The sequence below is a fragment of the Schistocerca americana genome, chromosome 1 (assembly GCF_021461395.2).
Source record: "Schistocerca americana isolate TAMUIC-IGC-003095 chromosome 1, iqSchAmer2.1, whole genome shotgun sequence".
NCBI lineage: Eukaryota > Metazoa > Arthropoda > Insecta > Orthoptera > Acrididae > Schistocerca > Schistocerca americana.
The window spans coordinates 382,661,406-382,805,584 of NC_060119.1; positions in this window are offsets into that span (position 1 = coordinate 382,661,406).

The window sequence follows — 144,179 nt, forward strand, 5'->3', positions numbered from 1 at the left end:
CATTTTTGAACGTATTCCGTTAGTCTAAAAGAATTTCGACACTGCATTAATAAGAACCAGAAAAGTTAAGAAAGTAAGAAGATGGTTTTAATGCTTAGATGCTCTACGAACTCTACCACCACTTGAGTACAACGCACAGAACGTTCATACAACTACGCGAAACAGTCAAAAAAGACCTCCTTTCGGCTGTCGTTCAACTCGCGCGTCGTGTTGGCTTGAATGTTGGTTATGTCGTCAGGGCAATGATCCTTCATGCGAATTTCTGCACTTTGTCAATTTTTGGTATGTTCGTATTGTTAATAACAAACCTTGTCCCCCGCAACTATTTCTTCCATAAAAGAATTGTCCGCGTTTTGCATTTCAATCAAATCGAGACAGGCGTCCACACGTCGTTGATTCCGGTCGAGAGTCAATGTGTCCGGTACAAACTTTGTTCAAACTTTGCTCTTCTAGAAATCACTGTGGAGAATGCGTTTTAAAACTTGATGTTTCTCCATTGCAATTTATGACTCAGCAATGTTGAGACATTACGTGTGCGCCTCCAGTACTTAACATACCCTCCTCACAACTGAGTAGTCGAATGAAGCTCTGTTGTTTATCGTTGTTAGTTCAAGCTGCATTTTTAGACGGACGCATACAGTAATTCGTACCTAACTTCGTTAATTATCTCTCTCCACACACACACACACACACACACACACACACACAAACACTACATCATAAGTTATGTTATCGAATAGCAGAAGTTGTCAAGCAGATATAATTTCAATATGTTGTCCCAGTTAATTTAAGTACCTATTAAATTCCTTAAACTACTGGGAAGGTCAGTTGTCATCAAACTTCAACGCTCAGGATCAATACTGACATTGTGGCTCGACATCTTGGGCCGTATATGTACCGATCTTATTATTAATTGGTAACCTACATAAGTTAGTATGTTAAGGCCTCTGAATAGACTAGTCACAGTAAGGGGGTGGTAAGTCGCCACCGCCTCCCCCCCCCCCCCCCCCAAGTACCGATCGCTAAAAGTCGGCGCCATTCGGAACACTTAGTGTACGACTGTTCTCTGCTCCCTCTCTCAGCGACCCAAAAGATGGGTCACTAATTGACAGACGAAGTGTTGTGTTGTTTTTGTGAGCAGGCGATCAACTGATTAATAACATAATTGTAGTTATATTTAAATGCATTGCGCAATATGAGACACTGTCACAAATGTTTACTAAATGTTTTGGACGTCATTTTTCTTCTATTCATTGCGTTCCATTACAACAGCCTTAATTTGTTTCCATATTCCTTGCTAAAAGCCGGCCGCTTTGGCCGAGCGGTTCTAGGCGCTTCAGTCTGGAACCGCGCTGCTGTTACGGTCACAGGTTCGAATCCTGCCTCGGGCATGGATGTGTGTGATGTCCTTAGGTTAGTTAGGTTTAAGTAGTTCTAAGTTCTAGGGGACTGATGACCTTTGATGTTAAGTCCCATAGTGCTTCGAGCCAGAAGATGGGGCATTCCCGAATCCACGTTATTTTAGTTTGAAATTTATACCATGGCATGTTATCTGTAGCAAGCACACACGCTCGTGATTTGCCATACTTGAAGGCAAGCAACAAAACATTTCGCCTCTCGCATCTTCTTAACCCGCAGCGGCCGCGTTACTGACCTCTCTGCGCCTGACGGAAGCGGCCAACTTTACTTAGCCCACCCGCCGAAATCACGAACGCCAATTAAAATTATGCACCTCTTAAAATATTACTGTCGCTGCAAGTATTTTTGGTTGTTGGTCGACAGGAAAACTACACTCTGAAGAACGTGTTAACTTTAGTTGACGCCTTGGATTCATCTCTTAGTTGCTAAGTGAATATTACTATAAAATACAACTGAGATGTGAGGGCCACAACAACGCTTGAATGGATAAGCATATTACCCCCAGGTTTCAGTTTGACGACCACTCGGGTTGGTGGCCAAAGATTTTTTTTTTTTTCTGTGCCACATGGAGCCTGAAGTCTGCTTACAGTATTGTATTTATGAATGGTGCTTTTGGTTTCGAACTGAAATTTTTTTGTTACTGTTGGTTTCGAAATGTAATTGTTTCCTTCATAAGACCGTGCACAACTATTTTAAGATCTATCTAAAAGAAGTTCTAGAGTGGACGTCACCTACTATACCCATTACACACTTTTGTGACGGAACACTTTTTTCCTCAACGACGAGATACCCCAGAGTGTAATGCTATGTGACATTCGTGAATTAAATACAAAAAAGTATTACATTCTAATCTCTGAAAATCTGTTATTTTCCGTAACGCAAAAGCTGCAGAGCTTAGATGTTTAAAAAGATCTGTAACACTTGACTCCGATTTATTGATTTACCTTCATATATTACATCTAGCGATGTAAATATACTGTTTCAAATTATTTAACTGCAACAGGCACGGTTTTAAACAATTTTATTACATGGTTATTTGGTTTCTTAAATGGACGAAACTCGCACGACCGATGTGTCCTGGTGGCAATGAAACAGTATTAGAAGCAGAAACAGTCATTAGTGAAGTGCAGAGCTAGAATTCAGTACAATACAATAATCTGCCAACGTTGGGGTAACTTTTCGATTCCACGTCTGCAGAAATCATGTGGTTTTGAGGCAAAGGACTCGTCGAACCATGTTCGTAGCGCATTTTCATCCCCAAAATAAAGTCCTGGATGGTTGTTCGACAGAGCGTGGATAAGGTGAAAATCTGAAGGTCGAGTGAATAAGGCTGGTATTGAATGACTTCCAAAAGCAACTCCTGTAAAGTGTTTTTTGCCAGTCTGTCAGAATGCAGACGGGCATTACCGTGGAGTAGCATCACTCCACACGGTCTTTATGGTCGTTGTTCTTGTTGACAGTTGATACCAGTAGTATGGTTACGCCTCGAGGAAGCAATTCGTAGTGCAGCACACCGTCGCTGTTTCACCAGATGCATAACGTTATCTTTTGTGGATGCTCGCAGGTCTTTGTATGGGCGTTGCTGCTTTGTTTGGTTTCCTTTTCCTTAGGTTAGCATAAAGACGCTATTTCTTGTTGCCAATAACGATACAAAATAGGAATCGTCAGCGTTGGTCACGAGCCAACTGATGAGGAGAAAGCAGAGATGGATATACGGCCACGGAAAGTCATCGAGTAAAACAGAAGTGATTTCAGGCGTTCCCCAAGGTAGTGTTATAGGCCCTTTGCTGTTCCTTATCGATATAAACGATTTGGGAGACAATCTGAGCAGCCACCTTCGGTTGTTTGCAGATGACGCTGTCGTTTATCGACTAATAAAGTCATCTGGAGATCAAAACAAATTGCAAAACGATTTAGAAAAGATATCTGAATGGTGCGAAAATTGGCAGTTGACGCTAAATAACAAAAAGTGTGAGGTCATCCACATTAATGCTAAGAGGAACTCGTTAAACTTCTGTTACACGATTAATCAGTCTAATCTAAAAGCGGTGAATTCAACTAAATACCTAGGTATTACAATTACGAACAACTTAAATTGGAAGGAACACACAGAAAATGTTGTGGAGAACCCCAACCAAAGACTGCGTTTTATTGGCAGGACACTTAGAAAATGTAACAGACCTACTAAGGAGACTGCCTACACTCCTCTTTTATAATACTGCTGCGCGGTGTGGGATCCTTACCAGATAGGACTGACGGAGTACACAGAAAAAGTTCCAATAAAGGCAGCACTTTTTGTATTATCGCGAAATATGGGAGAGAGTGTCACAGAAATGATACAGGATTTGCGCTGTACATCACTAAAAGAAAGGCGTTTTTCGTTGCGACGGAATCGTCTCACGAAATTCCAATCACCAACTTTCTCCTCCGAATGTGAAAATATTTTGTTGACACCGACCTACATAGGGAGGAACGATTACCACGATAAAATTACTGAAAGATAAGCAGTTCATTCTTTCCGCGCGCTATACGAGATTGGAATAATAGACAATTGTGAAGGTGGTTCGATGAACCCTCTGCCAGGCACTTAAATTTGATTGACAAATAGATGTAGACCCGCTACTTCTGTGATTTTGACTTACAGCATGCGGTGCCCATACATCCGCCTTCTGAACCTTCCCCTCTGGTTGCAAATACACTCCTGGAAATTAAAATAAGAACACCGTGAATGCATTGTCCCAGGAAGGGGAAACTTTATTGACACATTCCTGGGGTCAGATACATCACATGATCACACTGACAGAACCACAGGCACATAGACACAGGCAACAGAGCATGCACAATGTCGGCACTAGTACAGTGTATATCCACCTTTCGCAGCAATGCAGGCTGCTATTCTCCCATGGAGACGATCGTAGAGATGCTGGATGTAGTTCTGTGGAACGGCTTGCCAGGCCATTTCCACCTGGCGCCTCAGTTGGACCAGCGTTCGTGCTGGACGTGCAGACCGCGTGAGACGACGCTTCATCCAGTCCCAAACATGCTCAATGGGGGACAGATCCGGAGATCTTGCTGGCCAGGGTAGTTGACTTACACCTTCTAGAGCACGTTGGGTGGCACGGGATACATGCGGACGTGCATTGTCCTGTTCGAACAGCAAGTTCCCTTGCCGGTCTAGGAATGGTAGAACGGTGGGTTCGATGACGGTTTGGATGTACCGTGCACTATTCAGTGTCCCCTCGACGATCACCAGTGGTGTACGGCCAGTGTAGGAGATCGCTCCCCACACCATGATGCCGGGTGTTGGCCCTGTGTGCCTCGGTCGTATGCAGTCCTGATTGTGGCGCTCACCTGCACGGCGCCAAACACGCATACGACCATCATTGGCACCAAGGCAGAAGCGACTCTCATCGCTGAAGACGACACGTCTCCATTCGTCCCTCCATTCACGCCTGTCGCGACACCACTGGAGGCGGGCTGCACGATGTTGGGGCGTGAGCGGAAGACGGCCTAACGGTGTGCGGGACCGTAGCCCAGCTTCATGGAGACGGTTGCGAATGGTCCTCGCCGATACCCCAGGAGCAACAGTGTCCCTAATTTGCTGGGAAGTGGCGGTTCGGTCCCCTACGGCACTGCGTAGGATCCTACGGTCTTGGCGTGCATCCGTGCGTCGCTGCGGTCCGGTCCCAGGTCGACGGGCACGTGCACCTTCCGCCGACCACTGGCGACGACATCGATGTACTGTGGAGACCTCACGCCCCACGTGTTGAGCAATTCGGCGGTACGTCCACCCGGCCTCCCGCATGCCCACTATACGCCCTCGCTCAAAGTCCGTCAACTGCACATACGGTTCACGTCCACGCTGTCGCGGCATGCTACCAGTGTTAAAGACTGCGATGGAGCTCCGTATGCCACGGCAAACTGGCTGACACTGACGGCGGCGGTGCACAAATGCTGCGCAGCTAGCGCCATTCGACGGCCAACACCGCGGTTCCTGGTGTGTCCGCTGTGCCGTGCGTGTGATCATTGCTTGTACAGCCCTCTCGCAGTGTCCGGAGCAAGTATGGTGGGTCTGACACACCGGTGTCAATGTGTTCTTTTTTCCATTTCCAAGAGTGTATATCACGATGGTAGATGATCACAGTTTATCGCATTTGCCAGCGATGTGGATCATTGTGGATTAATGCATTGAAACGATCTTCGTCAAACCCCGAAATTCTTCCTGAACGTGGAGAGTCACGAATGTCAAAACGCACATTTTTAAAACGAGAAAACAATTTTTTGCTTGCTCTGCACACTAACATAATCCTCATCAAGGCTGCCTCAGCTGCTGTCACCCCTCTGTTTATCTCAAATAGAAGAATATGTTGGAAATGTTCCGATTTCTCAACTTGGCACTCCATTTTCTAACGTCCACAGCTCCACGAGTTATCTCCAAGTCACAAAATGATAATAGGTAAACTCAAATAGCAACAGTGAACTACAGGTAAAAATTACAATCGATAAATAAACCCGCAGTAAACAGAATACCAACAAGTAAAACAAAAATGCTTTGATCCGAAGCACCAGCCTAGTAGTTGCCAAGCCATCTGCAGCGATGCGGCAGCGTGACGTAGGCGCAAAAACAGAAGTTAGATTATTGCGACAAGCTCTGTCACTATGCACTGACGTCACGGCTACGTTAGAGCGTCAGTCAGTGCCAGGTATGTCCACAATCGATTAAATGTATGACTTCGTCACAGTCTACCACAAGAAAGAAACAGAGGCAGTCACAAACAGAAGTTAAAAGTAAAATTAAAGCAATAACAGCGCTAGGTCGCATAATTTAGTTTTTGACCTAGATTTCGGCACTACGATGAGTGCCTTCATCAGAAGTAAAACATTCAAGGTGGCCTGTAACATAAGTAAAAAAAATTATGGGAAATTTTTTATGTATGTCTAAATACTGATTAACAGTACAAGAAAGAAACAGTACTTACACGTCACGTACAAAATAAATATCAAGCGGTAAAGCTTTATTCACAAAAGTTTTGAAATAGAACACGTGGAAAGCAAGCCGTTATGGGCTGCTCACACATGTGCACAGGTAGTATCAGAGTCTGATGCTACCTGTGGCTCGACATGTGTGAGCAGCCCATAGTGGCTTGCCTTCCATGCATTCTTTTTCAGAGACTAAAGCTTTATCGCTTGATATTTATTTTGTACGTGCCATGTAATTACTGTTTCTTTCTTGTACTGTTAGTCAATACTTACACACACATAAAAAATTTTCCCATAGCTTTTGTACTTATGTTACAGGCCAGTTTGAATGTTTTACTTCTCATGAAGGCACTCATAGTAGAGCCGAAACCTGGCTCAAAAGACTTAATTTTTGCTATCGAGGGCTGTTATTGCTTTAATTTTACTTTTGTAAACGGTCCCTGACCAGGCAGCCATGTTTAAAACTTTCAGAAGTTGAAAGATGTAGTTTTTAAGCTCGGCCCCTGCATCAGCGATCACGTCGTGGTCTGCAGAGGCATCTAAGCTGACTCATATACTTTTGCCCTTCGCCTACTGTCTCACCTATAACTGTCAGAGACGCAGAAGTTCGTGAAGGTATTATTGGAGCTGTCAATACAACAGGTGTACCGCTATCACTGTTAGAATGCAATTACTGGCGATGTGCCTTCCGGACGTTACGACATAATTATGAGCCACCTACACTTCTTGCACTTGAAGGAGGCTTTCTAGATGCTGAATACCAACCTGTGCGGGTTGCTGTTATGCAGAAGATCCAGGAGTCGCAGCCGCTCACATTAATTGTAGGTAGCTGAATAGACGTTACCTATCACGGTGCAGTTAATTTCATAATAATCGCTCCTAATCCAATATGTTTCAAGCAGTATTCGTCCCGGAGAGTAAAAGAAAACTTCCCAGTATTGTGGTGTTACTGTCACCGACGTTATCGATGAGACAGACACTAAAAAGTTCTTTGATATTGCACAAGATAACAGACAGCGCTAGAAATATGCTGGCTTTCGTCAACGTCTTACACCAACGATATCCGCGTGTCGCCACAACAGACTGCCCAGCGCACAGCATCAGTCTAGCGCCACCAGACAGACCCAGAAGAACAGTCGCAGAAATTGAGAAACAAAAGCAGAAAACCGATTGCAAGCATCCCCTGTTCGGACATGAAGCAGAAAGACCTAGGCACCGAAGGAGCTTCATGCACACGACATGAGCAATTCCGTCAGCACCTGGAACTCGTCGAACAGAGCTATGGCAAGATTCATTATCTGAAAGGGATAGGAATAACATCAGAGAAGAACCTGCCGCGTGCTTTCATCTGTTGAATGCAACATGGAAGGCTCTAAATCGACGGAGGACAGGAGTGTCAAGATGCAAGGTGAGCCTCAGGAAGCGCGGCTACACGACTGCAGAGTGTGGCGATCTACAGGACACACCACATCTCCTGGTCTGCAGAAACCTGCCAGATGCTTGCACCACAGAAGTTCTTTATGCAGCAAGTGAAAAGGCCATTAAATCCGAGGAATTATTGCGGTCCATTTAATACACACATCAAAAAAAGTTTTGCATCACATCGGTTCCCAGAGTTCCCGAACCTGTACAGAAAATTGGAACAGAGATCAATATAAACATCATTTCAGTCCTTTTCATTGCTCATGGAAACCACACATTGCATGTTGTATCACAATACAGCGAGACCTTCAGTGTGGTTGTCTAGATTGCTGTACACACCGCATGCCTGTATTCGCCGTGGCATGCTATCCACAAGTTCATCAAGGCACTGTTGGTCCAGATTGTCCCACTCCTCAACGGCGATTCGGCGTAGATCTCTCAGAGTGGTTAGTGGGTCACGTCGTCCATAAACAACCTTTTTCAATCTATCCCAGGCGTGTTCGATGGGGTTTATGTCTGGGAGAACATGTTGGCCACTCTAGTCGAGCGATGTCGTTATCCTGAAGGATGTCATTCACAAGATGAGCACGATGGGGCGCGAAGTGTCGTTCATGAAGACGAATGCCTCGCCACTATGCTGTCGATATGGTTGCGGTATCGGTCGGCGGATGGCATTCATGTATCGTACAGCCGCTACGGCGCCTTCCATGACCACCAGCGGCGTACGTCGGCCCCACATAATGCCACCCCAAAACAGCAGGGAACGTCCACCTTGCTGCACTCGTTGAACAGTGTGTCTAAGGTGTTCAGCCTGACGGCGTTGCCTCCAAACACGTCTCTGACGATTGTCTGGTTGAAGGCATATGCGACACTCATCGGTGAAAAGAACGTGGTGCCAATTCTGAGTGGTCGATTCGGCATGTTGTTGGGTCCACCTGTATCGCGCTACATGGTGTCGTGGTGGCAAAGTTGGACCTCGCCGTGGCCGTCGGGAGTGGAGTTGCGCATCATGCAGACTACTGCGCGCAGTTTGAGTCGTAACACGACGTCCTGTGACTGCACTAAAATCATTATTCAACATGTTGGCGTTGCTGTCAGGTTTCCTCCGAGCCTTAATCCAAAGATAGCGGTCATCCACTGCAATAGTAGCACTTGGGCGACCTGAGCGAGGCATGTCATCGACAATTACTGTCTCTCTGTATCTCCTCCACGTCCGAACAACATCGCTTTGGTTCACTCCGTGATGCCTGCACACTTCCGTTCTTGAGAGTCCCCCCTGGCACAAAGTAAGATGCGGGTCGAACTGCGGTATTGACCGTCTAGGCATGGTTGAACTACAGACAACATGAGCCGTGTACCTCCTTCTGGTGGAATGACTGGAACTGATCGGCTGTCGGACCCCCTCCGTCTAATAGGCGCTGCTCATGCATGGTTGTTTATATCTGTGGGTGGGTTTAGTGACGTCTCTGAAAAGTCAAAGTGACTGTTTCTGTGCTACAATATCCACAGTCAACGACTATCTTCAGGAGTTCTGGGAACCGGGGTGATGCAAAATATTTTTGATGTGTATAGAAAACCATATTTTGTGTTGCTATATTATGTTATTCCTTTCAGTACCATGTATTACTATACTGTACTTTTAATAATGATGCTGCATTTTAATTATTTTACACATCGAAATCATGATCACGTAAAATAAATAAATAAATTACTAATTATCTCGTAAATAACTGCCTCATTGTGTGATTGTGCTGCTAGCTCAGAATCTGGGTCAGTTTCTTGCACAGATCGTAAATTTTTTCTCACCTAGCTTGCTGTTCATTTTGTATTATTGCGGTTGACTTGGGCGCACGACAACAAAACTTAATACTGTGTTAGCTGAAGCAATAATGACGGAACAGGTGTGGGCTCGCAATTGTTGAACAATAAAGGTACTGTACAAAACAATGTTACTTGCGGTTGGTGCACTTTATACACAGCGCTGCTGCTCGAGGGTTAAGGCAAATCGGGGTTGGCAGCAGTGGAATCGTTCTGCAGTCCGCGTCAAACACCGATTCTCTAAATTTAATCAGTAAATCCTCGTGACAAGAACGTCGTTTCCCTTCAGGGATTCCCATTTGTGTTCACGTAGCATGTAGCATCTCCGTAATACCGGCAACAGATATTTTATTATCTTGCAATTTAATATGTGGCTCCTTGCTGTGTTAAGAGACGACTCTCAAAATGTCGTACAAAACATTTTATTAACTGGACAAAGTCACAATAACGTTTGTCCCGAAACAAAAAACTGGAAGATCGTTCGTGATCACTTGAAATAACAAACACAAAGTTACTAGCGTGATACCAGATCCGCGGGAAGCGTCATCCAGTGTGGCTGCCGGGTTGCGTCCGTGAGGGGATGCGCCGCTTGGAGCAGCGTAGGCGCGCCGACCGTGTGAAGCACGGCACAGCGTCCTGACTTATCTCGGTGACTTGCGTTTCGTAGAATAAAACGCGGAACTGCGACAACAACTGAACTGCACTGTACTGTACTGTAACTGCAAGTCTGACGTTAACTGAAAGTCGAACTGAAATCAACGTTCCCGCAACTGGCCTGCTGGAGTCTCTGCCTGGCCAGCTGGCGGAACTATCTTTGAGACCATGTGATGTGCCGACGGCGTTTCTTCTTTGATAACAGCGCCGCCAGTTTGTGGTGCGCGCGCTGCTCGGAAGCGTAGCTGGCGTCTCATGCTGGAGCCTGGAACGAACGGCGTATAAACATACCGCTCCTATAAAGCGCGATGTCGTGACATTTGATGCCCGTCCTGTATGAGAAAACAATCGCCGGAGAGAAGAAAGTGGCGGGCGTCGGATAGGCAACCCGCATGACGAAGACGTCGGATTGGCAGCGAGGATACACGACCTATGGCCGATACTTACACGACTGGCCATTAAAATTGCTACACGACGAAGATGACGTGCTACAGACGCCAAATTTAACCGACAGGAAGAAGATGCTGTGATATGCAAATGATTAGCTTTGCAGAGCAATCACGCTAGGTTGGCGCCGGTGGCGACACCTACAACGTGCTGACATGAGGAAAGTTTCCAACCGATTTCTCATACACAAACAGCAGTTGACCGGCGTTGCCTGGTGAAACGTTGTTGTGATGCCTCGTGTAAGGAGGAGAAATGCGTACCATCACGTTTCCGACTTTGATAAAGGTCGGATTGTAGCCTATTGCGATTGCGGTTTATCGTATCGCGACATTGCTGCTCGCGTTGGTCAAGATCCAATGACTGTTAGCAGAATATGGAATCGGTGGGTTCATGAGGGTAATACGGAACGCCGTGCTGGATCCCAACGGCCTCGTATCACTAGCAGTCGAGATGACAGGCATCTTATCCGCATGACTGTAACGGATCGTGTAGCCATGTCTCGATCCCTGAGTCAACAAATGGGGACGTTTGTAAGACGACAACAACAATCTGCACGAACAGTTCGACGACGTTTGCAGCAGCATGGACTACCGGCTCGGAGACCATGGCTGCGGTTGCGCTTGACGCTGCATCACAGACAGGAGCGCCTGCGATGGTGTACTCAACGACCAACGTGGGTGCACGAATGACAAAACGTCATTTTTTCGGATGAATCCAGGTTCTGTTTACAGCATCATGAAGGTCGCATCCGTGTTTGGCGACATCGCGGTGAACGCACATTGGATGCGTGTATTCGTTATCGCCATACTGGCGTATCAACCGACGTGGTGGTATGGGGTGCCATTGGTTACACGTCTCTGTAACCTCTTGTTCTCATTGACGGCACTTTGAACAGTGGACGTTACATTTCAGATGTGTTACCACCCGTTGCTCTACCCTTGATTCGATCGCTGCGAAACTCTACATTTCAGCAGGATAATGCACGACGTCATGTTGCAGGTCTTGTACGGGCCTTTCTGGATACAGAAAATGTTCGACTGCTGCCCTGGCCAGCACATTCTCAAGATATATCACCAATTGAAAACGTCTGGTCAATGGTGGCCGAGCAACTGGCTCATCACAATACGCCAGTCACTACTCTTGGTGAACTGTGGTATCGTGATGAAGCTGCATGGGCAGCTGTACCTGTACACACCATCCAAGCTCTGTTTGACTCAATGCCCAGGCGTATCAAGGCCGTTATTACAGCCAGAGGTGGTTGTTCTGGGTACTGATTTCTTAGGATCTATGCACCCAAATTGCGTGAAAATCACATGTTAGTTTTAGTATAATATATTTGTCCAATGAATACCCGTTTATCATCTGCATTTCTTCTTGGTTTAGCAATTTTAATGGGCAGTAGTGTAATACATTGGGCTGCAAGGCTTTGAATTGCTACGCTGTCTTCCTTTAATCCGATCTGGTGTGGATCCCAAACACTCGAACAGTACTGAAGAACGCGCCGCACTAGTATTCTAAACGCGGTTTTCTTTATCTTTATAGATGAGTTACACTTTCACAAAATTCTCCCAATAAAACGAAGTTCACTATTCACCTTCCCTATTACTAGCCTGACGTTCTCGTTTCATTTCGTATCGCTTTGCAACTTTACACCTAGATATTTGATCGTGGTGACTGTGTTATGTGTTTCTTACTCATCTGCAATAACATACATTTTTCTCTATTTAGAGCAAGCTGCCATTGTAGAAATTATGTTTATGTCATCCTGTATCCTCCTACAATCACTCCTTCCTGCAGACCACAGCCATAAATTCTGCTCATCCTGTACGTCAGATCATTTAGGTAAATAGGGAATAAGAGCTGTCCTATCACAGTTTCCTAGGGCTCTCCTGACGATATTCTTGTTTCTGATTAACAATCATCGTCGTGGTGAACATACTGGGTTCTGTTACTTGAGAAGTCTTCGAACGCCTAACGTGTCTGAGAACCTAATCCATACGCTCGTGTCTTCGTCAACAATTTGCAATGGGGCACCGTGACAAATGTTTCACAGACAACTTGGAATTGGACTTGGCCCGTTGCCCTTAATCCATGGTTCGCAGAACGTCATGTGAGAAAATGGTAAGATGAGTTTCGCATGAGCGACTGGTCGCCATATTTCACTCTTTGAACATAAACTCGGCCAAAAGTTTGAAACAGTGTGAAACAAGACTCATACGACCAAATGACTTTCTTCCATTGCTCCACAGTCCAGGCGTTGTAGCTTCGGCACAACTTTTTCCTGTTAATGGCATTTTCATCACTGGTGAGTGGTTTTAGAACTCCAGCTCACCCTGAATTTCCCTGCCTCTGGAGCTCCCTTCTCGCTGTTTTGGTGCTGACACGGTTTGCCAGTGTGACATTCAGTTCTTCAGTGGTTTTCGCAGCTATCATCTTAAATACTACAGCTACTTCTACTGCTACAGAATTACAATGAAACGTTTAACAGTTATTCAACTACTAATATTACTTTTAGCACTAAAGAATCTATTCCGCTATTTTAAATTTATTTTGGTGCGTTTAACCTGTAGATGGTTGTTTCCGCTACTGGATCCGCCCACATAATGCCCTGGTCAACAGCCATTGTCCGCCGTATTCCTTGCGCGTCGGGCATCACATCAACAGCGTTTCAAATATAACAAGCAATTCCATCAATCATTGTTACGTCTTGAAGTCCACGCTTCCACGATCACTGGCGCCAGCACAACGTAAATTATTGAGAAGCTATTTTATGCGGTGGGCGCCGACTTCAGTGGTCTTCTCTCCATCCGTAGGGTACGTTGTATAGTCGGGACGGTAGCTTGCTGGCGCGTGGTTGAGTACCTGTATTGTCCTCCTCGACTTTCCTGTATACTCCGGCTGCAGTATCGCGTAAGATGCGTCAGGTCGAGTCGCTCAATACGAGGTAGTTAACAGACTATTTTTTTCCCTTCCCTGTGGACTATGCTGCTCATTTCCTATCAGCTGGTTATACGGAATGTTTTGTTACGCCTTCAACTCACCTCCAGTGCGTGAGAGAGTCAACTGTTAACTTTGTTTGTCACGTGCTGTTTCTCATGTGCAATGTCTTAAAATAAACTCTGGTCTGTAAATTCGGTATGTAGAGATGAACTCCTTGTTCCCATTATCACAATTAATTTCAACAAGAACCACACCCACGAATCACTTGTCAGGGCCAAAACATTTCCATACGTTTCCATTACGCGCAGTTTATCAAATACATCGGAGTCGTAGGGGCGCGATCTACATATCGAGCGGGTTCATTCGATTCAGATAAAATGTACTGTTTACGATTAACCTATCCCAGTGCCAGTTTGCAACACACTTCGTGTGGTTGCACTGGAATGGTAATCATTTGCATATCAAAGCATGTACACATTAGCCCATTTGACGTTTATTGAAAGCCACTTTAATGTTGCAAATGTAATCACGATCCGTGTGCTTTCTAGAATGAGAGCGTACTCTAATATGAAATTTCCTGGCAGATCAAAACTATCTGCCGGACCGAGACTCGAGTGCGGGACCTTTGCCTCTTTCGGGTAAGTGCTCCACCATCTGAACTATTCAAGCACGACTCACGATCCGTTCTCACAGCTTCAGTTCTGACAGTACCTCGCCTCCTACCTTCCAAACTTCACAGAAGCTCTCCTGAAGACCTAACAGAAATAGCACTCTTGGAAGAATGGATGTTGCGGAGTCATGGTTTAGCTACGGCCTGGGGAATGTTTCCAGAATGAGATTTTCACTCTGCAGCGGAGTGTGTGCTGATATGAAACTTCCTGGCAGATCAAAACTGTGTGACGAACCGAGACTCGAACGCCGGACCTTTGCCTTTCGCGGGCTAGTGCTCCACCGTGTGGGGTACCCAAGGACAACTCATGACCCGTACTCACAGCAAGTTTGGAAGGTAGGAGACGAGGTACTGGCGGAATTAAAGCTGTGAGGACGGGTCATGAGTCATGCTTGGGTAGCTCAGATGGTGGAGCACTTGCCAGCGAAAGGCAAAGGTCCCGCGTTCGAGTCTTGGTCCGGCACACAGTTTTGATCTACCAGGAAATTTCAGTGTACCTTTTGCCGATCCGCTTCAATAGTCGAACGCCTTAACAAGCAGTTTCCGGGATTCGTGGATTCGAGTAGATCGAATCTGCCTTGCGGATTCACGACGAGTGCTGGTGAGGTGGCCGGCCTGTGTGTGCTGTTTAAGTGGGTTCAACATGCTGCTAGGTAAATACCGGGCTGATACTCATGCCCCTCATCAGATACACTATACGCGAACATTTAGACAAAATGCTCACACTGGAACGTAACATATACTCTAGATGCTGACGGATGGGGTACACTAGATTCAGTCTTGGAGGAGGGGAGTGGGCGGTGGTTAGTGGTGATGTCTGGAAGGTCGTCCGGCCACTAACATTGTGATAACCCGTAGACCAATGCCGACCCCATAGAACAAACGCGAAAAGGCGAAGGGAAAGAAGAGCACTTCCTGTCTCACACAAAGTGGTGGCTTGCACAGTTTGCTAAAGCCACTGTGAATCAAGACAGAGGAATTATAGACATTTGCTGCCAGTGGGCATAGATTTATATCAATAGGGCAAGGTTAAAATCTGGGATTTGGACGCAGGTTTCCGCTTACTAGACAGATGCGCTGACCACTACGCTAAGCAGACAAAGTGGTCACCACAACCTCATGAACTACCCTACCACGCCTCCTGTGAGACCCACATTCTCAACTTACACACCTCCTCATTATCCTGAGCCGGCCGGAGTGGTCGAGCGGTTCTAGGCGCTACAGTCTGGAACTGCGCGACCACTACGGTCGCAGGTTCGAATCCTGCCTCGGGCATGGATGTGTGTGATGTCCTTAGGTTAGTTACAAACTCTAGGGATTGAGCGATGAGAGGATACGGAACAAAGAAGGTCTAACGAATGTACGTCCTGAAGTGCATGGTTTCTATGCTAGAGGCCGTTTATTCAGTCATACATTGTTACAGAGACTGCGATCTAATACGCGCTGTACCATTCAGCCATAGTCACAGTAAGTGCTGAGAATGGTTAACATGTGCTTTAACTCATGCATGTAGGCTCAGTAGCATGTTCTGTCTCGCACGTTGATATCGGTCAGGCTGCATCCAAACAGTGTTAAAGGCGGCGGGAAAATACGCTGCTCCAATGTCTCCACATCTGGAATGGGCTCTGCATACACGATATTTCTGATGTGGCCCCATAACCAGGAATCGCACGGGTTGAGGTCCGGTGAAAGTGCAGGCCATGCAACTGGACCCCGTCGTCCGATCCATCGAACAGGGAAGACACGATTGAGGTGAGTCCAGACGTTAACGGTGAAGTGGGCTGGAGCACCATCATGTAGCAGCCATAAGACCCATTGAGTCGTCAATGGCACTTCTTCCGACAGGGAAGGCAAAGTCACCCGCACGAAACGCCGATAGTTCCAGCCTGTAAGGCGAGGTGGAAGGAAGACTGGTCCGAAAATACGGTCGCCAACTGTCGCCCCCCTCCCTCACATATTCCAGCTGCACCGATGCTGCTGATCCACTGTCACGGTACCATTGGGGTTCTGCATACTACCTCACAGATGACTGCTATCAAAGCTGAAGATACCACACAGCGCAAAGGCCTCATCTGTGGTCCGAGCGGAGTGGCCGAGCGGTTCTAGGTGCTACAGTCTGGAGCCGCGTGACCGCTACGGTCGCAGGTTCGAATACTGCCTCGGGCATGGATGTGTGTGATGTCCATAGGTTAGTTAGGCTTAAGTAGTTCTACGTTCTAGGGGACTGATGACCTCAGAAGTTAAGTCCCATAGTGCTCAGGGCCTTTTGACCCATTTGAACCTCATCTGTGAGTAGGATGGATGACACAAATCCCGAATCGTGGTTTTCTGGTGAAGAAACCAGTGACAAAACTGCTCTCGATGTGGAAAGTCTGTAGCTAGTAAGTCCTGCAAATAAAGTGATAAAGGTAGTAACAGTTGTCATGGAGAATGTTGCACACGGTCATCTGGCTTACCCTATACTGCCGGCCGAAGTGCCCGTGCCGTTCTAGGCGCTGCAGTCTGGAACCGCGAGACCGCTACGGTCGCATGTTCGAATCCTGCCTCGGGCATGTAGGTGTGTGATGTCCTTAGGTTAGTTAGGTTTAACTAGTTCTAAGTTCTAGGGGACTAATGACCTCAGAAGTTGAGTCCCATAGTGCTCAGAGCCATTTGAACCATTTTTTATCCTGTACTGGCGGTCCAGCTGCCTGGTACTGACACGGCGGTCGCCTTCACATTGTTAATCACATTTTCCTGCAAGTCCCGTTTCCGAACATTTAGGGTTACCCTTCATGATTCCCTGCTTCCTGAAACGGCCCTGTGTCAGACAAACGGCGAAACACCGTTGCAAACATTAAATTCTGTGGTTTTTGTCGACGGGGATAGATTTCCTGATAAATCTCGGTGCCCGCCGCCTCTTGCTATTTAACTTTCCGTAAGTAAACACCGTGTCGGCAAACTCTGGATTCCACTACAACGTGAGTCAGCAAGAGAAGTGATTCGGACACAACATTGCCAATTACTATGGCAGGAGAGGGCACTATGGCATGACGTATTAGGAATAGTACTACCCCCTTGGAGGAAACCCTGCATGCTGTAGTTGTGGCTGCATGGTACAGCTAGTTCAAAAATGGCTCTGAGCACTATGGGACTTAACTGCTGAGGTCATCAGTCCCATAGAACTTAGGACTATTTAAACCTAACTAACCTAAGGACATCACACACATCCATGCCCGAGGCAGGATTCGAACCTGCGACCGTAGCGGTCGCGCGGTTCCAAACTGTAGCGCCTAGAACCGCTCGGCCACCCCGGCCGGCGGTACAGCTAGTATTACACAGCAGTCTCTGTAACAAAGTATGACTGAATAAAAGGCCCCTAGATGGAAACCATACAGTTCCGGACATCATAGGCTTTTTTTGTTCCGTATCCTCTCATCGATCAATATCTAGAGTTTTTATATGGTGGAAAAAATCACTCTGTATATGTGATGTGACGGACGTGTTCAAAAGAATGGACACAATGTATATAATTACGGCGATGGCTGCTGATGGCAGATGCACACCAAGCTCGAATCCTTACAGGAATTGGCGATATGCCACGAGTAATGATGCTAATTAACAGGACCGCTACATCGGAAGTGGGTAGTGTAAGTTGACAATTTAGGTCTGACAGGAGGCTTGCTAGGGTAGTGCGTGCGGTTGTGGTGACCACTGTGTCTGGATGGCAAGGTGGTCACTGCATCTGCCAAGTAGGGCACTTGGGTTCAAATCCCGCTTCGGCAAAAATTTTGAACTTGCCCCATTGATGTAAAACAATGCCCAATGGCGGCTAGTGTCTTTAATTCCCTTCGGTCTAGCTGTGGCTGACTGGACTGTTTTTCCTGGGCCTCGCTGCATTTCAGAGCTAACTGAGACCAGCACTTGAGAGGGCGGAGTGGAACGTCAGCACAGTATGACTCTAGTCGCAGGGCATTAGCGTGTTGTCAGACGGCGCAGATAAGACGCGTCCTGGCTGGAGAAGCGGCCGTTAACCCGTTGCGCATTTGCTGGGCCCCGCTGCTCGGTGGATCGATGGCCGCCGCCAGTGCGCGGGTGGAGGGTGGGCTCAGCGCCGTCACGTCACGTGCCACGGACCTCGCCCGCACCCCGCCGCCCCGCCCCCGCCTCCACCGCCGCCCCCACTGCGCTGCATTATGGATGGCCCACGCCGCCCCCGCGCCGCCTCCGAGCCACTCGCATCGCCGCCGACACCGCCGCCTGTTTACTATTTTACGTCACTGCCCGTCCGCAACCCCTCTTTCCGCTATCCCCAACAGAAGCGAGGCAGCACTCGCCGTGGAGGAGACGCGGGAAATAGACAGAACTATTTGATTCTAGAAAGACAGTCCCTAGTGCGTCGAACACATTAGCAAATATTTTAATGAAACAGAATAAAAACAGAATTTTGCAGAAATAAAAACTCTTATACTGGCACATGTACACTGAAGAGCCAAAGAAACTGGTACACTTGCCTAATATCATGTACGGCCCTCCCCCCCCCCCCCCCACCATTCCTCCCCCTCCCCTCCCCCCCCCCCCCCGCCCCCCACAGCACGCAGAAGTGCCGCAACACGACGTGGCATGGATTCTACTAATGTCTGAAGTAGTACTAGAGGGAATTGACACCATGAATCCTGGAGGGCTGTCCATAAATCCGTACTGTATGAGGAGGTGGAAGTCTCTTCTGAACAGGACGTTAGAAGGCATCCCAGATGTTCATATCTGGGGAGTTTGACGGCCAGCGGAAGTGTTTAAATTCAGTAGAGTGTTCCTGGAGCCACTCTGCAGCAATTATGGACGTGTGGGATGTCACATTGTCCTCCTGGAATTGGCCAAGTAGGTCGGAATGTACAATGGACATGAATGGATGCAGGTGATCAGACAGGATGCTTATGTACGTGTCACCAGTAAGAGTCGTATCTAGATGTATCAGGGGTTCCATACCACTGCAACTAAACACGCACCACACCATTACAGAGCCTCCACCAGCTTGAACAGTCCCCTGCTGAGATGCAGAGTCCATGGATTCTTGAGGCTGTCTCCATAGCCGTACACGTCCATCCGCTCGACACAATTTGAAGCGAGACTCGCCCGACATATTTCCAGTTATCAACAGTCCAATGTCGGTGCTGACGTTCCCAGGCGAGGCGTAAAGCTTTGTATCGTGCAGTTCAAATGGTTCAAATGGCTCTGAGCACTATGCGACTTAACTTCTGATGTCATCAGTCGCCTAGAACTTAGAACTAATTAAACCTAACTAACCTAAGGACATCACACACATCTGTGCCCGAGGCAGGATTCGAACCTGAGACCGTAGCGGTCGCTCGGTTCCAGACTGTAGCGCCTAGAACCGCACGGCCACTACGGACGGCTATCGTGCAGTCATCAAGGGTTAACGATTGGGGCTTCGGGTGCGAAAGCGTACATCGATGACGTTTCGTTGAATGTTTCGCACGTTGACACTTGTTGATGGCCCAGCACTGAAATCTGCAGCAACTTTGGAAGGGATGCCCTTCTGTTATGTTGAACGATTTTCTTCAGTCATCGTTGGTCCCGTTCTTGCAGGATGTTTTTCTGGCTGCAGCGATGTCGGAGATTTGATGTTTTACGGTATTCCTGATATTCACGGCACACCCGTGAAATGGCTTTACAGGAAAATCTCCAATTCATCGCTACCTCGGAGATACTGTGTCCCATCGCTCGTGCGCCCACTATAACACCACGTTCAAACTCACTTAAATCTTGATAACTGCCGTTGTAGCAGCAGTAACCGATCTAAAAACTGCGCTAGAAAGTTGTTGTGTTATATTGGCGTTACTGACCGCAGCTCCGTATTCTGCCTGTTTACATATCCCTGTATTTGAATGCGTATGCCTATACCACTTTCTTTGGCGCTTCAGTGTAAAACAGCAAGGGTTATGATGAGGATAGGGTACTATGTTTTAAGAGTATATTAAAAGAGGTTGTCTGGGATGAGGCGCACAAAGAAAGAGGTGCTAATGTCAAATTCAGTTTATTCCATAGCAAATTTCTGTCCGTTTTTGAAAGTTGGTTTCCTAAAAAATTATCCACTACATTCATTAAATAAAGAACAAAGCCATTGATAGCGAGGGGAATTAGATTCTCATGTGAGGTGAATAGGGAAATTTATATGAAGATCAGAATAAGTCAAGATCGAGCATTAATTCCATACTACAAAAATATTGTAATATTTTAAGGAGCCTGATTGAAATGTCAACAAGTATGTTCGTCCTGACAGTAATTAATAAAGTTGATAGTACTATTAAAACTATATGGATTTTTCGCGAATGGGAGACAGGACAGCCAGTCAGTGTACAGGACGCCATAACAGTTGAACTAAATGACTGTGTTGTGACTGATGATTCATAAGTATGAGCACCTTTTAAGAACTAATTTCTAAATATAATAGAATTGAATGGTTCAGTTGAAAGAAAATACATTAAAAATATCGCTCCAAAAGATTTTAAGCACCTAGAACTAGCACGAAAATGCTTTACTGAAATTTACGGAATTATAAAAATTCTACAAAAACCAATGCTCTTGTGGTGTTGGTGGAATTTCAAACAGAATTCTTAAAAGTTGTTACACCTTAATAAGTAAAGTCCTTAGTGCTGTATGTAATGCATCACTGGCACATGGAATTTTTCCAGACAGGTTGAAATATGCAATTGTTAAACCTGTTCACGAGAACGACTTAAACAAGTAACTCAAAACTTCCTTAATGACATATTTTTCCAAAGTATTCAAAAAAGCAATGTGTCAAGAGTAGTCTAATAGTACAAAAAATTTAGTTAGTGTATCACAGTTTGGAATCTAGAAGGGCTGCTCGACTGAGAATGCTACTTATACATCCACTCATCAAATAGTGCAAGACTTAAACAAAAAAACATCGCCAGTTAATATTTTTTTGCTTGTTTCCAAGGCGTCTGAGTGTATAGATTAGGTTACTCTCTCAGAAAAAATCAAGTTTGCCGGCCGATGTGGCCGAGCGGTTCTAGGCGCTTCAGTCTGGAACCGCGCGACCGCTACGGTCGCAGGTTCGAATCCTGCCTCGGGCATGGATGTGTGTCATGTCGTTAGGTTAGTTAGGTTTAAGTAGTTCCAAGTTATAGGGGACTGACGACCTCAGATGTTAAGTCCCATAGTGCTCAGAGTCATTTGAACCATTTGAAACTCAAGTTTTATGGAACTGAAGACTTTACACACAGCTCGTTTGAATCATACTGAAAAAATGTAAAAGTTATGCTGAATAATTCTGACCGGGAAGGGTAGAAAATTTTAATGATGGAAGAAGTCATAAATAGAGTCCTACAGAGTTCAATTTAAGATCTACTCCTATTCCTAATGTACATGAATGTTCTTTCGCTTGACAATCAAAATGAAGAACCGCTTCTTTTGCAGATAGTACTAGTGTTATGAAAGTAACAGAAGATATTGTAAATGATGTTTTCCTAAGAATTAAAAGTGATTCTTAGTGTTCCGACGTATCGACGAGCGCCGGCACGAAGACGAAGATCGGAAGAGCAAAGAAGGCGGTGAGGCGTCAGCCAATAGCCCGCTGACAAGGACCGCACCACGACAGAGCGCCCTCCAGCCGAAGAGAATGTATACGCCGCTCCTGTCAGCCTCGGCCGGATAATCATTATTGGCTCAGTACTAGGAGAGCACTACGATAGAACTTGACGTGAAGATCCACATCAATTGTTTACATGGGCCTTTGTATACAGCGAAGGACTTTCATCGTTTGCATGTCGCCCATCACTTGCGGCAGGTTGTTGTAACTCCAAAGTTAAGTACAGTCAGTCTTTATTACTGTAGTAAAAATTATGAATGTGATTTGCTTGAACTGTTGTATAGCATTCCGAGAACGCAACGTCCCTTTAGGCACCCTATACGAGGCCAGTGGGCAGGACCCATCACTCAGAAAATGGAATCTCCTTAAAATTTTGAAAAAGAAGAGCCACACTATATTCAGATCTGCACAACAACAATTGATGTAACACATGGGCAGGAGTCAGTTAACTTGACAGAATGATCTAAATTTCTGAGTCTACATACTGATGAAAACAAATTACTGAGCTTCTTAAACAGTTAAGTTCAGCTAATTTTACTCTTCGCCTAACTGCTAATGTTAGGAAGAATAGAACAAACCTCCTGCCATATTACACATATTTCCACTGACTTATGTTTTATGGAATAATTTTCCGCGATGACTCACCACTTAGAAAAAAAATACTGATTGCACAAAAGTGGGCAATAGGAATACTATGGGTGCTCAGCCTTGGTCGTCATGTAGGTACGTCTCCAAGAAACCACGCACTTTTAACTGAGCCATCACAATACATATATTCGGTAATGAAATTCGCTATAAACAGTCCATCACAATTTGAGATGAACAGCGTGATCTGTACCTACAACATTAGTTGTCACCAAGAGCTGTTGCATAGCGATTTGCTTCACGGATCCAGTTATATGGCTCCCTCCGTGTATAGCGTTTTTACGACTATGACGTGTGGGGCCTGAAGATGGCATCAATGTAATGCCTAAACTGCTAGCATATAAGAAGTTCATAAAATAAATTTCTACAATACATACGGCTGTTGGTAAATTATTGTATCAAGAAATACATGCCAGCCGTTGTCCCACAGTCCATAATGGAAATAAAGAACATTTTTTACAGTTGGCACACCCACGTCAGTGTCATGAACTGGTAATTTTTCAGGCCAACGGTTTGTTTCCCGTGGGGAGGAACCTAATCTAAAAAAAGCCCCATGTGCACGCCACAAGTACTGTGCTACCCATGTAGCCGCTTCCTGTGTGTGTGCACCCCTGATCTATTGAGGGGCGTCCTACAGCCTTCCACCCCATAGCGTAGGTCGAGGTATCTGCAACTATTTTCGTCACAGAATCGAGGTAGCCTCTGGTTTAGATTCTTCACTCTACTCCAGACCAGAGGACCCCGGTCCACCCCGGGTACGATGCTGCAGATCGTCAGCTTGGCTTCCACTCCTCGAGAGATGGAGGCCGCCTTCTCTAATTTAGCCAGTCGCCGAAAGGACCCAAATATTTCCTTGGAACCCCGACGACAGGCATTGTTGGTGCCGACATGTGCAACAATCTGCAGCTGGCTGCACCCCGCACTCCCAATAGCCGCCGGAAGAGCCTCTTCCACATCCCGGACAAGGCCCCCCGGCAAGCACACCAAGTGAACGTTGGACCTCTTCCCCACCCTAGCCGCTTTGTTCCTGAGGGGCTCTATGACTCGCCTAACATTGGAGCTTCCAATAACTAACAAACCCCTACCCCCCATGTGCCTGCCCGGACCTTGAATGACTCGACGAAAGCTTCTAAATCTTTTCCTGGTGTTTGGGAAAGGGAGTCTAGCAATTGTCCAATCTTCTCCGGATCAGGCTCTACTCCTTGTGCAAACAATTGAGGTCATTGAGTGCAAGAGGTACTCTGAGATTAAAAGAGGGGACTTATGGCGGGCCACATTTTCGAACGTCAGAAGACTGATAACTCAAGGAAAAAAAGTGCGTGGAGATAGACAGCTGGAAATCTGCTCAACCGGTTCATCTTCATCAGTTTCCGCTGAGGTTTCATACACCAGCGATTTCATTTAAGTCCACAGGAATAACACATATGAATTAGATCTACTGACTGTGTTGAGTGTGGAACAGGACATTCTCTTTCAACCCTGTTCTAGTGAATTATTGTTCAGTTATTTACGGAAATTAATTGAAAAGTGGTAGGGTACCTCTTAAGAGATTAGCTCCAACAGCTGTGACAGCACATCCCAAATGAACAGCAGGTAACGCGCACGATTCGAACGAGTGGCAGTAAAAAAGATTCTATTATTTGATGCTATCCAGTTCCAATCTACAAGCTGACAAAGAATTGTGACATGTAAGTAAATACTGGGTCAAGGGCCAAAAATCTGATTTGGAGATAATTAACAAAATGTGTGTAGCGGTTATATAAAAGCAGTATAAAAGTTGGGAATCGCGACACAAACACAAAAACTATACAGGTTTCATGTCCTATATTTGTTTGTATTCTATGCCAGCAATTTTAGGAACAAAATGATACAAAATTTGAAGAAAATGAAACTTGTGTACGCTATGGCTTTAACATAAATAACGATACGAGTGCCATCATACCCATTTTCACTCATTTCACAAAGTTCTCGTAAAATCACTTACTCTCTTCCTTCACAAATGGAATCATTCTACCTAAACCACTTCTCTTTTCTCCCGACAACCGAGTTTCACAGTGTAGTGTTCCCAGCTGCACCTGTGGAACATCAGAAGGCTTCACGTTCCTCTTTAAGATATTATGTATTGAACTCTTCAATTGCATTTGGAGTTGACCCTTAGGCGTTCAGCAGTCAGTCTGAACCACTGTGCTTCTGTGAGGTGCATATTGGTAAAATTATATTTTTTCAGCAGCTGAGTTAAAGTGTTAAAAATCTTTTCCTTGTGTAACACTGTTAATATTACTGTGCACATAGATTCAGTGATGAGGCTAATTAAATCTTTCGGAACTTCAGAGACAGTTAACCTCTTTCGTTTCTCAATGTGAGCAAATTTACGATCGGAAGGCATATTTTTTGCTTCCAACAAAAATTTGTTTTCCATTTGAGTAAAGTAATCCTTTTCTATTGAGGTAAGCAAATACATGATCCCATGTAAATAGTTGATCATAACTTCATAGTAATAACGATGAAAAGAAATGAAATGATCGTACGGCATTGTTGGCCGCGAGGCCCCATTCGGGGGAGTTCGGCCGCTGTATTGCAAGTCCTCTTTAGGTGACGCCACACGCGCGACTTGCGAGTCAATGATGATGAAAATGATGATGAAGCACACGCAACACCCAGTTCCCTGCTGGGAATCGAACCCGTGCCTCTTCGTGGTAGGCTGTAACGGTACCGCTACGCTACGATGATTTTTTGATAAGAAATTAGTTCGATAATAATTGAAATGCCTTAAACTACTGTACCATTAATTACCTTGATTCAAAGCTTTGTAATAAATGTTAATAAGAAGTCAACTTGGGAACCTCTTTAGCTTTACCATAGTATAGTCTTTCCGAGTGTACGGAATTCCCTTCCTTCACTGTCTAGTTTCTTCCTTACACTTTGAGCGCTACCTTCACCTCTCATCCTCCGTTTTGGTGCAGTTTTGCTTTCCATTTTGCTATATTGTATGTTAATTTCATGTGATAATTACTTCAGCAATGTCCTGTTGCTGCAAAAAAAAAAAAAAAAAAAAAATCACAGAGCTACTTCAATTGTCAGGAATTCACACAAGTGGACGCCAAGACACTAACAGAGAGTTGGCGCATGACTCTTTATTTGAACATCTATGTTGGTCCAAGACAAGAGTGCCAACTTTAGACAACTGCAAACACTTTTTCCCGATGTCTAGACGCTTATGTCAGAATATATGTTATTGGCCTTTGATTTTAACGAAATAACTGAAATTTTCCTTTTTTGGCATTTGACCCGATGTTTACTCACATGCAACAATTATTACCAATGAGCTGAGTGATGTAGGTAGTATGGACGTTTATTACTCCATGCATTTCTGTCCTTGTAACGCGACCATTTTGTTTTACTATGTAAGGAGTATTGAGTCTAGGCTAATCGCGTACCCAAAGTCGTGTCACAACAAACAATTCAAGCACATGTAGTACGAGTAGTGTAACTTCACGTCCATATTGTTGGAATGAAATGATTCAGTGAAATCATATACTTAAGCAACAGGGACGTAGGTGAAATAAACGATTTGTAATAAGTACTGTAACCACTGCATTTATGTAATACATAACGTGATACTGTCACAGAAAAGTTTTCACACACACGCACACACATTCATGCACACAACGTTTTTTTTTTTTTTTTTTGTATGAAAGCAATATTGCAAATTATTGTGCAGCTAGTACAACACTGTGTAACGACTGGGATGACTTTGAAATACATAATGCTACCAACTATTTCATGAAGCGAAAATGCGATCTTTTAAAATTAAATTTTAGTGCAAAAGGCATTAACGAACTTCAATGAAGTTACTAAATACCATCATTTCATTTCAATGAAACAGTTAAATCAGTCAGTAAACTCTGATTTACCCTTTCTCCACTAGCAACAGTTTATTTTTAAAGCTAATATCGTACAAGAAATATCAAAAGAGGCAGTTTACAAATTTTGTTGCACCTAGTTTTACTGCTGGACACAAGCATTGTCTATATGGCCGAAAAGAAACGTATATAAAAGCATACTATCTTCGCCATACTTTCAACGTATTGGCATCCTATTTACAGCGCACCACAGGTCTTTCGCTGAGCACTTCCACATTGCATATTACTGCCGTCCACAGACGCTGAGAACTGCTGACGAACTATAATATATCTTCGATCAACAACAAATAATGTTGCGGAGATATCCGCTACAATGTACGTCGATGACGTGTTGGGAGTGGAATATCTGTGACTTGACCAGAGACTTCAGTTCGTTCCTATAATTCTTACCTGTATAAATATCCGCCCAATAAAGTGTAAGTCTACCTTACCATGCCGTAAGTCATTTTTATCGAATCCGCACTGTATTCGACTCCCAGAATGTATTTGAGCAACCTCGTGAGACTATTTCTCCGGTGTTAATAAATTATTTACAAATAAGTATTGTCTTTCATGCCATTAATTCTGTTATTTCCATATCATTTAAATCATGTCGATAAAGATATCTCTGTAACTGATATAGCTGTCAAAAGAGACTACATGTCATTTGGTGAAGATGAAAACACAGTTACGATATATTTAATGGTCCAGGAAATACCTCAAGTGAACATCTAAGCGGAATCACCCAGTATATACAAGATGTTTCAAACAGGACTTTCTATCTGTACCTTACAAAGTAATAAGTGAAAGTAATAATTATATAAACAGATAAACGTAAGAAACCTTACTGTTTCTGCTTTCCAGAGGTTTACATACGGAATCATATTTGTTTAAATAGATAATTATTTCCGCTTATCAAGTAGCTGATGCATTTTCGCTGTGTACAAATCATTTTAAATCAAATTTTTGTCAGTATTAGTTACGTAACCAGAAACGTTCAAGTTTTATGGCTGCATGCAACACGTTGCACACAACTGCCTGTGTTGTCATGGATGTTCTGATGGTGGAATGTTCATTTGAGTGAGGTGTTTAAACGCAAGATCATTTTCCTGAATGCAAAATTTAGTGCGCATTCTACAACAATTGCAGGAAGGTGAGAAGCTGTTGGTGTCATGGAGCAACAAGCTTCCTCAATGTGCTGTTTCAATTAATCTGGAGTTTTGGGTTCAGTGATATAAACACGATTCTCTAAGATATCGTAAGAAACAAAGAAATGTACTGGTATGCATTTGCTTGAGATGATTTTACTCTATAATTGACATGCATTATAGTATGTATATTATACATAGCATGTGTAGTTTGTACAGTAAGTGTATGCGGAAGTGTGCTTTGCATGGGTACTTGATTAGCAGTAATAGTTAAAGTTGTATTCAAGTAGTAAAGAGTGGTTATACCGTGGGACTGTGTGTGCGCTGCTGGGACAGCGCTATCTAGTGGCCGGTTGTGAACCACTAGAATCGCAGCAGGTAAACCTGCGAGGAGTAGGGCAGTGTGATGCCGACGGTTGTTAGTCGAGCAGCGGTCATATACCAAATAGTTTTATCTTGTGACTTCGGTTTTACATATCTTGTGGAAAAGAATGACCATGAGAGCAGTTGTTTTTTTATTTTTTGTGACAATGATTTTACATCAGCTGATCTGCCTCATGTTCTGTTATATCCAAATGGTTTATAAATGTTAATCTACATTCTGGTATGTGGTACTGTACTAATGGTAATGTATATAGCATTACTCGTGTAAGTCCTCCCTCAAACCTGTCATGTTATCTCTTCACAGATCCGATGATGGCACCTTTAGTGTGTTGAAACCGGTTATCCAGTAAACAGTATTTAAACGATCTTGGCTTTTGAATTATTTCTACAACAGAGTGATCGCCCCACTACGCACTGTGTGTTCACTGAAAAATCTACTGGTGTTAAATCGGAGAACCAGGCGGGCAGTTCTTGAAGAACAGGGGTGTCCTAATCTTCTTCCAGGAAATCTGTTGTTCAGTTCTTGCATAACATAACGCGCAGAATGGTCTGGATGACCATCGTGCTGCGTAGACATTCTACCTCTAATGCCTCGACTAACGTTTTCAAGGACAACACCTAAATTGAGGACAACTCACCATTCAGAGTAACTCTGATGTAGTGTGGATCGGCGATTTTATCTACATGGATTTCACATCACGCACTAATGTCTCACCTCTTATGACGACCGATATACTGCATTCATATAGGACTTTCTGTGGCCCGGTAACGCGCATTGTGACGGATCACTGTACCATAATTTATGAACGTGAATTCATCAGAGAATGTAACTGCGTAAGGCACCCAGAATGAAATTATTCACAGCCCATTTGAAGAAAGTACTTCTCTAAACGAAAACTGCAGCAGCTTCTGGTAAGCTGATATGAGGATCACGATGTGTTGCACCTGAAACAAACGCTTCCTCATCTTCCCTTCATGCTAGTATTCGTCTGTTACTGCTGCACTTTCTCAAAATATTTTTCGAAGATATTTTTCAGCACGTTAAAACATAACGGGTGATGGGGTTCTTCGAAAAAGATGTCTCGACCGCTGCTTCATTAGTATCGTGTCGGTATTCGCAGCATGTCAACGTACTCGCTGGACGGGTATTTCACTTTTATTCCCCATCAATATCCGTGGCAGAGTGAAGATCGGCTGTTTGTCCTTTCCACCTGCCTTGTATACGGCAGCGTGAGACTGTATTCTACAGTCTAACCGAACGTAACTTCAAACAATTCGTCGAGGAAGCATGTCGCTCCGTGTCACTAGCAACCTTACATCTGGTCTGCAGGTTTTTTAGAGGTTCAAATGGCTCTGAGCACTATGGGACTTAACATCTGAGGTCATCAGTCCCCCAGAACTTAGAACTACTTAAACCTAACTAACCTAATAACCTAAGGACAGCACACACATCCATGCCCGAGGCAGGATTCGAACCTGCGACCATAGCGGTCGCGCGGTTCCAGACTGAAGTGCCTAGAACCGCTCGGCCGCATCGGCCGGCTCTTTTAGAGGGAGCAGTGAGTTACACACTAACGAAAATGGGCACACGTTTGAAAATTCACATAAAAGAACATTTCGCCATCAGAACAGCCTGTTGTGTACAATAAGCTGCATGCAGCCCTAAAATATTCTGTTTTTAGCTCCGTGTCTAAATTTGACAGAAATTTGATCTGAATTGATTTTTACATTGTTGATATAAATACAACAGCTACACAAAAGAAAAAAGCTTAAAAAGTTATAACTTGTTGCTGCAGCTCTCTGGAAAATAACTAAGTAAACTACACTCATAACTCTGCAGAAACAGTAACGTATCTTACATATATCTGTCTAAGCAAATATTCATTTACTTATTATTTTGTAAGTTACAGAGGAAAGCACCTCATCTTCCGTTAGGTCACTGAGACTGATCCTTCAGATCCATCTTATACTGGGTGATTCAGCTGGTCCTATCTATGGGTCTTATGCAACCCACAATGCCTTCAAAGCGACATGAAAGATTTTTATACTATTTCGCTCGCTACATGTAAAATATTAGCACTACAGAAAAAGGAAATGGAAACTTTTGTGGGCAATGAAATGTAGTTAAATTTTGTACTGGGATTCGTTTTCGCTAGAAGCTGCATTTTGGAATTATTTAAGCAAAATGTACAAAAGTGACCTCCAGAATAACGCGAGAACCTTGGCCTTCAGCAAAAATATATCCCAGTACCAAATTTAACTGCATTAAATTTCCTACAAAAAAGGTCCTGTTCATTTTTTCTGTAGAACTAAAGGTTTGTGCGTAGCGAGCAAGAGGATAAGAAAAATCTATCATGGGTTTTGAAGGCATTGCGAGTGGCATAAAACCTTTTGGCTGGGGCAGCTGAAGCACATTGTATACGTTTTGCATTGCTACTCGCTACCTGTTTGCGAAGGTGGCAGTTCTCTCGGAAGGAAGCTGGTTCATTTAGTCTCGATATTAAATTGATGTTTGTGCACCTGTGCTCTTCCTGTACCACTTTCCTAACATTTAATCCAGTATGGGTAACTGAGATGAGTGATTGTGAGCTTCATAAGCGTGGCCGGTATCTGTTGTCTGCTGTAGCAGTTTTGCCGTTAATGATATTTTAGGCGGAGAGCCAGAGAGGTTTAACATGGTCACCAGCGCACATGTCTGAGCCGGTACTCACAGATAAGAGTGCAGTGGTCATCTATGGTGGCTACTCCCACTACGTGGGAAAGCGAAAGCGCTTAACGCGCGTCCGGTATAGTCGTTTTGCCTTTAGACTAGGCAACAACAAAAATGGTTCAAATGGCTCTGAGCACTATGGGACTCAACTGCTGTGGTCATAAGTCCCCTAGAACTTAGAACTACTTAAACCTAACTAACCTAAGGACATCACACACATCCATGCCCGAGGCAGGATCCGAACCTGCGACCGTAGCGGTCGTGCGGTTCCAGACTGTAGCGCCTTTAACCGCTCGGCCATTCCGGCCGGCTAGGCAACAACAGACGTCTTTTCTAATACTCTGCGGATGGAGGTATCTGAATGCACGTAATTTGTAATGTTCATTATTAACAACCCTTATTTCATCATTTTGGATATTAGGGGTAAATATTTCTAGTTATGGTAGGAGTGATTTTCGAAGTGGATTTACCTTTATTATTGCGGTTTTACTAGTGAGTCCTTTGCACTTTGTCTTTTGGCGAGTTAGCTGCCTCGTGGAGCTCAATAAATAAACACACGCTCGCACGCACACACACACATACACACACACACACACACACACACACACACACACACACACAGTCACCCACCTACCAGCCCACCCACAACCACATATACACACAAAGTATTCTCAAACCAAAGAACAACATTACCCATCATTCTTCATTAAAATTATTATTGTTTCAGTAATTTCTAAAAATGAACAAGTAACTCACATATGGATCAACAATTTGTAGTGAAGGAAATAACCGTACAGTTTCACTTCTTATATAGCTAGTTGATTATCGATAGTGTCCAGTCTTCTGATACCTTGTTTGTTTTTCCAGATATTCTCGAAAGACAATTGTAGATCACTGAGAAATTTCGGTTCTGGCCGTTTCAGTAATTATGCTGCGATGGAATCTTCACCACTTGCTTTTGAGATTTGATAGCTTCATGAATTTCTAGCTCTATTGATTGGAAATCTTCAACATTTTCTGCTATTGGTAATATTGGCTCTACTGGATTTTACCTAACTGGGGAGGGATAATGATTTGAAACAAATTTTCCATTTACAATTTCCTTGATATTCCTATGGATATGGCAATAAAGCTGAAATTCCCCTAGATTTGGATTTGCAAACGTCAAATTTTTAGCCTTTCTTGGCAGTTTGCCAAAATGTGTGAAACCAGTTTTAACTGGAACATTTTGCACATATTAATGGCCCTGTTACCATTTCTGTTTGTTCTTGAGTGTGCTGCTTATTCGCCTACAATATTCTCAAATTTCATTTCCTTTCCAACTTGTCTGTTAAAGTCGCAATAAGTATTTTAATATTGTTCTTAGGTCTCTTGGAGATTTTAGATGCTAAAGATCCCAAAACTGATTTACTTTCTGCAAACTTCATACACTGTCTTCATTTATATATGCATTTCAATTTATGAAGGTGTAGCTTCTATTTTTATAACCTTGCTGCTAACTCAGACGTTCTTTCTGATTCTGACTTAAAATCTGTAATACTATGTACGACTTATTATTATTAATTATGATAGTGGCAAGCAAAATATATATAAAAAAAAGAGTACGTCTTTTGTGTCGAGAAGCTGCAGAAGATGTTTCCTAGTACCTATTATTGGACAGAACACACAATGAAGTTGGTGAATATTCATTCACTCGTTTATTGCATAATTAAAAATCTTGTTACCTAGTTCTTTGAAACAGGTCGTAGATTTTACAATTTCGTCATGTAATAACAACCAAAGAGGAAAAAAAGAAAGAAAATTAAGCAAAATTTAAACTGCAAATTAATGAAATGGAGAAAAAAGAACTTAGTAATGTAGAAGATAAGGAAAGTATACGTAAGATGGTTGCTCGTGACCGTCAACTGTCGGAAAGGAAACTCTCAGAACTGCACTGGACCTTCACCTTTCGATATGACAATACACATTTGTTGTGGAACTAGGTTCTATATTAAGGGTAATTATTTGCTCCTACAGGTACAGAGTTGTGTTTTGTATTGTTAATATCCTAAATGAATTACAAATTTTAAGTGACTCTTGGACAGCAACAGCCAATCACATTATGCAGTTATAAACAAGCTGTGCCAAATGCTCTTAATTATCTATAATTTTAAATTTACCTTTAGGCAACAACAGCCGGCCGCTGTTTAGAGACTGCTACGAAACACATTTAAAAAAATAATTATTGTAATAGTTCTTGCCGTTAGTTATTTATGGGATTCATCAGGAAGTTAGGTTTTGGTATTTGGTCATCGATTTATGCATCTCTAACCAGCGTTTTCCTTATTCGTAAGTTTCTACGTAGCTGAGTTTGTACGTCCTATCTCTCATACGGTTCTACGTATTTGTCTAGTTTTGTAGCTGCCTTTGCGTTCTGTGTTACCTTGTGTTAGCGTGGGGCTGCTTCATCTTGTATTTCTCTTTTAGTTGTAATGTTTCATTTTCTTCATCACTGCGCTGTCATTTAGTGCCAGGGTTACGTTTACTCTTGAGTACGCCTCTACACAGCCTCTGTATTGTGTATTCTTCTTGTAATATTCTTGAAATAGTGTCCACTGTTCCGTCTAGGTCTGCCCAGTTGTGCCATGAGTAATGTGTGTGTCTCTGTGTGTGTGTGTGTGTGTGTATGTGTGTATGTGTTTGTGGAGGGGGGGGGAGGGGGGGGGGGGAGAAAAAGATAGACAGAGAGAGAGAGAGAGAGAGGGCAGGTGTGGCAGAGAGGGTATGAATGATCCCCGGACAGGCAGCGCCAGGTGTCTCTCTATTGGCCGCACTCTGTAGTAATTACTGCGCCTCCTCTGTCGTCAGTTTCCGCAGCCGCCAGCGCCGCTCTGCTTGTCCTGAGTGCAGCAGGGCTACCAACTGCCGACTGTCTCTTGTCTCTTCATCATCGCTGATACTCGGTCCCTCTCCAGGATGAAAAGTAACAACAGCTACTTCTACGTTAACACATTCACTGCTCCAGTCCCATATATACACTGTTTCAATGCTCCAGGAGAGTATACACGACTTGCTATGAAAAATGTTTACAGCGGTTCCCCACTGCAATTGTAAAGACTCATGCAACATCTTCTATCCTGCCAGCGAATCGGAGGTGATTGTTGCACAGGTGTACGATCTAATTGTTGGAATATCGGGAATTACGTGACTTACTGAATGCTGAATTCTCTTTAGAGATCATCGACATCGTAACATTACCTTGTTTGCGCGCTGTGCTTTCCGTGTTATCGAATAGAATGACACGACGTTACCGACCGTTTACAGAAGATGAACTGCTGAGCCTTCCAAATCAAAGTGGCGACGACGACTTCATCATGCTCAGTCGAACTGTATGTTGTTGGACAGATAACGACGCTAATGAGTCTGACACCACAAATATTCAAAAATTAGAGAAACAGCAAACACTGAATGAGTAAATGCGGCTCCAGATTTTCAAGTTACCAAAGCTTCTTGCTCCGATGCGAAGAAGAGCCGAGCACATACCTGACGACCTGCTAAAAACACAAAACAGAAGTTTCTAGATAGAAAGATTCTGACACGTATCCCATAGTGTATAATTTCGGTAACAATCACTTCGGTTACAGAATCGTCGATTTACATGATTCATCTGCTGTATATGACTTTTTCCAATTGTTTCTTTGCCAGGAAATTGTTAACTGTATAGCTGAGTAATTTAATTTACAGTGCCAACATCTTTGCAACGACGCCAGTAAAAAACCAAGACCGCGACGTTGGAAAAACAGTATTTGAATTTACTGTTTTTTGCCGTAAATCTTCTGATGGTTCAAGCGAGAAAAAAAATGAAATAAACAGTTTTAGACCAACGATTCGTTAATGTCTACTCCAATGTTTGCGGAAATCATGCCAAGAGATAGGTACCTTCTGTTACTAAGAATGTTACGATTTGTTGATAACAAATTAGGCAAATTGTGGATCATCTAAGGAAAGCAATTCCATATGCTTTCCGTCCTTTTAAATATTTGTGCACTGACGAAAGTTTATTTCTTTACAAAGGCCGTATCTTCCTTCAGACAGTACATTCCACCCGAACGCCATAAATTAGTCGTAAAGTTTTTTTGTTGTTTTGTTGTGTGAGTGTGAAACTGGATATATTCCTGACTTAGTTATTTCTATAGGTGCAGCAACGGACGTAAAAAAGGAAACTCATTTAGGTGTAACTGTTGGTATACCTCGAAGCATTGTTATAGTTTTACTGGAACATTACCTTTGTAGAGGGCCGGCCGCGGTGGCCGTGCGGTTCTGGCGCTGCAGTCCGGAACCGCGGGACTGCTACGGTCGCAGGTTCGAATCCTGCCTCGGGCATGGGTGTGTGTGATGTCCTTAGGTTAGTTAGGTTTAAGTAGTTCTAAGTTCTAGGGGACTTATGACCTAAGATGTTGAGTCCCATAGTGCTCAGAGCCATTTTGAACTTTTGTAGAGGCCATATACTAAATGTTGACACTTGGTTCACTAGCCCGCTATTATTTTCTTATCTGCATGAGACAGTGACTGTTGCTTGTGGAACTGTAAGGAAAACCATAAAAAGTTGCTGCTCTCAAGTGGTAGGACAAGTGGGAGCTGAGGTTGCTTTCAACTCTTCATAAAACCGAAATTATAACGATTGACCAAATTGACGGAAGCACAAACGAAGCAATAAGAACACTTGCTTGCACCGTAAGCAAAACTGAAAACTATGGGGGCTGTCGACCAGGTCGACATGATACTAAAATCAGTAGGATGTAAACGCAAAATGGTATAAAAAAGTAATTTTTCATCTTGTGGACCTATCTTGCTGACCGTGCATGTGTCATACAAAAATCAAACGGAAAGAAATATTTCGATATCTGGTTTTTAGCAGAAATTCATTAAGGAGATGCTAGAGATCCAACACAGAGGGTCACCGTGCAGGGAACTCGGCTGACTATGGTAACGCCTCACGCCCAACCGAGCACCAATTTGGCTCGCTAACCCCAGGAACACCAAAGAAGAAGTTCGCCTACAGAAAGTGTATTGCATATGCAAAATAAGACAAAGTTACTGACAGCAGATGAATTTGTATAAAATGTAATGCACCTTAATGTTTGAAGTTTTGTTCCGGAATATACCACACATTGAAGTTCAACTAATGCAATAACTTATTTATCCTTTTCTCGTAATAAAGTACTTAAAAAAGTAGATACATCTGTATAGCGATTAAAAATGAACCAATTTAACAGGATAATACTGCATCTTGCGTCTTAATTTTCTTCTCAATGGTAACGACAGACTTCTACAGTCGTATATAACTTGAAAATTACGTGCTCGGGGTACGCGGCCGCTAAGAGTAATGCGCGATGAAACAGTTAAGTTACTATTTGAGATGACGCTATATTTATATTAAGATTACGAAGTCCTTCTGCATAAGAAATCCGCACAGCAAATGACTGACGAACATCTCCTCATTCCAAAGGCAAACTGTGTGTTCGGTTATGCCATGTTCGCGTGGTACAGTAGGAAATATTAATAAAGGATGCAAATTACTTGAATACGTCTGCAATCAGTACTAGCTTTTGCGAATAATCCGATGTAGATGGCCTAACATATACTAGCATATTTTTTATTTATTACGTTAGTGACACGTCCCCACTATTGCTGTTATTTGAGCCCAAAACTGAGAACTAATGCAATACAATTCATTGTCATTAACAACAAGACCTGTGCTGAAATGGAGCTGCTCTCGACGACGAACCCATTACTGGCAAATCACTTCAGGCAAATACCGGGATGCCGTCCGGTGTGGCCGAGCGGTTCTAGGCGCTTCAGTCTGGAACTGCGAGACCGCTATGGTCGCAGGTTCGAATTCTGCCCCGGGCATGGATGTGTGTGATGTCCTTAGGTTAGTTAGGTTTAAGTAGTTCTAAGTTCTAGGGGACTGATGACCTCAGAAGTTAAGTCCCATAGTGCTCAGAGTCAAACACCAGGATAGTTCCTCTGAAAGAGCACGGCCGATTTCCATCCCCATCCTTCCGTAATCTGAGCTGGTGCTCCGTCTCTAATGACCTCGTTGTCGACGGGACGTTAAACACTAATCTCCTCCTTCTCCTCCTCTCATTACAGGCCCATATCCAGAATCAATAGTTTTCATTTCGATTTAGATTTAATTTCAGATTTTTGTAATACATTCGATTTTAGTTGTTAGAATTTATTTTGCCATGTAATTAACATAATGTTCCCTCTCTCTTTCTCAATTGTATGACTGTAGTGACAGCTGTTCGGTGTATCTTAATTATTTCACCAGATCTGAGTTTCGAATCTTATGACGCAGAAGCCGAAACATGACAATAAATAAAAAATATTACTGGCGATGAAAAAGTTTCCGTTCGAAGGCCGTACAGTGCAGAATAGGTATGCCAATCAGGCAAAATTGCCCTGAGCACCGAGGCAAACATCCCACCGACGCTCCAGGTTGAAGATAGCCATTTAGTAATAAACCTCATCCTGCTGCGTGAAGGAGTCCCTAACTGCGTGCTGCACACCACCAGCCGACAGCAATCGTCGGCCCTTCAGGGCCTTTTTCCAGGGACCGAAGGCGTGATAATCACATCTCTATAGGGCAGTTGCTCCAGTGCCTCTCACTTGAGTTGGAGTAAGTTCTGCATTAGATTTGTGATATGGGGATGTGTGTTATCATGTATGTTATCATGAGGCAGCGGCACACCTTTTCGCACCACCTTTCATCACCTGCAACAGTGCCCTCAAGCAGCATGTTGCCTTCAGTCTTGAATCGCATGAGGTTCTTCAGGCAAATAGCCATGGATAACGCTGACCTTATAGATCGCCCAGCACAGAACTTGGCACACCATTCCACAATGATGGTTTTCGACAGATATGCTGCCCCACACTCATTCTTTATTCTCCGATGGATGTCTACCGGTGTTTGCCCTTTGGCAGCCAAGAAAAGAATAACAGCACGTTGGTCCCGTTTGGACGCATCTGTCAATAACGTGGCCATAGATCACGTTTCCACATTTACCGCGCACACGTCGGAAAGACACGAATGCCACACTAGTCACTAGCCTACATCCCTGTACTTATACACCCGCATTTGAGTCGTGCTACGTTGACAGTTGGCATTACCAGAAACACCGACAGTCAGGATGATTGAAAAGAATTACGAAAAATGCCTGTAAGAAACACAGGTGAACCAAAACTTTATGAGCAGCGCCCGACGCTAGACTGATTGCCAACTGGCAGAGATGCAGGCACATGACATTGCAAAGTGGAGCAGAGCCGAACAGGGAGTAATGATGATCCGGCTGCAAATGGGAAAACCCACTGTCTTTGAAAAAACGGCACATTGTTATGGCCCAGTTCCTGCGAACGAAAAATCTAGGAAACGGAGATGGTGGTCGGCTATTCACGTACTACTGTCGTGGGCATATATGCGAAACGATCGAAAGACGGGGAAACCAAGTGTTGATATCCGCGCCTCATCAAAGAACGTGGAGATCGAAGGCATGACTGCTCTGTGAAGCAGGACAGACGGCTATCAGTGACAGATCTGACGACACAGAACAGTTCTGGTGGACACACACACCTATTTCGGAGTACACCTTTCAGCCCACATTGCTGACCATGGAGCTCCACAGTAAGTGACTTCCCATGTTGACCCAACGACATCGTCAGTTAGATTGCAGCGGGCACGGCGTCATGGAGTCTGGATCCTGGATCAATGGAAATGTTATGGGGTAGAATAAAGACATGCAAGTCACCGAAGTGGCGTCCAGTTGGAAGACTTACATCAGATCATTCAAGCACACGAAATTTTTATTGTAATGGAGTAGAGACACTTTGTCGAACTAATCAAGTTTCTTCCTACCACAAGTCAATGGGCGTGTTTGACTTCGCCGCCATCTAGGCGAATGGCTGCTGGAAAAGTGCGCCGTGTATCAAACGCGTGTCGGTGGGGACAGTGTTATGCCCTGAGAGCTATTCACCTGCACTCCCCTTCGAGCTTTGGTGCTAACCGAAGGAACCGTGACAGTTGTGGACTACGTGATCATTATTACGAACCACCTGCATCCTGTTATTCTTGCTGTCTTCATCAACAGCGATGGCATGCTCTATCGGGATTACTTTAGGTATGTTTTTAGTTTATTTTAAATGGCACTATTCGAATCCACACTAGTAACGCAGATTCCCAAATATAGAACAACTGATAACAATTTCAGACAAATTGGATAATTTATTCAATTATCTCAAATTGATCAAATCAATAACGATTTGATCCATCTATGGCCTTGCAAGGCTTGACGTTGATTGATACAAAAGTTGGATGTCCTTCTCAGATATGGTGCCAAATTCTGTCCAACACGGCACGTTCGATAGTCAAAACACCGGGCTGGTTGCAGGGCCCCGCCCATAATGCTCCAAACGTTTTCAATTGCTGAGAGATCCGGCGACCTTGCTCGTCAAGGTAGCGTTTGTGCAAACACGAAGACAAGCAGTGGAAACCTTTGCCGCGAACATGAAGACAAGGTATAGGAACTCTTACCGTGAGCGGGTGGAAAGTATCTTGCTGAAATGTTAGCCCACGATGGCTTGGCATGAAGGGCAACAAAATGAGGCATAGAATATCGACGTACCGCTGTGCGGTAAAGGTGCCACACATGAAAACGAAACGGGTTCTGCTATGGAAACTCAATGACTGGAGCAAAACTGCCTCCAGTGTTGAGTACCCATTCGCACTGAGGCCCGATGTTCAGCGAAGACGCGTATGGACACACTCTAGAGAGCTGTTGGATGCAAACCTCACTGTCACCAACCTTATGACCCGCCAGCCAGGGCTGATGGTCTGGGGTGCCATTTCTTATTAAAGCAGGACCCTTTGCTTGTCATCTGCGGCACCCTTACAGCACAGCGGTACGTCGACGATATTCTACGTCTCCTTTTGTTGCCCTTCATGGCAAGCCGTCCTGGGCTAACATTTCAATAAGGTAATGTCCACCTGCACACACTAAGAGTTCCTACAGCCTGTCTTCATGCTAGCAAAATCCTACCTTGACCAGCAAGGTTGCTGGATGTCTCCCCAATTGAGAACCTTTGGTGCATTATGGGTTGGGCCTTCCAAAAAGCTCGGGCTTTTGACGATCTAACCGGCCGATCGGACATATTTGGTACGATATCCCACAGGAGGAGGTCCAAAAAGTCTATCAATCAATAACAAGTGGGTTATTGACTTGCTGAATTCTTGAATTTCTTTCTCTTGAATAAATCATCCAATTTTTCTGATATTATAATCATTTGTTCAGTTTTCTTAGAGTCTATCTGCCTTGCAGTGGCCAGGATTGCAGGTCCACGGCTTCATACGTCGATTGAGGTATTTTTAGCTTTATAAACAACAAACAAAACCTCTGAATGATGTTGGTTTATTTTTAACATTAACATAAATAATGATTTTGATGTATAGAATACTTCAGGTAGTACAGCTATACTGTTGAGCGTGAGGCAAGCTAAACTTAAAAACTACAGAACATTTGTACTACCACAAGCTCTCTGTACCCATCAGAAACGACTACAATTGGAGCATCAGGCAACACAGAGACAGAAAAAATAAACAAAAAATCCCCATATAAATTTTTTGAGTAGTACACAGAGATGCTTTGTCGATAAAGAGATCAACCAACGACTTACATGAACACACAGACAGGCTCACAAGCACGATCAGAAAACACCGACTGACATTCCATGGACACGTACATACAATGAACAACAACAGACTCACAAAGAGGATTTTTGATATAATAAACTGTTCAGTTAAAAAAACCAATTGGTTTCAAGAAATAGAAGATGACCTAAAACAAGGAGGGATCAGTATTGAAATGGTAAATGAAACCGATAAATTCAGAAACAAAATTACGAACACGAAATCGGAAGTAAAAAAAAGGAAGAAAACAGACTAAATTTGGACAGAGCAAAGGAAACAGGAACACAGCCAAAGAACGAAGGTTTTTTGAGAAGAGGAAAAGAAGCAGGGAACAGAAAAAAAGAATAATCATGTAACATTCAAGTTAATCACTGTTATGGACGCGAAACTGTGTAACAACAATAAACAATAACACGAGGTCGACGAACTTGAATACTTTGCTGTCCCCTTGAATCAGTATTGCCACCTACACCCTAGGCAAAAGCGACGCAGCATCGTACTGGAGGCATAGGCACATCTATGGCTGTCACCACCCCGTCAGATCACAAATAAGAGAACACTTAACTTTCTAAAACTTCCCTGGCGCTGTAGGCTGGTGCAACATCCTTATTGGGGGTGGTGGAGGACCAGCAGTCGCGAGAAACGGCTCTGCTGCACCAGACGCTTCACACAATCACGTGAATGGCAGCGCACGTTTGTCAAGCCGCCCAATAGTATACCAAACAAAATTTGAACGAAAGTTCGGTGGAAAACTCCACAATTCACGCGCTAGTATGACTGACCACTTTGAAAAAGAGTGGAACAAACTGTCGTCTCTGCAAGTCATGCCTCAGCTTTGATAGCCAAAATTCAACGGCCTTTCCCAAGCTTCTACAACGAGAACCAAGAAAGTTATTCTGATTATACGATTGCACATGACCACTCAATCAACTACGCATTCACAGATCACAGGGATAACAGTCATTAACTTATGGATAAGGGGTAACCTAGGATGCCGATATGAAACAAAAGGAAATAAAACAAAAAAGCATCGGTTCCCTACGACGTCCTTTTCCCAGGCCGGGCTATGTGTTAAGCAAATAGCAATAATCATTCTACTGAATCAGGTCAAGCCACGTTAATCATTAAAAATAACACTTTCATGGAAAGTAGCTGAGTCAAATGTTTTTTCAGGAGGAATAGTTGCAATGTTAGGAGTTGGTGGTGCATAAGGTTTATTTCGTGCGCTGGTACTCCACTTGCTAAGGGTTTATTTAGCGATTGTCAATTTTTTCTTTTTGAAGTTCAAACTCTAAACCTGTGCTTGAGTTTACATAACTAAATTTTTCAACGACGAATGTGATTATAATTTGTTGAGCGATGGTATAATAGAGGAAACCCTTGCTAGTTGCATTAAATTTCCGTTTTAGAGTTTTCTACTGTTTTTGCGCAATATTACTGGTGATCGAGGCAGATGGCTTAACTTTTTGACTAAAGAATGTTGTCGGACCCATTAACTAAATACTTGTTTAGGTAATACCAAACACACTTTTCGTAAAAACTTGCAATATGCCAACTAAACCCAGGTGTGGGATTGGCATGACTCTAGCGAGGAGTTGGCATAAATTAATGTGGATAGGAGTACTTACACAGAACAGAGCAATTTTCGAAGAAAAACATTTTATTTTATCAAAACTTGAAGTAACTTCCTATTCAAAGAATAAATTCGTTAAAAAATAACTTCTTCGTGAAGAAATAACACTTGAACAAAAATAAATTCAGCTTAAATATGTAAACAACGGTACAGTAAATCATTCAAGAAAAATAAATTATGTTTATTATTGTAGCTATTCAAATGGGATTAGCTCAGCTCGTAAAACAACCAGAATGTAGGATATGTGTGCTCGTTTTTTCTAAACGTGGTTTCAATCTCCATACAATTTCACTTTGGTCATATCAAATTAAATCATACTCGTCTGGCTATCTTTAGTTTTCCCTGTTTGACAATGGAGGACACGCGAATCCCATTGTCATCCGTTTCGACAATCTTCCCGATACTGGCAGGTATGGAACCTCACGAAACAATGTGATTTAGATGGTATTCAGGATGATCAAGATGCCCTTGAGTTTATGGGGGATTCTTTGTTGGTCTTGTTTGATGTGACCTGTTGGCATCTTTTCGACGTTCTCCAGGGTCCGTGGGAACTGTCGAATAAGAATCACCGCCAGCTTGGCAGGAGGCTGAGGATGAAAATTCTTCGCCATGGAGAGGTTCTTCAGCCTCTGAACTGTCGTTAAGGAAGGCCAAGCTGTCGTTACTTTCAACATAGCTAATGTCTAACCTACCATACCATCATCAGAAACATATAGAAAAAAATTCAGATTTTCTGGGCATTTTTTGTTCTCCGACTTGCCAACCATATCGCAGGTGTCACCCCATTTTCTTCTTATTTGCCCTTTCAGGCGGACTCTGCAGGGCGCAACAAAATTAGAGGATCGCTGTTTCGAAACCCTGTAATTGTCTCCCATTCCGCTGCATAAGTTTGAAATTTGGCCCAAAGACGCCTACAACTATCCTATGCAATGTTGCATAAGTATGGCGCTCTGCGACGTAACGTTCGGGCTCAGCGAAGACAGAACAAAAGTTCATGTGAGCTTTAAGGTGGGTTAATTATGTCACTTTGGCACCAAATTTTACCACAGTTCTGCCCAAAGCCACAACCGCAACACTCAGCGTTGAAATCACGCGGTATTACACTATCATGTGTGCGAATAAAATAGCAAAAGGCCCCTCTAACACCTCCCCCTCCCTCCTCTCCCTGTTCGACAACGCCATCGGTGGCACCCACGCAGCTTTTTGGGGTATGTTAAAAATGTACCTGTCGGAAACTTCGACACCAATAAGTCACGCGGCTGCTCTAGTGCCTGGAGGTCGGCAAACTGCACCGTTGGGTGTCGAATAGGTTGCCTAACAATCAGGGTTTAGAGCAGTCACGAACCCGAATATGTTTCGAAGTTTCTGACGGGTAAATTTTTAACGTGCCCTACAAAGCTAAGTTGTCGAAATGGGAAACTTAGAGGGACCCTTTGCGATGTTATTCAAGCATATCGTAATGAAGCACCCCTGTCCCCTTCCTCCCCCCAGTGGTCACGCCACAGGAAACACGAACCAGAAGCCCTGAAAAAGCATTCAACAACTTTGCTACTTCAGAGAAAGTTCAGATTAGGTGGAATGTGTTTGAACGGTACTTAGTGGTTCCAGCTTGTATACCAAAGCAAAAACCGCGTTCGTAGTACACTGCAAAGAGGTCAGATCACGTTCATTGGGCCTTCAGCCGCACACGGTCCTTAGAGTAGGGTCGAATCACCAGGCGGTGGTAGTAGAGCTGAACGCTGTCAAGAACATCGTCCTGTTGCTCATCGCAGTGTGGAAATCAACATCCCAAGGGAGGGGGTAGTTACATTGAGGCTATTTATTAAATACCGTGAGGCCTTTCCGTGTCGATTCTGGGCGTTGGTGTGTCTGAAATGTTTTCCTCGGCCACTTATAAGACACATGGATGATTTCAACTTTAGGTTTTGACCATCCACCGCACGAGCATCAAAAGAAGGGGTACAATGTATGTACGATGGGGTGGGACGACATTCCCATCGTGTGAATTCTGTTGAGCAGCATTTTGGTGAAATTTGGTGCCATTAACCCACCCAAAAGCTCACATGAACTTTCGTTCTGTCCTCCCTTTTCGGATTTGTCGACACACTGCTGTTTGAAGCATCCTGAGCCCAAGGATGACGTAGCATGGCGCCACTACAGAGGAAGGTTGTAGGCAACTCTGGGCCAAATTTCAAACTTAATGTGCCATAATGGGAGACAATTACGGTGTTTCCTTTAATTTTGTTGTGTTGTGTATCTTTAACATGACTGTTGTTAGGATAGCAATAAATCTTTGTTTCCAGTCATAGTTGAATTGCTGTCGCGGCCTGGCTTTGGGGAAAAGAGCGGATTTCTTCTGAGATGATGTGTATTTATTTATTTCTATGTAAATTGTATTTTTAGTGAACAGTAGTGGAAGGTTTATTTGACAAAGATGTGGGGCAAGTTGTCTTAGCTACGCCCTCTGACACCATACCTAACTATGCCAGCTAGCCCTGTGGGGATACCAGAGACGAAATGTACACCGATATCAGTAGCACCCGTTTCGATCAACTGGCTCCACAGAAGAACAAAAATTTGGATCAAAAAATTTACTCACTAGTCGGACTAAAACTACAGTATATATTAAATGTAGTCGCAGTTGCGAAGAATGACAACCATCAGCCGTAGAATGGAATGACAATGAAAATTTGTGGCGGACTGCGACTCGAACCCGGATTTCCTGCTAGTCGCGAGCGGTCTCCTTACCATTTGGCTATCTGCGCACGACTCACGGCCACACCCAAACTTCCATATGTCGTCAACCATGCGTCTACTACCTGGCCGGACGTCTCTGGGCCGAAATATCGTGGTAGAATGTCTACGGGATCTGGCTGCATACCGGAAAATTGTTAGAAGAATGTATTAAAACCTTTTTATTTCCACGAGATATACAGGGTATCCATAAAAGAATGTCGCACTTATAAATTTTAACAGTATCAACTCCAGGCATTGTAGAGTACTGGTTCAAGCTTATAATTAAAGAGTAGCTAAAGCAGTTTTAGATAATCACATGCGCTTGTACTGTTTTGTTGCTTTTCTGCTTGCAGCGCCACATACGAAAAAGGGTGACTCCTGAGGGTGAAACAGATTGTGTTCTGCAGTTTGCTGATAGTGAATCTGTAACATGCATTTCGTTTAAAGTTTGATTGTGATCTCCCATGTAAATAGTAAGTGGGTATGTTGAGCGTACTAGGAGATTATTTAATGAGCAAACCCTCCCCGCCCGCCAAAATAAATATAAAAATTAAATCAATACAAATAAATATAAAAATTGACTCATAACATGAATTGCAGATAATGAAATTCGTTATCATTATTTGTGGCACAACTTCCTTTGTTTGTTTGACAGTCGGTGTGTCTTAATGAGTACCTTTTCCACAACCACAAATTGTCGTACTCGCGCCCCTTTATCCGCTCGTGCTTTGCGCTTCTCGCGTGCACGTCGGATATTTCGTAGGGCTTCCTCCACGACGGTCCCATGTCGTTGCCGTGTTCTTGGAGGAAACTCCACTAACTGTCCGGCGGGTCCCGGTTCTTCAGTACCGTAATTGGAGCTAACAGAGTGGTGCTGTGGGGTATCTCATTAATTACTTCCTGGAAATCTTTGTTGAAGATGTCCCATGTGGCGTGCTTCTTACTCCAGTACAATCTACAAAGGTTTCGTAAATCCTTCATTGTCCCTTCAGAGGGATTAGAACTGGGGTGGAAGCGGGATATGAAAACTGGTTTAATTCCATGACTTTCAAGTGTTCTCTTCCATACCTCCGACCTGTACTGTGGCCCATTGTCTGACAAAATATACTCTACTGGCCCTACCTGTGCCAGGAAATCTCTACGTAGCGCCGTGCTCACCGTTGTCCCGGTTGCTCTTTTCAATGGTGTCAGGGTGACGTACATAGACGTTAATTCTAAGACCACCATGATGTATCTATAACCCCTTTGTGTGGTTGGTAACGGACCCATCAAGTCCGTCGCCGCTGTTTGTCTTAATTTCTCCGGAATAATGGGGTACGGAGGCGGCTGCATGGCTACAGTACTTGTTTTTGCCTTCTGACACTTCTTATATACCGCGAGAACCTTGCGTATTCGTCTCTCCATGTTTTTGAAGTGACAGAGGCTTATTAGTTTCAAGAAGCACTTCCTGGGTCCGAAGTGAGCATAACTGAGATGTGTACACCAGATGAGCTTGTTTATTACTTCCTCTGGCACACACACGACCCACAACGTCTCACCCGGGTTTCTTCTGTAAAACAGGACCCGCTTTCTTAACAGATGCTGCCTAAGCCTGGATTGCGTTCTATCTTTCCACTTTTCTTTTATTCCTCTCAGCACAGGATCTTTGTCTTGTTCTCGACCAATATCACTGTGATATAATTTTCAAATGCCACTTTTCGTAGATAGAACAAGGAGAAATGTTCTTGTTCCAGTTCTTCAGCATGATAATCGCTTACCCCAGAGGGGAACGGAATAGTGCATCCGCTATTACATTTGTGGGTCCCGGTACGTAGACTATTGTGAAATTGAATTCCTGGAGGACAGTAACCCATCTCGCAAACCTGCCATGCGTTAATTTGGCCGTAAGTAAGAACTCCAGAGCTCTATGGTCGGTATAGACATGTGTCTTACGTCCGAATAAAACGTACTTGAACTTCTGGAACCCCCACACTATCGCGAGGGCCTCCAGTTTGGTTACTGAGTAGTTCCTTTCGCCGACTCCCGAACGCGATCGTTTTGTGTATCTTTATTCCATCTTCTTCATATTCTTGGAAGACCGTTACACCTAGTCCGGTTTTCGCGCTATCCGTGGCCATACAGAAGCCATGCGCCAGATCAGGATTTGACAGAATCGGAGCCTTTACCAGAGCTGATTTTAGCGTACTGAATTCGCTTTCTGCATCATTGTCCCATATCCACGCCGCATTGTTTCCGGTTAATTGACACAGTCGTGGTGTCGCCAATGCCTCTAAATATATGAATTTTTTGTAAAAATTCACGACGCCGAGAAAGCCTCTCAGCTGTTTCCTTGTGGTAGGCGTTGCAAATTCTGTGATTGCCCTCATCTGCTCTGGGTCTGGCATAATTCCTTCCCCTGAGATGACATGACCCAAAAAATGTACTTGTCTTCCTCCAAAACATGACTTTTTTATATTTACCGTCAGCCCACGTTTTCTTAATTTGGAGATCACTTCTCCTAGAAGATTGTTGTGAGATTCCCATGTCTTTTCCGCAATGAGGATATCATCAACGTAACATGTTATTCTATCCCTTAACCCCTCATCCAAAATTGTTCCTAATCCTCTTATAAATGCTGCAGACGAAATATTCAGGCCAAAGGGGAGTCTCTTAAATTGAGGGGCATCTACAAAATGCAATGAACGCCGTGTATTTTCTGGAGCAGCTCACCGAGCCTCTAGGGTCTGTCGGTTTCCTATACAATGATCGTACTGATCTGCCGGGAATCTAACACAACTGGAGTTTTCCCGTTCCTTTTGTCTACGATCCTGAGGGAGCTGCTATATTGTGACTTTGCTGGCTCTGTCACATCCTCCCTCTGAATCCGCTGGAGTTCGATAAAAACACGATCTCGGTACGACCACGGAATAGGGTACGGCGGTACTCGAAACGGTTTGTGCCTCTTTACGTCAAATTTATATTGATAGCCCTTTATGGAGCCCGTCTTGGGGAGAAAAACTTCAATATTCCTTCTTAGCACATTGTCTAACCCTTCTTTGCCTGCGTCTCTTATGACCTTTATGCCCTGCAATTTCTCGCTTCTTTCCTTATGTATTTCCACTAACTGTGCTTCTTTCGAAGTACTATCTCGATTGTCCTGTCCGCCGTCGGCTTCACCTGTTGACTCCTCCTGGTTTGGAAACTGTAGTCTGAGACAGCTCTTTTGTACCTGCCCCGGGATTGCCTGTTCATCGAAACGAAGATGGATTTTGTCTCCTAATGTGACTTCTCCTCGACCCAAATCGATTATGGCTTTGTTAGTTGATAGGAAATCCACACCAATGATAATATCGGTGGGCAGTTTCGGAATGACAAAAGATTAGCAGTCAACTGATGTCCCTGACATACGAATTCTAAACGTGTCTGTTGAGATATTTCTATGCTCTTTCCAAGTAATGCACCCCTCACCTTCGTCTTTTGTGTGGCAAGAGTCGGTGGGTTCAGCACATTCTTACATGTCTTAAATACCTCTTCTGAGATCGATGAAAGCTGGCCTCCACTATCAGTTATAGCGGCCACCGTTAAGTCACCTATTTTCATTTTGACTATTGGGTATATTTCTTTATTTTATTGCTCTTCCTTTTCTTCGAGGAGTAACTCGGTGACATCCTCGTATTCGATAATGTTTATGTTACTGACTAGTTCCGAGGTTTCGGACGTTTTGCAACTCCTGCCCGCGCTCTGGTCTAGTCATTCGTAATCCTGCCCGTTAAAGGTGGGATGGACCAGGCTTCGGAGGGCGGACTTCGACCTCTTCCTAATTGTTATTTTGGTAACCATTATTCCTGTTCCTTCCCGATTGCTGATTACCGCTCCAGGTCCTTTATGATTTACTATGCTGCACCGGAGAGTGTCGCTCTTCTTACGTGTACCTTCTTTTCGAGTTGCCATTACTCTTATATTGATTGTGGCCATTGTAGTTCGGTGCTGGCCTACTATCCCACTGGGGTCCATTATTGCGACGGTTGTTATTTTGTTCACGCTGTCGGCGTTTCTCCCGCGCCTGTTCCTCTTGAAATGCGAATTCCAGTTTGCGCAAAATACCCTTAAATACCTCAGTATAGCTACCACAACGACCGGCAAGTGATTGTTGATACGAGATGGGAAGCTTCATGTAGCATAATCTGATGATTTCCGCACCGCTACATGGATTGTCTAGGTACTGGTTCCTTTTTGTCATATTTTCAAAAAATTTGACCGGACTCCGGCACCCTGCTCCTTCCATATCTCTGGACATCATAATTTCTTGTTTGATCCTTTCTTGGGTTTCTTTAGACCAATACTTGCCCAAGAAGGCATTCTTGAATTCTTCGAACGAGACGCTCGTCTTCGCTACATTTCTCATGTATTCAGCGGTCGCGCCCTCCATATGGGAGCAAACAAAATCCAGGTGGTACATCAATAGCCAGTGTGGGGGCAAAGATAACTCGAATTGTCCCATAAAAGTTTCTGGATGCAAGCTATTACCTTCGTCCTTCTAGTGATGGAACTTTCTGACTGATACAAATTGCTTCTAGTCAAACCGGTCATCATTCCAGTTATCATTTCGCCCGTTCTTACGATTCGTATGAACTTCGGGACGTGGACTAATTCGTTCCGACACGCTATCGTCATCTCTCCCCCTCTGTATATTCGACAGTTGTTCGGGACATCTAATCAGCTGACAGCAATTGTGCTCACTGGACTGCTGCGTGCTGTCCGTGTTTACCTCGGTCGTTGCCTCAGAGCTGTGAATCAAGGCGTGGCTCCTGTTGCTTATAGTGTCAACTTTGTCACACTATGAAGCGGTTATCTGTGTTCCGGCAAGTGACGGCTCAGTCGACGCAGTAATTAGACCCTTCTCCTTCCTGATATCTCTGTAATGAGACGTTTTACCTCGTCCTCTAAATTTCTTTTTCATATCGCCAACTCCTCTTTCAACATCTCGTTAGGCCCTATGTCCGTTTGCTCTTGTTGCTTTTCTTCGACACGTTTTATCCGGCTTTGTAGCCTTGATAACATGACCTTTCCTACTTTTGCCGTGCTTTGCGTGGAGTCCCGAGTTTCTCTCGCCATTTTCCTTACGCCTTTCGCAATTAATTTGGGTTCAATTGCCGTTCGTTTGATGATGGCAATCTCTTTCTCTATTTTGTCACCGAGATTCTTTACCTCCTCTTTTACTTCCCTATGAACTTCTGTGAGCCTATAGTTCAGCTCCGAACTCGCCTTTTTAATTTCGGCATTGAGGTTGGCGCTCTGCTCTTTCAGCTCAGAATTCGCCTTTTTAATTTCGGCATTAAGGTTGGCGCTCTGCTCTAAGTTCACTGTTTGCATCTGTTGCAATAGGTCCGTAATGTTTTTGAGAGAGGCTGCATTTTGATCCTCGTTCTTTTGTGGTTGAAAATGCGACTCTTCTCCTCTGTTCTGAGGAAGCCTTTGATATCTAGACAAGTACGGTCTCCGCGCCCCCGTCAGATCACTTGCGAGTGAATCGTTTGATAATGGTCGGACACCGTTTTGTTCCAACACACTCTGGCTTCTTAGGCTGGATCTTCCATACTTATGGATTAATCCTGTACTCCCTGCGTCCCCCGAGCCCTCAGTATCACTGCCTGAATCAACGTCCAGGCTATTCAGCGGACAAAACCAGTCGTGAGACGCAGTTTCAGGAAGTTGCAACTCGCGTTCGTCACGCTCATCGGTAGAGCTTTCCCTACTATCACCCATGTTCTCCCGAGTAACAGTCATATTCTCCCGTTGTCTTGGCTTTTCTCCTCGTTATCATTTGCACTTTTATGTTACACGAAAACTCAAAACCCAGGTACCCCTTACCCTCAATAATTAGATATCGCAAAACATACATCAGGACACAAATTGATATACTGGGTGTGAGCAGTGACCCTACAAACAGTTCATGAAGCATTCCCCAAAAGGGCAAGTACCAATGACTGTGTTCTGTGTGCTCAGCATCGACTGATTACGGCACTGCACATCATAAGTACTCCAACAAATCACAAATAAATGCAAAGGCACCTATAAATGTCTATTTGAAAGGACAGCACATGAAGAAGGTAATTTAACTTATTGTAACTAAAGCTACCAGTTTTTTCAATTAAAAATGGATAAGCAATGGATCACGTTGAAAGATTTCCTTTTCCAAGATTACTTCCTAGCAAATCCCGAAGTATCGTATCCTGGCATGGGTCAGCCATATGTAACACCCCACCCGTCACTTATCTGGTTTTGGAGTGTGTTCACCCCAGCTAATTGACTAACAGATCAACAGAGAGTGCAAAACTGCCGCAATATCGGATAACACAAAAAGGTAATAAAGCCCTGTGACTCCTGATTAAACTGCGGTGGCAGTGTTGACTTTAATTGATTCAGAATTGATCACTTTTAATTAAAAAGGGGTGCACATTGATGTTATATTCAGCTATTGAACACCAGATGCAAATGTTGAACATAAAATTAATTAAGAAAGTGACTTGGGATTTCAACTACTTGATTAAAAACAGATGCACTGGATTAGCACAAATTTATTTTAACTCCTGACCTTCAATCTTCACATTACAAGACTCTCCTATCAGGCAGTGATAATAAATTCCGTTTATGTGGAGTAAAGCGCGATAAATAAAAATTAATTCCTATTGACTGACCCAGGTGTAATGTGAAGTGCGAGAAGAATTCTACAATACACGGCCCATGAAACCCACGTGGAAACTTTGCCGATGTGATCCAACAAATTAATCAGCTGGATCGGGTGCAATATCACCGAATTCAGCGTGGCGGGCGGCTCGTTGTGAGGATGTCGGCCGGCCTCTTGGTGCTGTAAGGCTGTGCTTGTCTATTCACTCCTCACTATCTTGCTCAGTACCTATCTGAACCAAAACTTTCTATCTCCAAGCTCAATCGTTCCATTTGCTAAGTCCTAAACTGCAGAGATGCTCACTCTTTCACAGGCAAGCTGAGTAAAGAACGCCACGTCCGCACTCTGGGCAAGCTGGGAACAGAAGTCCCCAACGGAGAATTTTCCCAGTCCCCTCTTCGCCTCGGTTTCCCCTCCAGCAAAATCACTTACGCCAATTGCAGTGCAAGTCGTGTTAATTATGCCTTGCTTCCCATCACCGACCAATGCCTGCTCTGGGAAGTGAACAAATTCCCACAAAATTTCCCTTCCTCTCAAATTCTGCTATTTAGCTCCTCCCAGGCCACCCATCAAGGTTAGCGTCTGCACAAAACACCAATTTTTCCGGAATTCTGACTCCCAGGAGAGTACTTCAAATTTCTTGGTCCTCCGTTCCCATCGGAGGCCGGCGTATTTCATGCTGTCGCTCTTCACCTGATTTACTTCAGATTCTGCGGACTGTGAATTCAGCATGAAGTTGCTTTAGCCATGAACACACATATTTTGGCCTCTGTTGATCGCTCCACCATAGCTTTGCATGGCTTTCTCGCATGTTTCACTGAAAACAGGACAACGAACATTTATCAACAGGCGTACAAGTTATCCATCTGCTTCCCGGTACACCAGCATGTGGTCAACCACCCACTCACTGTCAATCATCTTAAGGCAGCTGGAGGCCGCGCCCCGTTACCGCTTTCTCAGAGCTTGAGCCGCCCTTATCTGCCTATTGTCGCTTCCCTTCGCCACACCCCAGCCGGCCACAGCCAACTCTGAATACTTCCCTGGGATAAACTAGCCTCCAGTAAATCGACATGTTTCCACGAAGTTTTCATGTCGTGTGAATTACTTTACATCACCCAACATTAATTATTCCAATACGTCCATACTATACCCTCTACAAGATGCATTGTGCCTTGTCAGTCATTTTTGTTCAGCCCTACTGTTTGTTCAATGTGAGTTAGATGATCTTTAATGACTTCATGTAAGGGCCATACTTCTTGCCATCTTACAATACATTGTGATTTTTGACACATATGCACTAGAGTGCATTGTAGGAGTGGGATTATTGGTTATAATTAGTAAGTTTCTAGAGTGACACATTAAAATGTTGTTTGCTACACTGTTTGGTTATTACAGTGACTTTTACACAGTTAGGGCTTTGTTTGGTTTTTGTGGTGTTGCTTCATTTTTTGTGTGTGCATACTGGTGGTGTTGTTTTGTGCTGCTATATACACTCCTGGAAATTGAAATAAGAACACCGCGAATTCATTGTCCCAGGAAGGGGAAACTTTATTGACACATTCCTGGGGTCAGATACATCACATGATCACACTGACAGAACCACAGGCACATAGACACAAGCAACAGAGCATGCACAATGTCGGCACTAGTACAGTGTATATCCACCTTTCGCAGCAATGCAGGTTGCTATTCTCCCATGGAGACGATCGTAGAGATGCTGGATGTAGTCCTGTGGAACGGCTTGCCATGCCATTTCCACCTGGCGCCTCAGTTGGACCAGCGTTCGTGCTGGACGTGCAGACCGCGTGAGACGACGCTTCATCCAGTCCCAAACACGCTCAATGGGGGACAGATCCGGAGATCTTGCTGGCCAGGGTAGTTGACTTACACCTTCTAGAGCACGTTGGGTGGCACGGGATACATCCGGACGTGCATTGTCCTGTTGGAACAGCAAGTTCCCTTGCCGGTCTAGGAATGGTAGAACGATGGGTTCGATGACGGTTTGGATGTACCGTGCACTATTCAGTGTCCCCTCGACGATCACCAGTGGTGTACGGCCAGTGTAGGAGATCGCTCCCCACACCATGATGCCGGGTGTTGGCCCTGTGTGCCTCGGTCGTATGCAGTCCTGATTGTGGCGCTCACCTGCACGGCGCCAAACACGCATACGACCATCACTGGCACCAAGGCAGAAGCGACTCTCATCGCTGAAGACGACACGTCTCCATTCGTCCCTCCATTCACGCCTGTCGCGACACCACTGGAGGCGGGCTGCACGATGTTGGGGCGTGAGCGGAAGACGGCCTAACGGTGTGGGGGACCGTAGCCCAGCTTCATGGAGACGGTTGCGAATGGTCCTCGCCGATACCCCAGGAGCAACAGTGTCCCTAATTTGCTGGGAAGTGGCGGTGCGGTCCCCTACGGCACTGCATAGGATCCTACGGTCTTGGCGTGCATCCGTGCGTCGCTGTGGTCCGGTCCCAGGTCGACGGGCACGTGCACCTTCCGCCGACCACTGGCGACAACATCGATGTACTGTGGAGACCTCACGCCCCACGTGTTGAGCAATTCGGCGGTACGTCCACCCGGCCTCCCACATGCCCACTATACGCCCTCGCTCAAAGTCCGTCAACTGCACATACGGGTCACGTCCATGCTGTCGCGGCATGCTATCAGTGTTAAAGACTGCGATGGAGCTCCATATGCCACGGCAAACTGGCTGGCACTGGCGGCGGCTGTGCACAAATGCTGCGCAGCTAGCGCCATTCGACGGCCTACACCGCGGTTCCTGGTGTGTCCGCTGTGCCGTGCGTGTGATCATTGCTTGTACAGCCCTCTCGCAGTGTCCGGAGCAAGTATGGTGGGTCTGACACACCGGTGTCAATGTGTTCTTTTTTCCATTTCCAGGAGTGTATATATCTGTGTGTGTGTGTGTGTGTGTGTGTGTGTGTGTGTGTATTTTACCAGTGCCACTTTTGTTTATATTATCTGCTATTGGTGGAAGGTGAGGATGATTTGAAGAGGTCCAATTGAATTTAGAGAGCAGTTGTCAGTTGAGAGTTTGTTTGGGGAGCTCTCCTGTTTACATCAGGTCCTCCTGTCACCTTAGGGGAATGACTTCCATGGCGGTGGTGAACAGTTACACATTGTAATTTTTAGTATATGCTACATTTCATGTCTAACTTAATTCTGTTGTTTGTGTGTGTGTGTGTGTGTGTGTGTGTGTGTGTGTGTGTGTGTGTGTGTGAGTGTGTGTGTGTGTGTGTGTGTGTGTGTGTGTGTGTGTGTGTGTGTGTGTGTGTTTGTGTGTGTGTGTTTTATGGGCCTAGTATCCTTGTCTTTGGTTCTTGGGAGGATTGAGTCCAGTATTTATGCCTGTAAGGCGCTGGGCGCTCCCTAGTCAGTCTGTGCCACATGGGGAGTTTCCTGTGCCAGACCCAGCTCCCATGGTCCTATATGGTCGCTGGTATTCTGACTGCTTCTGCACCCAGCTCAGCCGCTCACTAGGGTCGCGGTCGTCATCTGCAGTGTCTGGTGCTCTGTATCCTGGCTGTTTCCTTGGTCTCCATTTTTGTTTTGCTGGGCGCTCCATACCTGGTCCGCGCCACATATAGTGTTTCGTTCACAGCCCACACCCGCCAGGTTCAGCGCCAACGGTTCCTAGCAATTTCTGGTGTTCCCCGACCGACGTCTGTGCCCGTTTTGGCCGTCCTCTAGGGTCGTGGTCGTCATCTCAGAAGTGTCAGGACAAATCTGTAGTGTCTGGTGCTCTGTCTTGTGGCTGTTTTCTCGGTCCCCACTTCTGTTTCTTGTGAAATGTTGTGTTCTGCAATGAGTTTTCAGAAGTTCAAGAGCTAGGTCCCAGGCCATGCTGAGCTGGTATCAAGTATCACAGTTGATGAGATTCCTCATGATCTTGGTCTAAATGGACTCTTTTATTACACTATCCCAACATCCATGACTCCTTGTGACAATCTTTGTGTCATTGTAGTTCATCAAGTGATTGAGCTCTAGACATTGTTCTGCTATGGCTGATTTGGTTGCCTGTCTGAATCTGGTGTGTCTCTGGTGTTATTTACAACTGATGTCCACAGTCCTGGTGGTCTGGCCGATGTATGACATCCCACACTTTCACAGTATGTTGACGAACACTACCCCAGAGTCGGGCGCGGACGGCAGTGGGAACACCAGCGACCAGACAGAACAATGGGAACTGCGTCTGGCAGGTGCGCTCCGTGGAGGGAGCACCTGAAGAAGACAGTGAGATACACCTTAGAAATATCGTGCAATATCGACGAGAACATCCGTCAGAAGTACCGATTTCTTGCAAAAGTCTACAGATCTTTGGGAAAGCCTAAAGAAAAATATTTATTTTAATATCCAACAATTCTTCAACATTTTAGTATAATGGAAAGTAAAGCCTTCTATGTTATATTCATCTAACTGATTACATAATATTTCAGTTTATTCTTTTCGTAATTTCTCTTTATCTACTTCACTAATTTTCTTAATCTCGTTTCCAGTTAGTTCTCTACCAGAGATATTATTTGTTTGGTATGTTAATGCCACTGTTACAGCTCTAGGACAACACAGATTATCATTGTTATTAATTCTTATGATACACTATTCAGGCTTCTTATAATCAGCTTATGTTATTATTTTTTTGCCTTTACTGCCTCTAGACATAGTTAACATTTGAATATTTAATACAGTATCTGCTATATCAGAAGTCTCTCATCAGATGTTAATATGTCTCTGAATTTATTGCACAAAATTTGAACAGAGTGTTGAGAATTATGTGATGCTTTATATCCCGTAGGAACTGCATAAAACATTTTTGGTTATTATATTCAACTTATCTCCTTTTCTAAACTTAATGCTTTTCTCATTACTTCAACTATAGAATTGAGTGATTTTGTTGTATAATATGTTTTCTCACTGACAGATCGAGTTTGGCAACATTAGCATCATTAGAGACGGTGTTTTAGTCCACAGAACAAGTTTTTTAGACAGCTTAGTCGTTTTTTCTTGCTCATATAGTTTGTTACTGACTGGATAAATTTGATCTAGTCGCAATACTGCGTCTTCTCTAGGAGGTTGAGTGTTTTCAACAGCATCATCATCAAATTTATAAGAGTAATTTATATTAGGTACACGTTTTGGTCTTGATCAAGTCTTTCAGAATGATTCTGGATAAAGCTGAAACTCCTGTAGAACAATCAAATTAAATAATTCTGATTTCCTTAATTTATTGTATCCTCTAATACCAAACTTTTTAGCTCTACCTTTGAGTTTTCTTACTTTCAAATTATCAAGACTGTAAACCGTTCTATTTATGTGAGATAAAAAGTGTTAGGTTTTTAAACAAATGAGAAGTGAAAAATAAGAAATCCTGTTTAACCATTACATATTATCTTTAATTAATTTTATATATTTGACTGACTGTGTATGTCATATGCAATGATTTCTCTTCCAGATTTATACACAATTTTCCTTTTTAGCTTATCTTCTATCTGGCAAATCTTAAATTTATTTGTGAACTTATCCCTAGATGTAGGATTTAAGTGAAAACAAATCAACGCTTTAATTTCTTCACAAAGAATACATTTTGTTGAATTATTATAATCATCGTTTTTATAGATAATAATATTTCAAAATGCTCCTCACTTGAGATTTGTTTTATATGTTTCTTATAATAATCATATGTAATATTTTTTCCACAGACATAAGCACTTTAATATATCTGGTTCTTTGATAGTACCTAAAACATTCTTTACACATATGTGTATGTTTATCCTTTGTACATTTCTGTGAGTGAAAGTTATCACTTGACTTCTGCACTTCATATTTCTTACAGTTATTGACATCCCTTTATTAGACCAGTTTTTGATTAGATAAGTTAAAATTACTCCATAATAAATGAGTTTGCTTTCACATTGCTGTGGCCTAGATAGTTATATAGATAAAATATTTACACTCTTAATTTTTTTTACTCTCAGCAGCCATTCTACTGTGTATTTGATTTATGAGTTTTCAGCACATACACATTTCATGACAAAATTGTAATCTACAATGACATAACTGAAACCTGGAAAAATGGTATGAGATGATAGTCCTTTCCTATTTTCTATATATTCTAAAGTTCATTACTTACATTTATCATTATAGACCATCTTATGTGAACGATTTACGTAAAAGCAACTTAAATCTTTAATTTCTTGACAAACATTATATTTTTTGAGAATTAATCAATTGGTTCTTCTTCATTACTCACTGATAATAATATTTTGGAATGTTTTTCACTCGATTTGCGTTGCAAACGATTTTTATAATAATATTTAGAAATATAGTTGGATTTAGCCAGTGGCTTGTTAATAAGTTCAGTAAGTTGTTTTCTCAGTTCTGAGTAACCTTTAAGTCCTAATTTTTTTGTTGTAGCTTTCAATTCCCTTACTTTCAGACTATATAGACTCACCATTTATTACAAATAATTATCATTAGATTTGTAAGGAAATGTCATTTTCCTTTTAAAAATGCTCCATTATTTGTGGAAAGAATAATATGATTGCTATGTCATTAGAATACAAAGAAGAAATTTACAAAGAAAATTGTGTGGTCTTATAGATAGACATCCAAATGGTGAAGAATTATTAAGACTTGAATATGAATCTAACTCAATAAATTTGTACCAAAGAGTAATAGAAAATTATTGGATTGTTTATTGACACAATTATTTTAATATTTTGGATGATAATACACTAGAAGAAATGATGTAATAAATCTTGATCAAATTGAGCTGTAATTTTAATCCCATCTATTTGTCTGTCTCACAAAAATTCAACTTTTTAATAAACAATAGAAGGACTCCTATTTGCTACCAGCACCAAAATTCAACTTTTAATAAAAATTGTTCATTCATTAGATTTTTGTCTGTAAATAAAAGGATTGTTGTTCGTTAAAGTTACAAAAATTCAAATTTCTTACTAAAAATTTCTTAGTTTAAGTGAATGATAATATAAGTGAAATAATATATAGTTATAATAACGTCTTGAAAACATATAAAAGTATGAAGTACAGTGTATAGAACTTTTTGAAAAAGAATATTTAGAGCTGTGTGAGATAGCGGAAGTTTTAAAAACAAGATATTATTCTTATAAACATACATGAGGTTTAATACAATGTATTGATAAACTACAAGACAATAATATTAATCTGAAGAAACTCATTTATCCTAATGTCTCAGAAATAGAAGCATTAAATGTAAAACAACTCCAGCTTGTTACAAAAACATTATAGAGAAAAAATAATGTAATTATCATGAAGAGAAACTCATAAATTTCATTAAAAACCATAAACTGGTATTAGAAAAACCATATTCAAAAGATTTAGAAAAAAATACAGTTGTTGAACTAAACGCAATTGAAAACAAATAAAAATCAGTGGATATTCTTATATTAATTGTAGTAAGAGTGTACACGTCTGTAGTGTAGTGGTAGCATTGCCACGTACCACCCAGGGGGCCCAGGTTCGATTCCTGGCAGGGGACTGTGTGTCCTTCATCATCATTGACTCGCAAGTCAACCCCCGAATGGGGCCTCCCAGCCACCAATGCCATATGATCATTTCATTTCATTTTTGTAGTAAAGGCATTTAAAAAACAGAATTAATAAAACCAACATTTCAGGAAGAGGAAAGGCTCTTGAGATTACAGGACTTTCACTTTGATGATGTGCTGTTTCAGAGATAAACCCTATCTATTCGACCCATTCACAAAAAAATTCAACTTTTTTCTCCTTTATTATTATAAGGAATGTCAGTACTGAATTTTTAATTGGTAATCTGTTTTGTAAAGTATTCATATATGATGCTAATATCATTACCTTTCAGATAATTTAAATAAATCACATTCTGTTCAGTTAACTGATTTATAAATGTAGATGTATCTTCATTAAGATAACACATGGTTAGAAAGGATGAATGTGCAAGTTTTGTCATTCTTAGTGTAGCCATTGCTATAGAAAAAATTTCATAAGATAATTTGTTCTTTATTTACCCAACAGCTACATGAATCACCCAATCCAAATCATTTAACATATACTTTATCTACTTTCTTTCTCCATACCCTTTCAACAAGATATCCATCACAATATTTTGTTTACTGTAGTTCTTCTTCATAAAAATTTCCTCTGACATCTGTGAACCTGTATGTGATTGGACAACAGAATCAATTTAAAAAATTTCTGTTGAGCATTTGGCTGTATATCGTGTTTGAAAAAGTCTTTTCAGATTACTGATTCTAACTGTATCTCCTTTTTTAAATTTAGCTTTTTCATTTGGCATAACACTATATGGTTTAATTTTTTTCATTAACTTCTATTGGTTTTATTTTTATTCTTGAATGTTTTGTGTTATTAAATTCATTAACTAATTTCGAAACTACACTGACTCATTTATAATTTCCTTGATGTGCAAATTTTTTCAACATCATTTCTTCAGATGTTCTATTAAATCTTTTAACAACATATGCTTTTAATTCAATGGAAGCTGAATAATGATTAATATTATATTTTTCATCAATTCTGTAAAATTTTTACTATCAAGTTCTGTACCATCATCTGTTTGTAAATTTTATAGCTTTCTAGCGATAAACATCTTTTTCAAAATCATCAACTATGTTCTTACCTGTTTTATCTTTAACTGAAATAGCCAAAGTAAATTTTGAAAAAAATCTATAATAGTTAATAAATATTCATATCCTTTATTTGTTTTGTGTTTCTTTTTAATTTACCAGTATTTATTTCAGTTAAATCAGTTTGCTATAAATCATCTAAGTTAAACAACATTTCTGCTTTTAAAATTCTTTCTCATTGATTTATGTAATTCATTAATAATTTTTTCACAAATACTTAATCGATTACCTACAATTTTTAATGATTTTATGCTTTTTACTTTTACATACTGTACAAAAACCTTCAAACAGTAGATGTGATAGTCCATTACCATTACATAGAACAAAAATTTAATGAGATTTAAAATTATACAATCTCACCAAATATAATTAATTTTTCATCAATTGGAACAGTTGCAACGGTGTCTTTCAATCTTACAGTTAAAAATTATATTTGTGTACCATTATCGATTGATTACTATTATTTACTTTATATATCTTATAAGATACACATAGAGTGATATCAAAATCATCATATTTCATATCTGTTAATATTCTTACCAACAGCAATAATTCATTTTATGTGCAAAATGATACTGGAAATAATGCATTTTTTTCATCCCCAATGATAAATATGAACTCATAATTTGTCTACCATATACTTTATCTTCAAGATTACTTAACTTGTTTATTGAGAAATAATTTGGAAAAAGCTTTTACAAATTCCTTTTTTGTTAAGTAATTAGCTAGATAAGTTTAAGTCACACAATTATTCAAACATGTTAAAACACTTGTGTGTTCTGGTTTTGTACCATACTATTTTTGTAAATATAATTTGATTACTGCATCAAATTACTTGTAGGATCTTTTAAATCTACTACTCTTCTACCTTTAAAATCAGCAATCCGTAGTTACATTCTCGTAATTCTTTATGAAACTGCTGCTAAAGATGTTCCTAAAACTAGTCCAATTGAATTATTAAATATAAGTTTTAATCTAGCTGATGGAATGTTTAGAAAGCATACTGACGATTTTCATACTGATAGTAATATTATTTCTTCATATGAGCCTAATGCTGAATTTGGTGGTCTAATAATTCACAAACCATGTTAACCTGGATAATACCAATTTTTTATACTATTAAAGATATAGAAATTATTTAACTTTGACTTAAATGGTGCTTATGTAGGAGTTTTTTTAGAAATGTCTTTAAAAATGTTGCCCTTATTAAATCATGAACAAAATCGAGAGTTTTACTCTTTCCCAATGAATGAGAAGACTAAAAATAATCTAAATCTCCTCAAAAAGAACACAGTGATTAATATAAGTATTGGAGATAGTTGGGTTCATCGTAATCATGCTCAGTTGTACATGAACTTCAGTATTATTAGAGCTCATGGTACAGATTATCCAATATGTGATGGAAAATCCAATAAAAATTGATTGATAACTATGTGGCAAAACTGATTGAGGTCATCACTATTAAGAAAGGAAACAATATTTTGTCTGGAATGGAACATCCATTCATCTCTCCATCTTTCCTTATGCAATAGATGTCCACCATTGCGCATGAGGTAACCATGGAAGGATGTATCCAAAATAATGGAATGATAAAAAGTAAGAAAAATGAAGTAATCTTTTCACTAAATATGTTTGGTGGATTTTACAGAGATTATAAAGAGGTTATTTAGGAAGAGTTAACTGTTATTTTTACTTGGAGTTCAAGTGCTGAAGATGATATTCTTAATGGGCTGTTAAAAATGGTACTGTAGTTGAAAAGAATGTAAAATTGTAATAGAAAATATGGAAATTCGTATTTCAATAGTAACCAGAATATTCACTAGAGCTAGAAGAAGAAAGGTTGAAAAAGATAAAAATTCCATTTTTTTCCTTTGTGTCACAAACAGTCAAAATAGTAATTCTTCAGAACTTGACATGTCTTTTTTTATTTTTGTTGTGCTTTAAACTAATCGAAAAAATAATCAGCTAATTGATTCTTTTTTATTTGATCATATTAAATCATTGCATATCTATATATAGACTGGATGAAACGAAGTTTTTCCTTGAGAAATGTGGAATCTACTTCCACCAAATAATTATCTGAAGGTACACAATGCTTTCCTAGGTTTTAAGAGAATCACTCAATTGGTGATGTCAATGCAAACCCTTTAAATTTTATTGAAAATTATCCTATCTATGTCATAAATATGTCTAGATAAATGAATGTGTTACTCACACAGAAAACTACAATGAAATTAGTTGCCACTTTTAATGATAATATTCCAAAAGAGGCAATTGCATGCATATTCATTTATGGTAGGAAAAATTTAACATCTGATGCTCAGCATAGAATTTTGTGTGAAATTTTGAGATATTAAAAATATTTTTATTCTATATAAATGAATACTCTACTGAATAAGCTTAATAATGCAAGCAATTCTAATTTGCTTCAAAAGATGAGTGTGCTAGACAGAAATGACTTGTATTACATTATAGTCTGCTGATATTTAAAAACTAGATATGGGGAGAAAATTTGTATGCAGCTTGATAGTAAATTTAAAATTATTTCTGCCAACAGATTTTCTAAAACAATAACTAACTGAGACTACCAATTTTTTGAAGATGGTGATATTAATGTATAAAAGAATGAAGAGAAGTACAAATAATGATAACGAATTTCACGATCTGGAGTTCATTGGATGACTAAATTTTTATGTCTATTTTTCTTGATTTAATTTTTCTATTTATTTTTGTGGGTGGGGTGGGTTCACTCATTAAATAATCCCCTAGAGCGCTGAACATGCCTACTTACTTCTCATGTGATGAAGACATCAGCAGATGGTATAGTCAGTTCGAAATGACCTGATGTATGCATAAACAGAAAAATGTGAGATGTCCAAACGTGCCTGGAGAGCATGTTGAAAGTGTCAGAGCACTTCACCTTTGTAGTCCTAAGTAGTCTACACAGAAAGGAAGTCTTGAATTTCAGTTGCAAAAAACTAGGGTGTGGAAACTTTAAAAAATCTCACACATGTCCATACCTGTTGCAGTTAGTACACCATTTAAAGTGAAATGACTAAGGTTGCATTATAACTTTGCAAATGAAGCATTACAGAGGGAAGATCACTTTGATGATTGTGTGATGTTCAGTGATGATGCAACTATTCGTTTAAGTGGGAAAATAAATACCTATAATGTTTTGTCTGTAGTCAGAATATCCTCATAAAACTCTAAGATATCAAAGAGATTCTCCAAAATTAAATGTTTTCTGTACTGTGTCCCAGCTTCAAGTAAAGGGTTATTTTTTCGCTGAATGTACGAACAGGCAACATTCCAAGAACGGCTCTTTCCCCAATTAGAGGGTGAACCTGAAAGCTTTATTTGGCTACAAGTTGGTGTCCCTCCCCATTGCTACCTCTTTGCATGGGAATTGTTGAACGTCAAAGTCCCTGATGATTGGATTGGTCATAATGATAAGACAATTCACTTCTTTTTTGCTAGCCTCCAAGTATACCTGACCTCATACCAAGCGATTTTCTCCTTGGGAGCATTATAAAACAATGTGTCTATGTTACACCACTAACTAACGATTTGCCAGGATTGAGACAAAGAATTGAAGATGCTACTGCTTTCATTAGTCCAGACTTATTAACTGAATTATGTAAATAATTGGATTCCAGGTAGGATGTTTGCCTTATAACTAATAGTGCACATATTGAGCATTTGTAAGGAAAAATAGGTTACTTTACGTCCAGCTTGATGTATGGTTTGTTGTAAATAGTCTAAATTAAACTGTTGTGATATATCCCTGAAACTGGGCCTTTTTCATGGGCATCACTGTTACCATCTTTGAATCATACCCTAGTATTGAAAGAGAAACTAATAATCTGCCCAAGGAATTAATAATTATTTCAGCACCATACTTAAGGGTTATTAATAATTAATTTGAGACAAACACAATATTGGCAACTCTATTTTATACAGTACTGCTGCAGCGTATTTACCATGTGGTGCATGGTTGTGAATGATGATGTGAGACTGCTGGCACTGTGCTCATGGCACCATTCCTAGACAGCAGGCGTGTTTGTGACGTGCAGTGCATGCCCATAATAATTATCTCAGGATCTCGATTCAGGGTATTAGTAATTACTTTGAGATAAACACAGTATTGGAAACATGTTTTTATTCAGTACTATTGCTGAGTATTTACCAGATGAGGCATGACAATGAATGATGTTGTGAGACTACTGGCACTATGCTCATGGTAATATTTCCAGACAGCAGATGTGAATGTCGCAGCCAGTGCATTTACACAGTTGCTGCAGATGGGTATATTGAACCAGCAGGCTACAGGCAATGAACTACGTGCAGAAAGTATTGTGCTTAGCAAATGCTTAGCAGATGACCAGATTTCAAATTGCCTCGTGTTGCATCTGTAGTCAAAGTGCCTCCCCACAAGTGTTCACAGGTATTTGCTTTGGGTGTGTCCATCCATTCAATTGGTGCCCTTTGGTTCTTCATCACGCCAACTACATTAATTGTTGCCACTTCCATTATTGTTGTGTGAAACTTTCTTTTATCACATTATAAGACATTTACACATCGTTTCTTCGAGCATACTTGTGGAACAGTTTAGTGTGAAACGATGAGTTACTTTTAGTTTACTAATATAGTCACAGTCTGCCGCTCGTGGTCTTGCGATAGCGTTCTCGTTTCCCAGGCATGGGGTTCTTATTCGATTTTCAGTGGGCTCAGGGATTTCCACGTGCCCCGAGATGACTGGGAGTTGTTGTGTTGTCTTCATCATCATCATTCATTCCCATTATGGTCGGAGGAAGGCAATGGCAAACCAGCTCCATTAGGATCTTGCCTAGTACGACAGTGTGGATCTCCCGCACGATTCCCCTACGCTCTGTTAAGAAGCATCACACTTCATTTCCATTCCAATACAGTCAGAATAAATTACATCATTGAGCCATCAACCTGTCAAACACTATTGGTGTTTTAGTCCAGTGTATTGCTATCTCCAACATGCATAGCAACAACCAGCTCTTGGCTGGATACCTCTGAACTCACCCAAAATATGGGTTCTAGGATCCTACAACAGACAGACATTAGGGACATAGATTCATAATTCTGTGGGCCTGTTCTTCAACCTACATGTAAACAAAGGCAATCGTCTCTCTTTCGCAGCCACGCAAGACTTTCACTTCACGAGATACTCTCGGTAGATAAAGGTTTTTGAAATAAAGGGTCAAATATTTTGAAAGGCGGTACTAGTTACAGAGATAAGAAAAACAAATCAAATAGACACAGGTCCAGATACACATTCTCTCTGAAACATGAAAAGTTGTTCATAAGAGTGGCCACAAGAAGTTTGGTTGCAGGTAAGAGCACAGTGGCTGCACTGGAGCTCGATCAGCAGCATCAGTAGAGTACTTTCATGCCTTTATGAATCGTAATAGTCTGGGTACACACTAGTCTGACCATTAGTCGGCAGTTAGTTGTTAGATTATTTGTCAACAAAATATAGAACACACTCCTCAACTGAGAACTGAGTGAGAACTTACTTTTTTTTTTTACTTTTTGGGTTGTTAGAGAATCAGTGTTCCAAAACCCTGGAAAGGTCTGCCAAACTGCGTATCAGATGGCATTCTTTGACATGGATGTTTTTCAATGTAGAGAGTACAGTCTGTAGTACTACTTCCATTAGCTACATGATAGTAGGAATATTTTTCACAAAATCTCTTGTAAAAAAGAGGATTTCGATGAACAATAACATTAAACACAAATCCGAAGCCATTTTTGAAAGTAAGTTATGATACAACAATGCACACAAACACTACTGAAATTACTGCACAATTGACCTGGAATGACACAATTGATTGCATACCCTCTGATACTCTGACTATTGTGTATCTAGAATGTTTTTCTGCAGAAAGTCATTAAAACACTCTGTTGAGCCGTTCTGAAGGTACAGACGCTAAAAAAATCATATGCCAATGGGTGAGGAATAAATTCATTGACTTTCACATTGCACCAAACTTGGCACTTATCCAATGCTGATGACACTAACAAAATAAATTTTCTGTCAATATCACAGGCCTGCACAACATGTCTCTTTTTTTTCCATCGAAAAAGAAAAAGGTTTTCCATCTTGAAAACAAAAATTGTTCATTCAAAATACTAAAATTGCTTTTTCTTAGAAAGAAAATAAATGTACATTTTCCTTGCAAAATAAATGTTTGTTGTTTTTTCAAGTGTGGAAAATTATCAGTATCAAAAATAATATACTTCATTCTAAAAATACAAAAGTTTTCCCATTTTTGTGGAATAAATATTCTAATGTATGAAATTATATCGCTTATTTCTGTAATATAATGAAAAAACTTGTATATCATTAGACTCAATATGCTAAAGTTGATGAAGTATTTTCGACCTACTATTGTAAAGAAACAAGGGAGGCTGAGTAAGAGCCCTTGTTGCTCTTCACTTGATTTCTTCTCCTTCTGCCATCTAGATGCATGTAAGGAAGATGTACTTGTAATTTTAATTGAGAATAATGAAGTTTTTGATGAGTTCATTACATATTGTTCATTAAATATATTCTTATATGTTACTGAACTAGCTTGTTACACGTTTCAGCCGATAAATTCCACTAGGAAACGAAAGTTTGGTAATGTGACGATCACGCGTCATCGGCGTGTTATCAGATGGATATTTGCATCACCATTTTCAGAGCCAGCAGTCTAATATAGTTTATAATACGAAGTCCAATTAAGTCCAAACATATTCAACCATCACCCAACTTGTACCACACCCAAATTGTATGTCTTGATGTAGAGACTTATGCTAATGGTTACAATAAGATTTTTTATCCCTCTTCTACTCAATACACATCCGAACTGCCCTGAAACCTTCATTTCTGTGTGTACCACTTTTCTACTGTTCAGAATTCCCAGTAGCTCTCCTGCATACCTTGCTGACATCGCGCTGCTGGAAGAAAGCACATCGGGAAGAAATTGCTTTCAAACATCCTAGATGTTGTTTTCTGAGTGAATCTCCCACTCTGTAGCCAAGTGTAGCGTAATACAGGGAAAGATGGCTATCCTTTTTTCAGATGCCAACATCAAACCATAATACCCAGAAAACACTGGGAAATCTATATCTATATATCTTTATATACTTACAAAGAACGAAATAATACTTCATTCGCAAAGTCAGAACAAATTTCTAACTAACTACCAAATTTTTTAGCTACATCACCCATGTATCAGAGTTAGATGACCAGACATGCAAGGGATGAATGACCAGCAGGCAAAACACTTTTAAAAAAGGGGACATTGTGTTACAAGAATATCCAGTAATCTTAATATGCTTTTGTTGAACTACTTGTTATGGATAAATCTGTAGAAAAAATTTTAGAAAATCACACAAGTCGTTCCTCATTGACTAAATCCAAATAGGAGCCTCGACCCACAGTGATTTTTGGATCACAAGCGGTTTTTATTTTTCGGCTTATGGCTTTACTTGGAATATAAAGTTCTACACAACGTTTCCTGACTGAATAACTGTCATTTTACACTTTATTGATATCAATTTGAAGTTCTTCTTCTTTCCATCAGCGTTTAGTAGCCTTGGGAATGTGTTTAATTGGCATCTCTAAAAACATGAATTCGTGTCAAAGCTAAAAAAATAAACAACGATTTATGGAGTGGCTAACTATCCCAAAGGTGGTATGGCCATATCTTCCAATCGATAAGGAGAGATGGCCCTAGTGCGTGATCAAAATGGTGGATAAGAACGCTAACAGAAACAACATGATGGTATACAGCTACACTTTTACAGCCCTGAAATGTAAGTTTCCATAACTACTCACAGTCTAACTTACGGAAAGATGGAAAAGTATTAACATGCTATATAATATTAAGGAGCATGAAGGACTAAAATCATGAAAAATGCTTCCTTTTTATTGAAATAAAGAGTCATAGGAAGCATCGTGACGCTCGCGACAAAGACTCTCATCAACTGAGCGGCAGCGCTGTCAAGCGGGTGGTTGGACAGCCAAGACCGTTGGCCATCTCCCGCGTATGCCTATCAATCTCTGTTTTACCCTATGCTGTTCTGGAAATTCGTAGCGGATTACGTATCTCGACTGATGCAATATTCCGGATTCGACTGTCTCTCTAGAACAGAGTAATCTATCAGGAGAACTCACTCAACACGGCGCACACTCAGCTGCACAATAAAGGATTCATTCTGTTGACAAAACTGACGAAAACTGACCATTCACTGCCTAAATTTGTCTGTAGAAGCTGCGTCAATTTGTCTTTGTTTTCTTACAATGAAAAGGGAAATAAATTAGGAGTCATGACATTATCACCGACAGTGGCAGATGTTCCTCTCCGGTATGGCTGGCGGCATTTTCCGTAAGAAAAAATAAAAAAACAATAATAATTTTGCTACTGTCTTTAAAGTAACGGAAACTGTTTGGTGTCAAATACTTGAAAGTCAATTGAGGCACTGAACGACATCAAAGTATACAACTGCTTTGATACAACAGTGTAATAAAAATTCTTGAAGTAATCCAGTTAATTATCAGTATCTGTAGAAGGTGAAGCGGTGGATGAACTCATTGAACGTATACTTAACTTGGATGATCTGTGTCGAAAAGATGATTTGCTGCTGTTACTGTAGAAAACAAGGTCCACATCCACTATAACAACTGATCAAACTGAGCAATCTGCTCACATTAATTTGTGTCACAAATGTTTTTGGACTCATCCAGATAACGAGAAAGGAATGGTACTACTGAGCTAAACTGGCACAAGATGTGCCTTGAAGAAACGTTACGTAGTTGTAAATCAGAGCGGCTCAATGGCCACCTTGAAAGTTTGTGCAAAACTGGCCAACAATAGTGGTCCCGCATGGGACTTACGTACTTTTAGCTACAATATCGGCGACTGTTAACACCAGAAAACTTAATGAAATACAGTAAAATTTGACATATATGCGAACAGAAAATGACACGGTATGAATCTTAAAATAAAATGTCATACACATCTACATCTACATGATTACTCTGCAATTCACATTTAAGTGCTTGGCAGAGTGTTCATCGAACCACAATCATACTATCTGTCTACCATTCCACTTCCGAACAGCGCGCGGGAAAAACGAACACCTAAACCTCTCTGTTCGAGCTCTGATTTCTCTTATTTTATTTTGATGATCATTCCTACCTATGTAGGTTGGGCTCAACAAAATATTTTCGCATCCGGAAGAGAAAGTTGGTGACTTAAATTTCGTAAATAGATCTCACCGCGACGAAAAACGTCTTTGCTTTAATGACTTCCATCCCAACTCGCGTATCATATCTGCCACACTCTCTCCCCTATTACGTGATAATACAAAACGAGCTGTCCCTTTTTGCACCCTTTCGATGTCCTCTGTCAATCCCACCTGGTAAGGATCCCACACCGCGCAGCAATATTCTAACAGAGGACGAATGAGTGTAGTGTAAGCTGTCTCTTTAGTGGACTTGTTGCATCTTCTAAGTGTCCTGCCAATGAAACGCATCCGTTTGGCTCGCCTTCCCCACAATATTATTTACGTGGTCTTTCCAACTGAAGTTGTTCGTAATTTTCACACCCAAGTACTTAGTTGAATTGACAGCCGTGAGAATTGTATTATTTATCGAGTAATCGAACTCCAACAGATTTCTTTTGGAACTCATGTGGATCACCTCACACTTTTCGTTATTTAGCGTCAACTGCCACCTGCCACACCATACAGCAATCTTTTCTAAATCGCTTTACAACTGATACTGGTCTTCGGATGACCTTACAGCATCATCTGCGAACAACCTAAGAGAACTGCTCAGATTGTCACCCAGGTCATTTATATAGATCAGGAACAGCAGAGGTCCCAGGACGCTTCCCTGGGGAACACCTGATATCACTTCAGTTTTACTCGATGATTTGCCGTCTATTACTACGAACTGCGACCTTCCTGACAGGAAATCACGAATCCAGTTGCACAACTGAGACGATACTCCATAGGCCCGCAGCTTGATTAGAAGTCGCTTGTGAGGAACGGTGTCAAAAGCTTTCCGGAAATCCAGAAATACGGAATCAACTTGAGATCCCCTGTCGATAGCGGCCATTACTTCGTGCGAATAAAGAGCTAGCTGCGTTGCACAAGAACGATGTTTTCTGAAACCATGCTGATTACGTATCAATAGATAATAGATAATTTCTTCCTAAAACTTTTCCTAGCTTCAATAAAAATGAATATCTTTTCAGTAATAACAGTCCTTCGAAACACAGTCTGTAAGTTCGCTAAAGTAGTTTGTTGACATATTTGCAAGCAGTCTTCCTCTTGATGGCAATCTTCTTCTTGATAGCACTTACTACAGGAAAATGCTGGGCAATTACGAAGTAAGCCTCATATTTTAATTTAATCTATTTTTCTTGGTTACACATAATATCGGATTTAAAATAAGTGGCACAGACAATGAACGTCACCGTATTTTAGAGATTTTAAGTAAACAGTATGGTTTCAAACATTTCAGCCAATTACAGTGTGTACTTGAGGCATAAGGAATACCTTGTACAAGATTTCATCAAAACAGTTTCCTCTATTGCACTACTGCACATACTTAGCTATTCTTAGGATTACTGCTGACATGTTACTAGCTATTCAATTAATCAAATGTGAGCGAGAATCTGATGGTAATAAACTTAAAAGAAGCGGAAAACGCCCTAGGTGCTACGTTAGACGACATAAGTCCATATGTTACGATACATGCCGTATATAATCCAATCACAGTGTGTCTGGGAAGTGGAAAGACTGCATTACAAGTAATTAGGTAAGTGCGACCATAACAAGTAGTGCTTTGCTTCATTCAATTAGGCCAAGACGGCGTACTTTGAGCGCCGGCTGCTGCTGCGCCTACGGCAGGTGGCTCCGTCCAGGGCCCTCCGGGACCCCCTCCCCCTTTCTACCCCCACCTCACCCCCTCCACCCACCCTGCTACCCCCTCCCTAGTGCTGCTTAATTAATAAACTTGCAGCCGCCCGCCTCCGTTAATGAATCTGCGCGACACGAGTACACGAAACAATATAATTCATTTAGCGAGGGAGATGGGCGCTCCCTTCCGGCTCTTCTTTCCTATCTAATAAAGTAATAATGCGCGAGTTTCATATCCAGCGGCGTCATTCGAAAAGTCAAACAAGCCCGCCGACAGCTCCTGCTGGCGCTGCGTCGGCTGCGCCGCCGGCAAAACTCTGCTGGTTTTGTTAGCGCTTCTGCTGCTGCCAGACGCAGACAGACGGACCGCCACTCGTTTCCGCTGCCTCTGTGTGGTCCACCCTGAAACCGCCCGCTCTTCTTGTGAGATTCCTCTTCACGCACCTCCCGCTGATGTTAGCTGCGTGCGGTCCCGGGAACATGTTACGTATTTCGCTGCCGTGGAATCGGACGAACGGTAATGAGTACGAAACAGCTGCGCCTGTGTTATTAAGAAGCACTAACCAATTTTTCTTCGTAGAGGCATACATATCCGAAGGAACAGGCACTGCAGCGACTGCAGCCGTCGGTCTAAGGCGCTGTAGTCATGGACTGTGCGGCTGGTCCTCGGGCATGGCTGTGTGTGTTTGTCCTTGGGATAATTTAGGTTACGTAGTGTGTAAACTTAGGGACTGATGACCTTAGCAGTTAAGTCCCATAAGATTTCACACACATTTGAACATTTTTTGACTGCCGTCAACAAATATAGAATATTTATTCGCAATTGCGAATATGAAACATCATCGTCTGTATATTGGAATGACGACAGTTAAAATGTGTATCGAACTGGGACTCGAACCCCCCTTACCAGAGCGGTCGCTTTCACCGCTTCGGTTATCCGGGCAATCACGGCCACACCCAGACTTCCATACAACGTCGTCCATGTGTCACAACCTGCACCCGTACGTTACGTACATTCCGCTCCAGGAAGGACATATTTGAGTGCGATATTGCAGTGTCTATATTGTTAAGGGGAACGACGCAATGTTCCTTCAGACACGCAAACATCTCCGAAGGAATATTGAAGCTTTAACAACGCAGGCACTGCAATATGGTATTTATCCGCTGATACCATGCAGCGAGTTTCAATTGAAAGTCCTCCTCTACACGGGAATTACATAATGTGTATGTGAGTTACGACAAGAAAAGAACAATGAATTGATTGTTGATGTTAATAACGATCATCCTCCTGCATTTCTGCAGATGACGTGTCACTGAGCACATTTGCTCTGTGCATGCAGCACACGTGAGGCGCCTAGTTGTTTCCACTGCACTGTGTGGAATACGAAGGTTCTGTTGTAGTTCACTAACATGCTGTCTTCAAGCTGATGTCCCCAGCGCAGAAAACAGCACGCAGGTTCTGTATCTTGAGGCTGAAACTGACTTTTAGGGAGGTTCTGTTCTGAAATAATGTATTACTTCTTTGGGATGCCACTCGCGTATTTTAATATAGCCAAACGAGAAGACTACATGATCTTAATACAACACCTTCTGATACAGCAAAGTACATGATTAAACACAATGTTTACGAAAATGTATCTTTACACTATTTGTGGCATGTGTCTGTGCCTCATGATTACCAGCGTGAATCTTTTAATACCGAAAACTGGCAAACACATTTTGCCATAGACAACATGACTGTACATCTCGACTGCCTAATCCAGAGTGACGAACAGGAACTTAAATAAAAATTAGGAACACATCCTACGACAGACAGCATGTCTGTTCTTCTCTACTGCCTAATCCAGAGTGACGAACAGCCCGAAACACTTCGCGCTCCATACCAGAAAAGGCGTGACCCGAACGCTTCCGAAGTGCTTCGTCTGCAATTTCGTCAGTCTTTTGTTTTTCATTTAAATTGTTTTTAATCACTCTAAAATGACTGACTGATAGTCAGCTGTTGAGAGATATTTATATTAAAAAGTGAAGTCATTCCAATGAGTAGTTTAACTAATAATAATAACTATACTTTAACGTTTTGGCACCCTTGCTCCGAACACAGCAGCCAATCACAGAGCAGTAGCATTATGCAGGCGGTCTTTCTCACGGGAATGGTACCGAATCTAACATCTGTCACAGGTACCTCACACCACATTTCGTCATCTATATACTTCTTGCGTCTCCACCGCTCTGGGAACAGCTTCTTGGAGCCTAATATGATGGCTGACTAAGCCATAAATATTACACAGTACAGGCTGTGGCGCACAAACGACGACAAATGGAAGTTTGAATCTGACTGTGAGTCATGCACGGATAGCCAAAGTGTCTAAGGTGACCACTCACATTAAGGGGCTCCGGAACGCCCTATACTTGCAATGTTAAAATAACGCTTATAAATTACATCTTTCCTCACAAAGTATTTGAGGTAGGAAGTTGAACTTTTTACAGATTATTTATTGGAATATGGGCTACAACTTAACATAGGGATTTTACAAAATTTTAGTTCAGTTATTAAAGATGATTTTTTTTCAATTGTAATGAAAAATCACAACATTTTTTTGCAATTTTTTATTTATATATTCAAAAATATACAGTTTTTTGGAAAAATGCTGTGTTAAACTATGCAGAAGGTACTGTGTAACATTTACTGAAAGTTTGAAACAAATATGTTTGGAAGATCCTTAGAAAACATGTAATTAGTATGAGAAAATAAAAGTTTTGGGAATCGAGCGACAAAGATTGGATTAACTTTCTAGTGCATTCCAGGTCCATAGGATGGATTATCTTCATCCTCTGCAAACTCCTCCTCCAGCTTCCTCTTGTTCCTCCTCCTGTTTACTCTTGCTTGTATTTCTAGACTCTTTACAGCCCTGTCTGCAGCCCGAAGGCGTTCCTTGTCTAAAGCAAGCATCGCTCGTTGTTGTGTTCGTAGATTTTGCTACCATTTTCTTCAGTTCCAGTTACTGCAATACTGTTCCAAAAGGTGGTCATGTATGAACACTTATCACATTTCAGTTGTATTTCGCTAGCAAGTCCTACGTGCTTTATTATGGAGAGTTCCAGACCAACTTCACTACAATGAATACATCTTACACAGTTTGAAAAAATTCCTTTGAGAACCGACATATCAAATATTTCATTCACATCCGATTCGCCCATAAAACATTCATAGTTTTCACTCATTGAACCAAGCTTCTTCTGTGAAGTATTTTCTTTCCCACTTTGACTGCTATGGGCAGGTGTACTTGAGAGGTTAGGTTCACTCACTTGGTTATCGTCTTTATTGTTTACAGTAATAACACATACCTTTGGCTTTCCAACATTTCTCCTTTTCTTAAAAGCCTTCAGAGGATTTCTAATAACTTTCCTTTTACTCATTATTATACTTCAACAAAACAGAGACTCAAGAAACAGAATTAATTACGAATATTTTCGAGATAACGACAGAGTAAATAAACATGAAACAATCGACAATCACACCAGCGGTATATATTGAACCATCACAGGTTAGCCACAACACATACTTTACCTCACATCACTAAAATGTACCTGATGAACACGGACGTTAATAATAACACCATTTGACAGCAGTTTAACAACGCCACAGTGGGTCACACCCATGTAGAACACATTTCAAAAAAAATTTAAAAATAGTTGTAGTCTTCGGAATTGAATAAATTATATATCTATTAAAAGGTAATAGTCTGCAGATTCAGAAAAAGCAAAAAAGTAAAGATTGAACTTTTCATGATTTTGAGCCTTTCCGGAGCCCCTTAAACGGGAAATCCGGTTTCGAGACCCGGTCCGGCACAGATTTACATTGTCGTCATTCCCTTATGCAGCTGACGATAGTTCGCATTCGCAACTGCGAATACATTTCATATCTTCATTGTCAGTCGAGTGCCTGCGTTATTAAAAAGTAGGGAGCAATGTTCCTTCGGACATGCATGGCCCTCATTAAATATTTCCTTTCTGGACGTGAATACACGTAACGTACGAGTGCAAGTTTGGACACATGAACGACGACGTATGGAAATTCGCTCTGGGCGTGATTAATGCACGGATAGCTGAAACAGCTAAGACGACCGCTCACATAAAGTGGGTGATCCGGCTGGGAGTCCCGTTCCAAAGGCATCACTGCACAAACAAAACATCCTACATCCTTGGTGACTTTTGTTATAGGCATTAGGCGATGGTCTCTCTCTGTAATATTCTACCCTGAGGTTGGTTTGCAGCAGTACGCCATTCCCCTCCTCTGTCTGTCTTCCTCTACATTTCCGCATAAGCACACATTACCCTGGTTCCCAGAACTCCTAAGGATACATGTTGACAGTGGATACTGTATCACAGACACAGTCCCTTTGACTGTTCAGAGATTTCACTAAACCCGCCCAAACATGTAAACAACAATGCATGAGCAGCACATATTAGACGGAGGGGGTCCGACAGCCGATCAGTTCCAGTCATTCTACCAGGAAGGAAGTACACGACTCATGTTGCCTGTAGTTCAACCATGCCTAGATGGTCAGCACTGAGGTTCGATTGCGTCCGCATTGTTACTTTGTGCCAAGAAGGACTCTCAACAAGGGAAGTGTCCAAGACGTCTCGGAGTGAACCAAAGCGATGTTGTTCGGACATGGAGGAGATACAGAGAGACAGGAACAGTCGATGACATGCCTCGTTCCGGACCCCCAAGGGCTCCTACTGCAGTGGATGACCGCTACCTATGGATTATGGCTCGGAGGAACCATGACAGCAAAGCCACCATGTTGAATAATGCTTTTGGTGCAGCCACAGAACGTCGTGTTACGACTCAAACTGTGCGCATTAGGCTGCATGATGCGCAACTTCTCCCGAAATCCATAGCGAGGTCCATCTTTGCAACCACGACACCATGCAGCGTGGTAGAGATGGTCCCAACAACATGCCGAATGGACTGCTCAGGATTGGCATCACGTTCTTTTCAGCGATGAGTGTCGTAGATGCCCTCAATCAGACAATCGTCGGAGGCGTGTTTCAAGGCAACCCGGTCAGGCTCAACGCCTTAGACACACTGTCCAGCGAGTGCACCAAGGTGGAAGTTCCCTGATGTTTTGGGGGTGGCATTATGTGGGGCCGTCGTACGCCGCTGGTGGTCATGGAAGGCACGGTAATGGCTGTGCGATACTTGAATGACATCCCTCGACCGGTAGTGCAACCATATCAGCAGCATACTGGCGAGGCATTCGTCTTTATGGACGACAATTCGCGACCCTATCATGCACATCTTGTGAATGACTTCCTTCAGAATAACGACATCGCTCGACTAGAGTGGCCAGCATGTTCTCCAGACATGAACCCTATCGAACATGCCTGGGATATATTGAAAAGGACTGTTTATGGACGACGTGAGCCACCAACCACTCTGAGGGTTCTACGCCGAATCGCCGTTGAGGTGTGGGACAATCTGGACCAACAGTGATGTGGTTTTCATGAGCAATAAAAAGGGCGGGTCGGCCGCGGTGGTCTAGCGGTTCTAGGCGCTCAGTCCGGACCCGTGGGACTGCTACGGTCGCAGGTTCGAATCCTGCCTCGGGCATGGATGTGTGTGATGTCCTTAGTTAGGTTTAAGTAGTTCTAAGTTCTAGGGGACTAATGACCACAGATGTTAAGTCCCATAGTGCTCAGAGCCATTTGAACCATTTGAAAAAGTGCGGAAATGATGTTTATGTTGATAGTATGCCATGACGAATAAAGGCATGCACCAATGCAAGAGGACGTGCTACTGGGTATTAGAGGTACCTGTGTGTACAGCAGTCTGGACCACCACCTCTGAAGGTGTCGCTGTGTGGTGGTACGACATGCAAGGTGTGGTTTTCATGAGCAATAAAAAGGGCGGAAATGATGTTTATGTTGATCTCTATTCCAATTTCTTTACAGGTTCCGGAACTCTCGGAACCGAGGTGATGCAAAGATTTTTCGGAATGTAAATTTTTAAATTTGTGGTAAGGTTCTATGGGACCAAACTGCTGAGGTCATCGGTCTCTAGGCTTACACACTAATTAAACTAACTAACACTAAGGACAACACACACAGCCACGCCCGAGGGAGGACTCGAACCTCCGACGGGGTGAGCCGTGCGAACCGACCATGGAGCTTCAGACCGCACGGCTACCCCGAACGGCTTTTTTTATGTGTGTATATTGTGCATCCCAAATCATTCATAATCTGCTGCATGTATGACATCCTCGGTCGCCCCCTACGATTATTTCCCTGAATAGCTCCTCCTGCTATAGTTCCACTGATGTTATTGTGTCTCAGAATGTGTCCTACGAGTTTGTCTCTCCTTGTTTGGATATGTCTCCACAGCGATCTGGTTTCCTATATTTTTCTCAGCACCTCTTCATTGGTAAATCTGTCTTTCCAGCTAATCTTCATCTTCCTTCCGTAGCATCAAATCCCCAAGGCTTCTAGCAGTATTCTTTGTTGTTTTTCTATTCTCCAACTGTCAGCCCCGTGTAGGGTTACACTCCAAACAAATGCTTTCACGACCCGTTTTCTTATTTCCAGACAGATATTCTCGCTGGTGAGAAAGTTCTTCCTAAAATGAAATGCAATTTTGTTCCGCCGTATTGTGCTTACAACTTCTTTGTGGCTTCAACAATCCCTTTTGATACTGCTTCCCAAATGTGTAATTCCTCTACTGTTTTTAGCACCTCTCTTCCAAATTTTATTCTTAAGGGTTCATACTCTTCTTCATAACTTCACGCCATTACTTTAGTCTTTAGCTTGTTTATTCTCATTCTATACTGACTGCAGACAATCTTTTCCATTTTGCTGAGCACCCTCTCTGTATCTTCTTTCGTTTCCGTGATAACAGCAACATCATCTGGGTAACGTAGCATGTCTATCTTCTGTCCATTGATATTTACCCCACCTCGCAAACTGAAATTGAATGCATTGAATATAAGAGGAGAAAGAGCACATCCTTGTCGCAACCGTTTCTAATTTTTGCTTCTTGTTCCTGATGAAAATTTGTAATCACATCGACTTCGTTCTTGTGGACGCTATGTGCATATGTTTGTATTTCAGAGCTGCTTTCTTCAACACTCTGAACAAATCTTGACAGATAACATTATTAGTTGCCTTTTAAAGATCTACATAGGCAATATAAGTTGGTTTATTTTTCCTTATTTGCTTTTCAACAAGAAACCTCAGTGCCAGAATCGCTTCTCATAATCCTAATACCCTCTTGAATACAAACTGATCTTAACTCGGTGTACCGTCCACCTCCTCTTCTATTCTACTCGGAATTATTTTCATAACAATTTTTGATGCATGTGGTATTAGGCTTAAGATTAATTACTGTCCACGTTTTTCAGTTGCTGCCTTCTTCGGTTAGGAGCAATGATGCATATCTGGAAGTCAGTTCGTATCTCTACTGTGTTATAGAGGAACCTAATCAGTTTCAGCAGCATTGGATTCATGTTGTCACCAACGTTCTTGGTTAGTTCAGTAGGAATGTCATCAATACCGGCTGCTTTGCTCTCTCGTAGATTCTTAAGAGCTTCTCAGATACTTCTCGCAGAATGTTGTCTCCTTTGTCTCCTTCGTCTACTTCCTCTTCTCCTCCTATTACGTTCTCTGATGACCATGGTACAAGGCCATGTACCATGTACCCTGTACCATGGTCATGGTCATGGTACAAGGCATATTTTTTTATCTAACGTTACGTCTCCTAATGCTGGAGACATCATCAGAGGCTATAAAGACTCAGACACAAGATTTAGCTCAACGATCGCAGCATCTGGGACTGTTTATACGTATCCACGCAATGTTCGGTTCTTGACGTCATGAGACTGCTGCCTAAAATCTTTGAGTACCGTCGACGTGTGTCACGATGCTTGTTTCAGGAAAGAGTTAGCGCTGTTTGCTTTATTTAGCACTGAGGTAGGCAACATTTATAATTTCAATCATTTTCCCTTTCTATTAATAATTGTTTTGTGCTTATAAATTACTACGACCTCTCTGTTCATCCTAGGGTGGTTATGACTGAATCTAGCTAAAACAATAATGTTGGAAAAACAGTTGGTAGTTCGCTGAACCCCGTGCGTGGTCTGCTACCACCAATTTATCTACGTTTCTCAGGCGACTACTGATCGTATACTCCTTAAGCCGTTTAAACACTGTCTCAATACTGTGTTTTCTAAGTACTTTGCTGATATGATCTGCGAATATTTTGACGAATGGGAGATAACCATTCCCTTTACATGGTCCTTTTTAGTAGAAGCTTCAGATTTTTTGGAATATAGTTCCTAGTTACCTTTTTGTAAGAGTTGCCGTTTCTTCTTAGTGAAATTCTCCCTCCTAGTGCTATGGTGCACAGATGGAATACCAATTTTGTTTGGTCTGTTACCTATCTCTGGTGGTCCCAGTCTTCTTTCACATTTACTCTGACACTCGCTCATGTATTTATGTTACCTGGTAGCAATTCATTCATATTAGAAATTGTCTTTTTGATGTACAGACAAACAATTTTTTGTATCTTTTGATTAATATGCATGTGTGGTTCAGGTATATATTTCTACGGTGCATGTTGATTCTGTTTTCTTTTTCTTTATGAGATCCTTCGTTCTGTAGGAATGTTAAAGCTAAGAAAGATATTCGGAAAGTAAGATCAGATAGATCGCGAAATGGAAACGATAGTGAAAATCCGATAAAGCTTTGCACAGCTGTATGGTGTCTCTAGCACGCACATCTTCCTCCAAATATGGAGGCCCACACCGATGTTTCGCATGGTTTCAAGCACTTTCATATAATGTACCTGCCATGCATTTCCTTCTTCATGACAGTTCTCGGCCGCACACTGCAGGGGCAACGAGGACGTCCCTGAAGCGTTTTCGATGGGTAGTGTTTGGTCAACCAACATAAAACCCGGACTTGGCTCCCTGGAATGTTCATCTTTGCTCGCATGAACCGCTGGCTATGTAGACAATATTTTAGCACAGCCAACGATCTGCCGGACAACGTAATGCAGTCTCGGAAAGCACTGGCAGCTCCCTGCTATGACGAGGTTATTTGAAAGTTGGTACAACGCTACGACAAATGTTTAAGAAGGAAAATGTAGAGAAGTGGTGTCGAATGTGTGTCAAACTGTTACGAATGAAACGTTTTTCATTTGAGTTTCTATTTCGCTACCGACCGGGCCTTACTTTGCGAATAGCCCTCATATTAACGGGTCTGTTAGTCTTAGATATTCTCTATCGATTTAAAGGTCCCATGTTCTTTTACTTGAAGCTTTGCATTGAGAGGGTTTCTTTGTTTCCAGGGACTGATCAGCCACATGATCAGTGGCACTGAGTCTTATTCCGTTCTTGTACTCTATAGATGTTGCCATATCTTGCGATAATCCTCTTATCAATTTCTCTTTGTCTAAATAGCGAGATTATTACAAGCTCCTGTCCTGTTTGACGCATGTTAAGAGCTCTGTACTTGTTGTGGTCTTCCGTCTGATGATTGGTTTGATGAGGTTTTCCAGGCTATTCTATCCTGAGGAAATCTCTTCATCTCTGATTAACTGCTGCAACCAATTTCCATTGGAACCTACTTACAGTGTATTCAATCCTTGATTTCCCTCTGCAGTTTTAAACCGCTCCTCTTTCTACCCCTCACTCCCTCCGTTCCCTACGCGTTCCTCTATTACCAAAATGACGATAGCCAAAGAAACTGGTTCATCTGCCTAATATCGTGAAGGCCCTGGCGAGCGCACATAAGTGCTGCAACATGACGTCGCATGGACTTGACTTATGTCTGAAGTAGTGCTGGAGGGAACTGACACCACGAGGCCTGCAGGGCTGTCCATAAATCCGTAACAGTACGAGGGGGTGGAGATCTCTTCTGAACAGCACGTTTCAAGGCACTCCAGATACGCTCAATAATGTTCATGTCTGTGGAGTTTGGTGGCCAGCGGAAGTGTTTAAACTCGGAAGAGCGTTCAAGGAACCACTCTGTAGCAATTCTGGACGTGTGTGCTGTCGCATTGTCCTGTTGGAATTTCCCAAGTCACTCGGAATGCTCAATGGACACGAATGGGTGCAGATGATCATACAGGATGCTTACGTACGTGTCACCTACCTGTCAGAGTCATATCTAGACGTATCAGCTGTCCCATAAGACTCCAACTGCACACGCCCCAGACCATTATAGAGCCTCTACCAGCTTGAACAGTCCCTGCTGAGATGCCCATTCATTCATGAGATTGTCTTCATATCCGTACACGTTTATCTGCTCGATACAATGTAAAACGAGACTCATCCGACTAGGCAATATGTTTCTAGTCATCAACAGCCTAATGTCAGTGTTGACAGGCCCAGGCCAAGCGTAAAGCTCTGTGTCGTGCAGTCATCGAGGGTACACAAGTGGGCCTTCGGCTCCGAAAGACCACATCTATGATGTTTCGTCGAGTGGTTCGCACGCTGACACTTCTTGATGGCCCAGAATTGAAATATGCAGCTATTTTCGAAAGGATTGCACTTCGGTCACGTTGAACGACTCTCTTCAGTCGTCGCTGGTTCTGTTCTTGCATGATCTTTTTCCAGCCGCAGCCGTGCCGGAGATTTGATGTCTTAGCGGATTCCTGATATTCAAGATGCACTAGTGAAATGGTCCTGCGGTAAAACTCCCATTTCATTCGCTACTTCGGAGATCATTTAGTAATCGCGAAAGCGTTACGGAGATGATAGATAAACTCAAGTGGAAGACTCTGCAGGAGAGACGCTCAGTAGCTCGGTACGGGCTTTTGTTGAAGTTTCGAGAACATACCTTCACCGAGAAGTCAAGCAGTATATTGCTCCCTCCCACGTATATCTCGAGAAGAGACCATGAGGATAAAATCAGAGAGATCAGAGCCCACACAGAGGCATACTGACAATCCATCTTTCTACGAACAATACGAGACTGGAATAGAAAGGAGAACCGATAGAGGTACTCAAGGTACCCTCCGCCACACACCGTGAGGTGGTTTGCTGAGTATGGATGTAGATGTACATGTGGATGCTGTGTCGCATCGCTCGTGCGCCGACTATAACACACATTCAAACTCACTTAACTCTTGATAACCTGCCGTTGTAGCGTCAGTAACCGATCGAACAACTGCACCAGACACTTGTCTTTTATAGGCATTGCCAACCGCAGTGACGTGTTCTGCCTGTTTACATATCTCTGTATTTGAATCCTCTTGCCTATACCAGTTTCTTTGGTGCTTCAGTGTATTTTGCAGCCGGCCGAAGTGGCCGTGCGGTTAAAGGCGCTGCAGTCTGGAACCGCAAGACCGCTACGGTCGCAGGTTCGAATCCTGCCTCGGGCATGGATGTTTGTGATGTCCTTAGGTTAGTTAGGTTTAACTAGTTCTAAGTTCTAGGGGACTAATGACCTCAGCAGTTGAGTCCCATAGTGCTCAGAGCCATTTGAACCATTTTTTTGTATTTTGCACATCACTAGAAGGTTTATGTAGTTTATCCTAAATTAATACCAACACTTGCTTCCAGTACAATACCAGACGAACGTGCTTCTATATGTACACTCCGAGGGAGACGGCACAGTATCCTACATCCGAGAGGACTGCAATTCAAATCCCCGTCTGGACTTCAAGATTTATCTTTTCCGACTTATCCAAATGACAGGATGATTCCTTTGATAGGGAACTGCCAGTTCTCTTCCCCATCCTTCCTTAATCTGAGCTTGTTCTCCTTCTTTAACAAACTTGCTCGTCGATTGGACGTTAATCTGTAATTATCCTTGTTTCAACGTGTGCAGTTACAGTCTGTGCTACGTAGGCGATACTTTATTCCTCTTGTCGAGTCGATTGTCGGTGCAAGAAGGTAGTTCCATTTCCACCCTTGATTCGAAAGTTGTTGGAGCCAGATGAGACAGCGACATCTGCCTGGGCGGATCAGAGGAAATGAGGGAAAATGGAAGCGCGACGGCAGGCGCCGTTCCCGGCTGCAAGTGCAGCCACTTAGCTGCGCTGTGCGCGTGACTGGGGATGAGAGAACAAACGCAGGCGGTGACTTGCCGATGTGCGGTGGGTTATTAATTCGTCAGCCGCTGCAGAGGGCAGGCAGGCAGCCGGCGTTACGCGGAGCCTCGGTTCACCAAAGCCCAGCTCAACTCGCCTCACCTGACAGCCGTGGGAAGCGCCGCGCGTCCCCAACTGGCGGAGCGTCCCGCCACCGCCCACTGAATCACTCGCTGAATCACAAATGACAGCCGTCTCTGCCGCTTTGCTGTTTCATCGCCATTACACATCGATCCCATAAAACATCCAGCACTTACAAACCACCCAGCTACCACTCCGCCCTGGCTTCGGGTCGACGTTCCTTATAGAATCTGAAACGTCCCCTTTTGAACAATTATACGTGACTGTGCTTAAACTGACACACAATATTTTTTTTAGCGCAACGCAATCTGACTTTCAATAATCCCTACAAAAGAATGGCCCTGACTAACATTAACCTATACCTTTCACAAATCACTTACTTCACAAAAATCTTCGTTACTCGAACTACTGCAATACAGCGAGCGCCACTACTGCCAGCTAAATAAAAGATTCAAACTACGGAAGGCACTAACTACTGATAGGCATAGTTAGCAAATGAAAGATTTTAATAGAGAACAAACAATGAATTTACCTTAATAGTGTTGAAAACTCATAATATACATAGCAGTTCATGACATCCAGTCTTACGAATTTCAAAACTCCGCCATCTCTCTCTCCACATCCACCACTGCTGGCGGCTCACCTCCAACTGCGCAATGCTACGCGCTGTTCACATCCAGCTGCCGCTGCCCAACACTACAATGGCAGACAACAATGCAAACCAGCCACGGACTGCACACAGCACAGCCAGTGATTTTCATACAGAGCGCTACGTAACGTTGCCAATAAGAAAACATAAACAGGCTACTTACATAGCCCCCATGCTCCCCACAAAAAATTTTACAAATTGTTTTGGGCAGTGGCCAATAATGATCTGATAAAATTTTTCATAATTACAATCACAAATAAATCAAAGGCACACACTTATTGATACAATGTTGGTCAAAAGCTAAAATTTTCTTACAGTCCATAAAGACAGTCCTGATCGTTCATCACAGTAAAATAGCAGTGTTTTTCTCAAAGTCTGAGCAGTAGAAGAAAATGCACACGGAAGTAGTGGATTTCCATCCAGTCTTGAAGAAGTAGTGTTGTCCTTCCAACGAAAGGACATGCAGACAGGTAATGGGCCACAACAGAGCAAATCCACAGCAGAGTCAGTCGAAGTTTTGAAGAATATTGGTACGTAGGTCATCACAGAGTAGACCCACTGTAGTCCTGGTAAAGATTACGGTATTGGTGGGCCACCAGATGTGCAGATCCACTGCAGTCCTTGTAGAAATAATGGTAATGGTGAGTCAGCAAAGGTGTAGACCCACTGTAGTCCTTGTAGAAATGGCCAGCAGCCATCTGTTGTGACTGTGCAGGTGCACAATCACCATTGTAGAGTCTTGCGGACAATATAGCAAGTCCATAAACCACCACTTGTGCACTCACAAAGTTTTTTGGAATTGTCCTTAGAACCAGCAGTGCTGTTAACCAGTCCCTTGCTGAATTATTAACACACGTGCAAACACTAACAGTCCCTACTTCTCACATATTGTCCATATACTATGACCAACAGAAATGTGTCCAGTGAAATGTAACTTACAAGTTACTTAGTTTGATGAAATGGTGTCAATTACAATTTTATAACATAAGAATACAATAACAAAGGTACAAAATACATCATTAAAGAACATAAAAGTATAGATAACAATTGTAGTAACACAGGCTTTATCAAAGAATAGAAATAAACATATACATCAGTGTTACAGGAATTATGACATAGGTAAATATATAAAATAATGAGAATAGTTTTCGAAACATTAATTTCACACATGAGCATTGAAACAGAGCAGAATAAATAATGTCTAAACATCTTTACAAAGAAAATAAGATATTATTTGAAAAATTCTACAACATAAACCTTATTAGCTAAACACTTAAAGACAGGAAAAAAACAAATACACAAGGGAACACAAACACATAGAGGGATAACACAAGGAAAGGACAGGGTTTGTTTTGCTGCAGTATTTTGCAAACAAAACTTTCTTTACTTCTCGGAGATCTCCCTTCATTCTTCATTATTTCCAAAAAGTCCTATCTATACCTGCTTTCTGTACTTTTTTTCATATAACTTCTCAATGCATTTCTTCCAATGCATCACAACTCATTCTCTTATATAGTCTACCCCCTCTCAAGCTAACTTAAATCTACTGAGCTCAGATGCTAAACTAAGGGACGAGGCAATGCAGCACCACAAAACAATTAACACAAACAGCAATGACAAAAAAATGCAGATCTGCAAAGCAAGCATCATTATAGAAATTAGCAAAGCAATTGCAATATTACAACTAATATAAGGCAATGTGCAGCAAACAAGAAAAATAAATCAGTAGTAAAACTGGCTTAACAGAGTAATGTAAAGTGAAATTTAGTAGCACTATGCCTGACAAACAGCAGCAGCAAATGCAATAATTTATATCTAAACATGACATAGCTCAAGCAGAAAAAATATTACACAAAAGACAACAATGCAGATAAGGGAAATGTCTATTCACATCTTAATGTCTATGTAATTAAAGTGGTGCACCACAAGAAGTTGTTCTACCAAAAAATTACCAAGTACTTGAAAAGAAAATTCCGTATGCAATTCCTGTGAAGGGAAATGTCTTTTTATGCTCCTCCGTTTTTTTTAATAAATCGTAAAATTATTTATTGGATCTGTAGGCATTAAATATTTATATTAGTACATCTATAAAATTTTATTTCAACCAATTCTACAGTGGAGCTAGAAACTAGATATTAAACAAAATGAGTAAATAAATACATAAACAAGCCATATGGCATTTCTCTCAACTAGCAAGACAATAGCTGTGAAATGTTTCTCATCATTTCATTAGGCATTTTATTAAATATCATAAATTAAGAGCTCCACAGTATAATCATACGTTTTCAAGTTTGAGCATGTCGTATTTGCGATGCTTTCTACAAAGGAATGTCAATAGCGAGGATAATGGCCTCTTTTTTTTTCTTCTCCACCTGTGCCTCTGAAAGGCACACACTAATGGCTTTTTTCCAGGCGTCAGTCGCGCAGCTGGGTGCCCACGACGCATTACGTGAAGGTGGTCACTTAGCTTTCTTACCGAAATATTTACAACACCAGTTTGCGCTACAGTGGCAGTCTCATATACAAAATTTAGTGGGTCAAGAATTTGCGTTGAAAATGTGTAGAAACAAAATCTTATGAATATAACAGTGTCCAAAAAATTTTCGCCGGCATTGTGATACATTCACGCATTTACACACATTTCATGACTCTTAAAGTACGATTCTTGGTTTCCAACATCCTTTTTCACAAGTCAGAGTCCCTAACCACTATTCATTACTCCTTACCTTATTACACATATACATATTCGCCGACACGTCAATCTTGCGACGACACTTCAATATTTCATCGTAATAAATACATAGCATAATCAAATTCCTCATATAGCATCAGCTTATTGATCATAAACATACCTCAACAGCATAATACACATCGTCGTCGTAAAAATGACATCATAACACCTCAGTCAAATCTCAAAAACGTCGTAGCTTTCTGCAATAATGTCAAAACCTAAAAAGTTCTCTGCCCATTTCAGTAGTGTCATCTACCTCAAATGTACCTTAAAAATCATGATCTCATACCAAATACATCATTCAAAGCTCTCATAGTATCACAATGGTTCTAAAAAAATATGAATGGTTCACAAAGTACAGACAAAATACAATTTCATAAGTGTGAAGTTACCCAACTGTGTAATTGCGTAAATATGTGTCAATGATGTAGTAAAAAAAAAACGTTTATCTCTCAGTTAAATGATCAGATAGCTGTGTAATTTGTGTGTTAGAGAAATATGGTATCGATGTGTAAAGTTGTATAAGCAAATACCATATTAGCTAGGGCTCCTTGTGCTTCCAAACACATGGTACACAAAGTAAGCGTGTACCCCCCTGAGGATTAATGTAATTATACCCTCAGGTGTTACAGATTACAGCAATGGAATGAAATGTATCATGGACAACTTTCTTTGTAATGCAAAAATCTTGAAAAATAAATGGCTTAAGTACAAAATTAATCACTCAAATGCGTGTCCTGTAGCGCTAAATGTGCGTCTTGCTGTAAGATAATTCTGTGGAAGTGTCGTAGTTATCGTCCTATGTAAGCAAAGTTCTGCTGAAGTCAATATACTTACCTCATCATAAACGAAAGTGAAATGCTTTGCGTATGGATACCGTAGTTATTATGTACCTTACCATGATCAAGAAAGTACTATAATGTAACGTATTGTTGTGCTACGAAAAAGGCTGTCTCATTGTAGCTATACCACAAAAGTTACTACTAAAACATGTTTTACTTTCCAGAATAATACAGAAAAACTGTGCAGAAATAAAACAGAAACACTGCAAAAGCAACATTGTATATTGTCACTCATTAGTAGCGTCGTGATGAAATCGTGTAGCTGTCACATAAACTAACCACTGTGTCATCTGGTATCTCACAGAAAGTACTTTAAATCCAGACTGTATTTTCAAGTAAACCAAAATGTTGCATTAAAATCTCATTAGCAGTATAAGTTCTAAGTAAGTAAGCCTGATAGTCGTTACATAATCATGCAACTAACAAGCAAGAATGTACACACACAATAACACTGTGACGTCTGTTCACTATAACAATGCATTCGTGACTTCTGTTTAAATAAGTTCTCTTGGTTCTTGACTGGATATTTAACTTCAAACATTGTTGCATATTAACAGATTCTAAGTCTGACAAAGCACACTAGAAATGTGAAGTGAAGAGTTTTATGGCAAAGACAAAGTTGGAAAGCAGATTATCTTTCAATAAACGGTTTTACATGTGAAATGTGGTGTAAACCTTTACTCTTACGACTATGCAGAGCTCCAGCTTCAACGGAATCATCGTGTGATATATGCCGGTAAAGAATACTGGAATTTTTCTCAAGATTAGCATCTATGTTATTTTTCTCTGAGCCAGCTGGCGCACGTGGCTGCCTGCGGTGCAAGTCATTTTCAGTCTCTTTGTTGTCGCGCGCCGTTATTGGGATTAGGAGGCCTAACTTCTACAAATTCACTTTGACGAGAAGGCCCTGCCCTGTTTGAAGCTCGCCAGTTCTGATGGAATTCAGGTCTGTCGTTTTGTCGGTAGTTTACATAGCTTCTCGTTTGTCGGTCATGTGGTGGAGAATTTCTCCCTGAATCGTAACTGCGAGCTGAACTGTTGCGTCTGAAGTTATTCTGTCTCCCTTGATAATAATTGTTTTTGTTCCCATATTGTCTGTTTCTATGGTAATCTCTGTCATATTCATTACTATGGAAGTGCGATCTTTCTCTGTACCTATTATTCTGCCAACGGTTGTCATAAGGGTGGTGTCTTTTTGGTCACGATTTGTGTTGTGAGAATAGCCTTGTCGTGTCCAGTTATTATTTCTTTCATCGCGGAATTGCGACGGATGTGACCTGTAATTGTTGTGTTGCTGTTTTCGCGTTCCGCGATTGTCAGTGTCAATTTCTAATTCTTGTAAGAGTCCCTGAAAAGTTTCAATGTCGTCTTTGCAACGTCCTGCCAAAATAATATGTCGTAAATGTTCAGGTAATTTGATTAAGCAAATGCGGATGAGTTCTGAGGGGCTGTATGGGTTTGACAGGTACTGATTCTTGTGCAACATGTCTTCAAAATATTTCACAAGACTGGAAAATTCAGATTGTGCGAAATGTTTCATCATTATGATGCTATGTTTGACTCGGTCTTGTGTAGCTTGAGACCAATATGCTGAGAGGAAGGCATGGAAAATTCTCCTTCACTGTGACAATCGTGAATGACCGATCGCATTCTTACAGCTGGTTCATTCTCTAAATAGCCACACATAAATTGTAATCTGTGCTCTAATGACCAGTTGGGAGGAAAACAATGAGAGAATTGAAACTTCCTGGCAGATTAAAACTGTGTGCCCGACCGAGACTCGAACTCGGGACCTTAATGAGAGAATTGATGGAGCCACGCTTGTGGATGAATGTCGTTGCCACAATTCTTAAACGTTTTGAATTTACGTGTAGTAATGAACAGCTTATAGTCAAAATCATCATGTCGGCGAGTCGCATGTCGGTAATTGTTACGTCGTGTCGGCGGTTCCATCTCAAAATTCGGTGCACATTGCCAATTTCTTTCATAACTTCCGAAATGCCCTGTGTTATTATTTTGTGGCTGTTCCGTATTTCTATGTCCCTCTTCCCGTATTGGGGCGCGAGTGTCCTCTGAAATACGTAATTCTTGTATTACCTGTGTCAGCTAATCTTGTACTTCCCGGATTTCTCTTTTGTACTGTGTATTGATTTGATTTTGATTTTGTTTGAATTTTCTAATTTTTTCGCACTCTTCTGTGTCATTAAAGACTACCGGTTTTGTGTCATTCAGATTATCATCTACCTTCGGAAATAAATTATTTAGCTGATCCGAAAGTTCAACTACCTTCTCTGATAATGAACCAATTTCCTCCATGTGTCTTTCTGAACCAATTTTCAGAGTATCTACTGCGTCCTTTAAGTTTTCCTGAGTTTTTGCAAGTTGCGTAACCAAATCGGTAGATGCAACTGAGTCAATTTTAGCTTGCAAGGTCTCATGATTTTCATGAACAATAGTTTGCAGTTCTTTTATGGCTGCTTCGTGATTCTGTAATGCATTTTCATGCCGCTAAAAAATAGGTTGAAAATGCTCACAAATTTGTGTTTTTACGTCATTACAGACTTTTTGACATTTCGATTCAATGTTATGTAACTCAGTAGTTAAATCTTCACGTGTTTGTTCAAGCGTGGTGTCTAACTTTTGAAGATTTTGTTCCATTGCGTCTAACTGTTGCTGTGTTTGTCTCTGGTGTTGTTCCATTGTGTCTAACTTTTGAAGATTTTGTTCCATTGTGTCTAACTGTTGCTGTGTTTGTCTCTGGTGTTGTTCCATTGTGTCTAACTTTTGAAGCTTTTGTCCCATTTGTTGCATTAATTGTAATAACAATGCACTGGTGTCTGAAACATGTTCCTCAGTGCTTTTCGGCAGTGAATTTGCACTGGCAACATTCACATTTTGACAAGCGGAAAATGTGTCTTGACTCATTTGAGAAAACAGTGAGAACCCAAAACCTGAGTCTACAGTATTTGCAATAATATGTTCTGTCATTCCCGATTCCTGAGGCGAGCTGTTGCCGACCGATCGATCGATAATGCTTCCCTGTTCACTACCTGTTTCACTGTCTACACCATTATTTGACGCCCGCTCCATTTCCCTATGCACAGTTACCAAATTACTAATTTGAATATTAGTTAATTCATTACATGGTGGCGCTAACACACTGCTTTCGTCTTCACTGTCATTTCTCAGTTTACTTTGGAGCCTAGTATTACGTTTTTCACATGCCATTATTGTCACAATATTTCACACGACGACACAGAAAAGCACAATTTGAAGAGCAAAAATAAGAGAACACATTAACATAGCACTGAAAATAATATCTAGTTAATTGCAGTTGCAAAATACTTGGTGCAAATCTACATGCGTGCCACACCTGTTTTACTGTACAACAATGAAAGACTGCAACTGCAAAGGAAATTCTCTCTATAATTACGCGCTAGCAATAAACAATAGCTACACTAATTACACAAACTACAAGAAAAAAATCAGAAGATTCCAGTGAGGTATCCTAGGCTAAGGGTCGACATATGAAACGTCCCCTTTTGAACAATTATACATGATTGTGCTTAAACTGACACACAATATTTTTTTTTAGCGCAACGCAGTCTGACTTTCAATAATCCCTACAAAAGAATGGCCCTGGCTAACATTAACCTATACCTTTCACAAATCACTTACCTCACAAAAATCTTCATTACTCGAACTACTGCAATACAGTGAGCGCCACTACTGCCAGCTAAATAAAATATTCAAACTACGGAAGGCACTAACTACTGATAGGCATAGTTAGCAAATGAAAGATTTTAATAGAGAACAAACAATGTATTTACCTTAATAGTGTTGAAAACTCATAATATACATAGCAGTTCATGACATCCAGTCTTACTAATTTCAAAACTCCGCCATCTCTCTCCCCACATCCACCACTGCTGGCGGCTCACCTCCAACTGCGCAATGCTACGCGCTGTTCACATCCAGCTGCCGCTGCCCAACACTACAATGGCAGACAACAATGCAAACTAGCCACAGACTGTACACAGCACAGCCAGTGATTTTCATACAGAGCGCTACGTAACGTTGCCAATAAGAAAACATAAACAGCCTACTTACAAATCATACCTCGAATCCGTAGATACGTGCGCTAAGCCGGCCGAAGTGGCCGTGCGGTTAAAGGCGCTGCAGTCTGGAACCGCGAGACCGCTACGGTCGCAGGTTCGAATCCTGCCTCGGGCATGGATGTTTGTGATGTCCTTAGGTTAGTTAGGTTTAACTAGTTCTAGGTTCTAGGGGACTAATGACCTCAGCAGTTGAGTCCCATAGTGCTCAGAGCCGTGTACGTGCGCTACTGATATCAAGTATGGTGAAGTTACGGGTATCCGGAAGTCACTCCTATGATCATAGATTGAGCTGTGCTACGGAAGATTAGAATAAATGATGATGTACACTACTGGCCATTAAAATTGCTACACCACGAAGATGACGTGCTACAGACGCGAAATTTAACCGACAGGAAGAAGATGCTGTGATATGCAAATGATCAGCTTTTCAGAGCATTCACACAAGGTTGGCGCCGGTGGCAACACCTACAACGTGCTGACATGTGAACGTTTCCAACCGATTTCTCATACACAAACAGCAGTGGACCGGCGTTGCCTGATCAAACGTTGTTGTGATGCCTCGTGTAAGAAGGAGAAATGCATACCGTCACGTTTCCGAATTTGATAAACGTCGGATTGTAGCCTATCGCGTTTGCGGTTTATCGTATCGCGACATTGCTGCTCGCGTTGGTCGAGATTCAATGACTGTTAGCAGAATATGGAATCGGTGGGTTCAGGAGGGTAATACGGAACGCCCTGCTGGATCCCAACGGCCTCGTATGACCAGCAGTCGAGATGACAGGCATCTTATGCGCATGGCTGTAACGGATCGTGAAGCCACGTCTCGATCCCTGAGTCAATAGATGGGGACGTTTGCAAGACAACAACCATCTGCACGAACAGTTCGACGACGTTTGCAGCAGCATGGACTATCAGCTCGGAGACCATGGCTGCGGCTACCCTTGCTGCATCACAGACAGGAGCGCCTACGATAGTGTACTCAACGACGGACCTTGGTGTACAAATGGCAAAACGTCATTCTTTCGTATGAATCCAGGTTTCGTTTACAGCATCATGATGGTCGCATCCGTGTTTAGCGACATCGCGGTGAACGCACATTGGAAGCGTGTATTCGTCATCGCCATACTGGCGCATCACCCGGCATGATGGTATGGGGTGCTATTGGTTACACGTCTCGGTCACCTCTTGTTCGCATTGACGGCACTTTGAATAGTGGTCGTTACATTTCAGATGTGTTATGACCCGTGGCTCTACCCTTCATTCGTCCCTGCGAAACCCTACGTTTCAGCAGGATAATGCAAGACCACTTGTTGCAGGTCCTGTACGGGCCGTTCTGGATACAGATCTCTCTCCGAATCTGTTGAGAATCTCTTCATTCCTTACCTAATTTTCAACATTCTTCTATAGCAACACATTTCAAGTGCTTCGATTCTCTTTTTTTTCGGTTTTCCCTTAGTCCATGATTCACTATTACACAATGATGGTCTCCATATTTGTATTCTTAGAAACTTCTGCCCCAAATTAAGTCCTAGGTTTCATAGCAGTAGGCTCCTTTGGCCAAGAATTATTCTCTTTGCTTGTAATAGTCTCCTTTTTATGTCCTTGCTTTGTCCGTCATGGATTATTTGGCTTCCAGCGTAGCAGAAGTCCTTAACTTCTTCCACGTTTTTGTCACTGGCTTTGTTGTTTCTCGCTATTCTCGCTATTCTCAGTTATTCTACTTTCGTCTGTCTCCGGTTTATGTGTGTGTGTGTGTGTGTGTGTGTGTGTGTGTGTGTGTGTGTGTGTGTGTGTGTGAATTCCTAATGGATCAAACTGTTGAGGTCATCGGTCCCTAGTCTTACGCACGACTTAAACTAACTTATGCTAAGAACAACACACACACCCATGCCCGAGGGTGGACTCGAACCTCCGGCGGGAGGGGCTGCGCAATCAGTGACAAGGCGCCTCTAACCGCGCGGCCACTCCGCGCAGCTGTCTCCGGTTTACTTTCAATCCCTACTCTGTACTCACCAGTAAGTTAATTCCATTCAGTGGGCCCTACAATGCTTCTTCTTCGTCACAAGGGATAGCAATATCGTAAGTGAATCTTATCATTGGTTTCATTTCATCCTGAATTTTAATCCCACCTGAAATTTTCTTTTATTTCCGTCATTGATTCTTCGCTGTGTAGATTAAACAGTAGGGGCGAAAGACTACATCACTGTCTTACATCCTTTTTAATCCGAGAACTTCGTTTTTGGTCTTCCAATCTTATTGTTTCCTCTTGGTTCCTGTACATATTGCATATTGCGCGTATTTCCCTCTAGCTTACCGCGCGGGGTAGCCGTGCGGTCTAAGGCGTCTTGCCACGATTCGTGCGGCTCCCCCTGGCCGAGGTTCGAGTTCTCCCTTGCGCATGGGTGTGTGTTGTCCTCAGCGTTAAGTTAGTTTAAGTTAGGTTAAGTAGTTTGTAAGCCTAGGAATCGATGACCTCAGCTGTTTGGTCCCATAGAACTTACCACAAATTTCCCTATAGCTTATTCCTATTTTTTTCAGAATCTCGTACATCTTGCACTATTTTACACTATCGAAATCTTTTCCCAGCTTGTGTAAGACTATGATCGTGTCTTGATTTTTCTTTATTTTTCCTTCAAGTGCAGCACCAGGACTGCCTCTCTAATGCCTTTACCTGTCCTCAAGCCAAACTGATCGTCATCTAACAGATTCTCAGTTATTTCCTCCATTCTCCTGCTATTCTTAGCAACAAAAGCACGATCTATTGAGCTGATTGTGCTATAATTCTGGCACTTATCTGCTCTTATGTGGATGATATTTTCCCATAAGTCTGACGCAATCTCGAAAGTCTCCTAGTTTATACACTACTGGCCATTAAAATTGCTACACCAAGAAGAAATGCAAATGATAAACTGGTATTCATTGGACAAATATATTATACTGGAACTGACATGTGATTATATTTTCACGCAGTTTGGGTGAAAAGATCCTGAGAAATCAGTATCCAGAACAACCACCTCTGACTGTAATAACGGCCTTGATACGCCTGGGCATTGAGTCAAAGAGAGCTTGGATGGCGCGTACAGGTACAGCTGCCCATGCAGCTTCAATACGATACCACAGTTCACCAAGAGTAGTGACTGGAGTATTGTGACGAGCTAGTTGCTCGGCCACCATTGATCAGACGTTTTCAGTTGGTGAGAGATCTGGAGAATGTGGCGGCCAGGGCAGCAGTCGAAATTTTCTGTATCCAGAAAGGCCCGTACAGGACCTGCAACATGCGGTCGTGCATTATCCTGCTGAAATGTAGGGCTTCGCAGGGATCGAATGAAGGGTGGAGCCACGGGTGGTAACACATCTAAAATCTAACGTCCACTGTTCAAAGTGCCGTCAATGCGAACAAGAGGTGACCGAGACGTGTAACCAATGGCACCCCATACCATCACGCTGGGTGATACGCCAGTATGGCGATAACGAATACACGCTTCCAATGTGCGTTCACCGCGATGTCGCCAAACACGTATGCGACCATCATGATGTTGAAAACAGAACCTGGATTCACCAGAAAAAATGACGTTTTGCCATTCGCGCACCCAGGTTTGTCGTTGAGTACACCATCGCAGGCGCTCCTGTCTGTGATGCTGCGTCAAGGGTAACCACAGCCACGGTCTCCGAGCTGATAGTCCATGTTGCTGCAAACGTCGTCGAACTGTTCGTGCAGATGGTTGTTGTCTTGCAAACGTCCCCATCTATTGACTCAGGGATCGAGACGTGGCTGCACGATCCGTTACAGCCATGCGGATAAGATGCCTGTCATCTCGTCTGCTGGTCATACGAGTCCGTTGGGATCCAGCATGGCGTTCCGTATTACCCTCCTGAACCCACCGATTCCACATTCTGCTAACAGTCATTGGATCTCGACCAACGCGAGCAGTAATGTCGTGATAAGATAAACCACAATCGCAATAGGCTACAATCCGACCTTTATCAAAGTCGGAAACATGATGGTACGCATTTCTCCTCCTTACACGAGGCATCACAACAACGTTTCACCAGGCAACGCTGGTCAACTGCTGTTTGTGTATGAGAAGTCGGTTGGAAACTTTCCTCACGTCAGCACGTTGTAGGTGTTGCCACCGGCGCCAACCTTGTGTGAATGGTCATTTGCATATGACAGCATCTTCTTCCTGTCGGTTAAATTTGGCGTCTGTAGCACGTCATCTTCGTGGTGTAGCAATTTTAATGGCGAGAAGTGTACATACCAACTTGAACAGTAGTGTCTTTGCCCCCTCCCATAGCGATTTTAGAAATTCGAATGGAATCTTATCTACCTCTTCTGCCTTATTTGATCTCAAGTTTTCCAAAGCGCTTTTCACTTCTGGCTCTAATATTGCAATCCCTGTCTCTTCCATATCGACTCCAATTTCTTTTTCTCTCACGTCCGTCACCTGACAGTCCTCGCTCCCCCTCCCCCTTCATAGAGGCCTTCGATGTAATCTGGCCACATATCTGCTCACTCCTCTGCGTTTAACAGTGGATTCATACTGCACACTTAACGTTTTACTTTCAGAATCACGGAACATTGTTTGGACTTTTTTATATGTTGAGCCAATCCTTCAACGATCGTTTCTTTTTCAATTTCTTCATGCTTTTCCTGCTGTCATTTCACGTTGGCTTTCCTGAACTGTCTATTTATTTCGTTCCTGGCTTTCCGTGATCATTTTTCTGGTTCTTTATTTTGTCGAATAGTTGAAGTATCCCATATGCTACCCAAGGTTTCTTCGCAGTTGCCTTCCCATTACCTGCGTTTGTCTTTCCAACACCTGTGACGGCACTTCTAGAGATGTTCACTCCTCTTCAACTGAGCCGTGTACTGTAATATTCCTTATCCCAGTGTCCACATCTTTAGCGATCTTCGAAAGCTTCTCATTATGCCTTAATGCTTTAGTATATGGCTTCTTTCCATGGTGATCCTTTCACACCGATTCTCTTTAACTTCAGTATACGCTTCATCATAACATGAAATTAGTCTATGTTTGCTACTGGGTGCTCTTAAATCCGATATCTGATTTTGGGATCTTGTCTGGCCACGATGTAATCCAGCTGGAATCCTCCCATATCTTCAGGAATTTTCCAAGTGTACCTCCTCCTCTTGAAATTCCTAAACAGAGTCTTCGCTATTATTTCCTGATAAGTGTTGCAGAACTCAATTAAGTTTTCTCCCCTCTGATTCCTACTACCATGCCCATATTCTTCCCTAACCAATTCTTCTACTCCTTCTCCCTACCACACCATTCAGATCTCCCATGATTATTAGGTTTCCATCATCCTTTACGTACAATTACTAGTCCAATATCCTCATATATTTCCTCTATCTCTTCATCTTCTGCTTGCGACGTCGGCATTCATACCTGAACTATTGTTTTCGGTGTTGGTTTGTAGATTTGGTGTGTGTAGCCACTCGTCTCCACTCTAACGAATTGTTTCGTAAATGCTGTGAGTAGATTTAGTCACCGAACCGAGAAATTTCAATTCATAACTGCTTATTACGAAGACAGTTTTATAATTAAAGCACGAAATATATTTTTAGACGTAAGCTTTTTGTGGGGAAAAAGCAGTTATTTTTCTTGCTTTCGTTACACAAAGTAATTTGACAACATCCCCTTGCACTTTTTTTCGGCAGTGGAAACAGTGCCTTTTTTGAAATAGAGGTCATTTCAAATATTAAAATTAGTACCACGGTTGCGTTTTCACTTAAGATTAAGTGGTAGATCCGACCGACTGGGCTGTAACGAAGAAGAAAAACAAGATTCGTTAGGCTTACGTGAGTCTCCGAATGTTTCAGAAACGGCTGTGCTTCCAGTTCTGAGACAACAGTTGTCCCAAGAGGGCAGCGCCGAGGAGAATAAAGAGACGGGTTGAGCGCACTGCTCAACTGACATTAATCCCTCCAAAGCCTGCAGGTTGCGTGCCTCCTGTCTTGGCATACTTTTATGCTCTGTGGCCTTGGCCAGCTGAGGACTCTATATGAACATGGCCTGCGCGCTGTCTAGGTTGCCCGTCAGACATTCCCGCCTTGGGCAGATGAAGTTACACTGAGCTACCAGTTTGTATTGAATTCTCTCTCTCTCTCTCTCTCTCTCTCTCTCTTGGAAGGCCTAGTGGTACCGACAGGCCGCCTTGTCATCCTCAGCCCACAGGCGTCACTGGATGCCTGATATGGAGGGGCATGTGGTCAGCACACCGCTCTCCCGATCGTATGTATGACCGTATGTATGACTGTCTCTGGTCAATTGAGCAAGTATTATTTCATTTTTTTATAAACATCAACATGTCCATACAAGTTAAAGCACCGTGCGTATAGTTAGATAATGTCATCAACTCTTTTTGTATATCATTGCAAGCCTGCCATGTAAAATCCAGTTTATTAATTCTTCATTGATTCAGAGATGACGTTTCTCACAGTTTACATTTTTATATTTTCTCTTAACATTGGATGGAACTTTGCTGGGAGTTTGTGGACTTTTTCATTTCTGGTGTTCAATTTGGAGTAGAATTTTTTCTCTTGTCGAGCCAGTAATCAGTGACGATCGAGGATTGCCATTAAGGAAGTTTTATTCTTTCAAAACAGGAGCTGTTGGGGTGTTGTCACTTTGCAGCTTAAGCCGCACAAGGTAGCCGCGCGGTCTGCGGCGGCTTGTCACGGTTCGCGCGGCTCGCCCCCCTCCCCCCCCCCCCCCCCTCCCGGATGTTCGAGTTCTCCCGGCTCAGGCATGGGTGGGTGTGTTGTCCTTAGCGTAAGTTTGTTTAAATTAGATTAAGTAGCGTGTAAGTTTAGGGGTAGCGTTTTTGATTCATAATCAAAACGTCTTCGGTCCCGAGTTCGATCCCCGCCACTGCCTAAATTTTGATAAATAATCAGCATTGGCGGCCGAAGACTTCTGGCATAAGAAGTCAGCCTCATTCTGCCAACGGCCTTGTCAAAGAGGGTGGAGGAGCGGATAGAGGTTCAGGGCACTCTCTTGTCCTAGGGGTGGGAAATTGCCCCTAAAGGCAGAAGAATCAGCAATGATCAACGACATGAGGATGCAGAAGGCAATGGAAACCACTGCATTAAAGACACGTAACGTGTATCCACTGGACATGTGGCCTGTAATTGAAGAAAGTGTCATGATGATGTCTCCATTGGCAAAAGATTCCGGAATAGTCCCCCATTCGGAACTCCGGGAGGGGACTGCCAAGGGGGAGGTTATCATGAGAAAAAGATTGAATAATCTACGAAAGGATAACGTTCTACGAGTCGGGGCGTGGAATGTCAGAAGCTTGAACGAGGTATGGAAACTAGAAAATCTGAAAAGGGGAATGCAAAGGCTCAATCTAGATATAGTAGGGGTCAGTGAAGTGAAGTGGAAGGAAGACAAGGATTTCTGGTCAGATGAGTATCGGGTAATATCAACAGCAGCAGAAAATGGTATAACAGGTGTAGGATTCGTTATGAATAGGAAGGCAGGGCAGAGGGTGTGTTACTGTGAACAGTTCAGTGACCGGGTTGTTCTAATCAGAATCGACAGCAGACCAACACCGACAACGATAGTTCGGGTATACATGCCGACGTCGCAAGCTGAAGATGAACAGATAGAGAAAGTGTATGAGGATATTGAAAGGGTAATGCAGTATGTAAAGGGGGACGAAAATCTAATAGTCATGGGCGACTGGAATGCAGTTGTAGGGGAAGGAGTAGAAGAAAGGGTTACAGGAGAATATGGGCTTGAGACAAGGAATGAAAGAGGAGAAAGACTAATTGAGTTCTGTAACAAGTTTCAGCTAGTAATAGCGAATACCCTGTTCAAGAATCACAAGAGGAGGAGGTATACTTGGAAAAGGCCGGGAGATACGGGAAGATTTCAATTAGATTACATCATGGTCAGACAGAGATTCCGAAATCAGATACTGGATTGTAAGTCGTACCCAGCAGCAGATATAGACTCAGATCACAATGTAGTAGTGATGAAGAGTAGGCTGAAGTTCAAGACATTAGTCAGGAAGAATCAGTACGCAAAGAAATGGGATACGGAAGTACTAAGGAATGACGAGATACGTTTGAAGTTCTCTAACGCTGTAGATACAGCAATAAGGAATAGCGCAGTAGGCAGTACAGTTGAAGAGGAATGAACATCTCTAAAAAGGGCCATCACAGAAGTTGGGAAGGAAAACATAGGTACAAAGAAGGTAGCTGCGAAGAAACCATGGGTAACAGAAGAAATACTTCAGTTGATTGATGAAAGGTGGATGTACAAACATGTTCCGGGAAAATCAGGAATACAGAAATACAAGCCGCTGAGGAATGAAATAAATAGGAAGTGCAGGGAAGCTAAGACGAAATGGCTGCAGGAAAAATGTGAAGACATCGAAAAAGATATGATTGTCGGAAGGACAGACTCAGCATACAGAAAAGTCAAAACAACCTTTGGTGACATTAATAGCAACGGTGGTAACATTAAGATTGCAACGGGAATTCCACCGTTAAATGCAGAGGAGAGAGCAGATAGGTGGAAACAATACATTGAAAGCCTCTACGAGGGTGAAGATTTGGTGATAGAAGAAGAAACAGGAGTCGATTAGAAGAGATAGGGGATCCAGTATTAGAATCGGAATTTAAAAGAGCTTTGGAGGACTTACGGTCAAATAAGGCAGAAGAGATAGATAACATTCCACCAGAATTTCTAAAATCATTGGGGGAAGTGGCAACAAAACGACTATTCACGTTGGTGTGTAGAATATATGAGTCTGGCGATATACCATCTGACTTTCGGAAAAGCATCATCCACACAATTCCGAAGACGACAAGAGCTGACAAGTGCGAGAATTATCGCACAATCAGCTTAACAGCTCATGCATCGAAGCTGCTTACAAGAATAATATACAGAAGAATGGAAAAGAAAATTGAGAATGCGCTAGGTGACGATCAGTTTGGTTTTAGGAAAAGTAAAGGGAGGAGAGAGGCAATTCTGACGTTACGGCTAATAATGGAAGCAAGGCTAAAGAAAAATCAAGACACTTTCATAGGATTTGTCGACCTGGAAAAAGCGTTCGACAATATAAAATGGTGCAAGCTGTTCGAGATTCTGAAAAAAAGTAGGGGTAAGCTATAGGGAGAGACGGGTCATATACAGTATGTACAACAACCAAGAGGGAATAATAAGAGTGGACGATCAAGAACGAAGTGCTCGTATTAGGAAGGGTGTAAGACAAGGCTGTAGCCTTTCACCCTTACTCTTCAATCTGTACATCGAGGAAGCATTGATGGAAATAAAAGAAAGGTTCAGGAGTGGAATTAAAATACAAGGTGAAAGGATATCAATGATACGATTCGCTGATGACAATGACGGACGGAGCAAGGAGGACATCAAAAGCAGACTCGCTATGGCAAAAAAGGCATTTCTGGCCAAGAGAAGTCTACTAATATCAAATACCGGCCTTAATTTGAGGAAGGTAAGGAATTAGGAGGTTCTACGCAGAATCGGAGAGGAAAGGAATATGTGGAAAACACTGATAAGGAGAAGGGACAGGATGATAGGACATCTGCTAAGACATGAGGGAATGACTTCCATGGTACTAGAGGGAGCTGTAGAGGGCAAAAACTGTAGAGGAAGACAGAGATTGGAATACGTCAAGCAAATAATTGAGGACGTAGGTTGCAAGTGCTACTCTGAGATGAAGAGGTTAGCACAGGAAAGGAATTCGTGGCGGGCCGCATCGAACCAGTCAGTAGACGACAAAAAAAAAAGTTTAGGGACCTTCCCACAAATTTCAAATTATTGTAGCTTAAGTTCCTGACTGTGATGAAGGGAAGTGGCTTCTGGTGTAAGATTCATGAATTTCCCTTCGCTGAGGCAAGTCTGAGAAGGTGCAAGGCCCGACCTCATTTTACAAATTTTAGAACAAAAATTAGTTTTTATTTAATAACTCGAAATGTGAAAGAGGTAACTTCATGAAAACTTCTACAGTGTGCTTTTACATAAACCAGACCATAAATCCAAAATTACTGTATTCTATGTTTTGTATTTCGCGCTTTTTGGACTTTTGGATTTTTGAGGAAAGTAATCAGCAGATCTTGATGAAACCCAAAATGTAACAATGGTATGGAAAAACTTTATGATATTATTTAAATATTTAATTTTACTTCAGCTCTTGACTTAATGCTTTGTCTAAATGCTCGTGCTCACGCTAAGTGCTGCGGCTTGGTCTTCGCCTGGTGACGGGTAAGTACCGATCTCAGTCGCTCGCCACCGTTGGTACGTAATCACAGTGTGCCCTCACAAGCTTAAAAATAACTAAGCAATCAGTTCCTTGCGACCCCGTCATATTGACATATCTGTTCCAAATATTATAGCGTAATAGATAAATTTAAGCTCTTGGTATCGATACCAAATATCTGGTCGAATCTGGTGTTGGCTTGTCCATAATATCACCAGAGGAGAATGCGATATTTGACCAAGGAACTACACCGTGTCAGATCGGTAGAAGTGACTGCAAATGGACGGGAGACTAGGGTAAGTTTTCCAAGTTCTTTTTGTGGCATCCTCTTTTCCCGTACGCTAATAGGCTTAAACTGAACATTTTTGCCGCCATGTTGGTCGTCATGTTGATTGCACATTATCCTCCTTGCATCTCTGAACAGCTGCGGGAAGCACTGCACGGTCCCGATTTCTCTAGTTTGCGTGAGTGCATCAGCTGGAGGTTGCACCGGGGGTTACTTGCTGGTCCTTACAAACATGAGTTGACTGTGCAAGTGTGTCTGGTTCGAATGTTCCCAGGACACTACTGAAGTCACAGCGTATTGTATTTACTGAGGCCGCTGCTATGTATGTGCTGTCTTTCTTATAGAGCAGCACGGCGCACAGTTGTCGCAAAACGATTTCACATTTTGTTCATATTTCACACGTCCCAAGGCGCTCGACATCAAATGGTTTCTGCACGGTTCTCACTGGCAATTACCTGTCTGTAGTTAGTAGTACCATACACGTCATGATTAATGATGCAGCGTGCGACAAGGTACTCTCGAAGGCCAAACGTGGACTACGTTACTGTCATTTCGACGGAAACGTAGGGGTCGTAACCATCGATCACGCAGGTCTCGGCGTACGGACCATACGGATACTCAAACTGCTATTCAGACTACCCGTGGACGCAGGCATTGCGACAGCCCGTTGCTACAGCAACGTCCTGGAACATGTCGCCGAACAAGGGGTACAATTCCGAACTTATCCCGTCTTAAACGATGTCAGGCAGTTTCTTATCGGTCTGCAGAGTCATGTGCCCTCATACTTTCTCACTGGAGGCTGCTGTGCAATCATAATGTATGTCGGTAAGCCCCACACATGTTCCGCTTTATTTATTAAAACCCAATATCATACATAATTAACCCACCACCTGAAATCATTAGTGGGTCGAACTTAGCTACAAATTACATTTCAGCAGCATTTACTTTATCTGTTATATTCTACTGTTAGTATTAGCGACAGGAAGTTAGTTCAATCTGCAGGTATCTACATTATCTACAGGTATCTATGTGGATTACTGTTAGGCAATCATACTATCAACTCTAATCTACTTTACTACTAATATCTACATCCTGCAGCGTTACAGGTGTGCCAGTATGTAATATAAACCTACTATTTTGTGGCCATGCCCACCGAGCTAACCCCAGTGGGCGTGCCCCTGGCACTGGGCTGGCCTTTCAACAATCGCTGCAGTTCTAAGAAAAAATTTCCTACAATCTACTTCTACAACAATAGTAACAATTATTGTGAGTCATAATTGGTGTGCTGTAGTCTTAGCCGGTATGGTCGCACCCACCCCCTAGTCCTGTATGCGTCGCATCCCGATCGTCGTTGACGGTCGGCCAGTACGCACCCTGGCGGAATGGGATGATGCGTTATGTCGAGAAAATTTTGGATCCTATCAACTCAATCTCCCTTCTATATTCCCTTAGGATCTTGGCGGATACCTCGCTAGCCAGTTTATCAATGATGGTGAAGGTGGTAGCGTCCCTAATGAGATGAAAAGTGTCTGTATTAGGCAATGAGTTTCGTAAGTCCATTGCAACGTCGTCGAAAAGCGGACACTCGTAGACCACATGATCCGGTGTGCCCAGTTCGGCACCACAGTCACACGACGGTGTCGCTCTTTTCCCGAACCGGCAAAGATATGCCGGGTACGGGCCATGCCCAGTGAGGAAGTGCAGCAGTCCCTTACTTGGCTGGAAGTGTTTCATCTCTAGTCTCTCCTGAACGTTTGGTAATAGTTGGTGCGTTCTTCTTCCGGTCTCTTCCCCGTCCCAAATTTCCTGCCAAAGTTCCATTCCCCTTCTTTTAATTGTAATTTTGTCCCCCACTCTGACCCCCATTATATCCATAGTTTTTTCAATTTTCCCCTTTTTTACCCAATACCCTGATTTTTACATCAAGGGGGCATAGACCCATGAGTACTAGTAATGCTCCCCCTGGTGACGTTCTATATGCCCCCACTGATCGAAGTATCATGTTCCGCTGCACCCTCCGCACGGCCACGGCAGGAACGACCCTCGTGAGCCTGTGGGCCCAGACCCCGGACCCGTAGCCCACGACGGAGACTAGAATGGTATTATGTTACAACTTGATGAGATTTGGTGGAAGATGAAATCGTCTATGGCCGATGTTGATGAGATTATTTAACACTTCTAATGCCCTATGTGTAGTTGCCTCGATATGCCTGGCAAAGCTCCATTTTTCATCTAATATTACCCCTAAGTATCTAGCTTCTTGACGACGTATAACTGGTGTGCCATCCATCTGACCAACTGGCCCTTTAAGAGTAGATAAGTGGATTTGTTAGGTGCTATTTTTTGCTTAGTTCTGTGGCACCATTGTGAGAGTAATGTCATGGTTCTCTCTATCTTCGGTTCCAGTTCCTCTCGGCTCCGCTTGTGGGATGGAGGGTCATTTTTAGTCTGACAGCGTCCAACGATGGGTCTGTACCATTCATGCTAACCGCCCTATCAATAATTTTCGCGGCGTCCCACGCCACGTCTACGGCACGTTTTTCGGCATCCCATCACCGGTGGACGCCAGGGAGGTGGTTACCACACTACAACACACAGTTGACACCTTCATTGTACCGACCAAGGTCTTCGAGCCCGGTCGACGGTCCTCCTTGCCATCGTCCGACACCGAGTAACGTATGCGCAAACAGCACACCGATCACTCACGGCTTCTCACGACACTCTTACCCAACCAGCCGATGGTGCCTTGTAGATGTCGGCAGATGGCACTAGCAATGATCAACACGTCTTGCTGGACGGGCAACCAGCGGAGGCCGCCACGAACATAGACTGGTGTATAAGTTGAAATGCCCACCTCCATTCTGGTATTTCATGATCTCTCTCACCATGACGACGTTCACGCGGACATTGGACAGACTTTTGCGTAGAGGCATGGGGTGACGGCGAGGAGGACGAGACGCCTCCTGCCCCAGAACTGTCTGCCACCCCTCCCAACATTCCCTCCCCCGCCCCCAATTAAGATTGCCCGTTAATATTGGAATCGACACTCTGTGGTCACCATCGCACACCACCGCCAGCAATGGCAGACGCACATCCATCACCATTAGCACAGCTGTAAAGATTCTCCAGATTGAACATCATTATGGCTATGACTCATATATGTCTGTAGCTGTCATTCAGGCTGTAGAGTGGCCTTTTACGTACGCGAAGGAGTACCAGTCACAGATGTGACACAAGGCTATAGCCATCTTTGACGCCGCGCGGGAATAGCCGAGCGGTCTAGGGCGCTGCAGTCATGGACTGTGCGGCAGGTCCCGGCGGAGGTTCGAGTCCTCCCTCGGGCATGGGTGTGTGTGTTTGTCCTTAGGATAATTTAGGTTAAGTAGTGTGTAAGCTTAGGGACGGATGACCTTAGCAGTTAAGTCCCATAAGATTTCACACACCTTTGAACCATCTTTGACTCACACGTTATCAACTTCTATGCCGCACCTTGATGCACGAATCGTCGGCATATGTCCACATTCTTCGCAGACGATGTGGCTCCTCTGTTTTCTGGACGCTGTGATCGCACCGTGTGTAGCGATTTCATCTGGGTCGATACTGCGTACCTTGGTCGAGTACTTTCATCTCGTTGACGCTTGGGAGCAGAGTCATGGCGACGCTTCCACTTATAGTCATTATATAGCACTTTCTGCGAGCTGACTTGACCAGTTTTATGTCTCTATCCACCTTGTATACGAAGTCTCTCAAGCATAAAAGTGTTACGTTGCATTTTCGGACCATTTAGCCATCATCTGCACACTTACACTACCACCTCAGTCGGTCAGGCGCAGCAAAGAGTTCTGGAATTTTAGTGCTTCCGTCCTTGGTGATCCGCATTGATGATAATGTATTCTACATGGGTGTCTTACAAAAAGCGTCTCACGTGGTACGCATCCACGTTACACTGGTGGCTCAAGTGTGTGAAACCTGCGAACACGAAGGTCTTCATGCGTTACAGCAGGGAAACAGCGACATGGCATTGGGTCACCACAAACTTTTACCACATCGTCCTTCGCGATCTCGACACATCGGTTGATGTCCATAGGGAGTAAAGCCTCTCTCCTCGCTCTCCAACATGATAAATTGTACGACAATGTGGTGCGTTTGCGACGACAGATTCTTCTACCCAAGGAACCGCCGTCCACAGTCCATGCTGCAGATAACCATAATCGTCGACGTCGAGTCTTCGTCTCTACACGCACCACCTTCGATGGCGCTCGCCACACAATACAGGCGGCGCTGGTGACCCCCTTCAATGAACACTACCGCCAATTTAGCGATGACGCTCCGATGGCGGCACCAGTTCCTCAACCTCCAGCCCGTTTCTGAATGGGCCCTCACCACTGCACAGTCGACATCGATGCCTGCGATCACCACGGATGAGGTGGTGGACACAGTCAACAAAAGGGTAAAGACAAGTCACCAGGACTAGATGGTCTCCCGCTGGTGTCCTACTGGGCGATCATCACTTTAATGCTCCCTCACTGGATGGTGATGTTTCGGGAGGTCTTCACTCCGCCCTGCCCGATTCTACCAAAGTTTCTCACTGGCGGTCATTTACCAGTGCCTAAGCCATCAGGAGGGACAAGTGTTCTGCCCACCGCCCCTTACCTTAATGAACACGGATTATAAAATATATGCGTGCCTGTTTTCAGTGTGCACACGCATGGTCTTATCTACTGTCGTTTTACGAGAACAGACTGTACATGGTTATCGGGCTACCCTTCAAATGGCTTAGGGGAACTGCCGCGACCTCATCACGGTAGTTGTGTTCAGTCGACTCTGTGTGGCGCTTGTCTCTGATTTTACAGGTGCCTTGGATTACGTTCGATGCCCTTTCTTCCTGACAGTCGCGATCTGTATTGGCACTCACCACTCTTTGTAGACGCCGTTCGCTGTTTACTAGAGTACTGCAGCCGCATGGCGAAGCCGCGTGAACAGCGCACGTCTACGTCACTCGCCATGCACCGAAGCCCACGAGAAAGACAGGCCGCGGCGCGTACGTCACGAAGGTAGTCCAGAACTCGCTCGCTCCCTCAGCTCAGCAGACAAAATGCGTTTCTAAACCTGTTAACTCGCAGCTGGGCGTGTAAGCACTAACGAGAATTGCATCTTCCACTGGAATCTGCTATTAAGAAGTCTTACTGATTAACAGTACTACAGCAAAATTTAGATACTGCTTAACAATACTCATTACGTGCTGGAAGTGGTGCTTTATGCAACTGATAATCATTTTAGCATGATTTTATTTTATTGTACGCCAGTACAGCCGTAACAAATTATAAGTAGGCCCATGGACTTCCCATCATTATAGGACTAATAACACTAAGATTCCATAATAGCGGATTCCAGTAGAAGAATCAGTTTTCGTTTGTACGGACACGCCTAGTTACGAGTTAACAGGTGCAGAAACGCAGTTTGTCTGCTGATTTGAGCGAGCGCAGGACTACCTTCGTGACGTACGGGCCGCGGCCTGTCTTTCTCGTCATGCACGCTCAAGCGGAAACACGCGGCTGGTATTTCGCTCACTCGGTATGACGCGGCGCTCACTCGGCCATGCGGGTGACGTCAGAGGCCACAGTAACGCGCTCACTCAAGTAGTGGCAGTAATGGCACTCACTTTCAGTCGGCTGCTAAAATCGCACTGACAAAAAAAATGGTTCAAATCGCTCTGAGCACTATGGGACTTAACTTCTGAGGTCATCAGTCCCCTAGAACGTAGAACTACTTACACCTAACTAACCTAAGGACATCACACACATCCACGCCCGAGGCAGGATTCGAACCTGCGATCGTAGCGGTCGTGCGGTTCCAGACTGTAGTGACTAGAACAGTTCGGCCACTCCGGCTGGCCGCACTGACATTTATACATATTGTGATAAGAAAAAATAAAAAAAAAATTACGTTGAGAGTGTGAAAAGAGACTGTAATTGTAAACTTTGTCTGTAATTAACTGAAAAACTTGAAACCAGCTATACCGTAGGCTTTCATGAATAAATCTAGTAGGATTTATTACATTTGATAATATGAACAGAAAGAGAAAGGTAACTCAGAGTGTAGTGGTGAAAAGAGATGGACATTATTCAGACAGATTCCAATCTGGATGATTATTCCAATAAGCAAGTCATTCAAACAAATTTATTAGCCAATAAATTATCGGTAAATTAAATAATGAATAAAATATAATGCCAATGTATTTTATTTGCTTACTTCTTGTACAAAATTAGTATTTTTTCTCTTCACGTAGTGCAATTTCTGTTTTATAAATAAATTATTAAAGGTTTGTCCAGAAATGCGCCCTGTGGCTCAGTAACTCAGTGGCTTAAGTTACAGTCTAGAAAACTTAGGCTTAGGGTTCGATTCCCGGTTGGTCCAATGATTTTCTCTGTTGTTGTCTCTTCTTTCACATATAACAATGACAATAACGCCAAGTAAAGTTGCACCGTGTTTCGGCGTATGTGTTGAAATGTAGATCCGACTCACACTGGCCGTACCTGTTCAGTGGTGGGAGAAGTGAAGGGGGCACCATCATGCCTAGCAAAGCAGTGTGGTGCCGATACCATCCTTCAAATTGAGCACAGCGTAGATTAACAGGGTAACAAATGAAACATAAAAGGGCTTATAGGCGGACGGCATCAGCTGTTCGGGCTTTAACACACTAGACAGTATCAGTCTTAAGCAACCAATTTAGTCAGTCGTGACTTATCAGCAGGGCGAGATGGACGTGGAATATTTACGCCTTTTTTTCTCATAAGAAACATACTTTACTGTAATTATAAAAATTATTTTTCCGTCGTTTTACTTGCTTTATGCGCTGCGAATTATAAGTTCTTTTACATAGATGTCGGAGCATACGGAAAATGTAGTGACTCATCTACTTTTAATAATCAGTTTTGTATGAAAAGCTCGTTATAAAAATTTGCCAATATCAAACAAAGGAGTACCGATGCTGTGCGTCATTGCTGGAGACATCATTTGGTATATTTGAATATTTAATGTTTCCTTATGGAGGAAGGAGTTTAACAAACAACAAAACAACCTTTAAAACCGGTTGTCTCGTACTAGACGGTTTATAGAATACACTCTTGCAAGTAAATGGAGACCGGAGAAATTTTCATCGCCCAATGGATGTCCGAGATGAATTTGCAATTGAAATAATAAATGCATGCTGTGTCTTACAAAATAATGTGCTAGAAAGAGATGACTATAAATTTGAAGACATGTTGTATATCCCTCCAGAACTGGAAATCCTCCCAACTCATACAAGCTGTCTAAAGTAGTCATGAAATTTATTTCGGGAAGCAAGGAATGTCTGGCTGCTTCGATAAATGCACGGACACTTGAAGGTGGGGCGGCTTATATGTTCTCCACAGACAACCTGCTCATAACTGGCAGCGCGGAGCCAGCTGGCTGGCAGTCGCAGCGGCCCAGTACGCGGGCTACAACGCACGATTATTATTTTTTTATTCGCTGCCACAGAAAGCCTGTCTAGTGCGTTACAGCCTTGCTTAACTACCGACTCGGCTCCCTTCATCTGCCTCTGCACTGCCAATAGGTCTCCCCTCCCACTGCTAAAATTACGCAAGAACTCTACGTAAGCAACCAAGATGAGAAAGAAGCCAAACAAACTCTCAATTTCTAAAACCTTCCTCAGATTGCTGGCACTGACGGATATGCTCGTTGTAGTGCTATAAAATGAGTGACCATGCGAGAACTCAGTGGTTCCTAACGTTTAAAATCACCAGACTTTTAACTTAAAGCCTCCTAAAACGTTTATGAAATGCCGCTAGACGTCCAGTCTAAAGTAACCGTGTAGCTATATTGCAGAACACTTGCAACCGGCACATCGTGAAAATGTTAAGAAATTATAATAACTGCAATTATTTCAGTAAAGTCTCACGCACGATTTAAAAACAAGTAGTCAACCTTTATTGCTGTCCATGACCAAGGGAGGTTCAAATGGCTCTGAGCACTATGGGACTCAACTGCTGTGGTCATAAGTCCCCTAGAACTTAGAACTACTTAAACCTAACTAACCTAAGGACAACACACAACACCCAGCCATCACGAGGCAGAGAAAATCCCTGACCAAGGGAGGCTTACAACAAGCTTTAGAAATGTAAAAGAAATCGAGCCTCGAGTTTCGAGTGACATTATGACGTAAAAAGATGATTTAATTTGGAATGCAATTTGAGAAGTGAAGTTAAAGTGGAATCACAACTAATTATTTGCCAAGAACTACAGCAGAATTGACGATTTCTCAGTCTTTGCTGAAGGCGATTATGAGCTGAAAGTCATACGTCGAAGACGTCAATAAAGACGAGTTCAGGAGTACAATGCATGTGTAGAACGCAAAAAAAAAACTGTTCTGAAAACTAATTTAAAAGAAACGAAAAGTACATTGGTTTAATGAATGGCAAAGATTGGATCTATAAATGAAGAGGAAATGCAGATGATAAACGGGTATTCATTGGACAAATATATTATACCATAACTGACATGGGATTACATTTTCACGCAATTTGGGTGCAAAGATCCTGAGAAATCAGTACCCAGAACAACCACCTCTGGTGGTAATAACGGCCTTGATACGCCTGGGTATTCAGTCAAACAGAGCTTGGATGGCGTGTACAGGTACAGCTGCACATGCAGCTCAATACGATACCACAGTTCATCAAGAGTAGTGACTGGCGTATTGTGACGAGCCAGTTGCTCGGCCACCATTGACCAGACGGTTTCAATTGGTGAGAGATCTGGAGAATGTGCTGGCCAGGGCAGCAGTAGAACATTTTCTGTATCCAGAAAGGCCTGTACAGGACCTGTAATATGCGGTCGCGCTTTATCCTGCTGAAATGTAGTGTTTCGCAGGTATCGAATGAAGGATAGAGCCACGGGTCTTAACACATCTGAAATGTAACGTCCACTGTTCAAAGTGCCGTCAATGCGAACAAGAGGTGACCGAGACGTGTAACCAGTGGCACCCCATACCATCACACCGGGTGATATGCCAGAATAGCGATGACGTATACACGCTTCCAATGTGCGTTCACCGCGATGTCGCCAAACACAGATGCGACCATCATGATGCTGTAAACAGAACCTGGGTTCACCCGAAGAAATGACGTTATGCCATTCGCGCACCCAGGTTCGTCGTTGCGTACACCATCGCAGGCGCTCCTGTCTGTGATGCAACGTCAAGGGTAACTGCAGCCATGGTCTCCGAGCTGATAGTCCATGCTGCTGCAAACGTCGTCGAACTGTTCGTGCAGATGGTTGTTGTCTTGGAAACGTCCCCATCTATTGACTCAGGGATCGAGACGTGGCTGCACGATCCGTTACAGCCATGCGGATAAGATGCCTGTCATCTCGGCTGCCGTTGGGATCCAGCACGGCGTTCCGTATTCCGCTCCTGAACCCACCGATTCCATATTCTGCTAACAGTCATTGGATCTCGACCAACGCGAGCAGCAATGTCCTGATACGATAAACCGCAATCGCGATAGGCTACAATCCGACCTTTATCAAAGTCGGAAACATGATGGTACGCATTCCTCCGCCTTACACGAGACATCACGACAACGTTTCACCAGGCAACGTCGGTCAACTGCTGTTTGTGTATGAGAAACCGGATGGAACCTTTCCTCGTGTCAACACATTGTAGGTGTCGCAACCGGCGCCAACCCTGTGTGGATGCTCTGAGAAGCTAATCATTTGCATTTCACAGCATCTTCTTCCTGTTGGCTAAATTTCGCGGCTGTAGCATGTCATCTTCGCGTGGTGTAGCAATTGTAATGGCCAGTAGTGAATTATAACCTTCGGCAACTTCCAGCAACGCTCACGAATCGCGTTAGTGCTGTCACTCACACATCACAGGCGCATGCGGGTGACGCGGATAGACCACGCTAGCGGTCACGGCAGAGTCTCCATAGGCCCGGTCATTGGGATACTTGTTTGACTTATCCCTTTAAGCCGCTCTGTGCGTCAAGGATGCCTCATGTCCGGGCTACTGTATGTCATTGCACTGGAGCCCCGCACTGCCAGTTATACGATTCGCCTGAATGGATTCACCTTGCGTGATAATACGAATCGCTGCAGGATCTATGTCAACACTGCCACCTCCAAACGGCTGTCTCCGACTGATTAACGTACGAGCGCGATCCTCCGTGCTCTTTGTGCATACTATACTGCGGCAATGGCAGAGGTCCTCACCATCTTCAACACGTAGTCCCTTGGATATCCTCTGACCACGTCTACGTCTACGTGATTACTCTGCTATTCGAAATAAAGTGCCTGGCAGAGGGTTCAATGAACCACCTTCAAGCTGTCTCTCTACGCGGGAAAAACGAGCACTTAAATTTTTCCGTGCGAGCCCTGATTTCTCTTATTTTATCGTGATGATCATTTCTCCCTATGTAGGTGGGTGCCAACAGAATGTTTTCGCAATCGGAGGAGAAAACTGGTGATTGAAATTTCATGAGAAGATCCCGTCGCAACGAAAAACGCCTTTGTTTTGATAATTACCACTCCAATTCACGTATCATGTCTGTAGCACTATCTCTCCTATTTCGCGATAATACAGAACGAGATGTCATCCGTCAGTCCCACCTGATGGGGATCCCACACCGCACAGCAGTACTCCAGAACAGGGCGGACAAGCGTAGTATAAGCAGTCTCTTTGGTAGACCTGCTGCACCTTCTAAGTGTTCTGCCAATGAATCACAGTCTTTGGTTTGCTCTACCCACAATATTATCTATGTGATCGTTCCAATTTACGTTACTTGTGATTGTAATCCCTAAGTATTTGGTTGAATTTACAGCCCTCAGATTTGTGTGACTTATCGCGTAATCGAAATTTAGCTGATTTCTTTTAGTACTCATGTGAATAACTTCGCATTTTTCTTTATTCAGCGTCAATTGCCACTTTTCGCACCATACAGATATCTTATCTAAATCATTTTGCAAGTCGTTTTGATCATCTGATGACTTTACAAGACGGTAAATGACAGCATCATCTTCAAACAATCTAATACGGCTACTCAGATTGTCTCCTATATCGTTAATATAGATCAGGAACAATACAGGGCCTATAACACTTCCTTGAGGAACGCCGGATATCACTTCTATTTTACTCCATGACTTTCCGACTGTTACTACGAACTATGACTTCCTATTTCTCTTCGATTTCCGATCAAAGTAGCACACATCTCTCCATTTTTGCACCTTGTCGTAACTTATTTTATCGACCTGAGCTACGTTCGTAGCAATCTCCTGGTCGCCCAACTTCCCTGTGCGAAGGATTTTAACCACGTTAGGAGGTGCATCCTCGCCCCGTTTTTACTATCGAATGTCGTTGTCGACGGTAAATCCCGACCACTCCTCGACATTATCATATCGGACTGACTACTTTGCCGCTTTTATCTGATGTCCAACTCGATGACACCAAAGAGTATCGTCTTACGTGCCCTCTGAAACGGGACATTTGGTTTCTCATCCAGTGCATTGTGGTCTATTATCTCTGCGCCCCGCCAACAACTATTGCCTTGAAGTTGCTGCTGTTGCCCGAGACTGATCTGGTTTGGAGGACAGTCTTCCACAACGGTCCACATATGGTTCTGGATTTCTGGTAGTGGGTCGTGATCTCGCGTATTACACTCAGTCGGTCCCAATCGCCACATTACCGACTATGCCTCCACAGCTTCTTGACAACCGCCCTCCTCTCACACAGTTGGAGTGTGCCATGTTCCACGAAACATCCACGATCATCTTTCACATTATGTACACTAACACGTACAGTTCAATGAACGGATGCAACACAAAAAAAAAAATCGTTGTTTCATTATTTCTGGGATCTTCTATCATCGATTTCCTATCGCCCTAAAGGAAGGCCGCTCAGTTAGGACGGCACGCCAGAAGAACGGTCAGTTTGTTTTTGTTTGGTAGGGTCACAAGTGGAGGTGCCCCGTAGGATTAGTCTTGCTTTTTATTTCTTTTGCTAGATATTCTTAATGAGACAAACCCTTCTATTTAAAAAAAGGCAACTGGCTGTGGTGTACAGAACCCGTTTTCGATACATACGTGCATTTTGGAGTTTTTTCATACTAAAAAAAGAGATTAAAACAATAAATAAATGGTTAACGTTGCTACCTTCGTTGCGAAAAGACAGTTGTTCGATTCCCTGTACCTCTGCTCTCTCTCTAGCTCTCTTTTTTTTTATTTTAAGGGTAGGATGTCTGGCACAGGGTGTACTCAGCATCTGAGAGGCCAAATGAGCAGCTACTTGAATAAAGAAGCAGCGGCATCACCAGTATTCATCTACTGGCAATAACGGCTGGAGGGATTGGCGACATGATTGTCCCACAATCCTCCTACTGTTGTGTGGGCAGCACTCGGCCTGTCGAAAAATGCCTAATCCGTAAATGGTACTTACTTTCCTACTAAAAATAAAACATGCCCCTTCTTACTACAGCAGATGGTTTGGATCAAAAATAGACGTAAAAAGTCTTCTTGTTCATTGAAATTCTTACTGCTTGTCTCTGTGCTTAGTCTTCTTGGCTCTGAGCACTATGGGACTTAACTTCTGAGGTCATCAATCCCCTAGAACTAAGAACGACTTAAACCTAACTAACCTAAGGACATCACACACATCCATGCCCGAGGCAGGATTCGAACCTGCGACAGTAGCGGTTGCATGGCTCCAGACTGTAGCGCCTAGAACCGCTCGGTCACTCCGGCCGGCCTTAGTCTTCTTACTGTGATGCTCTTTCCTGACATAATGTATATATATCAGCCATTCTTTATATATGGTTTTGAGATTTTACTCGCACCAGAACTAGATTATTGAATTCCGCGGAGTCTGAACGACCTAAGTAGTAAATTATTGAATTCCGCGGAGTCTGAATGACCTACGTAATGAAGTGGACTTCTCTTATTCCACGCAGCAAATGACAGACATGGTATTGCACCACAATTTAGTCAAAAATGTTCAAATGTGTGTGAAATCTTATGGGACTTAACTGCTAAGGTCATCAGTCCCTAAGCTTACACACTACGTAACCTAAATTATCCTAAAGACAAACACACACAACCATGCCCGAGGGAGGACTCGAACCTCCGCCGGGACCAGCCGCACAGTCCATAACTGCAGCGCCTTAGTCCGCTCGGACAATTTAGTCAACGGCGATAATGTACAGGAACGTGTCATGTACGTCAAATGATATCCTGAACTCTTCACTCCGAAAAACAAAGTTTAATAAGTTGTCCCACTTACTTGGGCTGTAAAAGGATGGCGACAGGAAGGGTATCCAGCCACCCCTTAAATTCTTAAATAACTGTGCCGACCCTGCGCCGATGCGATACGAAGGCAGTAGAATAAGAAGAAGATTGTGTCTCTCGCCATGTCTTCTTTGCCGTATGCAATTTGTGCCCGACTTGGATACAGTCATAGGACTCCAGCTCCTTCCTCTCAGAAACGTTTCGTGAGGCTGGTAGATATCGTAAGGGACTTGTGTGGGAACTGTATACATGCTGTATCGTTTGCTCAACCTACCTACGCTAATTAAAAGTTTTCAACTCGGCAGTAAATCTAAATAGTAATCTGAAGTGAGTGGAAGTAGTAATTCTGTCTTACGAGTCGTTATACTATTCATATGAGTTTAATTTGACGATAAATTAGTAAATTTTCTCATAGTGCGGGACTGCAAAGAAGTAAACTGTTAGTTTTTTTCCAGAGAAAGACCGGATAACAGTGAAAATTGTCGTTCATTCCGACAATTATATTACCAGAAGAGTACACAGTAAATGTCGGAAAAAAACAAGCATTTGCTACCTAAAAAAAAATCTATCTCTGACAGTTAATTTGAGCCCCAGCTGCAACGTCTGTAACAGGTTTCAACACGACCCCTAGAAAGAGCGCCTTTAATCTACGCACGCAAGCCGTAATAAATAAAACTATTCCATACCGCTTAGCGATAACGACATGGTTCACACCAGAGTTCGTCAGAGTCTTCTGATCAAGAGCCAATACTGACATTGTTGGTCGGCACATCGGACTGCATCTGTACCCGTCTTATTATTGACCGTTAACCTACATAAATTCGATGTTAATCTTCAAAAGACTAGCTACAGTAAGGGTGGGATAACTTGCCGGCTGGCCACAAAGCACACATCGCTAAAAGTCGATATCATTCGGAACGTTTCGTGTCGACCTCTGTTTGACCGCTGACAACATCAGCAATCTAAAAGCGTGTTGTTGATTTTACTGTGTACAAATGAATGACTTTGATTAACAATAGTATCTGTGCTTACATTTAAATGCACTACTGAATATGAGACATAAGAACAAATGCTTCATAAACGACAAAAAAGTCAGTTTTCTCTATATTTTACTGCAAAAGCCTTAAGTAATTTAATGTTCTTTGTTACAGATAAGCTCTACATTTGAAAATAACCGTCTCCGTAATGCGCAATCGCTAATTCATGTTACTTGTTTGTCAAGATTTATACCATGGCAGCCAATCGATACGAATCGCCGATGCCCGTGAGTTGTCGTTACCGAGACAATAAAACATTTCCTCTCAGATTTCATTTGAACCTGCAGTGGCTGTGCAGTTTACCCCTCTGACCTTGAGGTAAGCGGCCAACTTTATTTATTTCACTACCGAATTCGCCAACGTCAACTAAAATTATTGACAAAAAAATGGCTCTGAGCACTATGGGGCTTAACTTCGGAGGTCATCAGTCCCCTAGAACTTAGAACTACTGAAACCTAACTAACCTATGGACATCACACACATCCATGCCCGAGGCAGGATTCGAACCTGCGACCGGAGCGGTCGCGCGGTTCCAGACTATAGCGCCTAGAAACGCTCGGTCACCCTGGCCGGCTACAATTATTGACATGTTAAAATATTATTGTCTTTATAAAATTTTTTGTTTGCTACTGAGCAGGACAACTAGCCTCTTAAGAAGCTCTTAACTCTAGTTTATTCCTAGATGTATGTTATTATAAAATACGGGACACAAGAATACTAGAATCCACGACCCGCAATCTGACGACAGCTATTCTAGACGCTTTACTCATTATGATTTTCAATAACGAATAATGTCTACTTCTTAAAGGATACGTGCCTCAAATACATCTGTATTATGGTACAAAATTTAATTACTGCTTTTATAACACTATGTATCACAGCACCTAATGTTGTGACTTGGCAAGACAGCCAAGCCACTACGAGGTGAAGCCGAAAGGCACGCGTTTAAGCTCACGCAGGCTGGCGTGAGGTCTGGAACAGGACACGGAAATGAACTAGCAAAAACAGGACGTAGCTGTGGAATACTTAACTTTAATCCATAATTGGTGAACATCGGTCTGACGGTACATGCATCACAAGATAAATAGCAGTTGATAATGGCGCTTTGCTAGGTCGTAGCAAATGACGTAGATGAAGGCTATGCTAACTATCGTCTCGGCAAATGAGAGCATAATTTTTCAGTGAACCATCGCTAGCAAAGTCGGCTGTACAACTGGGCAGAGTGCTAGGAAGTCTCTCTAGACCTGCCGTGTGGCGGCGCTCGATCTGCAATCACTTACAGTGGCGACACGTGGGTCCGACGTATACTACCGGACCGCGGCCGATTTAAAGGCTACCATGTAGCAAGTGTGGTGTCTGGCGGTGACACCACACCTAACGTATAATCAACGATGGATTTGCCGAGGAGTTCGGCAGTACAGTGTCTCTGGTCACCTGAGTTTCCTTTCTTATCTTTCTGGCTATAGGGTCACTGACAGACATTTGTGTGTTCCACAGGCAGCAACAAAGTGCACATGATATATAAGATTGTGTCTCGTTTATTTGACCAAACTCGAAGTCAGCGAGGTGTCTTTGCACAAGTTCGTGATTTTTTGAGATGGACGGCTGAAGTACACGACTCAAAATAAATTTGTCATTTTTGCGAAACCCTGAAATTGTCTCCCATCACTAAACATAAATTTGAAGCTCAAAGGTGTCTGCAGCCTTCCTCTGTAACGGTGCAGAAGCGTGGCGCCCTGCAACGTCACCATCGGGCTCAGCGATGTTTCAGACAGCGAGGTGTCGAAACATGCGAAAAAGGAGGCCCCAGCTCAGAAATTCATGTGTGGTTTAACGTGGGTTAATAGTGTCACGTTGGCACAAAATTTCACCACAGTTCTGCCCAAACCCATCATGGACGTGTCACACAATTGGGAGGTCTCAAACATTCTTTCACCGACATTTCACCCCTTCTTTTGAGGTCTCTGCGATGGAGTTTCAAACAGCTACATCCAGGTTTGGAATCACGCGCTTTTCTTATGGATGGCCGAAGAAAATATTTCAGCCACACCGCTGGTCATAACCAACAGGAAAAGCCCTCAGGATGCGCCATAAAGGCCGTTAATGAACTCACCCCTTCCCTTGGAGGGTCGACTCCCGCGCATTTCGACAGTTTGCAGCGCAGTGATCAACAGTACTATGTTCTTCACTGCTGACGACCCGCATACGATCCAACCCTATTCTAAGGAGATTGTGAGGTAGCAACCCTATTGAACCGGATATGACCCCTTTCGAGTGCAATGAGACCGAATTTTTTGCTCTGGTATGCCAGGTGGAACTTCTAGGAAGCATTCAAAAGCGCTCGACGAAATCTGAATGTGATCCGAACCAGCAAAGGGTTTTTATGCATTTTCAGCCATCCTGTTTGGTACCCTCCTGTGGCGAATTACAGAGGGTTGCGATACTGAGATGTCAGTGAATAAATCGGCAATGGGTCCCTCTGAGGCGCCCAGTTCAGCAACACCTTTGGTGTCGCCTATGCATCTTTGTTGAGCTCGTTACGAATGCACCTGTCAGAGACTTGGAGACTCAGTCAGCTGAGTGGTGAATCGTGGGAGCTCTAGAGCGTGATGGCAGGGTACCCACCTAAGGTGTGTCGAGTGAATGCCTGCCGCAGGCGTCAGAGCTGTCACGATTCGCCAGCCGGACGGAGTGGCCGAGCGGTTCTAGGCGCTACAGTCTGAAATTGCGTGACCGCTACGGTGGCAGGTTCGAATCCTGCCTCGGGCATGGATGTGTGTGATGTCCTTAGGTTAGTTAGGTTTAAGTAGTTCTAGGGGACTGATGACCTCAGAAGTTAAGTCCCATAGTGCTCAGAGCCATTTGAACCATTTTTGAACGATTCGCCACTCAGCTGAATGGGTGTCCAAGTCTCTGACAGGTACATTTGTAACGTGCTCGTCCAAAGTGTGTGGGTGGCACCTAGGGTTTTTCCCTGCCGGGAGTCATAGAGGAACCCTTTGCCGTTTCACTCACACACATGTCAGTGTTGCATCCATCCATGACCACGTGACAGATGCGCGCGAAACAGGAGGGTTGAAAAAATATAAAAACCCTTTGCTGCTTCAAATATCTTTCAAATTTCGTCGACTGCTTTTGAATGGTCCGTGTGGTTCCACACTGTATACCAGAGCAAGTATCTGCGGTCGCACTACGCACCAAAGGCGTCAGATCACGTTCAGTGGTGTTCCAGCCTTATGATGTCTTCAGAGTAGGGTTGAGTCATACGGGGATCGTCAGCAGTCTCGAACGTTGTCACGAACAGTGCTCTTGTTCATCACCCTGCAAAATGTGTAAATGTGCGGGAATCACCTCCCCAAGGCAAGGGCTGGTTTCATTTACGCCCTTTACTGCACCTCCTGAGGGCTTGTCGTGTCTATTCTGAGCGGTGGTGTGTCTGAAATGTTTTCTTCGGACTCCTATAGAAGAACCATGTGATTCCAATGCTATGTGTCGCTGTTTTGATTTCGACTACAGAGGTTTCAAAAGAAGGTTTGAAATGTGGGTAAAAGGAAGTGTGACGACCTTCTCCAATCACGCGACACGTTTACGATGGCGTTGGGCAGATTTGTCGTCAAATCTGGTGCCAGTGTGACCTTACCGTTCAGATGAACTGCTGAACTGTGGCTCTTTTATTCGCACTTTTCGACACCTCGTTGTTTTAAGTGTTGCATAGCCTGAGACTTATGTTGCAGGGGGCCAAGCTTTTGCAACTGTGAGCTAATTTTCAAACTTACGCTTCTCAACAAAAGACAATTTCAGAATTCCACACGAGTGATAACTTTGTCTTTTTAATAGTGTATATGTGAGAACGAGAGGTATCCTCTTTAAAAGCTGTGGTCTCCACAAATTTTTTCCAGGCTCATGTTGATAATAGGTCTTCTTGTAGATTTGGAACACTTTTTAAACACTATTGTATGACATTTTGTAAGTTGTTAAATTTTCGTACTATTATTACTTTGACATCTTGTTGTAATTTAAGGTGTTGTGCGTTTCATATAGAAACAACATGAAATCATCTGCGTATGGAACAGGGCCGCGAGCCAGGTATAGCAGCGAGCGGGGGCCGTGGGTCGGCCGAGTATCGAACCGCGTCCCCCCGGCGCCGCGGCCCCCCGACGCCTCTCGCCTCCAGCCCCCGCCTCCCATCGCCTGCATCCCCTCCCCCCTCCTGTCCCCCAAAGGGCCTGGCGCGAGCTGACCCCGCGACTAACGACTGTTTGCCGATTCGGCACTCGCTGCATAATTAATGATTTGTAAATGTTGCCGGGCGCGCCGCCTGGTGGCTGGCAGTGAGGGATGCGCCGTAACGCACTTGTTAGCCGGGCCGCCCCCCCGCCGCCACACGCCGCCCCCGCGCCGCCCCCGCCGCCTACGCTCACCGGTCGATAGCAGCGCGCGTCCTCGCACGGTACGACAGCGCGGCGCGGCCGCATCCCTCTGGGAACAAGGCGAAGCCTTCCCTTCTGCGCTGTCCACGTCCGCCCCGGCCCTCAGTAGTTCACTGCTGCCGCACTCCCACAAGCGTTCTCATACGTGTCTGCTCGCAACAGTGGAACCACCCGATTGCTGGTCAGGAAAGGGTTGGAATATTGTTACATCTTTTCAATGACGGTAAAATATTCTGAGTCGTTAGGCCGCGTCATGTTCCTCTTCAGCACTGGGTGATACGATCACTCCACTGGGCTCTTCTTCAGGAGTCTACTAGTGTACAGCCAGACATCTCGAGATTTGGTCTGTGTCAGACAGTGTGAACTTTACCTGCTGTTGCACGAGAGTTCCACAGTAAAGTGTAACTGCCTTGTCTAACACGGAGGCATTTAAAGTGTTAGGAACACTACATGCGTCGTAAGCATAGCTGCGCGACGTAGTAATTTTGCATTCGACGCCCCAAATGAAATTGCTTGGATACTTTAGAATCACTACGCTGAGGCGATAACGTTCATTCGGTTCTAGGCGCTACAGTTTGGAACCGCGCGACCGCGCGGTTCGAGTCCTCCCTCGGGCATGGATGTATGTGATATCCTTAGGTTAGTTAGGTTTAAGTAGTTCTAAGTTCTAGGGGAGTGATGACCTCAGAAGTTGAGTCCTATAGTGCCCCGAGCCATTTGATAAAGTTCATTGGATAGCGGTATGAACTTATATAGACGGCGGTGATATCACTACACAATATACAAAAGGGCAGTGCGTTCGCGGAGCTGCAATTTTTGTTGTGATTCGTGTGAAAAGGTTTGCACGATGGGAACTGAAAGACTCTGAACGCAGAGTGGTAGTTGGAGCTAGACGCAAGGGACATTTCATTCCGGATATCGTTAGGCAGTTCAATAGTCCGAGATCCACAATGGCCGAGAATACCAAATTTCAGGCATTACCTCTCAACACGACAACGCAATCTGCGAAAGCCTTCACCGACCGAGAACAGAGGCTTTTGCGTAGATTGTGCTAAAAGACGAGCAACACTGCTTGAAATAACGCAATGTGTAATGTACGACGAAAGTATCCGTTTGCAGACTACGGCGAAATTTGGCATTAATGCGCTATGTCAGCACACTATCGACGCGACAGCACGACATCGCCCGCTGCGCCTCTCCTGAGCTCGTGGCCATATCGGGTTGCATCCTAGACGACTGGAAAACCGTGGACTGGTCAGATGAGTTCCGATTTTAGTTGGTAAGAGAGGGTGGCAGGATTCGAGTGTGGCACAATCCAAACGAAGCCAAATGGTTCATATGGCTCTGGGAACTATGAGACTTAACATCTGAGGTCATCAGTCCACTAAAACTTAGAACTACACTACCGGCCATTAAAATTGCTACACCAAGAAGTTGGTTGGTTGGTTTTGGGGAAGGAGACCAGACAGCGTGGTCATCGGTCTCATCGAATTACGAAAGGATGGGGAAGGAAGTCGGCCGTGCCCTTTCAGAGGAACCATCCCGGCATTTGCCTGGAGTGATTTAGGGAAATCACCACCAAGAAGAAATGCACATGATAAACGGGTATTCATTGGACAAATATATTATACTAGAACTGACATGTGATTACATTTTCACGCAATTTGGGTCCATAGACCCTGAGAAATCAGTACCCAGAACAACCACCTCGGGCCGTAAAAACGGCCTTGATACGCCTGGGCATTCAGTCAAACAGAGCTTGGATGGCGTGTACAGGTACAGCTGTCCATGTAGCTTCAACACGACACTACAGTTCATCAGGAGTAGTGTCTGGCGTATTGTGACGAGCCAGTTGTTCGGCCACCATTGACCAGACGTTTTCAATTGGTGAGAGATCTGGAGAATGTGCTGGCGAGGGCAGCAGTCGAACATGCGGTCGTGCATTATCCTGCTGAAAGGTAGGGTTTTGCAGGGTTCGAATGAAGGTTAGAGCCACGGGTCGTAACACATCTGAAATGTTACGTCCACTGTTCAAAGTGCCGTCAGTGCAAACAAGAGGTGACCGAGACGTGTAACCAATGGACCGCATACCATCACGCCGGGTGATACGCCAGTATGGCGATGACGAATACACGCTTCCAATGTGCGTTCACCACGATGTCGCCAAACACGGATGCGACCATCATGATGAACCTGGATTCATCCAAAAAAATGACGTTATGCCATTCGTGCACCCAGGTTCGTCATTGAGTACACCATCGCAGGCGCTCCTGTCTGTGATGCAGCGTCAAAGATAACCGCAGCCATGGTCTCCGAGCTGATAGTCCATGGTGCTGCAAACGTCGTCGAACTGTTCGTGCAGATGGTTGTTGTCTTGCAAACGTCCCCATCTGTTAACTCAGAGATCGATACAAGGCTGCACGATCCGTTACAGCCATGCGGATAAGATGCCTGTCATCTCGACTGCTAGTGATACGAGGCCGTTGGGATCCAGCACGGCGTTCAGTATTACCCTCCTGAACCCACCGATTCCATATTCTGCTAACAGTCATTGGATCTCGACCAACGCGAGCAGCAATGTCGCGATACGATAAACCGCAATCGCGAAAGGCTACAATCGGAGCTTGATCAAAGTCGGAAACGTGATGGTACGCATTTCTCCTCCTTTCACGAGGCATCACAAGAACGTTTCACCAGGCAACGCCGGTCAACTGCTGTTTGTGTATGAGAAATCAGTTGGACACTTTCCTCATGCCAGCACTTTGTAGGTGCCGCTACCGGCGCCAACGTTGTGTGAATGCTCTGAAAAACTAACCATTTGCATATCACAGCACCTTCTTCCTGTCGGTTAAATTTCGCGTCTGTAAGACGTCATCTTCGTGATGTAGCAATTTTAATGGCCAGTAGTGTACTTAAACCTAACTAACCTAAGGACATCACACACATCCATGCCCGAGGCAGAATTCGAACCTGCGACCGTAGCGGTCACGCGGTTCCAGACTGAAGCGCCTAGAACCGCTCGGCCACAGCGGCCGGCGAAACGAAGCCATGGACCCAAACAATCAACGAGGCACTACGCAAATTGGTGATCACTACTTTATGTTGTGGGCTGTATTTACATGGATCCTTAACTGAAAATGGTTATTTAAGCTGCTTGGAGACAGTCTGCAGCCATTCGTGGACTTCAGTTTCCCAAACAACGATGCAACTCTTATGGATGGCAATGCGCCATGTTACCGGGCCACAGTTGTTCGTGATTGGTTTGAAGAACATTCTGGAGAATCTGAGAAAATGATTTGGCCACCCAGATCGTCCGACCAGAATGCCATCGAAAATTTATGGAACATAGTCGAGAGGTCAGTTCTTGGACGAAATCAGGCACCGGCAGCACTTTCTCCATTATGCACGGCTTTAAAGACAGCATGGATCAGTATTTCTGCAGGGTACTTTTGATGATCTGTTGAGTCCTTGCCACGTCGTGCTGCTGTACTATACCAGGCAAGAGGAGGTCCAACACGATATCCCATGACTTCCCTCATCGTAGTGTATTACACTTTGTTTTTAAAGCATCTTGTTGCAAGTGTAGGGGCCGACCCTACTATGGAGACCGAGCACCTGCGCGGCGTTGTTGGACGCAATGAAATAATATTCAAAATTATTACATTTATTATTGAAGATGCAAGTCGTTGTTGCTTCTTGTGCGTTGACTAGTGGCTACGTAATCGGGATAAGAATCTACTGAACCCAATAGCGGACTAGCGGTTGCCGCGGGTGCTGCATCAGCTCGGATTGGGATTTCATGACCCTTGATGTGGCGGTTTTACAAGCCGCTGGCGAGGCGGGCACGCCCTGTCGGCAGCTCTGCTTCGAAGCGGCGGTGTCCAAGCCGGGTGTTTTTTGATTCATACATCTTTCCGGGGAGCACTCACTCCCTTCGAAATCACTGCCCGCATAGACTCATCAGGTAGAACGTGATGTCGTGCTGAATGCTGAACCTGTCCCGTCGTTATGGCAGGCCGCCAGACTCTTGCGACGTTAGCGAGTTTTGGGGATACTTTCTGCAATGAACCGGACCCAAGCTGTTAACCCTCGGACTACCAGTCAGCGCTGGCTGCTGTACTAACGTCAGTACTGGACGATGGACTCCATAAGCCTTGGATTCAGGCAGCTGATTGCCTGGTAGGGCAAGAAGTGTGCGACCGACACTAAAACAATAACAGACAGAGGAGTTGACGTACCATAACTGGAAAATCAAGTGCGAACATCGTCAGCGGTCTCCCGTTCCACTACATCTGCTTAAAGAATTTCTTACAGCGTCTGCACTGTTTAGTCAAACTCCTGCAGGCTGTTGTTGCGTGCTAACGTAGCGTCTATTATGTTACAGAAGTAAGTAAGGCGGTTCGGTCGGCACTGTTACAATTATTTCCTGCTGTGTTGCTCGCAGTTTCGCTTAAGAGTGTCGAGATGGCTGTCTTCCTGACCCAGTAACGATGTTGAAATATTTACGCTTCCCTGCTGGTAGCTGGCGATAATTCCGCGTGATTGATTAACGTCGACTGTTCGTACTTAGAAAAAATTTTACTGCCACTTTTCCTCACTAATATAGTCACGTAACATAAGTATATCTAAAATCTGAGAGAGTAATGGCACAATAGTTTTATCTTTATCACGTAGAAATTCAAATTCAGACCTTGTGTAATTTTAGCGTTGCTGTTTGGAGTTTTACTAGGACAATCAGCGATGGTGTTTATTATCGGACAGCTCACTACACTTTATTTCAGAATTTTTTATAAAATGTCAGTCAAATTAAATTTAAAAGAGGTATTTCGTAGGTATTTTCAATTAAAAGCCATCAAATTGTTTTCACACGCTTTCGAATAAAACTCTTATTTCTCAATAAAAACCATATTCCATCGATCTATTTCAAGAATCAAAGGCATTAAAAATTTTCCCTTTCAGTAATGTTCACCATCCGTATACTTTTTAAAGCCAGCAATCGTTATATTTAATGATCATGACGTCAGACATGAAAATAAAGATTCTAATAGCTAAAACTTTCACAAAAAATCCACAACACAAGTAAGACTTTATCTACCCAAGAAATGTCATGCTGGTTTATTATCACAACAAATTATAAACATTGGTTCCTATTAAAAGTTTTAAGACAAGTTATAATATATGTATTGACTGTACAGTGGCCAAAACGTAACTGCACACAGCATTTAGAAAATCATTTGTTAATGTTCGTCGCAGAAGATGTTGCGTTGCCTCGGGCAACTTTTTGCGACAGACAGTGATCGAGTGAAGATTTTTTTTCGGTGACGTGAAATTCCCGTGCAGCACGAAGAACAGACGTCGGCTCATACCCGATCTCTGCGTTGCATCGTATAGCAAAGAAAACACAAAACAAACATTTTGTAATATTTTTTATTAAATTGTTTCTACTATAAACATTAGTCATCTTGCTAACATTGACATGAAATTCGTCTTCACCACTATTTGCTGCCGTCATTTTTGTAAGTTTACCAAATTTAATCATAAAATACACAAAAAGAGATACTATTACTTTAAGAAATGTTTGCACTCCTGGTATTTATTACCATGAATAAATACTGAAATATAAATTTGAAGCAAATGAGACTACAAGAGAGAATGCACGTATTTATAAAAACAAGGCACAACTGTCGCTTCCTCTCAGCTTCAGGCCAGTGAAGACGGCCATCGTGTGCAGAAATCCTACATACAATGCCAACAGCAAAGTGAAAAATTTTAAAAAGTGTCAGTCACTGAAAAATTATCAGTATGGCTCATGAACTATCTACTGCATGCTTTAAGGTTCGAAATACAAACGATTCTACAAGAATGCCTTTGCCTATAATTCTTGCGATGGAATTTCTGCTCTTTTCTGATTTTATATTTTCTATTCTTTCAAGTAATCCTGGGTTATATTCTCAATTATTACTGTTTTTAGCATTCTTCTTCCATTTAAGCCTTGAATTGTATTTCGATGTTGATTGATATCCTTGGAACAGAAATTTACACTTGTAATGCCATGCAATAAATATTGTAAAACGAAGCCCTAGGAAACGGATGCCAGTTGAAATGTCCCGTCCCGATAGAGCAAGTTCTACAATAGAAATTTCTCAAACTGAACGCCATTAAGAAGTGCACCTAATTTTTGGGAGCGTAATTTTGTCGCGTCAAGAAGCACATTTCTACAGCGACGGAATTTAAATTGCGTTATCACGTCATTAATGCCTGTCACATTCACCAGTCTGAATCTGAAAAAAAAGAGAGATGACATAAATAGTTCGCATCGTCATATATCAAAAATATGTCGCTTCAGGCCAACATGTTGTGGTTGTCTTGTGATCTTTGACAGTAAAATTTTAATAAGTTACCTTACACTGAAAAAAAAAAGAACTAAGATAATCGGACTTCGATATTGGTGGAGATAGGTTCTCTGTCTCTCTCTTTTATGATAATGCTTAACGAAAGAGCACAATCGAAGTTTGAATCGTTTCGTCATTGAACAATCCGCAAGACGGCCTACGTTGCTTCTATAAATCATAAAAATACATTTAAAGAGAAATCATTATTTATAATATGGTATCTCATATGATTTTAACAAATGAAAGACAGTTAAACAAGCAATTTTACGGTATATTTCAGTCTGTCAGCAGACAGTACAAGGAACGTACATCTTGCTTCAGCATCGATCCGACAGAGAAACAGGAATCCATAGGGAAATGACAAAAGAATTCTATTTTCACAAAACATGCGTATGTCTAGCCTCTCGGGCTTCTAAATTTCAAAACAGACTGTGGCACTCCATGTTCTTACATCTCTGTACCGTGAATGGAAAAAAAAGTTTCTGACAAATTTCATTTGTGATTCGAAAAGAAACATTATAACACATCCAATTAAGAACATTTTGTGAAGCCCGTGGAACCATCATTAATCACCGTAACTTCGATGTAATTATTGTCGTTGAATAAAAATATCTTGTCTGTTCGTCTCATTGCGTATTTCTTTTCGTTACCTTCTGTACTGTAGAGTATCAGTTCTTTCTGTGTATGATCAAGTAATTCCGTGAAGACTGGTTACTTTATAATTAGGAGATAAGATGTGAAAATGTGAGCCACTGGCCGAAACCAGTCACTGTGAAATAAAAACTGTATTTTGCGGCTCCGGAAATGTGAGACCTTATCAATTTTATACTGAATTCCTCAGCAACACGCGCCCTCGCTTTGCTACAAGTCCACCTTGCTTGTTTCTCCATGTGATCCCATTTGAGCTCTCACTACTAATTGCGATACTGCTATACAATCGGGAGATTAATATTTGATTCATTAGGACCTCCTGTCATTATCGTCAATCTATTGCATCACAGAGAGTAGGAGTCCCTTGTTCTCGAGCCAACTCTTATTCTCATAATATTTCAATATACCCTATCCTTTAACCTACTGTGTGTGTCGACAATCATGGGCATTTATGTTCTGATGTATAACAAATCTCATTGTAATATTTAATCCGCAAATCATATCGTAGATATAGGCAGAATCCCATTTCTTGTTGTTTATTATGATAAAGTTCTCTTTTTTTAGTAGATTTCGATTTTTATTAAATTATTGTGAGTTTGCACTCCTTATTTCACCAACTAGCAGGGTCCACCATCATTTCCTTCCGTTACCGTTCTGCGCATATAAATTAACTGGTAGATAAGGAGGGGGTCGAGTGCATGTCTCGTTGTCGTGCAAAATTCGTCTGAATTAAAGAGGCACAAACTCTCTTCTTCACCCCCGGCAACTCGCAACATTTTCTAACTGTCCTGCCAATAAAACGCAGTCTTTGGTTACCCTTCCCCACAACATTTTCTATGCGTTCCTTCCAATTTAAGTTGTTCGTAATTGTAATTTCTCGGTATTTAGTCGAATTTACGTCCTTCAGATTAGAGTGATTTACCGTGTAACCGAAGTTTAACGGATTCCTTTTAGCACTCATGTGAGTGACTTCACACTTCTCGTTATTTGGGGTCAACTGTCAATTTTCGCACCATTCAGATATCTTTTCTAAATCGTTTTGCAGTTTGTTTTGATCTTCTGATGACTTTATTAGTCGATAAACGACAGCGTCATCTGCAAACAATCTAAGACGGCTGCTCAGATTGTCTCCCAAATCGTTTATATAGATAAGAAACAGCAAAGGGACTGTAACACTGCCTTGGGGAACACCAGAAATCACTTCTGTTTTACTCGATGACATTCCGTCTATTGCTACGAACTGTGACCTCTCTGACAGGAAGTCACAAATCCAGCCACATAGCTGAGACGATATTCCATAAGCACGCAATTTCACTATAAGCCGCTTTTGTAGCACAATGTCAAAAGCCTTCTGGAAATCCCGAAATACCGAATCGATCTGAAATCCCTTGTCAATAGCACTCAACATTTCATGCGATAAAGAGCTAGTTATGTTTCACAAGAACGATGTTTTCTAAAACCATGTTGACTGTGTGTCAATAGACCGTTTTCTTCGAGGTAATTCATAACTGTACATTATACATTGCTAGCACAAGAAAGAACAAAAAAGCCACTTGTGTACTACCGAGCGGTTGTCGTACGATGATTTTAGTGCATTAGTGCATTTAGTGCATAACACACTGTGTCTGTCTGATAAGTATTTAGCACCACATTTTACTATGTTTCTTGGAGCCCGAGTGCTCTGCAGGACAGACAGAGCATAAAACGTGATTCCTTTTGCGCTACTGGCGTGCAAATTCCAGCCTCCGTCACCTATGAACAGCAGTCAGCACGGGTGTATGAGCCGCGCGCCTGCTGCAGAGGCTCATATGCAGCAACGTTCCCTGAATTGTCGTTTGAGGAGACGCTGTTGGTAGCCCCTCGGTTGTCCTTGGCGGTCAGTTCCCCAACAGTTGCACGTCTGCTCGCCGGCGCACATCTCCGCAGCCGTCGTTAATCCCCGTCGACCACGGCCCGCGGTGCGCCGCAGCTGCTTCGGCGCTGGTTTTGGACGGCGCCATTTTGCAGTCTATCGGCTTGTGCCAACTTCGGTGACACTAGTTGCACGAGTATGAAATTAAGTATATCCGTGGAGTATAAACAAAATGAAATATTAAGTGCTGAAAGGAAGAAATTGTTCGCTTTGTGTGTATCTATTCAATGCATAGGTGTCTGATGTTGGCTACAAAAACAAGCAGCTACGTGTTGAGCGCTTGAGGCTGTCACACAAAATCAGAATATGTATAGGTTGTCGATACGTGTGAGCAGACAAAAATTTGTTGTATTAGGAGTAAATATAAAAAAAAAATTAAGAAAAAAACAAGTAAGCAAAAACTCTAGCTATGAAACAGCCCACACGTAGGCGATTAATCTTCCGTGGGTCGAGAGAGAAAGTTTAGGAAATGTAAACTGGGAAGATGTATATAATGAGCCAAATGCTAATGATAAATGCAGCATATTTCCTGACAAATTTATATCCCTTTTTGAACATTGTTTTCCAAAGAAAATTACCAAGTGTAACACCACAAGCTTTTCAAAGAAACCTTGGATTACTACAGGTATTAAAGTGTCTTCAGGAAGAAAAAGAAATCTGTACGAGACAGCAAGAACTAGTAAAGATCCAGAAGTTGTTTTACACTATAAAAATTATTGTCACATATTGACAAAAGTTATAAGGAAATCAAGAAATATGTATGTTAGAGAAGAAATTAACAACTCCAGCAATAAAATCAAACCAATATGGAATGTTGTCAGAAGGGAGACAGGAAAAGTAACCACTGGGGTAGGTAGTATTACTGATAAAGAGAATGAGACCATCTTAACAACAGTACACTGGTAGCCAATGTATATAAAAATCACTTCTGACTATGCAAATGTAGACGAGATGTGGCTCAAATTCAAAAATATAGTAGCAACAGCAATTGAGAGATTCATACCTCACAAACTGGTAAAGATAGAACTGATCCCCCATGGTACACAAAACAGGTCCGAACGCTGTTGCAGAGGCAACGGAAAAGCATGCGAAGTTCAGAAGAACCCGAAATCCCGAAGATTGGCTAAAATTTACAGACGCGCGAAATTTGGCACGGACTTGAATGCGAGATGCCTTTAATAGGTTCCATAACGAAACATTGTCTCAAAATTTCTTAGAAAATCCGAAGAAATTCTGGTCGTATGCAAAGTACACAAGCGGCAAGACGCAGTCAATACCTTCGCTGCGCAGTGCCGATGGTACTGTTACCGACTACTGTGCCGCTAAAGCGGAGTTATTGAACGCAGTTTTCCGAAATTCCTTCACCAGGGAAGACGAATGGAATATTCCAGAATTTGGAACACGAACAGCTGCTAGCATGAGTTTCTTAGAAGTAGATACCTTAGGGGTTGCGAAGCAACTCAAATCGCTTGATACGGGCAAGTCTTCAGGTCCAGATTGTATACCGATTATGTTCCTTTCAGATTACGCTGATACAATAGCTCCCTACTTAGCAATCATATACAACCGCTCGCTCACCGATAGATCTATACCTACATATTGGAAAATTGCGCATGTCGCACCAGTGTTTAAGAAGGGTAATAGGAGTCATCCATCGAACTACAGACCTATATCATTGACGTCGGTTTGCAGTAGGGTTTTGGAGCATATACTGTATTCAAACATTATGAATCGCCTGGAAGGGAACGATCTATTGATACGTAATCAGCATGGTTTCAGAAAACATCGTTCTTGTGCAACGCAGCTGGCTCTTTATTCGCACGAAGTAATGGCCGCTATCGACAGGGGATCTCAAGTTGATACCGTATTTCTAGATTTCCGGAAAGCTTTTGACACCGTTCCTCACAAGCGACTTCTAATCAAGCTGCGGGCCTCTCAGTTGTGCAACTGGATTCGTGGTTTCCTGTCAGGAAGGTCGCAGTTCGTAGTAATAGACGGCAAATTATCGAGTAAAATTGAAGTGATATCAGGTGTTCCCCAGGGAAGCGTCCTGGGACCTCTGCTGTTTCTGATCTATATAAATGACCTGGATGACAATCTGAATAGTTCTCTTAGGTTGTTCGCAGATGATGCTGTAATTTACCGTCTAGTAAGGCCATCCGAAGACTAGTATCAGTTGTAAAGCGATTTAGAAAAGGTTGCTGTATGGTGTGGCAGGTGGCAGTTGACGCTAAATAACGAAAAGTGTGAGGTGATCCACATGAGTTCCAAAAGAAATCCGTTGGAATTCGATTGCTCGATAAATAGTACAATTGTAAAGGCTGTCAATTCAACTAAGTACCTGGGTGTTAAAATTACGAACAACTTCAGTTAGAAAGACCACATAGATAATATTGTGGGGAAGGCGAGCCAAAGGTTGCGTTTCATTGGCAGGACACTTAGAAGATGCAACAAGTCCACTAAAGAGACAGCTTTACACTATACTCGTTCGTCCTCTATTAGAATATTGCTGCGCGGTGTGGGATCCTTACCAGGTGGGATTGACGGAGGACATCCAAAGGGTGCAAAAAAGGGCAGCTCGTTTTGTATTATCACGTAATAGGGGAGAGAGTGTAGATATGATACGCGAGTTGGGATGGAAGTCATTAAAGCAAAGACGTTTTTCGTCGCGGCGAGATCTATTTACGAAATTTCAGTCACCAACTTTCTCTTCCGAATGTGAAAATACTTTGTTGAGCCCAATCTACATAGGTAGGAATGATCATCAAAATAAAATAAGAGAAATCAGAGGTCGAACGGAAAGGTTTAGGTGTTCGTTTTTCCCGCGCGCTGTTCGGGAGTGGAATGGTAGAGAGATAGTATGATTGTGGTTCGATGAACCCTCTGCCAAGCACTTAAATGTGAATTGCAGAGTAATCATGTAGATGTAGATGTAGTTGTAGATGTAGATTTAGATGTAGAAGTATAGGAGAAAGAATTGGTGAGAATAGTTCGAAACAAAATGCCAGGCAGTACATGGAGGAGCTAGTTTTGAAAAATTTTAGTCAGATTAAGTTTCATCTAACAACCTCTTGTGAAATAAGGAAAATTATTAAATCTTTGAAAAACAAATGCTCTGTTGGAGTAGATGACATCTCTAACAAGTTATTAAAACCATTTGGAACAATTACACCTGATGTTTTGAGTCACATATGTAATGCCTCACTGCCTCAGGATATTTTTCCAAACAGGTTAAAATATGCCATTGTCAGGCCTCTCAACAAAAAGGGGGATACCACCGATCTCAGTAATTATCGGCCAGTATCCTTGCTCACAGAATTTTCAAAAATCTTTGAGAAAGTAATGTACTCGAAGTGGTTAGCCATCACAACAGTAATGGGATACTTAGTAAATCACTGTTCGGATTTCAGAAATGCTGTTCCACTGAGACAGCAATGTACAATTTCACTGCCCACGTAATAGAGTCTTTAAATAGTAAAATGGCATCAGTAGGAATATTCTGTGACTTATACAAAGCATTTGACTGAGTGGACCATGAAATTATGTTAGAGAAATTACAATTCTATGAGATAAATGGAGCAGCAGACAAGTGGTTTAAGTCATATCTACAGAACAGGAAGCAAAAAGTCTCTTTATATGCTTCAAGTGATTCAAAGGAGTTTGCCACTTCATCTAACTGGGGTGAAATTACACTATGTGTTCCACAAGGTTCGATCACGGGTACCCTCCTGTTATTGATATATGTGAATGATTCAAATAGTTCAAATGGCTCTGAGCACTATGGGACTTAACATCTATGGTCATTAGTCCCCTAGAACTTAGAACTACTTAAACCTAACTAACCTAAGGACAGCACACAACACCCAGCCATCACGAGGCAGAGAAAATCCCTGACCCCGCCGGGAATCGAACCCGGGAACCCGGGCGTGGGAAGCGAGAACGCTACCGCACGACCACGAGATGCGGGCCATGTGAATGACCTCCCGTGAAACAAGATGCTGAACTGACACTGTTTGCTGGTGATGCAAGCATAATTATTAATCTAGTAAAAGGAAGTCCGATAGAAAATGATACAAATAAGATCTTTAGAAAAGTTATTAATTGGTTTTCTGCGAATGGGCTTGCTCTGAACTTTGAAAAAACACAGTACATCCAATTTTCTGCTGCAAAAAGTATAATGCCTTCAATAAACATAACACACCAAAAGAAGTCAGTAGCCCGGGGAAGAGCATACTAAGTTTTTGGGTGTACATATAGATGAGAATCTTAACTGGAAAATTCATATTTTGGATCTAAAGCGACTAGGTTCAGCAACATTTGCAATCAGAATAATTGCCAATTTTGAAGATGTAGAAATTAGTAACCTAACATACTTTGCACAGCATTGCTTCAGTTTAACAGATTGTAGTACAGATGTTTAAAATAGCTTATAGGGTCTTCCACAACAATTTCTTTCGGCAAAGTGACTGAGTAACGGAGCTGACAACTTTATCCAGTCACGAACCGAAACACGTTTCTTATTTTTTTAATCTTTTGTCATATGCAGAGATTTCATGTAAACGAACGTTAACTACGCCGCAATTTATACAGCTCCCAAAACTTTCATTCTACATACGACCGTGCCACTCGCCAGACGAAACTGAAAGATACGCTGGTGACGACGTGCCTATTAGAGATGGGCGAACTCGTTCATCCTTGGGAACTAGTTCACTGGTGATCGCTCTTTTTTGGGAACCGTTCATTTTCACTCGTTCACCGTTTGTTTGTGCTTGGTATACGGTTCTTATGAAAACTGAAAATTATTAGCATAGGTGACTGAAGATGGAAGGCGCCAAGAGGGGGCACTTGCCTCCCCCATGGAGTACAGAGTTTTTATTCATAACAGAATTCTCACACACTTTTAAGTTTCGTGGTTCAGCAAAACCTCTCGTTTAGCCAACTGTAGCGTTATGTGGCTGATCACAGTGAAATAATACCAGGTGGCGCACGAAAAACCGGCCCCAAGTACAGACTGCTCGCCAATTTCATAGTATTTGTTGACTGCTACGAGCAGAATAGATAAACATGTAATAATTAGGCAGTGAAGAAATGAAAAATAAGCTAATGCAAAAAACAATTTCGAAACAATTGATGGCGACTGGTAGGCGACAATGAACAGTTTAGTACTCGTGGCCGATTTTTCGTGCGCCACCCTGTACCACTCAAATAATATTGTAGAAGTTATCATATTCTCTTTACAAAATGTGGCACCAGACACTCTATTATGGAACGCGGACTCCATTCGGCTGTAAATCGGTCTGCATTCCATAACAATGAACATGCTCTTTTACCTTGGATCAAAAAAAGACGGAAAATGAACACTCGTGTGTGCCGTGCCGAATTCCCTTGCATGAGTAATAAAAAATTGTTGCCTTTTTACAAGTATTTCTTCTGCTGTTTATCGAAATACTGAAATAAGCTGATATGCCGTTTTGCTACCTGAAAAGGTGTATGTATTACATAACACGTAATTTTTACGTAATTTACGTAATTAGAAAATACATGTTAATTACCGGTCATGGACGCTGAATAGAATACGAAAAGAACCAGAAGTTCAGAGTTAAAAAAAAGGTTTGAAACAGATCTAGAATGGGTGTGCGAAGCGAACGAAACGAACAACTCGATGCTGAACTATGAGCAGTCGGCAGTGGAACTGCGACAAGTGGTCACGCGAAGGAGGACGAGTCCAGCCGAGCGAGACAGAGACAGACGGGAACGGGACCGAGGCTGGAACGAGACCGGCCGACGTGTCGTTTCGGGAACGAGACCAACCGTTTTCCGTTCCCGGAAACTATAAGTAGAAAGCCGGGACCAAAGTGAAGTATGAAAGACCGTTCCTTAGAATTCGTTCCTCGTTCGTTCCGTTCATCTTGAGGAACCGTTCCTTTGGACCCATTAGTTCGCGAACGACCCACCTCTAGTGTCTACGGACATACGCGAAACTGTTTGCGCGCATCTCGTTTCGCTGAATGAGTGTCGCTGCCCAGTGTAGCCGCGTGAGATAGGCTTTACGTTGTGGGAGAGACGCGCAGTTCGTGGAGAAGTGGAGCAGCCGGTGGGTGCAACAGTGGCGCGGCGCGGTGCGGTGCGGGGGTGTCCGGCCTGCCGGCCCGCCAGCAGAGGCGCGCCGCACTCGGCCGCCCACCGCCGGCTATCAAGTTTCCTCTAAAACCCCCGGCCGTCCGCTTTAGAGGGGAAAGAAAGTTCTGTTTGAGTTCCGCGAGAGCCGCGCAAATACTGCTGAAATCTCTGAAAACAAACGGATCATGCAAAAAAAAATAACCTGAAGGAATTTGCAAAATTCCCGGCTGAAAGTAATGCCGGGAACATCGCCGGAGGCATTGTTAAAAGTTTATCTCACGGACTACGTGACTTGGCCGACGGTCTCTCGAATCCGACGGTTTGTTAGAGTTAAGGGTTTTATCGGAAATCCTGGATATCAGGGAAAGACAAGATCTGGCTCACTTTATCCAAAGTCAGGGCAAGATTCGTGCCCTGTTACCGTGTTGTATGTGATAACATAGGGTCAAACAGACAAAAATTTTTTCGTCGTCTGGAGATCCACCTTGAGAGACAGATTCTCTCATTCCACCGCCATACAACACAGGTTATCCATGGGCTGCACGTGCTCCTGCTAACGAAGAAGGCTTTCCATAAGTTATACACTACTGGCCATTAAAATTGCTGCACCAAGAAGAAATGCAGATGATGAACGGGTATTCATTGGACAAATATATTATACCATAACTGACATGGGATTACATTTTCACGCAATATGGGTGCATAGATCCTGAGAAATCAGTACCCAGAACAACCACCTGTGGCCATAATAACGGCCTTGATACGTCTGAGCATTGAGTCAAACAGGGCTTGGATGGCGTGTACAGGTACAACTGCCCACGCAACTTCAACACGATACCACAGTTCATCAAGAGCAGTGACTGGCGTATTGAGACGAGCCAGTTGCTCGGCCACCATTGACCAGACGTTTCCAATTGGTGAGAGATCTGTAGAATGTGCTGGCCAGGGCAGCAGTCGAACATTTTCTGTATCCAGCAAGGCACGTACAGGACCTGCAATATGCGGTTAGGGTTTCGCAGGGATCGAATGAAGGCTAGAGCCACGGGTCGTAACACATCTGAAATGTAACGTCCACTGTTCAAAGTGCCGTCAATGCGAACAAGAGGTGACCGAGACGTGTAACCAATGGCACCCCATACCATAACGCCGGGTGATACGCCAGTATGGCGATGACGAATACACTCTTCCTAACTGCGTTCACCGCGATGTCGCCAAACACGGATGCGACCATCATGATGCTGTAAACAGGACCCGGATTCATCCGAAAAACTGACGTTTTGCCATTCGTGCACCCAGGTTCCTCGCTGAGTACACCATCGCAGGCGTTCCTGTCTGTGATGCAGCGTCAATGATAACCGCAGCCATGGTCTCCGAGCTGATAGTCCATGCTGCTGCAAATGTCGTCGAACTGTTCGTGCAGATGGTTGTTGTCTTGCAAACTTCCTCATCTGTTGACTCAGGGATTGAGATGTGGCTGCACGATCCGTTACAGCCATGCGGATAAGATGCCTGTCATCTCGACTGCTAGTGATACGAGGCCGTTGGAATCCAGCACGGCGTTCCGTATTACGCTCCTGAACCCACCGATTCCATATTCTGCTAACAGTCATTGGATCTCGACCAACTCGAGCAGCAATGTCGCGATACGATAAACCGAAATCGCGATAGGCTACAATCCGACCTTTATCAAAGTCGGAAACGTGATGGTACACATTTCTCCTCCTTACAATGGGCATCACAACAACATTTCACGAGGCAACACCGGTCAACCGTTTTTTTGTGTATGAGAAATCGGTTGGAAACTTTCCTCATGTCAGCACGTTGTAGGTGTCGCCACCGGCGCCAATCTTGTGTGAATGTTCTGAAAAGCTAATCATTTGCATATCACAGCATCTTCTTTCTGTCGGTTAAATCTCGCGTCTATTGCACGTCATCTTCGTGGTGTACAATTTTAATGGCCAGTAGTGTACATCAACACCCCCAAAATTAGGTAACCTGCTCACACTGAATGATAAGGGGCGATCTGTAGATGTTCGGCTTGAAGGAAGACAACTTTTCAGCCAAGATCGCATTTCTAAAACGGTAATTCAGGATGACCGGTTTCGGTAAACAGTCAGTCAGTCATGACATTGCGTTTTATATATAGATGTCACTGGTTTCGGTAAACAGAGTTACCATCGTCTGATCTCGATAAAGGTTGATACAAGTGCCCAATTAGAGTACATTTATACCTCTAATAGGGTACTTATGTTAACCTTTGGTGATGGTAATACCGAAACCGGTGATCTCTATATATAAAAGGTAAAGTCCTCACTGAATGACTCATTATTGCCCACCCCAAACCGCTAAGGAAAACAACTTGTGGGTTTTATAATGCAGGCGTTGTTTAAGAAGGGACTTTTATAATTCCAATCAGATCAGACAGAGGATGAGAGTTGATTTTTTTTTTCTAAAAAAGTACCTACTAAGGCAATTTTGAAGCTAGACCTACGAAAATTGGTATTTGGTTTCTCGGTCATAAAGAAAGAAATATGTGTTTCAGCATTTTTGGAAATTGAACCCTATGGGGTGAAATAGTGGGTGAAACCCTTTTATTATTATTAAAGAACTACTAAAATATGTTTATGGCTGCATCTATGAACACTGGTATTGATTTCTAGCTCAAAAAACTACGGGTTACAATGTTTTTGGAAACTGAATCCCTAAGGGCGTGAAGTAGGGCATTAGACTTTGATGAAAGCATTTTTAAAGCTAAACCTACGAAAACTTAAATTTGGCTTCTCGGAAATAAAAAAAAAACACTGTTTCTGGAGATTCAACCCCTACGGGGTTGAAAGTTTTTGTGGAACTATTTCATTGTGCAAGCATTTTGGAAGCTAAATCTGTGAAAATTTGTATTTGGCTTCTCTGTTAGAAATAAAACATACGCACGTCACTGTTTTTTACAAATTCAACCCCTAAGGGGGCAGGACGTGGAATAGGGGGTGAAAGTTTTATGAAAAGTATTTCATAGCGGAAGAACTTTTAAAGCTAAATTTTTTTGAAATTGGTGTTTGGCTTCTCAGCTACAGATGAAAAAATACGTGTTTCACTGTTTTTCGAAATTGAATTCAGTGGCTGTAATAGGGTCAGACTGATTCAGTGACTCATCATCCCTCAGCCCAGATCGCTAAGGACAGAAACGAATTTTGGAGAGGGTTTAGATCTGATACTGTAGGCATCGTTTAGGAAGGGAGTGTTCTAAATTCCACTCCTAGGGGGGTGAAATAGCAGATGAAAAGCTTTTTGAAACTGTGTCACTATTAAGGAAATTTTGAAGCTAGAATTAAGAAAAATGACATTTGGTTTCTCAGTCAGAAAATAAAAAGAAGTGTTTCAGCATTTTTGGAAATTCAACGACTTAGAGGATAAAATAGTGGGTGAAAGATGTAATATTGCTACATGAATTGTGCTATGCTGAGATCGGGTGCTAATAGTAGAATAAAAGCGGGTTAAAAGCTGTGAGCTGTCTGGGGAGGTTAATCTTGTATTACTAAGCAACTGTTTCATCAGGTATCTAGTCTAAGTTTACCAAATTCCCAAACAGACTAACATTGATTATAATCTTTTACAGTCATACAACAACCGGTAATATATCTATATATAAAAAAGGAGAATTTAAATAAAAGAAAGAAATCAGTTTATATTTGGAAATTTATTTTAAAATTGTTCATTGAAATTTCAGCATATTATACGTGAGTTATAACTGAGCTGGTGCCTTGTTTAAGGATTGTAAAAATGTGAGATTTTAATCTTACGGAACACATCAAATATGGAGCCAAGATTGGGAGACTGCATACAACCCTGCATTCACAAAACAACACCCAAAGAACGTTGAAACATAAGCAAGGAGAAGTTAACCACAACCAACAGATTCAGTTTTCACCCAAAGAAATTACGTTCGTAACACAATCCTGTCCGTCATGTAATTACCACACACTGGTATACTAAATTCATATTAACTCTTTGTAAAATCTTCCCAAAAGGAATAGCTGAAGGCTACTTTGATGATTACACCACATGCTCCACGTGGTCAACTTGGTTTACAGAAAGCGTATAACTCCACAGTAATTTTGATAATTAAAATAAATTCGATCGAAAGGCAATTGACAAAAGAAAAACCCTGAACTGGTTACTAACGTCTTATTATTAACCTGATGGGTCAAACAGTTATATAAGCACGTGGTACTGGTCTCGCAAAGTACACTCCACGTGGGTTGAACATAAAGAAAAGCATAAAGAAAAGTTGTTATATTGTAAAATATTGTCAAGACGAGACGTTATAATCACACAAGCATTCACATTTAAGATTGATGAACTTAGTTAGAGTTACTGATCAACACGTGGTTCCACTTTACTCACAAAGTAGTAACAAAGCAACAACCGGAAACTAATATGAACTTCACACGAGAATTACACTACGCTGCAATTTAAGATAACCTTGGATATTTTAGAGCTAAACCCGAAATAAAGATGATTAAATTTTCAGTTAGGCTGAACTTAACAAATCCATTGTCCTATGGACTTAGCAGACACGCGCTTAGCCGGAGATCTTACCACTTCAGACGCTCGCCACCGCCAGACCGCAACTGCCCACTGCCGAGCGTGTTTCCTGAGGGTGGCTCACAAAGACAAACGGAAGTGGCCAGAGGGGCCGCTTCCTATACCAACATGACAAGGGACGGACAGGACCATACTATGGATAGAAACCTCTTTGCTTTTAGGAAGCGTAGCTACCTGTTCCGACGTTGGTCCTACTGTTCTCTAGCAGACAGGCTTGTCTCCTACCCTCAAGCATGCAACTACAAACACATTTGATCATTCATCCTCTCACACAGAAGGGAAGGGGGATGACAGTATCTTATCATATACAGTATATAAAAGAAAGCGGATGTAGGTTCCGTATGAGACTGTGTGACATGAATTACATATAAACTGTGTTTTACAGTGTAGTAGTGTGACAGATCGTTCTTGTTTACGTGTAAAAGTAACACGTTCCACTACTCAGTCTCCTCCCAGATAGTCAGAAACGCCACAGTAAATTTAGGAGAGGAATTTACTCCATAAATGACAACAGATTTAAGAAATTAAACATGAAAGGAATCCAACAGAGACCTTTCAAAGATTTTTAAAAATAAATAATTACTAAAAAAAACTACTAACGGAGTTACAAGGCTACATCTGTGACATCTGGTATCTGACTTCTCGGTTAGAAATTAAGAAAAATACGTGTTTCAGTGTTCCTGGAAATTCAGTCCCAAGAGAGTGCAACAGGGGCTGAAAATTTTTAAGAAAATATTTTATTACAGTAAAAAATTTTAAAGCAAAATTAATGAAAATTGTTATTTTACTTCTGGGTTAGATGTCAAGAAATATTTGTAGCGGATGAGAGTTGCTACGGAAATATCTCCACAAGAACTCAAAAGGTAGGGCTAACAAAAGCTTTGGACTCTAGCTATCAGAATCGCTTTTTGGTCAGAAGTATGAAAACATCTCTGAAGGCGATACAGTCTACCGATCGAAGCAGCTGGTGCTAAGCTAGTCGAAAATAAAGGTTTCACAAATGCGAATTGGCTGCAGAGTTGTCTACGCAGCTGCACGGCTCGAAACACCATCTTTGTTGATTAACGAGGGATCCAGTAGACGGATTGCTGTGGATGCAGTTTTCTGAATGGTTATAACAACAACAGGAAGCCATAGGTGACTTCATAGAAATTGCAATATGGTGCGATGAAGCTGCGTTGACACACGACGGTACCTTCAATGTGCACAACGCACACAATTAGTGTGAAGTTAAATCGTACATCACCAGATACTATAAATCTATCGGCCGGAATATTTTGAGACAGTATCTCGGGTCCCTACATAACTCCGGATCGGTTCACTGAGAGTAGGTATCCTCCATTTCTCACAAACAATTTACCTGAAGCGTTGGAAGACATTTCACTTCGTGTTTGACGGAAGTTGTGGTTGCATCGTGATGGTGCGACCTGCGTGCGTTTGAAGATTTTTGCGACAGTATTTAACGAGTGCCATTCCTGGGAAAAGGGACGGTCATGGACGTTCTATTTCACGGCGGCTAAGGTTTCCTGGCCTAAACCGCCTAGGTTCCTTCCTGCGGGGCTTTTTTTTTTTTTTTTTTGTTTGTGGTTTTAGGGCGCAAAACTTCTATGGTCATTAGCGCCCAGCCCGTGACGTAGAAAACAGGAAAAAAACGAAATTTAAAATCAGCAGCAATGGAAACATAGTCAGAAAATTGGAGAAACTAAAGGCAGAAGGAATGCTTAAAAGTCCACTATAGAAAGGGGTTGGTTGTCCACAAAAAAAAAAGCTTCAAATGACTGACGTCATTTCACTGTCACTAATAAACTGTAGAACGCGGTCAGCTGAGCGCGTGTCATCTGCTAAAATCGACGATAGATCAGGCGATAGCTGTAGACGGGAGCGTAACGGATTAAAAGAGGGGCATTCAATTAAAAGGTGTCTGACCGTCCACAGCTGAGAGCAGTGGGGACAGAGTGGGGGAGGATCACCGCTTAAAAGATGTCGATGACTAAAAAGACAGTGCCCTATCCGGAGTCGAGCTAAAATTACCTCCTCCCGACGACGCGTTCGGGAGGAAGAGGTCCAAGCGCAAGGAACGGCTTTCACTTCCCGCAATTTATTGTGGGGAAGTGTTGACCAATGCGCATGCCATAAATGAGTAACTTGGCGACATAAACCGCTCCGTAGATCGGTAAACGGAAGAGACTGAAGAGCTGGCCGACGAAGAGAGACTGCAGCCTTGGCCGCTATATCGGCCGCCTCATTTCCACAGATACCAGCGTGTCCCGGGAGCCAGAGGAACGCCACTGAGACGCCCCCCAGGTGGAGCAAGCGCAGACAGTCCTGAATCCGGTGGACCAGAGGGTGCACAGGGTAAAGAGCTTGGAGACTTAGGAGAGAGCTGAGAGAATCTGAGCAGATTACGTACTGTATCCGCTGATGGCGGCGGATGTAGTGGACAGCCTGGAGAACAGCGTAAAGCTCTGCAGTATAAACCGAACACTGGTCGGGAAGCCGAAAGTGATTTGGGGTGTCGCCAACAATATAGGCACTCCCTACACCTAACGATGTTTTCGAGCCATCGGTGTAAATAAATGTGGCTTCCGTCATTTGTGCACATAGAGCAGCAAATGCCCGACGGTAAACAAGTGTAGGGGTACCATCTTTGGGAAATTGACATAGGTCTCTGAGCAAGTCGATCCGGGGACGGTGCCAAGGCGGTGCTGTACCCCAAGTTGTCAAGAAGGTTTTAGGAAAGCGGAAGGAAAGAGAATGGAGCAGTTGACGGAAGCGGACTCCCGGGGGTAGTAGGGAGGAGGAGCGGCCTGCATACCCGACATCAAAGGAGGCGTCGAAAAAAAGGTTATGGGCTGGATTAGCAGGCATGGAAGACAGATGGCTAGCATAACGACTCAGAAGGACTGCCCGCCGATTGGACAGCGGAGGTTCAGCAGTCTCAGCATAAAGGCTTTCCACAGGGCTGGTGTAAAAAGCTCCAGACACTAAACGTAATCCACGGTGGTGGATAGAGTCGAGACGCCGAAGAATAGACGGCCGAGCAGAGGAGTAGACTATGCTTCCATAATCCAATTTCGAGCGCACTAAGGCGCGATAGAGGCGGAGAAGGACCACCCGGTCCGCTCCCCAAGAGGTACCATTCAGGACACGGAGGGTGTTAAGGGAACGCAGACAGCGAGCCGAAAGATAGGAAACGTGGGAGGACCAGCACAGTTTTCTGTCAAACATAAGACCCAAGAATTTAGCGACGTCGGAAAACGGAAGGTTGACAGGACCTAGATGTAAGGAGGGCGAAAGAAACTCCTTACGTCGCCAAAAATTAACACAAACGGTCTTACTGGGTGAGAAACGGAAGCCGGTTTCGATGCTCCACGAGTAGAGGCGATCGAGACATCCTTGAAGACGTCTTTCAAGAAGGCTGGTCCTTTGAGAACTGTAGTAGATCGCAAAATCGTCCACAAAGAGGGAGCCCGAGACATCAGGAAGGAGACAATCCATAATTGGATTAATGGC